The sequence below is a fragment of the Pieris rapae genome, chromosome 7 (genome assembly GCF_905147795.1).
Source record: "Pieris rapae chromosome 7, ilPieRapa1.1, whole genome shotgun sequence".
NCBI lineage: Eukaryota > Metazoa > Arthropoda > Insecta > Lepidoptera > Pieridae > Pieris > Pieris rapae.
Window position 1 is genome coordinate 3,226,297 of NC_059515.1, and position 115,529 is coordinate 3,341,825.

Below are 115,529 nucleotides of genomic sequence, written 5' to 3' on the forward strand. Positions count from 1 at the left end.
AACGCTTGACCTAGTCTGCTAGTCCTATTATGTATTATTATTAGCTATTATCCGAGGTGAAGTATTAGTTAATCTTGTTTAATATAATATATGGCAGATACTGAGTAACCAAATAGTCCATTGAAATGTTACAATTTGACGGCCAAACTGAAAATTGGATAGTGACGCAATTCTATTTATGGAACATGTAGGGGGTTCCATACAAGCTTAACCTCAAGTTTGTGGAGTTGGCGCCTTTGTCCCCCGGCCAAAGGAAAACACGTTTTTGGCTATATCTCCTATACTATCGATCGTACATAAAATTTGTAAAAACTTTAATGATGAATGTTTTTGTGACTTTTTATAATAAATCCAAAATTTAAAAAGTTATTAGTGAAAACCACGAAAAAAATAGGTTCAGTAGTTTTGGCGATTAACTTATACATCTTCTTCAAGTGCCACTCCATTACTGGAGGTTGGCCGTCAGTTCTCTGAACCGCGTCTTGTCCTGCGCCAGATGCAGCAACCCCTCCGCACTCGCAGTACCTGTCCACTCCCTGACGTTGCGAAGCCATGACTTCTTCCTTGGACCAACAAGCCGTTTTCCCTGGAATATTAGTTGAAGGAGGTGGTAGCGGTCATGGCGCAACACGTGGCCCAGGTACGCACTTATACATAGGGACAGACAAATACTATGCACCGAATTTAAATTATTATTTTAAAAAATATGATCTTTTACTAAAAAAACTTTTCTTCTATTGTTACGTAAACGTTTCTTTCTTTGTTAACTTTTCTTATATTGTACTTAAATTGTTTGATCCTTCCTACCTAGAAGCGGATTTACCAGCTGAGAAGGTTGGGGCCTAGGGTGGCATTTGGGAACCGCTTTTTGCTAGTTCATAGAAATAAAAAATATTTCTGCACGATGGTTGTTTGATCTTTGGCTGATAGAACTATACGTACCTAAGTACTGTCTGCATCAAAATTTGCCGGTGACTTTCCCTCTCACTTGTGTCATTGTACATTCGGAGAACGAACGATTCGGAAACCTTTATATTCTAGAGTTAAACAGTTAATTTGCGCACCAGGCTCTAACTACTACTGATTGGAGGCTGCGATTAGATGATTTGTGTAAAATTTTGTGCTCAAAAATCAAATCCAAATTATGTTCTGTGCAATTTGAACGACATTTTTGGATTATACAGGCAAGGGCTAACTTCACAGCCTATACCTTGAAAATTTGTAAATCTGCCACTGTAACTTTCGTTGATAAATGGACTATCTAACACAAATATAAGTTACATTTGTGTTAGATAGTCCATTTCATTCGTATTCTAAATTTCTGCGTTCAACAAATGAAACAAACATAATTAATATTAGTAGATAAAGATTGAATTATGATATGGGTAATAAAAGGCGTATAATATAGAAATATATTTGTACCTACAATTAACAGCAGACATATTGGGAGCAAGCTCGAAAAAAAGAAAATTATAGCTGTGATATCGCTCGATATAGAGGGCGCCTTGGTGCCACTGGTTCGACTGGTGGAAGAGGAACATCCTGCAAAAAAATAAGGATTGTGAATAATTATCTCCAGGACAGGAGCATCATCATAAAACGCGCAGCCCATAAAATCTTAAGAAGAGCAAGCAATGGATGCGTGAAGATGATATAGGCTGAGCAAGTCAAGCACCAAGCGTTTGCAGTTGATGTCCTGCTTATGATAAATGAAGACACGGGAGAGGAGGTAACCGAAATAGGGGAGATTTTGACATTTCACTGCTGCCTCGCTTTTCGGTCACACATCTGTCGAATTGCGTGCCTGATAGGCTATTATGTAGGGGTCCCTTTTTATAAAAGTGATTTAGTAAAATGTTTAGTAGCAAATTATTTTAATTTCATATAGTAAAATAATATAAAAAATACATATTAAGGATTTTTCTAAGATGACTTGCACCTCGCAAAAAAATATTGATCATCATGACTGTGCAGTTTCGTTATAAGATAAGTAAAAATATTATTCTTATAACTCATAAAATTAACTAGATAATAACAATTTTGTTTATATCTAATACCAACACTCTCTTATCAGTATAGAAAATGGTGATCTAATCATGACGATGCGTTTGTGATTATGAATTAGCATATTTTATATTTATATTTTGATGTATTTTGCCTTTGGGCGCATAGGCCGTAGTCACCTCAGGAAAATTATAAATTGAAATTCAAATAATATTCTCATGGAATTTCAGTCCTACCAGAAAAAATGTTCTAGATATAACAAAGATAAATTAAGGACTACTGTAATTGACTTTGATTATATATTCCAACGCTATTATATTATTCTTATGGTTAATAAATAAGTTAAGGCTTATTAACTATTGTTACGAACGTTTTTGCTTCAGTGTGTCGATATTTTTTTAAATATAAATTATTTAAATTTTTGTTTTAGTGAGATGCACCTGTTCCAAAGCGGATAATAAAAATAATTTTATAACAAACTCAAAAATATTAATTTAAAAAATACATTCAGAAACATTAAGTAGATACATAAATATAAAAAACAGAACTTAAGCAGTCAGTGATAGTAAATAGTTAGAAAGTGATTAATTTGCACATTTTAGTAAATGATTATTTGTTTTTTAGATATATTTCTTGTCACTTCTAGGTATCAGTACTCGATACGTTTGTATGTATTATCTTATTATCGATTATAAAATGCGTTAAATAAGATGCGTGTATCGTATTTTCCAATTTTTTTTTCTCATAGGAGTTGTATTAACAAAGACTATGTTTGAGTGTAATAAAACTTACATCAGACCAATTTCGATAATGGCCCATCCGAATGTATTTGTAATTTTTTAAAATTATTTTATTAATTATATTTCAATTTGTCTTAATGAATTATGTTTATGTTTAAAGAACTTATTTCTCATAACAAAAAAAATATTGTATTTACATGAGGAACTTAATATTAATATGTATATATATATATATATATATATATATATATATATATATATACGAGCGAGATACACGTCGCCATTAGTCTTCTGTCTTAGTCAACTGTGTTCACTCTAACATGCATCTTTACTGCCTCTTTGAATTTGTCAAACACACCAATATTGCGAATTTCAGATGGTAATTGATTAAATAATTGCACACCCTTCTTCAAATAATTCTTCAAATAATTTTTACGCGGCTTCGGCAAGATAAGCAAACTTGCTCGACGAGTATTCCGTGTAGTTGTGTATTTGTTTTTTTTAATGATAAGCTACTATGAAGAGAGTTATTTAATTTTTTTAAAATTAAGATACAGGTGCTATAAACATATTATATGTAGTTGTTTTATCGTCATAATTTTGGTTTCTGGGTAGATTTTATTAGTCTGAGTTAAAAAAATATATCTAAATAATGCTTTTATTAATTTATTTTGTAGTGTTTGTAAGTTAGAAATTTTGTTTTTACATGCCGTACCCCATATTTCAATTAGATATATGTAATGTGGCTTGACTAAGCAATTGTTAATTGAATGACGTACGAATTCAGGAAAACGTTTGACCAAAATCTGCCTGTAAGTGATTGTAGTTTGGTAATGATGTGTGATATATGAAATTTCCACTATAAATATGTGTAATAATATCTATTCTAAGACCCAGATATTTTTCCCATTGTTTGTTAGTGATATTAACGTTTTGAACTTTTGACGGTTTAAAGATAGGAATTATTTTATTTTTTGCTCTGAATAAGATGTTTTTGAGAGATTAATCGTTAGCAGATTTTGTTGAAACCAAGCATATAGAGAATTTAGGCCTGACTGAGCTTGAGCAACCATAGTCTGGATATTTATACCGAAGTAAAATAAGCCGGTGTCATCACCGTAGAGAGTGATTTGGCCATGTATACCGAGCTTGTGAATGTTATTAGTGTACCTATATTAAAAATAACAATTGACCTAATATAGACCCTTGTGGGACGCCGCATGCAACTGGTATTTCTGAGCTTTGAGCATTACCTATTTTAACTGTCTGGGTTCTGTTTTATAGATAAGATTTGAAAAATTTTACCGCACAACCTTTTATTCCTATGCGATCAAATTTTTTAAGCAATAGTTTAATTAAGGTCGTATGTCATAGTTTAAATCTGTAAAAATTATACTAAATTATTTGAACGACTTTTCCTTTGGGGTTAGAGGTCAATACTATTTAGATAATGAACTAAACGGCAGACATCCAGGTCTATGCATTATCACAGTAGGTATAAGTAAAAATGTAAAAATAAATCATTTGCTTGTATAGTTAAACTGGGTCTATTAGATTTATTAAAGCCCCCTGAATACAAAAAAAATAGGCAGACATTTTATTTACCTACTAACTTTAACCATACAGTTCGTGAATATGAGGAAAAATATTATGGCACACAGAAAACATGAAAAGTGGTTTGCTTTCGAAATAGCAGAGAACCACATTTAGGATTTAAACAACTAAACAATTTAAACAACAGTCAAAGAGGCTCTTAATAGTAAATGTAGCGCTACGCTGTTCGCGTGGTTTTTAAACAAACACTGTACTCCAGTCATTATATATACATATTTAGAAATGATAATGAACCGAGAAAACCAAATTTTGGATATTACGTTGGAAGAATAATTTTTTGTTGCTATATGCACGATCTACAATTCGTGATATCGATTTAAAAACAAATTTGGGGAGAAAAAATTGTTTTTCGCTATTTCCTTTTTTCTCGTCAAAGATATCGAAATGTGTCCAAAACAAAACTTCTAGAGCGTGTTCTTTTTTTTCTTTTCGAGAAAAATTACGAACTTTATCGGAAAGTCGAAATTCATCAGCACCCTCGTGAATAACCCGAACCAAGTAACCAAGAACCAACCAACTTTTTTCAAGATGGCGGAAATTGCACAAGGTTGTTTTGGTCGACAATTTGACAAACAACTTAAGCTTTTCTAGCCGCCCCCCACGTAATATCCAAAATTTGGCTTTCTCGGTTCATTTTCTTTTCCAAATGTATATAATGACTGGAGTATACAACGAAAGTCATATCACAATACAATCATTGACCGAATTTTTTCTCGTGTAAGGTTAATTTTTAAATTTTCAGAGTCTTAGATTTGCCGCCAATTCACAAAAACAAATGACAAATGAATGCAAAAGGTATACTACATTAGGTTACTAAAGAGTTCTAAAATAGAAATTCAAAAAGTTTTCATTAGCAATATGTCTTACTGGCCCCCGTACAAAAGGCCTTTTTCTTGCTTTAACGATAGCAAATTTTTCCATAATTTTTCCAAATTACATTAGTTTGTAAAAAATCACTTTTTATGTACATTAGCGAGAGCGCTGCAAGTTTTTACTGGCGGAGACTGGGTAGAGCGGAAATAACTTTTTACTCTTTTAACTACTGAAAGAGACCTTTCACCGCTGCCGCACCGAATTTTTTTTGTGACAATGAGTGCTACAGTTAGTAGAAAAAATTAAGTACATATATCTCTATATATATATTTCTTGTGTGCGTGTGTATGTGACTGAACTCCTCCTAAACGACTGGACCGATTTAGACGAAATTTTTTGTGTGTGTTCAAGGGGATCTGGGAATGGTTTAGATTCACAATTTTGTCCGCTGGACAATATTTTTTTAATTAACTTTCAATTTATTAGTTGTTGTTGATTTTGGAATGTTTTACATTGGATCCGACAGACGGCGCTACCATCGCAGTGTCAAATTTTAAATAATATTCGAATTTTAATTTTAGTCTGTCCCGAAATTTAAAAAAAGTTTTGCTTTTGTTATCATTGTGTTATATCGTGTGTGACCATGTGCTGGATCGTTAGATATTGTCATAACATTTGAATAATAATGTTCATCAAAATGGCTTATTAAAAATTGAAATTTTGAAATTAAAGACGTGTAGACAGGACAACGTCTGTCGGATCCGCTAGTATATCTCTATATTCGGGAATATGCATGAAATATAAAAACATTTTTTTAACTGCAACAAACCCTTTGGAGTTCTGGCAGAAATATATTGCTCGGCCTCGATGTCGTTGTGTTTACTGTATTATAAATAATTTCCCGGTTTTGTAAGTGAACTCAATAGCTGTGTAATAATTAACAACGATAAAAGATCGCCTCCCTTCTAACTCAATGTGCCCCGTTTTACCTTCATCAAAATGAAATTTTGGTTTATTCTTCTTCATACATCTTTTTTGTTTTGCATTCACGATTTCAGCGCGCCCGCGCCCCCTAGACCGTCGCGCCCTAGGCTGCAGCTTAATTAGCCTAGGGTTAATCAGGCCCTGCGGGTGTCAATTGACAACGCAGCGCTACCATGGTGGCAGACCTAGTCCTTAATATTTCTAATTATATAATTATCGCTATTTAAAGTCTGCCACATGAGCAAATCATATCCTGGTAGGTATCTAAATGCCATTATAGAATTGCATTTACGGGTTATTGGTAAGAATTACAAAACGTAATAAACATTTTATTTTATCTTTAAACTTCTAACTCATTACGTTTTGCACTTAAGATCGTGATGTTTCATTTAAGAGCTCTTTCTGGTCTATATTAGGCCACTCGGCTGGCTGTCCCTCACCTTGAATATCTGACCCCCATTGCGTCACCTCGTCATATTATGTACATAATAAAGCAGGAGGCGACGTGTTTTTTCCTTTTTGTTGTAGTTGTATAACGATTGTTTTATTATGTGTCGGTATATACCGTTTATATTTTATAGGTATTATACACAATGCGATATATATGTCAGCTATTTTACATAATAATATGGCTGTATTTTTTAAATATTATATTAATATAATAAAATAAATAATTCGATGTTCCTGAGTAAAACCTCGTTTTTATATTGGTTTAGAAACATTTCCACTAATTTCTCTCTTATTTCGACTCTCTGCGACCCCAAATGTGTCTTAGACGGTGAAACCAGAATCTACCACCGATGACCGGAAGTCGTTTAGAAATAATTTCGATGGCATCTTTTTTCAAGACTAAAGCTTATATAAGATTCGTTCAGTTTTGAAATATATTAATTTCTGGTGATCTTTATCTCACTTCATTTACCTGCTGGCTTTATGTCGATAACACAATAGTTGTAAATAAAAATAGCGTAAATGGAATAATCTATTGAATATAAAAAAATTAAGTTCATAAAATGTAGATGAATAATATTAAATAGAATAGGCGTTACTTTAAACATATATATATATATATATATATATATATATATACTAGTGACCCGCCCCAGCTTCGCACGGGTGCAATGCTGATGAAAAGCAGGTTTTTATTATGTATTGTTATTTCCTTCGCTGGAAAGCTCCGATAATATACGCGTTCGATCGCTGCTAAATAAGCTGTAATGGGCTGTACAGATCTATATTAAATGAACAATGTATTCAAGGTATTTAATTGGTTAAGCATTAATGCTGTATTGGTTAAAATCGCTTCAAAAATTAGCCATTATTTGTCGTAAAAAGTAAATGACAGAAAAGGTTATTATGGGTTATCCATAAGAGATAGACATATACCATCATGGACTTTTCTGTAGACCTTTTCAATGTGTACAACACTTAGTACATTATTTTGATAAAACTCGTAGGGTTCAGCCTGCGTTTGCAATGTAAGCGGAAAAAATGTAATCGTTTACGACATTAGAAACCTAAAAAATAACAGTACTTCTCTACTATTTAATGGATGTTATTATACATATAAACCTTCCTCTTGAATCACTCTATCTATTAAAAAAACCGCATCAAAATCCGTTGCGTAGTTTCAAAGATTTAAGCATACAAATAGACATAGGGACAGAGAAAGCGACTTTGTTTTATACTATGTAGTGATTAATTAATAAACTAATAAAACACAATTATTACGCTTTATTTTTACTAGTCATATATTAATAATATATACTAAGTTCTAGTACAAATGACTTTCGTACTGTATTTCATAATTTACACGTAAGATTCGCGTTCGCCGTTATATCCATTCTAGTACTTCTAGATTGAGAAAACTTTATAATTAGAATCACTTTTTATCCTATATTTGTAATTCATAGTATTAGGGAAAAAAATAAAATATACATTGTGTAAAACAGGCAAATGAATTATATAATCAAAAGACAGGCAGCTGCTTCGATTGACAATTAAGTTTTTGTAGAGATTTTTAGCATATTTTCATTCATCGTTCGTCGGTCTTCATTCATATTTAGCCATCCGGCTGTTCGCAGTTCGTATCGTACTTCGTACTTCGCAGTTCGCACTTTGCAGTCTGCAGACCTCAGTTCGCGTTTTACGTTCTGCCGTGTCGCCCGCCAGTCGTGTTGTCGGCTGTACAATCTACACTACGTCACCATCATTAAATGCACTGTGGTTACTGATATCACGAAATACACGACGTCGAACAGTGATCAGTGGTGCAAAGAGGAGTCGGGGACGAAACACGTCACTTTATTCGCCAGTTATTTATAGTTGATGGAACCGAAAAGTCGTGAATATGATGTATAGGACCTACTAGGTACCAACATCGCAGACTTGTTTCGTGTTAACTTAACGTCATCGGGTGACCTTGTGTGCTAACAAGTGAAATTAAATTTATACAAACTCCAAAAAACTTTTTTAAAATGTCGGAGAACACACAGGATATTTTAATAAAAGAAGCCGCGGCCGCCGCTGCAGTGAGTGGATCGCTATTTAGCACATTCGACATAATAATGCTCGTCGTTTTATTTGGGGCGGCACTTTGGTGGCTCTATAGTTCTAGAAAAGACAATAAGAAGGACGACTTGTTACTAAGCAAATATTCAATTCTGTAAGTATCTTCAAAAACATTTATACGCTACATTCTATTACATTACCGATTCAATTTAACTAGTTTTTGAAAACTGAATTTTCTGCACGCTAAATACTTACGTACTAAACGCAAAGTGACTGTTTACTATGTATTAACAATGATACAAAATGTTTTGAGATTACGCAATTGAAGCAAGCTTGCATGCCTGAGAAATCAAGTTACACGTATATTTTTCTCTTCCAATAGAAATAGAGGACGTGTAACGAAGTATCTGTTAAAGGTAACAACTATAAAATAATTACATTAATTCAATGATAACGATGCACTTAAAAAGGACACTTGACTGAGTAATTGCCTTTTACAAGTAAAAGTAGTCACAATTTTATTATATGTACTTAATTTTACAATACAATTTAAAATTTACCACGTGAAAAAACATACCGTAGATAATATGTGTAAATACTATACTAACAAATGATATGAACATTCTACAATCACATTAGACCATTATACCTTAACTTATCATGACTTCCAATAGCTAAATAACTACATTTACTATAAGGAAATTGTTAGGTAATATATCTTATGATATTATATTTTAACATCGACAGTCGCTAAAGCGTTACAAGTTCAAGAAGTCAATGACCTTTATCGTCTTTGAAGGTATGTAGTAGGTATGGGTTTTAACGCGCCATCTATGTAGGTTTTATTCTGATTTTGAGTAATAAAAGCGAAATACCTTATTTCTAAGAAGGTCCAATGGAGTTTTTGTGTTATTATTACTAAGTCACAAATATAATCGTTCTAAAATCTAAATCTTTGTCAGAATTATTTACACTGTTTAACTTGTTGAATTATTAATTAAGCACTGATTTATCTCTTATTACCTTACCGTGTAAGCACAATATAAAGAGAACGTGTTATATAGTCATTCACTTTTAACATCGCCATCCTTAACGGTCAAGATCTTGTATTTTACTAAAAGTTCCTCTTGACTAAAGATTCGCGTTGAAGAAATAAACAAAATTGAAACCCCCACAGATTTTGAAAGACATGTTTTTATTCCAAAATCTAGTATCATTTTTTTTTAATTTCATTTAGCGGCCTTACTGAATGAGCATCGTGTAAAATTATATTTATAAAATATTTGCAATACCGAGACTACACGACTTATGTAGGTATAATTGGATTAGTTTATTAAAAATATGTGTCAGTATAAGTAGCTAAAAAATAAAATTTTGGGTGTCTGAACCAATTCCTCAGAATAAGCGGCTGAAAATCGTCCGGAGGTGAAATCCACGTACTAAGATCCAAAATCAAAACATAATGCACTGAGTTTATTTTTAAATTAGTATAATAAGTCGTAAGAGTAATTAATAAAACCATTTACGTATTTGTCGTAACATTTATTTCCCTATACTGATTACTGTACAGATTGACGAAATTAATACTCTAATACGTCATGTTTAAGGAAAATATAATATTTTGTGGAAAATACGGGACAAAAATTCCACGGGACATATAGTATGTGTATATATGTAATTTAATCTAATAATGCCTTCTTTTACTAGACACAAACAAAAATAAGATATACATTTAGAAAAAAATTAGATACACATTGCCGTCTAAATTCCTGAAATGTTGAGAAACTCTTTTGCAAAAAACAGGCACCTAGGGAAATTTGCATTTTATCATAGGTCGATTTCAGACCAAACAAAACAAACAAGGCAAACTGAATCTGTATAAGATATCACAACTCCATCGACTACTAAATCTGGACACATCGGGCTGACAACTTTTAATAATATCTCCCATTCTATGGATTTTAACATAGTTTGACTATTTGAGATACAAAACTAAAACACATAAAAGTTATGCTACCCGATTTGGATTAAGATTGCTCAGAGGCAATACTACATATTTTGGCATGACCCTGAGGTTTCAAAAATCTGAGGTTAATAAAAAACAAAGACACAACCGCACGCTTATAGTAACACGCCACACTCTCAAATACAGAGTGCATTATCCATAAAAAATCACAAACTCTACATTCACGCATACTTAAGGTCTTACACGATTTTTTTTGTTTTCTTTTAAACATGCACCAACGGAATAATTGTAATCTAGTCACCCACAACACATGGGCTCCCTAGTGTAAGAACTAACGTTGGATCAATTTTGTCACAAGCATATTTCGGTCATAAATGGCTAGAATAGAAATAGAGGCTAGAAATAGTGACGCAGACTGTATTAGTTCGTATAATATATTATAGCCTAGAAAAATAAAATTTCGTTGCATAATTTGTGTAGATTTATAAAGAATGATAAAATAAATCTTATCTAGGTATATGAGCAGCTGGCATTCTAAAGATTAATTATAAAGTTATTAAATTAAAATTCATTTTGTAAGTTTTATTGTATATTTTGTGTCAAAATAATAATTAGCTATTAATTTAATAACATTAGTACACAATAAGATAGTATTCCGTGGTATCGAAATTAATAGGTTACAGATAAAATAGTTGTTTTTGAATTAATATTACATAAGCCCATAAAATGGTGAATTATCCTGTTACAAAGGTTTTTTCACTAGAGCTGATTGCTCTAGTCATACCTAGTGGGAGTGCCATGCTGTTGCTTTCAGGCTTCTTCACTCAAATGACCGGGGCAATACCACTGAATTACGGAAAACCGGCGTCAACTAATTGTTATGTTAAGTAATAGGTTCTTCTTATTCTAATCGCGTTTTCTTTAGTGTGTGGTTACACGCACTCGGAGTTTTCCCGGAGCGGAAATGCCAAAATTTTGCTCATCCAAATGGCTACAGACTCATGTTGATTGGCTCGACTCTGATAACGCCGATTACACGAGTCCTTATATGACTTTGTATTGGCATAAGGCTTGACACAAATGTTCCCTCATCTATGCGAATATCAGATGGTCACAAACCATCTTTGTTGGACCTCCTGCTGATCTCACATCCGGATAACTATAATGTCTCCGTCGGCTATACTTTGGGCTACTACGTTATGCCTACTACGCGCCCTTCCGGCTGGCTGTCTATGTATTTGGCACTATAGGTTGGGCTGTCCCGATGCGGTATTCTTTATATCCTACCTGTGGAAGACTAAATACTTTTCATCGGATGCCGATTGGTGGCATATCAAATCCTTGGTTTAAAAGTTCTTTCCTCGCTTCAAAAGGAAGACTGTTTTAAAGCGTAGGTGGAAGCGACGACATCTCGTGATGCGAATACTGGAGCATGCCAAAGCATATGACTCTGTGAAGTCTGAGAGCATTGCCCGATTTGTCGAGAGATTGGCCCGCCTCATTTCGGGGGTCTTAAGCCAAAGCTATCCAAAGGAATTTCTTACAGCTCTTCTTTCTACCCCTGCAAAGGGAGGACGATTACGGAAATCATCCAATGGGGAGGCTCACGCCCATAGCCCGAGCCTCGATAAAAGCTTCCAGCATATGGACTCTATGAGAACACTGCCACTGGATCTCCAGCTTTCTAACCAAGCATTTTTTAGCACAAAGGGTGATTGTCAATGGCATATTGCAACTTCGCAACGTTCATTGCTATGAGGACAAGGCGGAGCGTGGGAGCTCGTCAGTACCAGTTCCTTCCACCTCGTTCGTATAGTCAAGGACCAGTCACTTGGACACTACTTTTCGGTTACGGAAAGTAAACATAAGGAAATACCTACTTAATACGTCACAAACAGCAGTCAAACGAGGTAGGTGGCCGGTAGTTCACTCGAACAAGGCCACAATCACGTTTGGTTAGTTTCTCAGGCGTTTGTAATGGAATATTTTAAATCCATGCGAGTGATTGAACAAAAATGATAAAAATGTTTTATATAAGTATTTATATAATCAAAGACAATAATTTTTTATTATCATAACGAATATTATATTATATGTAATAATTGAGAGGTGTTACTTCACTCATTATAATTAGAATATACCTATAGCTATTTTTAAAGAATTTTTTTGATTGGCAAGGAATAAATTCCTTATTATCAAAGATATATGATCAAAGAACTTTTGACGTTAACCCTGAAATAAAAAAAACCGGTAGAACAATTATAATATTAAATTTACAAAAAGGTGTATATAGAAAAAGTATATGAAAACAAAACTTTTACATATCATATTAAACTTTTACATGAAAAGATTTGTCTGAAAGCCTTATACGATGGGGTACGAAATTCATATTAGGTAGTTGTTTTCAAAGAACGTGCTATATCTTTACATGCATCAGTAATAACTCTGAACATTATAAATATAATCACATATAAGTACTGGTTGGAGATGATTTAAAAAAAAAAATATTTAAACATGAATCTAACCTATTTCGAAAGTGTTGATATTCTACGCTCACAGTATCGATATATAAATTATTCATCAGTAACAGATAGAGATAATATTTAAAAGTATAAGTAATTCTATTGTTAAAATATCTATGCACGTAACGGTTCCTGTTTTGCGTAGGGCAAATTTGGATCATGGCTACTAATATATTCAAGGTGAATTAATGAAAAGAAATAAGGATGTGTCAATGAAACAAGTGTAGTAAAAATACCTAGAAACAAGTTATATAACAATGTTGCTTAGATTACACGTGTACTTCATAAATTAACAATAACAATTTCGTAAATATTACTATAGATAAAGCATATAAAAGTACGTATTGATAATATAGATTTTTTTCTTTAATTTTTATAGACCTGCAGCAACAATAGAAGTAACAGAAAATTCGTTTATTACCAAGCTTCAGTCCTCTGGGAGAAGTCTAGTTGTATTTTACGGGTCACAGACTGGTACTGGTGAAGAATTTGCGGGTAGACTGGCCAAAGAGGGAATAAGGTACAAACTGAAGGGAATGGTTGCCGATCCAGAAGAATGTGATATGGTTTGTTCTTCTTCATCTATTTTTAGTTACAGAAATAATTATGAATGTAATATACTTATATTTATTGTAATCTCCAGGAAGAACTTGCAAAGCTAAAAGATATAAAAAATTCTTTAGCTGTGTTCTGTATGGCAACTTATGGTGAAGGAGATCCTACAGACAACGCCATGGAGTTTTATGAATGGCTAAAGAATGGAGATCCAGATTTAACTGGAGTAAACTATGCTGTAAGTATTTAGCAATTTTCAAATGTGTCGATCAACAGTTAGTCTTTAGAATTTGAATTTCAGATTTTAATTCTACTGTGTGTTTTATAAGAGCGTCAGTGTTCCGCTTGGATATAAAAAAAAATATACGTACATTGTTATGTTCGCCTTACATGTAAAATAAATATGTTGTGATCACGTACGCCAACCGCGACCCGCCTGATTCCCTGGTACAATTTGCATATTTAAACATATAAGAACGTAAATCATTGCGTAATTTATTTTATATTGACATAAAATAGCCAAGTTGCATAACTGGTTTTCCAACGTAGTTTTCAACGAATATAGATTTCAAGTAGACGTCTATATAATTACTGATAATATTATGTTATCATGCAAGTCTGTTGTTCTAGATAAGATCACTAACATCATTTCTTGTACGTTTAAATTTACTATCAAGCTCAACTACAGTAAACATTAATTTAAATCACTCACACCAGTCCAGCCTATCAGAATCATTATACAGATACCTATATATAGATAGACAAGCCAAGTAAAAGTAACATAAATGTTGGTGATACTTTATGAAATATATGTCGTAATTTTATGTAGGTGAAAAATCGTGGCACCAGATTTTTATGACAATAATAAAAACGTAAATCGAAAAGAAATAACTTGTAAGATATGATTTGACCGTCAAAACTTCACTTTAGTTCATTCGTTCGTTTACGTCCGCCATACATTGTCAGTTGTCATTCTGTTTTCTAAGGTTTATGAGTCAGTGCATGTCAATAGTCAAGTGTCATTCGTTGCTGTATGGATCTTTAAATTCTAATTCTTTACAAAAATAACGAAATAAATATTGTTAATTTGATAAGCCAAATATAAATTAAAAACGTGAAACGTGACTGTTTGTATTTGTATTGTTTTCTCAACAAACTTGACTAAGCAAGGGCTATTGAAACATAACAGGATAAATCTAATTTCCTATTGTGATTTTAAAATGTTAGCCGTATGTGCAAACACTTGCAAACATAATCTAAGAATACCTTGGTACATTTTAAATAAGATACAAGTCAATAGAAAACGTCTAATTCCGAAATTAAAGCACATGGTACGAAGTCCATAATTGGTAATTGATTTAATGTTATCAAATTTTATTTAATATTACTTTAAAGGATGTTGTTTTATAATTTTTATATTTTAGGTGTTTGGCCTTGGAAACAAAACATATGAACACTACAATGCTGTTGCTATATATTTGGACAAGCGCCTTGAAGAACTTGGTGCTACACGAGTATATGAATTGGGAATGGGTGATGATGATGCAAAGTAAGATGATAGTTTTCCTTTTACTTTAAATGTTAATTATTAAATAGCACTGGTATATTGTTATAGATTTTGATTTCTTTTTCTATCTGGTCACATAATTAATGTACAACATTGTAGAATATTATACTAAGTAATTTGAAAAAATTAGATTTTCTATGTTAATGTTGCTTTGTTAGCTTTGGAATCCAGAAATAGTAATGTTGATGTTAAATCCTTTTTAGCATTGAAGATGATTTTATTACATGGAAAGAAAAGTTCTGGCCATCTGTATGTGAGAAGTTTAATATTGAGAGTACCGGGGAAGAAGAGTTAACAAGACAATTTAGTTTGGTCTCTCATTCATCTGGAGATATTTCACCAAATGATGTCTTTAAGGGAGAAATGTCTAGATTGCATTCATTGGACATACAGAGGCCGTAAGTATAATAAGTTTTAAATGTATTTAATTTTCACATAAATTCATTGTGTACAGCTATGAAGATTTACCAAGTGATTGTGTTTTTTTTTTCAACCAAAAAATATTTTTGACATATAATTTTTCAGACCATTTGATGCTAAGAATCCCTTCTTGGCTCAGATCAAAGTTAATAGGGAATTACATAAAGGTGGAGATAGATCATGTCTTCATGTTGAGTTAGATATATCAGATTCAAAGATGAGGTATGAAGCTGGTATGTATATATTTTCTATGTTTTATAACTAGAAATCATATTGTAATAATTATAACCCTACTTAATAAAATAATTCTATTTATCTATCATCCTTAGTTCAATAACTTGAAGTAAATTAAAATGACTTATAGTGTAATACAAAATATTTGCAATTTGTAAATTTATAATTTTTGAAATATTTTTTATAATTAAACTGCATTACTATTAATATATTATTGATATTCCTTAAAAATCAAAATTTACTTGTTTTTTTATACAAATTGAATGTAGAATGGAGGATATTTCTGATTTAATTAATGTCAAAATGTAATTTTTTTATCAGGTGATCATGTGGCAGTGTATCCTACAAATGATATAAACCTAGTCAATAGGCTGGGAGAATTAACTGGTGCCAATTTAGATGATGTGTTTTCCTTGGTCAATACAGATCAAGAGAGTTCTAAAAAACATCCATTCCCTTGTCCTACTTCATACCGTACAGCACTTTCACACTACATAGAGATAACAGCTCTACCTCGAACACACATTCTCAGAGAACTTGTGGAATATTGTACAGATGAAGAGGTAAAACTTCTTAAATATCTAATTTTGATTTTATTACATTTTTAATAACTAATATGGTTAATTTTTTCCTGACTTTATTTACTTAAAGAATAAGCTTAGATCCTGATAAGTTTATTGAAGAATGGTGATTGAAAAATTTTATTTTACTTATGTGAAAATTTGCATATTTTAATACCATTTAAGCAGTTAGCAATCTATAAAATATTAATAGTAGTAATTTCACCTCTTTAGGATAAGAAGAAACTACTCCTTATGGCCACTAACTCTCAAGAGGGTAAAGCATTATACCAGTCATTTGTAGTTGATGCATGCAGACATATTGTGCATATTTTGGAAGATATTAAGTCATGTAGACCATCGCTTGACCACATTTGTGAATTGTTACCTCGACTACAACCAAGATATTACTCTATCTCCTCAAGCCCAAAAGTAAGCATTATTTCATAGTTTTTTAAACTATTTTCTATATATGTATTTAAATAAATGTATGTTGTAATGACTTTCATTTACTTAAATTTTAAGATCCTTGTTTCTTACAGTTTTGTCACAAATTATTCTTAATGAGCATGTACCCTGTACCTACATGTATTAAAAAAGTTTTGTTGTTTACAGCTGCACCCAGAGACTGTGCACATAACAGCTGTAGTTGTCCAATATAAAACGGCAACAGGTCGGGTCAATAAAGGTGTGGCCACCACTTGGCTGGCAGAACACAAGCCCCTGCCTGGAGAACCACTTCCAAGAGTCCCAGTATTCATCAGAAAGTCTCAATTCCGGTAAGTCTTTTTTATTACTGAATTCACTCCTATACAGGGATACTTTAAAGCCTTACTTCATTTATTGTAGTTTTGATTACTTCTCACACATGATAAAAAAATAGATTCTTAATCTGTTACACCTGTATCTACAATTTCATTTCCAGCATTAATGTTATTGAAACAGTTTTTATTAAAAATATCAACTAAAAATTTTAATCTTGATAACTGGTTGAATATTTTACTAGTTAACGATGGTTTTCCCCGAAGATTCAAGGTCGACAATTATATTCTATAAAAAAGATACTAATTATTTTTTATTTCAATTGAGGTTTTCAGGGTCGGTCAAATTATACTTTACAAAATCTCGAAATTACTAATTGCATATTCATTTTAGAATATTTAAAAATCTGTTTCAATATTTTTTCAACGTTTAAAATGAATTTTTCCGCAAGCATTTATATTATTTTATTATTTATACCCGAATATCCGTGAATGCTTCTCGCTTGTTCTTAGTAATAAGTTGAATAACCTTGTCCAATGGTAATTAAGCAGATATAAATTAAGTAGTTAAGATAATACGTGTCATGACAAGATAGCGTCGTTTGCGTTGAAACAAAAACTTAAATTCTTAAAAATATCTTATTCCGTACTATATTGTTATATTTAACAATTATCACTTTCAATTAAGTAAATGTTTACTTAAATTAGGCTAGTAATACAAGTTGTTTTGAAATTAAATCCTATCTTGTGCCTTGTTTTCTGCCTATGTTTATTTTAGTGAGTTCGTAAAGTGTAAAGTACGTCCAAATTTTAACTAAATGTTTCCAATGTATTTGAGATGGGACCGTTTTGACCCACCATTCATATAGGATAGCTTTCCCTCAGACTATTACATCATTAATAAAACGCCAACTTTTCAATACTCTATAGGAGTCCTCTGTACAGTACGCGTATGAGTATTTTTTTAAATGTGTCTGTGAGTAGTCGTCACTTATTTTTCTTTTCTTCATATTGCATGGTAACAAATGACACGAACAATGGACAGTTGACAATCACAAGATACTGATAATTATTTTTGTAAATATGACATTGACGATAAACCGAGCAAAATAATATAACATTATGATTATATAATTATAGTCTTGTGTACACAGTCATGCATAGGCTCTTATTTAGTTGTATTTCTTTATTAGGTTACTGCCCTCATATATATCATGCATAACATGCCCTAATAGGCATAGCTGTAAATTCAAGCCTGTTCTTAAATTTACTACATTAATTATTTCAAAGTTGTAGATAATTTAATATGATACTAAAGTTGCTGTTTACGTGTTCGTGTTGTTTTTAAGTACATATATATGTATTGAAAACAGAAGCCTAGACTTAAATGATCACATCAACAAGACTTTATTTATTACTTCGAATTCTCGTGAATTGAAACAGTGTCTCTATTGCTTTGAACTAAAGTGTATTTTACGATGCACTCCAATTAAAAATGGCAGTCATGTTTTGACGGTCGTTATATCGGATCCATCTTGATTGCAGTGATTATTTGCTTAGGGGCCTCTTTATGGAGTTCGAAGTTACATACAAGCTGGGTTCTACTTAGGTTCATTCAGTTATAACATATTATACAGCTCATGTTTCTTCGATAAAAGCAGCACGTGACACGAAATGAGTTGTTCAATTGAAAGTACCAAACATTAAATATTGTAATGTCCTATATCACCTTGTAGACGACCTTCTAAGCATATAACATCTGCCTTAAATAGAGGTAATTGGCCCACACGCGCCTAACAATAGCAACATTAACAGTTATTTAAACTCATGTCCCGGTATTATGACGCGTTAAAAGTGGTTTTCACGTTTCACAAATAGATTAAAGGTTTGGGTTAAGCCTTTCCTCGACTACAATTTATGTAGCGTTTAATATACGGCCATTGAATATAATTGCTAAATAAATGAGTTGCGGTAAATGACCATCAAAAGGTAAAAAATATTGTGTAAAAATATAATGTAAAATGTAAGGGGATTAAATATATATCTATATAAAAAAACATAAAATCGTTTTCTGTAGAGATTTCAAATCAAAATTCTTTTATTCAATTGAGATGCGTCTTAGGGCATGCTTATGAATGTCAAAAACGATGATAAGGACCACTAACGTTATAAATAAAAATAGACGAATATTTTTATATATATTATGTATAAAGATGAACGTAGTATTATATTAAAAAATGAGATTTCTGTTCATTTTTTAGGATCTTGTATTCACCATAATTCTTACATATTCTGGGTGTTTTATAAATATTTTATTCACAAATACAAGTATTGTGTGTCATAGGTATGTTTGTGTATGGCGTCACTTATTAAATAAATTCATTTGAAGAACTACTATTTCTGGAGCAATTTGAATTAAATGCATGAGCATGGCACATCCCATGCATTTAATTCAAATTGCATCCGTCTTAGATAAATGTATGTGTATGTATGTATGTTATTTCATTTTTTATAGACTACCGCTACAAACACAGACACCAATTTTGATGGTCGGCCCTGGTACTGGTTTAGCCCCATTCCGTGGATTCCTTCAAGAGCGTGCCATCGCCCGTCAAAATGGCAAAGAAGTTGGCAGCACCATACTTTACTTTGGTTGTCGGAATCGTGACCAAGACTACATCTATAGAGAGGTAATAATATCTCATGAGAGAATATATAAATATCTATATTGAATTTTAGTAAAACCATGTGAAAATACGTTAGAAAAGAAGTTAAGAGTAACCCTGAATTCTGGTAATCATACTTGTAGGCATTCGTTAAGCAAACAGGTTTTTTATTAGACTTTGTATTTTATTCACAACTGTTTATCCATATCGATGAATGCATTAAAGGGAAAAATTGGAACATCATGTTTTAATTTACGTAACGGATTAATTGTATTGAAATGCATTTGAAATTAATAATTAATTACAGGAATTGGAAGAGTATGAGAAAAATGGTGACGTAACCCTGCACGTAGCATTCTCTCGGGATCAAGAGAAAAAGGTTTACGTAACACATTTGTTGGAGAAAAACTTAGATCAAATTTGGGACGTCATCGGGAAACGAAACGGACACTTCTATATTTGTGGGTAAGTCTAATAATAGTGTTGTGAAGATATATATTTCAACCTATTTTTTGTGTTCACGCCACGTCCAAACTTAGTTTATTCTACAGCTGACTTTTTCCTTAGAAATATCGCAACCATAATGTTTAATAATGTAGCTACTACATCAAGATTTTAATTAACAATTTAATTTCCCCGTTCTAAAATATTTAAAAATTCTAAATATAATTTAGAATTTTTTACATCTAGATCGCGTCTCTGAATCTTTCCCAAAGATTATATAAACCATAAACAGAGGCAAAAGTTAGTAAATTAGCCCAATAAAGTTTAGGTTTTTTTTCTTTATATTAATAACTCGAACGCAAGCTGATTGGGCGTACAAAACATTTCTTTGTAGTTAAAAATTTATTATTTAAATTTTACGTAATAATTTATTCCTAATCGCTAAATAGGTACATTTAAATAAGTAACTTGAATTTGCCAAATCATGTTGATTATTATGGATTACGAGCATATGATTATTATTATTAATTGACACGTAGATTCACCACTTCTGCATCAAACCTAATATTGTGTCAGTGCAAGATGTATAGAAGTTCATCGAATAATATTATGTATTAAAGTGCAATTAAGAACACTCTTAATATGATTAAAATGAGTTTAATCACATTTTTATTTATATGAACTCTGACACAGCTGTTACGCAAAATTTTGTTACTGTTTAATGATTTTATAGCCACAATATACATTTGTGTTAATTAACGCATTAATATAATCATTGTTTCATTTTTAATAATAGCAACAAACTTATTCTTTTACATATACAAAAGTTTCAATAATTCTTGAAGAACATAGCTAGTAGCCACGTCAGTATTATTCACGTAATGTTCTACGGTAACAATTCGAATTCTCTTAGGTTTTTAAATAATTTAAACATGAATTTGAATATGCATAAATTTTTATTAAATAATTTTCAGTGACGCAAAGAACATGGCAGTGGACGTGCGCAATATCGTGACGAAGGCCATCGTCGAAAAGGGAGGCCGCTCGGAAAGTGAGGCCACGCAGTTCCTCAAGAAACTCGAGTCCATGAAGAAATATTCCGCCGACGTGTGGAGTTAAGGAAAAAGAATTTAGCTCAATTAACCTGAATCAAATGTGAATAAATAACTGTCGTTAGTGAGATACTAATGCGGTGGGGTTATCGTGATTTTTTTATTTATGATTAGACTTATATTCGTATAATGAGGGTATTTTGACTAAGTTATTCATATAACTTTGTAAAAATAAACTTTGAAATCGACATTTACAATTGCCATCTTTATGCGATTATTTAAATTTTTTTTTCGTTTTTAGTGATTCCTATTTGAAAAATATTAATATCTAATCTAGTTTAGGAAACAGATGTCAGATTGTTATTTTAATGATTAAATATTACAAAGCTTGAAAATTATCTTCAATTAATTACATTCATTTGACGATTAAAATGTTGACCTTGATTAAATATACATAATTTCTCATACATACATTTTCGTTGTGCGATTAATAATATGAAGCATCTTATACAATAGATGACCTTTCGATTTAAAATTCGCTTCCTATTTAAAAAGTAAATTACGTATTTTTATAATAAACATGTGCTTACCATATTTTTGGACAAAGTAACTTTTAGTAGGAAATAATCGTTCAAAGAACTAAATACAATAAACTAAAGTCAAGTAGTGTTTTAATTTATAAATACATTTTTATATTAAAATATAAAGTAATGGACTTATTTAAAATTGTCGTCCGAACGAAGTGTTGAAATTGTATTGTTTGTTAAAGTTGTGTGTTGAATAATTGATATTTAGATAAGTGGACTGGGAAATAGTAGTATATAAGAAAGGTTCTAATATTGACTTTTATATATATAATAAACACCAATTCATTTATAGCTTGTTAATTTATTTACATCCCTTATGAGTACAAAGTATATTGTATTGATAATATTAGGCTTACAAATGCGTAAAAAATGTTGGCGCAGGACACAAAGGTTACCATACAAATAAGTGTTTGTGACCTGCTGGAATTCGAAAACCCATACAAAAAGCTGCTATTGAAGCAGTACATATTGATAGACTAATTGTAACTTAGTAAACTATCAATTTACTATTTTTTTAGCAATACAAGTATTCGAATACTACTACTGACTAGTAGTAAAGACTTATTTATATATAATTTAATATAAATATGATAAGATTTCACAGATGAAAAAAGATTTACTCCCTCACTTATCTGAAAACAATTAAGAGCATAATCCCTGGGCATGGCATAGACTGTGTATCTTTTGCTATTTTGTAACTCATGAACTCTGAGTGATAACAAAGACTTTCATATGAGTCTCGACTCTGAATCCGCTACGAGACTAGTACTAGGTGCATTTAGAAGTTGGATTGATATAGTCCACCTTCTTCTAAGAATAAATCATCTTTGTACTATTCAAGAATTTGATACAGTACTTGAATTAAGTAAATGTTGTGTTTTTGTTAGGGTTATCGGAAAGTAAAACAACAGTATAATTTTTAAAACGATAATTTATTGATTTAACCTCAAATATATTAGTTTATATACAAAAAAGGACTTCAACAAAATGCAAACTGATAGCCTGCTATGTAACATCAACCGATTCACTCCAACGTCTTTATATACGTCACATTGTAGAAGTGAATGAGGTCAATTTATTTAGTTGCATTATACCAAGTCACTACATTAAGTTTTAAGAATTAGCCGATGCACTGCGGCGATGTTAACGAGTAACGACGCAATCGCAGTTTCAAAAATAAATCACTAAACACCTATATCCAAACACATCAAATACTGAAATATAGAGAACACAAATTTCAAACTTTCGTAAACAGTAACTACTTAAATTTTCTAGTATGTACACTTTTACTCTAAGTCAGGACATCAACATGCTCATTATAAATTAAATAATTACTATCGAATCCTTGACTATCGCAGTTTTAAGATAGTATTATGAAACCAAAAAGAAAAGTCAGCAAGGACAGGTATTTGAGTGCTTGAAATGCAAGTTTTAAACTGCTGAGAATCAAGTTTGACAAATCAACGAAGCGATACTGCCGACGTACAAGAATTCATCAACACACGAAGCAACCACACAACGTTATATTGTACTCTTATTTTTAATCAACTTTGTATTCTACAATTTACACAATTTACAAAAAGCATACAAGTGTAAAAATATATCTATCTCACATCCAATTTAACACACACAGCGATAAAGTATAACCGCGATCATGAACTAAATATAACTTGCATGGTTAACTTGTAATGGGTTAGAACACCAAAGTTAGCTCTAGACATTACCGGAAACTAATTAACGCTGAAAGGCACGATTCAAGGCAATGATCGCCAATGTCATATACTGTGACGCAATATCGGTAATACGGCACTCGCTTAGTCAAATGCAGAAGGCAGTGCTACCACATATTATAATGAGCATCCTGACCAACTAATTTATACGCCGCTAAACACGTTAAATACGATCCGTTATATTTTAATGAATCTAAACAATCGCCGAAAAACTTCTTAACACTAGGAGACAATTTGTCATCATTTAAAATTAAAGTTCATCCGTAAGATATTGAATAACATACTTAGTTGTAAGTAAAATAGTTGGGATAACGTTATCCTGGGGTATTTATTACAGTTTAATGTAACAAAACAAGTCAAACAAACTAACATACGGTATCTCAGTTCGAGCAGTGTGACGTCACTGAGCATTACGTTAATTTTAAATCTACCGGCGCAATATTGAAACATTAACTAAAATTAGGAACTCAAAATATTAAATGCGGATGTTTCATAAGGGTATGGCAATATTTGAGTGAACTAATTTTGATTAATGTTTGAAGACGGCGCCATACTTACCGACGGAGGAACTCAGGGCGACGGGTGCGCCGGAAGCGAACTAGACTCCACGAGAGGAGCATAGTATGGTAAGAGAAGTAGTTACAAAACGGTCGAGCGCTCATCTAGTAGAACTACTTGTCTTATGATACTACGGCGAGAGATGCGAAGAGAGCTCACGATTCGGCCGGCGCTTCCCACTCTGCCAGCCCGCGCTCCACCAACTCACGGTTCAGGTATATCACTTGCTGAAATGTTCACAATGAGGTTTTTAGTTTATGACTGACAATGTTTATAACGATAATAAATTTGTTACTTACTACTAAACTTATAAGAAAGAAAGAAATAACTTTATTAGACACAAAATACATTAATGTTTCTATAAAGTAGAGTGCACTGGCCCCCACACTAGGATTCCCTGTGTTGTGGGCAGCCAGTCTCTTCCTTTTCACATCTAAACGTTACGTTATAAGTCACCAAATCTAATAAAATTAAGGTCGAAAGACATCGAACATTTATTCCTATAGAACTGGCACAATTTCAATTCGTTATATCATAATATGACATAAACTTAATGGTGTTAATGATGAAAAAATAATACATAACTTTGGACTTTGTATTTGTTTATAATGCGTCACCAACATTTATTCGGTACGTGAACGAATCAAATTCTTCCGCGTTCTATTTATTTCATATCTCTAACTACAAATACAAAAAGATACATAAATGGGATTTTTGGTAGTTAAATTGTAATTACATATTATATTTATAAGGCTACATACACCTATAATGTACATGTGGAACTATTGATATATGTACAGTCAAAACCGTTAACGACGACATCAAGCATGAGATTTAATATGGTTGCGATAAATTCAAGAGGTTTTTATGATTTCATTTGTTTTTATTTTCTTGCTTTCAATGTAACTAATACACGACTATCATATGATGCACAATGCACATATCATTATTCTTTGTGTTTATTGAATTTTGTAAAATTGAAAAATAAAAAAAGGAGTGGCGCTTCAACATACGCATATAAGAATAAAAATGGGGTCCCATGATCTTTGTTGTCTAGGTTTCTGTATATTTTTCTTAATATAATTTATGCATTATGACAATAGCCTAAAATATTTTAGGTCTAAGACATCCCCCGATTTCCTCACAATGTTTTCCCTCACCATACTAATACGAGTATGCGCATGTATATAGATAAATACATAGCTACAGCTGTGATTCCAATGCACCAAACCAAGTCTCTTCCATAATTCAGAAGTTGCCAAAAATAATTTGAATAATTGATTGGCTTTATATATATATTATTGGATATATATATATACATATATCAGCTAATGTATATTCTTTAAGTATGAAATTTGCAATGTTTTCACTCTATAAATTTGTTGTGTACACAGACTAAAAGTATGAATAGATTCTATTTTAGACTAATTAAGAAGCGTTTATAAGTAAGGGATAAGTTTACCTGTGGGTTAAGGGTAAGGTAAAGATGTACTAAGGGCAGTCCAGTCTCATCGTAACCAGCGACTTGCGCGTGTAACATTTGTCCCGCCGTCAGACCCGCCATTATGCGAAGTGCCTCGCTACTCCAATCTGGCTCTAAAAAAAATAACAAAAAATTAACTTTTATTTAGTCACTGTACATGTCTGTTTAGATTTGTATTCCATTTTTGGCTTATAAGTATTTATTATTCTTGTGTAGTTGTGTTTATTGAATTATACATAGAAGTCCCAATGATGAGCTATATAAATAACAAAAGAATTGCAAACTAAAATTATCAAAGGAAAAATAAAATTCCGAGTACCACCATAATTTAAGCTCCAATCAATCAAGTTTTATATATACATACCACTATATTTCGTTGCACTAAATAAAGTTCAAAGATAACATGTTATCTTTGAACTGTCAACATAACGCAGCTTACCATTGTTCGCGGGTTTGACGAACGCAAGGAGAGCCTCGGTGGCCTGGAAAGGCACCGTCATGAAGTCTGAGCGGATCTGTTTAAGCTGGTCATTATCGACGGTAAGGTAACCGCCATAATCGACTAACTTCACTACAGATGTCTCGGTTTCTTCTGACGTCGACAAGACTTGGGCGCGATACCAGTTGTTTTCAGTCGGCGCCGCACAAATTGAACCCTCTGGATAAAATTTCATAATTAGAACTAGAATTTCATAAAATTGTAAAGAAAGGCTATAACATACTTCTCTATACCCTAAGTTTAATATAATATATATTATCTCTTGGGAAGATTCGAGACTTATTGATGCAGATTAAACGAACTATACGTAAAATTGAATAGGTGTCAAAATAATATTATTTGCCTTAAGCAATCGCAATGAATGCACCATTTGTTGTTCGAAAGTAAAGACGATTCAGAAACGCATCGAACGTTCAAAGTGTCAAATACTGTGGTGATAAACAAAGAAACATTTATTTTTCTTTAACAAATTGGAAGGTTCCATTATATTAACATTAAATACTCATTAAATGACAAATGAAATCAATATGTTGGTCTAGGTCTTAAACTAGTGATTAACATTACATGAGATATGTGAAAGTAGTTTTCAATCAACTTGCATTTCACAACTTCTCGTACAAACTAGTAAAAGTAAATTGTTTGTAAATACTGCACATATATCATATCAACTATCAATACATGGAAGATATTTAGCAAGACTAATTTTCTTAGTGTGAATAACTAAATATGAGTGTTCATTTTATTTTAGGTAAAAGAAGACCGGCTATTTTTTAGCTTAGTACAAGTTTCGTCAGTTATTTCACAATTTCCGGCAAATAAAATTGGCAAGCAAGTACATTTCTTCCACTACGCAAAATCTTGCCAAGTTTGGGGCCGATACTTATACAAATATAACATATGAAAAAAAACAATATCAAAAAGCGTGTTATTTATAATATTTAATAAAGTTTATTTACAATTCACGTATCCACCATATAATTGGTTTTATTGCACTTTTTAAATTATTTTTTAATGCTTTTAGTCATGCATTAAATTAAATTATTAGAAATTATATTATGTTGATATAATTTTTATAAGCAGTTGAAAAATATATACATTCTATTCTATCGTCAATATTTAGCTTAGCTTCAAAGCTATTTTAGAACTTTTGGTGTCAAAGTATGTTTTCTAATTCAAATAACCTTGACCTCAATCTCATTAAAGTATATACCAAACAACAGAACACAGATAACATTTTATAGGTCAAACACATATTAGAGATCCAATTTGTGTATCTTTAGTCTACAGGAAGATAGAAATATTTAAATTGCATCAAAATGTTAAACAATCTAGTTAATTACTAATATTCTCGCCTTTAAATATTTATTCACAACCGTTTAATTTTCTTATATAGGTGAAGGATTTAATTTAATAAAATACTTTTGATAAAATTCAATGCAGGTATATTGGCAGGTTGCATTATATGGTGGTAAGTAGTGTATTTAAAATGAAAAACTAGTTAATTAAATTGACAAATATAATAAAAATGTTGCTAAAAGTGAGTGATATCGAGAATGAAATGTTAAAACGAGGTTGAGTTGCGAGAGTAAAGCGAGTTATTTGGATATGTAAGGTCAGTACCTTTCACCGGGCGCGGCAACGTCGGTACGTCCGGGTTCTGGTAGGTGTCGACCATGAGGCGATGCAGCACGTGCAGCGAGGGGAAAGTGGGGTGGAGCGGCTGCTGCAGGAAGAAGTGCCCCGCGCTCACGAGACACGTCAGGATAGTGTCGTTGTTCACGGACTCCACTAGCTGCAACTGCAGTTGAGGAGTTCATTTAATATTAAAATTCATTTTTAGATGCTTTGAGCTTACTTATATGATTATATACACATAAATTAAGAAATTACCAAACACAACCTAGACAACAAATTGTAAGGCACAATGTGTTATGACATGTCAAAGCCACTTACTTGAAGGTATTCTGGTACTAAAGGTGCCAATCGTTGATATAATTCCGCACTGATCTCCTGTGTGGTAAAGTTTGGGAATCTTTTTTCAGGGAATTTATCTTTAATCATTTCTAATGCTGCTTCAATTTCACTTTGAGTCCCTAAAATTTAATAAGCAATTATAGTAAATGAGTTTATATCTGATAATTAATGTTAACATAACATATTCTTGTAAAGTTATTGCTAGTAATTAGTGAAAAGTATTATTTATAAAGTTATATTTATTATATTTACCCTCAATTGCACAAATTTTCTGTTTAGATAGTTCTGGATGTCTCCTTACATATACTGTTGCACCAGTTTTTGCTTTGATGCATGTCACAAATGAACCACATTTTCCTATTAAAAGACCCACTAATGATGTAGGTATTAAGAACTGGTGTATTCTTAAACCAGCCTCGGAAGGTATAATATTCATATTAGTTGGAGGAGGGCTAGCGGCTTCTGAACATCCTTTACCACTGTCACTAGAACCCTAGAAATGTTAAAAAACAGTTTAAAAATTTTTAATACAAGAAATATAGACAAACATACATTTTTAACTAAGACAAACCATAACTGGATTGGCTTACCTCACTATGATCATCTGAAAAGTGACACATGGATGGACTTGCTAGCATAGGGTCTACCGGACTGTGATTGGCTGAATCTCTTTCAGAAATTCTTCTTGGCTGTGAGTCTGAATATGTATCTTGTCCATCCATTTGTTCCTCTCTACTTCTAGATTCTTCAGTTTCATTGTTGGTTGCAGTTAATTCTTCAGATTTATTATCTGTTATATTTTCAGATAGATTGCTTTGAGATGGGAAGATTTCAAGCTTAGAGGTATTATTCACCTGAGAATTGATGACAGATACTTCATCACAATCATTTACCATTGCAATTGAGGTTCCACAATCTTCATTCATTTCGGTAGAACACATATTTTCTCTGCTTTCACAAGTCATATCAGTTCTGAAAGATGAGTATATATCACACTGTACTTCCTTTTTGACACAAGGATCCTCCTTCACCTTTACACTTTCCATTAAGTTATCTCTAACTACAGACATTTTCTTTTCTTTGTCAAGTGACTTTTTTCTTATAATCTTTTCAATCTCCAAATCAACTTCTTCATCTGTTAATTCAAGAGAAGATCGTTGAGAGCCAGTACCATTAGGAATAATATCAATAGGAGCTGATTTAATGAGGGAACGGTCAGCCTTTCCCAGGGGAGATAATCTTCTAATTTCAGCTTCAGCACTCAATGCCTCTGCTAGTTCTTGTTGAAGACTTTTTATTCTTTCTCTTCCACCTGGGTCAGATTTTGCATACTCTCTCTTTTTCTTGAACCAAAAGATTCCTAACAAGACAGCTATTGATGGCACTGACCACATAAGCAATTGACGACAAGGTGCCATTGTAAAGAGCCACTTTTACGAAACAACTATAACAAAAAAACTCTAATTGAAGATATAAAATAATACTATGATTGTATGATTTATCATCTGAGTTAATAAAGAAATATATAAATGAATATATTATTACTGTATAATTCTTAGCTTCCACACAATTAATAACTGAACCAAAATTATAAAATTTGATAAGACAATAAATAGAAACGAAATGCTTCTATAAGATTAATATTTATCATTCAGAGTTTTTGGCGAATGTAGGCCAGATTAAATTGATAACAAAAAAAACTTATAAGAGAATAATATTCATTTTAAGTAAAATTCAGGTTGCCTTTAACTATCTGTACGGATTAAAGTAGTTAAACAAAACCCATATACATATAGCAAAACATATTTTGTAAAATTAGTATTTAAAAAAAATTACGTACCGCAGCCATACTGTAGACTTAGTAGCAATATATATAATTTATTATACCAAAGTTTAATAACGCGTGTAGATAATAACCACAATAAATACTAAGTATACCGGTTAGAACATACGGTGCTATTTACATGGATCGTTTATTAATTTGAATGCACTTTTTCATTCAAATTCAATTAAAAACAGAAAATAGCTGGTCTAATTAGGAATTTTAGTTGACCATGTGCTTGTGTTATTACCTACGTTGGATATGTAAACGTTGTCCGGTTTGGGTCACGAGCAATGTGGTCTGAGAAACCTTCACGAACAACACGTAAGCATTTTGTACGAACTTAAAAAACGAAAGGTTACGCAATTAACGAAATGTCAATATAGAACATTCAACGTGCCATCTATTCGTCAGACTTAAAGTATGGATGTGATGTGCACTTACTAAAACTAAATAAATTTCAAGTAAATCTTTTATGAAGTCTCGTCATCGCGACCTACTATTAGAATGAACCGTGGTCCAAATGTGAAATGATGCCGGTAAATAAAATACGGTACTTACTTTGATATGAGTGATGATGTTAAAATATTTAGTATAAAATAAATAAGTGTACTTCTAAAATAAGCGAATATATAAATGTACTTAAAATTTTTGCCGAATAATTTAATTCCAACAATCCACGTGCTCACAATGTTTTCTACCGATGCACAACAAAATCCAATATGGCGATTACATTTACAATTTACATTTTCCAATGCAAACAAAAGTTCAGGATGGCAACATTTTATAGAGTATATTTTTTAATAGATAATACAAAGAGAACTTAAAATTTGAGAAATAGATTATAATAGACAGTTTTTACTACAGACTAATTTCTACGTGAAAATGTGTATAATGTATACACATATTAAATAACGTGTTGGATCCTTTATCCTTGTGGTATGATATATTTATTGCACAGTATATAGTACCGACACCGACAGTCTGCGCTTACTTCACTGCAACATACAGTATTCTTCTTTAACAAGTATATGTAGAAATATAATAATGGAAGTAAATGAAGCTAATAAAATTGTATTCATTACTCTTAATACTTGAATTATTCAAAAGCTGTGTTTTTCTCTTTTAACTTGCCGAAAAATATTTATATTTAGGTCTGATTTTATGTTAGCTTGTGCTCTTAATTTACTTAATTGAAGATGGCAAGACCAACATTTTTTTAACCCTATATGTTTTTAGATTTTATCTTGCTTTAGAAACTTGCCTGTAGCATACAATTATATATCAACGCAATGAATAAGTTGCTTGGTCTAAAAACATTCTTGATCAATGAGAAAAGTTTTAAAAGAAAGGGGTAATGTTAACCAGTGAAGTAAGGGATGTCGAATGTCTACCATATATGCTATAATATATGGATACTGATTGTTTTTTTTACAAAAACAAATTAAAAAGTCTTAGATATGTTAAATTATTTAAAAAACTTAGAGTCTAAGTACATTAAAAGGGCTACATAGTTTATGACAAAACAAAATTTTGTTGTAATGCATGTCAATAAAATGTATCATTACAACAGAAAAGCTTCTTGTAAGAGGTTTATTTATTTTGCTGTCTGACGAAAAATATAGAAATAATTTAATAATACAGAGTAATTCATAAAAAAAACATGCTGGCTTCAAATAGCAGATAAACACTTAAGAAATCTTATATTCATATGCCCAACAGAATATGTATTAATCTGTTGGGCATGTTTAGGTATAGCCATATATATAATAACACTATTATTTATATTCTTTTTGGACTCATAATTGGTCCAATGTGTGTTAAGTCCTGTCTAATTAAGCCAGCCATGCTTCAATACACAAAAACTTTTGACGTGACAACGTCTTATAAATTGGTTTGCCGGGTGACACTTCAAGAAACTGCGTTACGCTCCGCTCACGTTATGCGCTCACAATGAGAGCGAGTGAGAGGCACGCGTCCCTTCCACTCGGGCATGGTTAGCCCGCCTAAGAGCGAGAGAGACAGACATATGAAATTCAGTGCGAGATTCTTTGTATAAATAAATGTTTTAAATTGTTACTATTATTTCATCCTTCTTCCTACTATACTAATGAATATTCACATTAAAATTATTTTACCACTCAAAGTCGTTGTCACGTAAAACTTTCGCCCGTATACCGACTTTACCAATTTTTTATCAATCTATTTGTAATAAAGTCCAATTGCTAAGGTATAATGCATAAGAGAATCACCAAAGTTTAGCAATCAAGACAAGTTGTGAAAATTATTGGAAAGTGTAAGAAAATACAAAAAATTTAAGATTGACCAAGTATAGGAAATACGCTATGCTTGGCCTTAAAATCTAATCAGCTAATAATGTATGAAGTGTTAAAACATTGGAACATTTTGCACAAATACACTTCTCATCCTTAGCCACTGGGCTTCAAGGCCAGCTTGTTGGTGTTAAGACTACCTGAGGATCCTCCCTATAATTTTTGTAAGTTTTCTTTATTTATGTGTCAGGAAGACCTAGTTCTTTCTATACTTATTAATTGCAATTCATATATTTATAATGTTACCAAAATAGGTACAAATAGGTCTCAATAGCAATTCTTATTTTTCTATAAATTAATCAGTTTGAAGATTGTATGTCTTTCTATACACAATAAGTAAATTTAAATACACACAATCGTCATCAAAAATTGATCCCCATTAAATGTTCTAAGTAACTATAGAGTATAGTTATTTCCAAAGCTTAGCTTATTTAAACCAATTCTACTTCAATATATAGTAAAATGTAATATAGAATAGTTTAATTCTATGCTAATGCAATAGGTAACTTTAATGAATTGTAATCAAGACTTTTTTTATTGTTCAACTTGGTTTAACAGTGTAGTTAACTATCAAAAATGTAGTTATTCAAATGTATAAGGGCCAAACATTACAAAAACCTTAATACTAAAGTACACTATGGTAGAAGTTAAAGTAAACACAAGAATGTTTTTAAAAGTATTTAATTATGTACATTCCTTAGATTTTAAGCAATTTTAAACTTTTACATATTTTCCAGGAATGTTGTGCAATATGTCCTAGCGGATGACAAGTAATTTTTGACTTGTAAATTAACTATTTCAATAAATAATACTAACAATAGACACTTTGTTAGGGACATAGAAATATTAGAATTTTGTAGTATTGTTTGCAGATGCCTAAATATATAGACAGATCCATGAAATTTTATTTATTGGAGTAAATCATTCTATGTAACAAAAATAATTTACAAAAACTTACATAGTTACTAAAGGATTTAGGATCAACAGGGGTTAGACTGCATCAACAGGATCAGCTTCATCATCTGAGCTAACTTCATCTCCAAACTCTATGTCTTCATCCAAACCATCCACGGAATAAACAACCGTTTCATTAATACGTACAGTCTCTGGGAATTCACCGTAAGTTTTAAGGTTCCTTGCTTCATCAGGTGTATATTTTAAAATGACGTCAGCCTTGGCGTCTTGATAATCTCGTAAACCAATTAATATAATATCTCCTTGGTTTATCCAAACCTTTTTCCTAAGTTTCCCTCTGATGTGGCAGAGACGTTTAATGCCATCAAAGCACATGGCCTCCAAGCGGCCATTACCGAGCATCTTTGTGACTTGGGCGTACTCCTGACCGTCTTCTTTGAAAACTAACTCACGCTTTTCGGTTTCATTCTCGTTCTTTCCTCTCCTCCTGTTTTTACCTCCTTTTCCTTTGTTTTTCGGCATTATTTATATGATCTTGAGTACAAACATAGACAAATTAGAACTACGAATTAAACATAAAATTCGCCAGAATGTTGACGATCGAGGGTGATCTCGATTATGTCTATGAAATTTTTTGACAATGACAGTAAACACAAACGGTGATCGTGACATTTACACCACAGATTCAAAAATTATGTTTTTATTATATTAATTTATTACATGGGTACATACTACATACCGACGACAGGTATTAGACCTAGACCTAGTTGTCGGAAGAGCTTAGTTCATATTTTTTAACTTTTGAAAGAAGACCAATTGCTTATAAAATTTGATCGTGTTATTAGTGAAATTTATGAAATATTAAGCGGTGTTATTCAAGATATTATTTGAATATCGTAACATATTATGTTTTGTCATTATCGCTCTCGTGTGATTGTAAATAAATAAACATGACAAAACATTTTTAAATAAATTAATATTAGAATTTTGGATTTAGGTAAAATAAATAATTTCAGGTTTATTTTGTCTTGTTATAAATATAAACCACAAACTAGTAAGTTAAATGTTAATTATTATTTTAAGTCACAAAAAACAAATAAAAAATTAATACAGAATAGTCATTCTATCTGTATTATTACAGATTATTAATTATTATTATTATTAATTTAAAACATATCTATTTATGAACATAATAAAAAATTGTTTGGTTAAAATATGGGTCAAAAAAAATTTACTCATTTTGATTATGAATTCGGTGGTAAAGTTAGATTTATTTTGTTCCGCTTGCAAAAATAACTAGCATAAATCTCACCTCGGAGCTGTCCCTATTTTTTATAGGAACTCGTTCCATCCACATCCAGTAGCACTGTCGATTTTTAAACGTTTACAGAAAATATTTTTTGCGATATAATATTTTGTTAGAGCGGCACTGACCATGCACATGCAGTACACGTACCTACGTGTACCAGATTTACTATAGGAGCTAATATATTTCATAAAGTAACTTCAAATGTCTGTTAATGTCAATTTCAAAATAGTTTAATTTATGTTGCGGACCTTATTCCCATGCTGTAGAATTATTTATTTAATATATTTTAATAAAATAAGACCATTGATATACTATCCAGATAATCTAATCAAATCCATTATTGATCATGGTATCACTTAAATAATAGTGGTCATAGGTGGGTACAGGTAAAGAACTATACTTTTTTAAGCAAGATATCTTAAAGCATCACTTGGTAATATTGTGGTAACCCATTAACTTATTAATAATTAAGTAGTTTAAAGTTTATAATTAATTTATTCGTAACCGTTAAGGATAAGCAAAAATAAATAATAATGTCTATTTAGCAATATTCTTTAATTATATAATATAAATGGGTGCCCCAAGTATGTAATGTTGATAAAGTATAAAATAAGTCATTTAGAATTAAAACAATATAGCGTAAGTTTAACAGGTAGATGTGTAATTTGGCTTCAGTGTGGTAAATGTGCAGTTGGGTCGCTTCAAGGGGCGAGTGGGTGGTTGCAGGGGTGAGGCCAGACGGCGAATGAACTGCAGAAAGGGTTAATGCTCGCTTCCCCTGCAACGCGGTCGCGGCCTGCGCTCGCCCACCTAACTTCTATACACTTAAATATGTACTTTACCTTTTTTCATACCCTCAGATCTTAAAGGTCATTTAAGATGCAGAGAGGGCTGAAATGTTTAAAGCTCAGGAAAACTAAATTAGGGAAAAAAATAGTAATTCATTTAATATGTATGTCTTGGACAGACAATTGCATATTGTGATATATGTAATTATTATTTTATATATTATTAATTAAAAATAATATCTAAAAAATTGGCTAAGGTGCCAATTTTTTAGTTATTATTATTAATGCTTGACTTTAAATTAAAGCTGGTATTCAAAAATATTACCTTGACAGACAGAACGCGAAATAGACAGACGACAATTAGGTGTCGCTACTTTCAACTTGCAAGTAACGTCTCCTAGATGGCGGCAGAGGTATATAAAGTTTATATATTCCGATTTGACAAAACTATACATATACCATATTTGGTAGAAAATATATATTCTACATACAAATATGTTATAATTTATATTTATGAAAATACCTAAAACTTTATTTATATCTGAATTTATGCGTTAACTTTTTAAGATAAATTAAATGTATAATAGTTGTCTAATTAATAAATTAAAATTACGCATAGTGGTTTTTATTTGTATGATTGAAATATTGCGATCAATACTATAATTTTAACATAAGGAAAATTACAATTCTTTAGATTTATCTGATAAAGGAGCCGGGTCATAATAAGTAAGAAGGCGCCTGCGCGGGTAAAGGTCAAGGGCGAAGAAGGCTCTGAAAGATTTTCTAGGAGATCAACGGCCCAGGCCCGTATTTGTGAGGAGTATATGGACAATTTGGGACGCGTGACCTTCTGCGTGTTGATTGAACAGACACGTGTACGTAGGCGGTTGCGTTATTCAGCTACTTAATCCGAAAACAGAAGCTAACTTTTTCTTAGCCTTACTTCCTTTAGTTTTTTTGAGGTATTTTTTTCGTTCTATTGTATAGTGTGGATCCTACTCACTATTTAATTTATTAGTGAATAAAGTAACATCACACAATAGCACTCAATATTGGATTTTGTGCTCTAAAATTTGATTCCTAGGGAAAAAAGAAATTAATTGGACCGCTGATTTTATATTTGTAAAAAATTAAAAACAATAAGTGCCTGATAAAAACACGATGCGAACGAACCTTATGGATCAGCGCATTTGGAAGATTTCACTATTTTCTGACGATTATTATTTTGAACTGATTTATATATACTATTTTATATTATACTGATTTGAACATTGAACTTAGACAGAAATGTAAGGTTTTTGATATATAAAAAAACCTTTACCTAGGTAATTTAAAAGATAATGAGTCTAATTCTGGTGTTTTTGAAACTGGCGGACAATATGATTTAGAGTGATATGTTTATTTATTAACTTATGCATTACACACATTATTCTGAATGACAAAGTGTCGTTTTTCTCTAGACATGAACAACAGTCAAATGATTGGGACAAAATGGACAATTTTTTATATAAATAACAGTCAATTAACAGGGTTTTAGGTATTCAGGTAATTTACATTTTGATTTGAATGTCAACATCAATGGCTTGTCTTATTGTCAATCTCCAATGTATATAGTTATACATATTAAGAAAGACAGAATGTTTCATTCTTCTATTTATTTACAGACATGCACGCAGAGTCATTGTGTATCTATGCGTTTTCCATAAAGTATACTATGATGAGTGTTTTAAAGAGTTGTTTATCATGTTGATCACTTCTGCCTCATGTCTGCCTTTATCACCCTACTAGTCATCTGAAGATTTTATCTGCATCACCTTGATGGCTTAAGTCTTCCACGTTCCGCTTCACTCGGCATTTTCCTTTGCTGTTAGTCCTGCTCCCATATAGACCGGCATCGCACCCAATAACCACAAATTGGTGTCCATGGGCAGCAATGTCTGCCATTTATGCCCCTCGTTTATACCCTTATCCTAAATAAAATTGGACAAAAGATAATTGTTTCTAACGTTTTCAGGAACTAAACACACTGCACTATATGACTTATCATATATCACATGTACTATTGTACATCTACTATGTACTACTACGTATACTTGTGTATCTCCTATTATACTAACGTATTGTGAGCCAGAGCCTATGTGTATTAAGAATGTCGATATTATTCGGAGAGCGCGGGGCATCACGGTCACGGCCGAGGACGCGGCCTTGACACAGCTCGGCTCAGCTCATGAGTTGAGCTGGTCCCGGGCCTCGGGTACTTATGAGATCTTCAACCTTCGAAATTTTTGTACAGGAAACATTATATAAACGCTATATGACGTACCCAATCTTTCAAATACAATTGATGAAGTATAAATCTATTGATCTTAATCACGGCATAGCATGTCAGCAATCACAGCAAATAGTGTACTTACTCTTTGAATAGTAAATGTTCTTCCGTAGTAAGTGTTCTTCTCGTAATTTCGTACTCGTAAGTAGTAAAATCAATGGATTGCCGAGGAACTGTTATGAGTATCATAACTTATAGTCCTTTTGCCCCAATCCCAACTTTAACCTATTAATATAATATAGGTGAATGTTTCGACGTTTGCTAATCAATACGACCTGAATAGATGATTGAATGTACAACAGGTATATTGAAAGCTAGATAACATACCAAGTATTACTTTGTCTATAACTGTCTCATTAAATAACGTAATTTAATTAGTATTTTTATCTCCTCTATTGATATTGAAAGTGTCGTTAGAGTGATAAGGACAAAACAAACTAAATTACCTTTTTTAAATAAAATTCGCTTCACTGAAATCATTTTGTTGCGAGTTGGTATAATGTTGGTTGCTCAGATAGAGAAATCTAGATACTATATATTTTGATAATTTAGGGATAATACTTAAATATTGCTTAGTGTAGAAAATTAGTTTTGAATATTTTTATTTGTAATATTTTTGATATATCAATAAACAAGTGTTTTATAAGTTTTGGATATAACAGCCGTATTTAATATTTACGATGAGCAAAGGAAAAATATTTGCAAAACCAAGCACCGGGGTAAAACATTCAACGCTTTACTTCAGATTAATTTGGCAGAACCGTTGCTATTTCAGGTCAATCGCAGTTTCTGGAACGTTTGGGGGTTGCAGTAGTCTGGTACCCCTGCCAGGGGGTGGACGTACGGTGCATCGAAAGGGCAACTGCAGATAACGCAAGCAGGAGCCAGACAGTCAACGTCCCGATGCACTCGCCCGCCCCTCGCCCGTCAGGTCCTTCGGGAACCCGTATCCGACTGTCGCGGACTTTTTACATTCACAATCTTGATCCATGATGACTCGTTCGGCTAATGAAATCAATTACGCAGTATGCACTCCATACAATAAGCCAGTTAACAAATCTGATTCATTTGCATCGAAGTTTTGTTTCTTCTGTTAATGTTGTTTAAATGTTAAAATATTTAATAACACTTTTCTAATCTATTTTATTTTAATTTGGAATTTCTAGTTGTAGAGGGTTTATTGTCGTTTTGATCTAATTTTGATCAGTAACGTGTTACTACTTACTTATCATAATACTTACTATTAGATAAATATGTATCAGATTTTATATGACTCAATGGAGATCATTTCTATAATCATATTTTCATTGCTATTCAATTTATTAAAGACTCTGTTTGACATTAAAAACCTTATTTTAAAATCACGGAACGAAAAAATAGCAAGTAACTACTAAACGAATGTACCTAGTTTCTTCATTGTATTTTTCGTTTACAATGATTTAATAACAGTGTCCAAACATATAAATCGAATTTATTTTTATTCTGAATTAGATACTGTAGAAAGGGTGTAGGTTACAGGAAGGCGATGTCGATTACGATAAAAGTAAAGGGACATATAAATACTTATAAGAATTACGTAGAATAAACTCAACGATTATCTATATGACAGTTCGACTAGTTCATTAATGAAATGATTTATTTCATTGCTAACAGATAGCATTGTTTTCTTAGCGAAAGTTGATAGCAATTAATATATTGTATTATAAACCTTGAACTCCTTCGAACGCAGTATAAGGACCCTCGCAATGTCAGTCTTTGTTTTACTGAAGTTTTATCAATAACCAAATCTACATTTCTTTAGAGGTTAATACTTTAATAGTTTTCTGTGACTAGAACACATTAACGTTATTTCGCTGGCAATCGAATCGTTTTTTAAACAATGAATAAACAAAACGCTTTATTACTCTAGAGTTAAACTGTATGTGTGCGTAAGCAAAGATGAGACATTTTTTAAGGGTAGCCAAAAAGTTGTTTCATGACCAGTTAATAAAATGAAATAATAGAGCGTTTTGGGCAAATCGACCTTGGGAACGTGTCCTCGAGCGGTGTCAACGGCAGTCAACCTCGGCTCGTGCGGAATACCACGCCCCTCTCCCCTACCTGCGCCTCAAAGCCCACCAAAGTTTTGTAAAAAATTAGCTTACTGACAGTACCACTTATGTATAAAACTGGTTCCCTTTAATTGCATTTCTTCTTATATAAAAAACAGATATTTAAGCTTAAGCTTTTTTTCAGTCTTTATGACACATGTATTGCACTTGTCGCATAATACTGAGATAAAGTAGTTTGTTCGTACAATTCTACTAATACTAATATTAATAAAACGGAAAATAAACACAAAAAAGTATTCACAAGTTATCAAGTGTGCCTAAAATTGGGTGATATTTAAAATGATAAATCACCTACCGTATTTGGTGTTTTATTCTAATATCTAGAATAATTTGTCTTTAAATTTACATTCAGTATATTTATCCGAATTTTAGCTAACTTGGGATTTTTTCATAATATGTATTACAATTCATTTGATACGAGAGGGACCTCATACAAACGCTGATTATTCTTAAAAATTTTGATTTAAATTTATCCTTCGCCAGTAATCGTGTTCCTTATAATTACTATGTTACATTGGTCACTAAGTCAAACACTTCGTGCAGCATGCATTAAAGGTCAAACTCAATTGTTTATTTACTCAGATGCATCCAGTTAAAAGAGTTAAGTTATGGGGAGAGGGGCGGGGTCGCGGAGGGGGCATGAGGGCGACGACTGGCACCTAAAGTCCGACATTGAGATACCCTTGCAAGGGCATTCCACTGCTGCAGTCTTCAAGGCTTGAAGCGTCGAAACACTCGCGATCTATATTCTGAGTTCAACTGAATTCAAACAATGAACTAGGTTTATTGATATTGGATATAGGAATGTAATCGTGTTTTTTAAATACATATACTAAATGTACAAGTATAGGGTAGCCAAGTGCTACATTTAATTTTTAATATGGAATCATTTGTAATTCTAGCACCATTATCTTTATAGTAATTGTCGTAAAATATTTTGTAAATTTTGATACAAGTACATATCTTGTTAAAAGTTCAATGTTATAATATAAATCTATAGATTTTATGAAATAGAAAACAAGATACTGCAATGACAATGTATTTTTATACTTAAACAACTTTTAACAATTAATATATTCAATCACACCCTAGTACTGTTCGATATTCTAGTATCTACACATTGCGTGTCTATGGGTTGTTTTTATCTGTCCGGATTTCGGGAGTGAAAGTCGGTTGGGAAGGGCACGAGGACACACGAGCTGCAGACGGCGAGGGTGTCTACGGGCCGCATGCGCAACAGATACAATCTTATGCATCACGCTTTGATTGCACTTACACCGATGTTCCACAATAGTTGAAAATATTTTCTTCAGTATTTATTTTGTGTTTTTGTGTGATACTTTTTTTCACAATATATTTTTTATTCAGCAATATATTAAACATCCCAATATATTCGACGGGCAGGGCACACAGCAAGAACAAGTGACAACAGATGGAGCGAGAGAGTGCTGCACTGGTACCCGCGCGGCACGAGCCGGCCGCAGGGGCGCCTGGGGGTTACCTGGCCGCGCCTGGCCCGCGACAGACGCGAGTGGAACCGGAAGGAGGAGGCCTATGTCCAACGGTGGACAAACCAAAACTTAAGTGAATGACGTTTTATTGTCCCCTAATTTTAAAGTTTTTTGGAAATAAAGGCTATTATTATTATTATTAATATATTCGACTTGATTTATTTTTTTAATATCACCTGCTACGTACATCTGTAAAGGATAAGGCATGAAAATGTCTACAACTAAATCCCCTTACAAAGACATAAGATTGTCATCAAAAACATTTGCTTTTCTTTTTTAAATACTAAAACTCCTTTACACGCAAAGCATTTAATCTTGATTGCTAGTTTGACCCACATAATATATACCTTAGCCATGAACTTTATACTTATTTCATGCTAACAATTGCGTGTGAACTTGAACTTGGTACTTCTAATTATTCATGAGTTTAACTAAATAAAATCTGTACATTTTATCGATAATGACCACAGTTTTATCAATATAGTCACGCAGAATGTGAAACAATTTTATAGAAAGTTTTATTAGCCAAACACATAAGAACCATTTTAATTAATTTACACGTAGAATAAAGGTTTTAGGTAATGTACTTTTGAAATGGAATTCACCTTTTTCGCATGAAACTTATGTTAATAATAATTACATTTGTTCTTGTTGCTCACATACACGACGTGGCAAACATCAGATAGAATTCCAATGTAAATTAAATTAAACTGATTGTTTTTGTGTAATGGTTAGAGAGAATATTCTAGAAATTATTATTGAGAATATTAAATAGATATCGGTGTAAGTGCGTCCTGATTCAGCAGTCGCCGTCGCGACCTCCGTCGATCGATATGCACTGGCTAGACATGCATTTCTTCCCTTGGATATTATATTAATGTTTATAAGAGTATTCATTTCAGAACTGAAAAATAAAATGTATCTTAATATTTTATAAAACTTAATATTAAAACAGATTTTATATCGTCTTTAATCATTTTTATATACGAATATTAGAGCAACGATTTGTGTTTTTGTATGTTTCAAAGAAAAAAGTCGAAAGTACTGGACCTGATTTAATTTTTTTATACAATGCTATATCTTCTCAGAGCGACATAAGCTATATATTCCATAATAAAATATATTAAAAATTAATGCCAGCCGTGCGAAAACAGGACACGTCGCTCGTAAATAATAAAATAACTACATATCTAAATAAACTATTTTTTAAAATTTAATTATATTTATGAAAGATCGATATCTCATTGACAAATTTATGAAAAAAGTTTACAAAGTCTAAAAATCTTTGATTATATAGGTGTCTAGCTAGACATATATTTAAAAATATTCATACAGTAACTTATATCTAATAATATATAACTTATATCTAAAAATACAAGTGAGATACTTTTACAGTTGCTACAACTTCCTTTGACTTTCTACCATGAAATAATACATATATTTTTTTTTTTTATAGAACAGGGGGCAAACGGGCAGGAGGCTCACCTGATGTTAAGTGATACCGCCGCCCATGGACACCCACAATGCCAGAGGGCTCGCGAGTGCGTTGCCGGCCTTTTAAGAATAGGTACGCTCTTTTCTTGAAGGACCCTAAGTCGAATTGGTTCGGAAATACTTCAGTTGGCAGCTGGTTCCACAGAGTTGTGGTGCGCGGCAAAAACTGCCTATTTATTATATTTTACACTTTTCCCTCATCAACTAAGTTTTAATGTTTATCAGATATATATCTGTCAGTAATAAACTCATGTATATCGCGTTGAATTTTTAATTGTAATACATAGATAAGTTTCAGTGAGACTCGTCGCCAAAATAGATGTGAACATTGGTCTCGACCGTGAGCCGCCGGTGGCAGTGACCTGATCAACACGCCTTGCGAAGTGCACGTGCCTCCACACCCATCCTACCCGACCACCTCCATGTAGAGGAATTGGCAACAGAGCCCGCCTGATGTTTTCCCGACTTTAAGCTACTTTCCTAATTTGAGCTGTGAGACTATAAAACATTTATTTAAAATACCTATTTTCCACCAGTCAGTTTTTTCATAGTTTTACAATAGGAGTTCCGAGTAAATAGAGTTGGCTGAAAGAAATCGTGTATTATCGAAAGGGCCGCTATGAATCACGGAATTTTTTGTGTTCTGTATTTTATTACATTAATACAAACACATGCGATACAATTACCTAAAAAGAGTATTTTATAGAATAAATAACTGGTTTATAATTGTCACATAAACGTGTTAATTAACTTACATTGAAATTAATTCTAGGAATCGAAGAATATCTGATGAAAAGATTATACAATATTCCGTGTACTATCTTCTTTTGGCTGTTTTATATTTAAAACCCATAATTTTTCGTCACGTCCCCGTCTGAGCTATCTTCGAAACCTTATCGGTGACTATCACTTATCAGTATGCGTGCCTCAGTCATCTTGGGATTCGATATGGTAGTTACATTTAATTCATATTTATATTATATGTACAACTAGCGTTTTTTTCTTCAAAAATCTTTAAGTTAAACATCATTTCTTAATGCTATTTAAAATGTAATGTGGGAACAGCTTCACTTAAGTATAATACGAAACTTATAAATCACAATTAATGAATATAAAATAAAGTCCACCTGAAAATTAGAAAAAAATGAGTAGAGCTAATTTTATTTAAGACTTAAATTGTCCTTATAAAAATGGTTACCAAAAATTTAGACAGAATTGATATTTTGTATTTATTATTTGTTCTATGATGTCAGAATATATAACATCTAAGATTAACTTTTTAGTGTGTCATTGAATTACGGAAGTAGCAAAATATATGTGAAGGTTTGTTATTAATATATTATACATAAAACATTGTAGGAAATATGTTACGCTGACTATGTTGTACATGATTTCAATTATATTTTTACAGGGCCATACAAATCAATCTTTGCCTGCTTGCACTTTTACGAGTTTTATTATAAATAAAATATCTTAAATCAGGTATTTCTTATAGATTCACATTTAATTTTATGAGCGACTTAAGCTTTTTTCTTCAGCGCAGAATTTTTTAATAAGTACAGATGAAAATTAATAAGGTACCTACCTGGAGCGTTGCACTCAAGAGGTGAGAGTAAGGTTAAAGTTAAGGTGGAGCAGTGGTCGTGTCGGAGGGCGCTGGGCGGGCGATGCAACGCGACTCGAGGGCTGCGAGGGTGCGGGGGCGCCCTGCAGATTCACTTTCGTCCAGCCGCGGGCTCTGCTACGCCAGTGAGAGAAAGTTGGTCGCGGCGAGCGAACGAGTCTCGCGAGTGGAGCGGCGCTAAGCCGCAACGACTCGCTACACGCGCCTATTGCGATCTAATAAATAATTGTTTTAAATATATAAGAACTCTTTCGATGTCTTTTTTGTGTCTACAATATTTATTTGGAATTTCTGAAAACTTTTATGAACATTGAACTTTTGTGACAAGTTTATAAACAATGCAGTGCTATCAAAAGTTGTCGCCGAAGCGCGAGCCGATGGATCCTTATGAGATGGAGATGATGGGTGGTGGGAGACGGTTGGAACTACCGGCACCACCTGGAAAGGAATTCCGCGCGCCGTGTCTGATGCCGCCAGCGCCACCGCCGCCTGTTCAGTCGGTCATCCAGTGCATGCGACCTCCTCCGCCACCGCCGCCACAACCGCGTATCCACAAGCCTTCGATGTTCGAAGAGCCATCCAGCTCCATTCCTGATTTAGGTAAGCTACTTCCTCTAAATGTAAGATTATTTTATATGCTGAATTCGATTATTATATCCATTAAATATAATATTAATATTTACGTTGAGCTAAATTAACTAATTCATATGAAATGTTTACTTAAGGTGACTTTAGAAATATCATTTAAAAAAGTAGACCAAAAGTTGTTTATTTTTTCTGCTATTAAACCCTTTAACTAAATAACCAAACCTCAAACAGTAATGAGTCTATTTATTGCATATTTGATGCATTTATGTACTTCCTGCTTGTGAAAACTATACAGAGCAGATAGTTTACCTGTAAGTGATTTCCGGGTGATGACGATAACTGATGAAGGTCGCTTTTATAACATGCATAATACTTTATTGATCGATATTATGTTATAAAACCGTATACAAATCAGAATAATGGTCAAGAAGATAAGATATGATTTTCAAGTATTTGTTATATTGAAATATGCATAAAAATTAATAATTAGTTCTCGTTCTCTATCTTGTAAATGTGTGAAATGCATATAGTTAAATACCACTAATGCCCACCAAAAATATTTTGAATGGCATTAGGGTAAAGAAAAACACCGAACTAGCGGTCTTGTTGTGGCCAAGTTTGTAAATGTGTAAAAACTAATGACCAAAACCAAAAAGTAACATTTTAGTATTTTACAGGTTAAATACAAATTAACCGAATATATAGATTAATGTTATTAGTAGATACACATTGGTAACAATTTCGTGAATGTTTTCCTTATTAATTGCTGTAAATAATAAAAATAAAATTAGCCCTTGTGGATTGTGCCTCTTTGTCAATGAAACAAGTATAATAAACAGTAGGACAATATATATGAAAATGCAAAAACAATAATTTATTTCAAAATGTTAATGTATTATTTTAACAATCAAATAAGAAAATCCCGTCGCCTAGTCTTATTTGTTTTGATAATAATTTAATAGATCAGAAACGGGCATATTGAACCAACTATCAAAGCATCAACTTAAAAAATATACAGAATATATTATTGTTTTGATGTAAATTCAGGTTTTATGTGAAGACACATTGTTAAAGGACTATACTGATATTTTCAAATGACCACAATGTACATACATTAACATACATAATAACGCTAACAACATTTTCGCGAACGGAAGATTAGATAAATATTGCAAGGTCAGAGCGAGCGACGATCGCTGTGACGCGTCGTCATTCGTGTCATTAAGGTCACTGTGACATTGGGCCGATAGTGGTGACAAAATAATATACGTATCTTATCTCGCAATGTCAGTGGCGCGGGCGCAGGTGAGCTCGACCCCTACCTGTTGTTTACAAACCCTTTGCGGTTAATCACTGTCTTGAACTACCTACTCATCTTATGACTCCATTTGTACATTTTCGACTTTGAAATACTCAGTTTTTGTTAGAAATAATAGATTATGAACTAACCATTAAATTCAATTTAAATTAGTTAAGTTAATAATATTTCCCAGCTAATAATAAAAGCTCTTTCATTACCCTTTAAAAAAATGTCTGAATCTTTTAAAATATTCATAATTGTTATGATCTTTATTATTAATTCGAATTTAAATCTAATGTCAAACGTTTGATAGAGCTAATAGTTAATGTTAGCTTCCCAGTTGTTATCTACGCAACCTTCTGAGAGACCGAATCACTTCCTGCTGATACACATAACAATATAATCTTTTTCTTGATACAATGAGACCTTTCGCCAATTCTGACTTTTCCGTGTTTACCTGTGCAAGGGCATTTCAGTACACCTTAAATGTCCTAGAGATGTCTTTATGTTAATATTATAAGATAAGACAGCAAAGTAATTAAATAAGAAGGCGATAAGAATATGTTTGAGTATATAAAAGCAATAATTATACATATATGACAAATAAAATACATGGAGTATTGCACAATATGTATGTTTTATGTACGAATAACGTTATTTACGATTTGTGCAAAAATATAAAAAATGTAATACATTTTTATAAATAATTTGATGCAAGGGACACTTGAGTATTGCATATTTCGTTTTTTTACTTGTTTTTCTGGTCTTAATACAAAGTTGTGTTGTGGACTTATCACTAATACACACGCACAATGTATTATCACACCCTATGTATATTTATGATCTACACAATCATATAATACATGGCAGTAAACGATTGAGTACACAGGGAAGTGTCGGCGCAACCTTGCAGGAGGTCATCTAGCGTCATTCGCAACACTAACAATACATAAATTGTTTCATAACATAAACACTTCGACGGTAATAAGCCCCCAATGTCAAAAGTTTCCTAAATATATTTAACTAGAACTCATTGCTTATTGATTAGCGCGAGAAACAAAACATCTGCAATTATCACACTAAGATTATACACATTTTTATCTTTAGCTTAAGATTGTCTCTTCAATAGCTATGGATCCTTACGGAATTTGTTTCGTATACTTTCTACAAATAGTAATAATTTATTTTTTCTTAAATAAGTAAAATTTATGAAACAAATCTAAAATTATTACTCATCAAGGTTTTAGCGTCACTAGGTTCGAATTAATTGTTTGTGAGTCTCTTTTTAAAAGAGGAGAAGTTTGAGATAGTTACAAAGCCCACCCTGACATGTATTCCTTTTTAAGTCAGGTTTTCACTGATGACAGCTTTCTGAATTAAGCTTGTTCTTTACTTAGTTAATGAAGCCATTTTTTTTAAAATCATGTAGGGAGAAAATTTTACTTTTAGTAAAGTCCTGTAAAGCCCTTAGTATAAATTATGAGTCTTGATCATTTTTATGAGACAACATATAGAAGACGATAAACGTGTAATGTACCGATAACAATTCTATTCCTAAATTAAGTACATCTACCCTACGGTATACTCAAAAGCAATTTCACCGACGATATTCACCCTCACCTTACGATAGGCCGCCCTGGGGTCATGGTCGTACTTATTTCACTTTCTTATAATTTCATATACCATTATCCTGACTTCATACATCCAAGGCTTTTTTTCCTTTTACTTCCTTACATTGCAAATAAGCCAACATTTTTGTGGGTAGACAGTATTGAAATGTTGTGTAGCCTTTATTCTTGTATAGTATTTTAGCGTTTGTTTTAAATTTAGTCTTCATAAAGTAGCGGAAAATAAATGTATGAAAATAAATATTTATGTAGCCCCCAAGCTAACTTCCATATCCACAGACAGCTTAAACATTAAGTAAGAACTCGAGAAATTTCCTATTTCATGTATAATAAAGTTCGGATTGACCTATATTATTTTAATGTCAATTCCGTACTTAGACGTAATCAGAGTCATGTAACTATAATATGAAGCAACCTTAATGATTCAAAACAAGGAAATATCTTCTATTAAGTAAATATTGGAACGCATTATTTGTATTACATAGTATTGCAATATTTATTTTACGTCTACTTGTATTGTGGCATACTCGTATTTCTCTAACATACTGACACATAACTAACTAACTTGCGTGGTGCAAACAGCGCCGGTACAGGAAATAGTTTAGATACAGTCAATTTTATTTATAATTGTGATTAATTTGTGTACTAGATAATAAGACTAGCTGAAATATAGAAGACATTAATGACTTCGTTTACTTGCGAAGTAATACAAATCTTTGATAAGCCTAATACCTATTTAACCGGCGCTAAAGTAGTAATGCTGCAGTTAATTTCAAAGACTTTTAAAATGACTAAGTAATGAGTGTATAATCTTCTTATATAACACAAGACTTCCACAATAACCACACAACTACGTGAACCAACGGAGCCAAGGTTGAGGCTAAATGATCAGTTATATCAATTATTATTGTCATCTGTGAGTGGTAGCTATTATTCTACCATACATAGATGGTTTTATTGTGTATTCAAAGTGTTTTAAAGTATCTCTTATACATGCAACCGTGATTTATTTTCATATAATAATAAAATTTCTGTATTAAAACTATGTTTAAAGAAACAACTTAAACATATTGTATACACAAGACCGTTTATTTTTAATGTAATATACATTCATTAGTTTAAGTAAAGTTAAATCAGTTGTACATAAATAGGTACTTCTTTAGTCAATGTAAAACAAAATAAAATAAAACATATGCAACATTCATTTCTGTATTACAAGCGGTGTTAAGCTGAAGGTCGCTGATAAGAAATCCGTTCTATTAAAAATCTGCACGTCATAATAAAAGTACGTGCTCATATACTCGTGTACAGTTCGCAATTGCCAAAAACATGATGATTTTTGCATCTTTAAATGCATTAAAAAAATCAATTAAAAACATTAAATCATACGTAATATTTGAATTAACCCAATTTCTACTAATTACCTAGAATATTAAAGCACCAATACCATTACTTAATATTTCCTCTTATTAAAAGATTTAATAAAATATGTATGCAAATATTATTTTTACTAATCGATACCCTTTGAAAGACGAGAAGGTCAATATGAATGTCACAATAACCCGTTATCCTACTACAAAAAAATGTGCATCGTGTATTGTTTTATTTGTACAGTAGATTGTAGAAACCCTGACCCACGCACTGTGCGCGCGTTGCTATGGTCACGGTCGAATGTCGATCGATCCAGAGGGAATGCATTCAAAATAAGATGTTCTATTCCTATCTCTATTGTCTATTAAAGCAACAAGGGTAAATAGGTGTCATTTTAAATAAAAAATAAATAAATAAATAAAACATTTTAATCATAGGTTATGTATGTATTTTTTAATACATTAAAATAGTATGCAATTTATGTATCAAAAGGATGCTTTTGATAAATTTTAATGTACATGTGATACAATAATTGTTTATTCAAAATATTAATTAAAAATAATTAATACTGAATTAAAGGTTGAATATCAGGAATATATACCTATAGCTAATTTAGTTCCTAATTGTATTGGTTTTAACTTGCCACCACCACCATGCAAGCAAGGGGCTGTATACCGGCGTTTCATCATTGCCTTTTAGTGATGATGAAGCAATAGCTGAGGGCATCTGCCTCTCTAGAGATAGCTATACTTTAACATTTTACGGTAAATGTTTTATCGTATGTTTATATACTACACAGGTAAATTAAAGCTCTCAATAGAATATTCAAAAAACGATTTCATGCCATTGTTTAAGAAATATATTATTAAATCACTGACTCTTTCTTGCATTGTTATTAGCGAAATATTAAAATATCATAACAAGAATATTTGTTTAATTTTCGTATAATCAATACAATTAAGACTATAATCAATTTGTGAACCGTGAGAACGTAAATTAAAAATCGAAGACTTTGACAGTAAGTACTAAGAAGGTTTTATTAAATATTTGCGATGTAATTATATGTCTGTTTTAATAAGGTTAAACCCGAGTTGCACCTTTTAGCTCTGGGTCTCAGATTTTCTGTTTCGTGATTATTTGTTTATTATAATATAATTATTCTTAGTATGTGATCAGCATTCTGTGCCTATCGACGTTTTGGGTTAAGGTTTCCTCGCGATGTTTTCCTTCATCGTACGAGTACCAAATGTACACTCACATCGAAAACAAGCAAATTGGTGCACAGTTGGGGTTCGAACCTATGACCTCAGACGCATAAGAGCCGCTCGCTAAAGCCAACACTGCTCTGAACGATCACTAGACTGGAATAAGTCTCTAAGATAAAAACATCTTCTTTGAATCCATTTTGTGTAATCGGTATAGTAAAAATACAAATAAAATTCACTTTATTATTACATACATTGGATGTGTTATAGGCTTTACAGGTGTCTATGTGCTATAATGTTCATTTAAGTCAAGTCAGTAGCTAATAGGAAATTTTCTGCACCAACTGCTCTCACTTTTACTTGAGTTGGTAATGTGTTATGCAGCGGTTACCAAGTATGCGTTTATTATAGGTGAGTTACTCGTAGATGCAATAGATGTTGCTTTCTAAGCAGTGAAGGTGACTGAGACTTGCAGTTCGAGTTTCGAGTCATTATAGGGTTAGTTGACTTTTACGTCTCTTCAACGAGTGTAATGAACCCGAATTAATATCTGTAAAAAGTCTTTAATAATCCTCTTTTAGAATAAAAACTTTTACGTCTAAGGAAATTTTAAGAAAGATCTTATTTAAGCTTTAGTTATGACCTCTGATTTCTGTATCTGCTCCTGTGAGCGATAAATGTTAATTAAAATATCAAAATTGATATTCTAATAATCACAGATAACATAACCAATTGTTAATCCTAGCTAAATATGTGGGTATAGGAACATAAATATATATAATTATTTGCACAAGCAGAAAATTGTGGGAATATTTTTTATCAGGCAGCCCTAGTCTTTGCGTTAATTGCAGAGATCGTTGTACATCTATTACTCTGCCACGCTCTACGAAGGGCAACGAACGCGGGCAGCTGCTCAGCGAAAAGATCCCGTCTTGACTATTTCAGAACACGGCTTAGATAGCTAGCTGTAACAAGAGTAAAATATGTTAGAGATAACACTAACGAGCTTTATTTACTACATTGTTATCAACTAATGAAGAACTTGGAGTTCTTTTTAAATACATTTTGTCATATTTGTGTCCTATTGATTATTTATACAAATATTTTCTTCAATGCACTAATACTAGATAAAGGCATAACATGCATACTGCATAGTTCATTTAGTAGCGCGAAGTTCATCGGGGCGTTGCACTTTAGATGAGAATCAACCGCGCGCGCGCACGCTGCGAAAGTGATTCACATTACCACTCTCTCCCCACAACGGGATCAGATTTTGAATTGATTTGATTCTATAATCCCGAATAAATACGCAAATGCTGTAAAAATCCTACATCAATATGCTGAACTTGTTTGTCGGTTGTTAAAAGAGACCAGACAGGACCGAAGTTCCGGAGGTCAGACGGAATCGTAATGTACCTATATAACCGACTAACTTATTTTGTGGTTGTGAGTAAAGATTTTAAACATAAATGTCTAAAAAAATTCATACTACTTCAATTATTAGTTAGTAGTTAGTTAGACTAAACGTTACGATCCTAAGAGCTTTCTTATATTACCACCAAATTATTAAATGTATATGTTTAGAATTTTCTGATTGCCATTGACCATTATAAATTTTCCAATGCAGCTTTCTATAAACTGCGTTCTATTTCAACACACACTAACAAGTGCGACTAGTTAGCAACTTGCTTTGAACCCAGTTGACTGGGCTGGGAATGTTGGCAATAGAAAAAAAACTGCAGTATTAGAAGTATCTAAGCTGGGTGCAGTGGCCGCGTAGTGCCAGTGACCCCTGTTGCGTTCGCGCATCTAGTATTCGTAGCGCCCCTACGACATCGCTACGACACGACCCTGTGATAACTTTATAAATGACGCAAAAATATTAAAGTATAACGCATTATTATGTAGGTCATCTATGAAGCGTATCTACCAAATATTATAGTGCGTACCATTGGGAGTCTCTAAAAACGATTCCTGGCCAAGAATTTTTTCGGGTTGGCAAATAGAATACTTGTTTTAAAAATTTGAATTAAGGGTTTAACAGAGTTAAACAGGGTTGGGGCATTAAAGATTTTGTGATGTAGGTTTTATTAGATCCTAAATAAGGATTACTTTTGAATCAAACGTTCTGATTAAATTTATTTTCATAAAAATTTTAGTTTTATAGTTTTGATATTTAGACTTCGCTATAAATATTATATTTAGTTTAAAGTTTTGCATAATTAATTTTCGTTTTTTTAGAATGAAAATGGCTTTGTATTAAATTGTAGTAAAATAATCGGTATTTTTAAACAGTTATAACTTTTTCGTCGTCATAACTTTGAATGAAATCAATACCTTATTCATTATATTCGGAATGGTGTATAATTGCTTATGAAATGGTTTCTTTTTTATAATCCATATTGAAAAATACTCAAAGTTAAAATAGGAAACCATACCTATATTAGTCATCAGACGTTTATGATACAATTTGGGTAAAGCATGACGTGTAGAAATCGATACAAGTGGAAATCCCTCCGGAATCCCGACATTGTGATTCTTCCGAAGATCTGCTGAGTCATTGAATATGCTATAAATTCTACACACAAATAAGATCGAAAATATTAGCAAAAAAGGTTTTATTTACATAAAATAACCTTTATACGATAAAATATTCTGAATTTCAATATTTTATAAAGCACGTCAACTAACTTAATTTAAATTATTTTAATTTGTAATGCAGTGACCCGAGAATGGTTGACGTCATTATAACTTGAAGACAAATGTTTAATTTACAATATAATATTTAAAACGTAATCTCGTGGTAATTTTTATTTTATATATTTACATAAAAGTGGAATAAATTTAATGCGGGAAAATTTTTAAAATTTTCCACTGAATGACACATGAAAAATCTAGTTTTTAACCAAATGGTATATAAAATTAATTAATAAAACAGATAAAAATAGAACTATACGCTACATCTTACTTGCACAAATATTCGTTTTATGATACTAAAAGTATTGGAAAATATTTTTTATATCATTCAGTATTTTAAGTATACGTATTCATAATGCCTTTTCACTGTCATCTCCCATATCAGGTTTTTATCTCTTCAATTTGTAAAGAAACAGGATCATGAATAAAACAGAGGTGATTATTAAATCGGATCCCATGACGAGGTGGTGGCTGGGTTTTTGCGATCCCAAGTTCAGAATTACTGATGAGGCGCGGGCGACCGGCCAACGAACTACACTCGACGTGCGCACTCGGCGTTTGACCTCACTTCTACTTGAATACCTCTTCTTGCACTGCAGATTTTGTCTTCACAGGGTTCCAGGAATATCTATAAATTAATCGCCATCGCCAGTGACCTAAGAATTACAAAAAAGTATAAAAGTCTAAAAACTGTTTAAAATATGAGTTAAGATGCTTTTATTAAAGCATTTCAACTCATATTGTGCGATTTATATCAAAAATATTGTAAGCATAATTTATTCTTTTAAAAGTCTATATTAACGAAAAAATAGTAATTAGATAAAATAAGTCGAGCTGTTCTATGTAATTTTCCATGAGTATAAAGATGTTCTTTGTTTGTAACTTTATTTCTATTAACAATGTTGTCTTGTACACATCGTCAGTAAGTATTTTATATCATATAAATCATATATTATGTTTATGTTAAGTTAGCAAAGTATCTCAACAGAGCGCAAAACAAGCATGAAGTCGTCGGCCGCGGCCAAGGCCCACACGGTCAGGGACGCGCTATCTAACCGGCGACCGTATACACGATACTCTATAGTCTATGTAGTAGCCTGATATTGTTAGGGGTTTATTGGTATTACCAATGAACCCTCTAAATACTTTATTATAATACATATGAACTCATTCGGTGTACGGATATTAGCTAAACATCTTAGTTTTGAAACTGTATTTTAAAATCTCACGTGAATTTTTTTGTAAGTTATTTTAAATAATAATAAATTAATAATTGATTTTCTTTTTCTGTTGCTTGTTTGAGTGAGACTGATGCCTGCTCAAGACACAGGTCATCAGGCCTCCACCACTTCGGATCGACAAAAGGTCTTAAAAAGTAGAGAAAAATCGTGAGAGAATAATCAATTATAATTACTATAAAAATCTAATAATGTATACTGGATATGTACCATATGTAATACTGTTATTGTATGTAATTGATTTATATTTCAGTAGAGCATATAAACTGACGCGTTTGTATTCCAAAGATACGAAAACAGTAATGGAGCTAAATGAACACAACTGTAGACGACAACTAATCAAGATGGACTTGTTCAATGTATCGTGTGTGCGACTAGTTTAACTGGATTACAATTACAATGCGCCTTAGAAACTTATACTTTATAATGTATACCTTCTTCGGTGCTAAGGCACAACAGGAACTTTGTGGTTTTCATTATAACTTTACGTCAAAGATAATGATTACTTGACTTCTCAGTTATATTCCTGGTCTAATTAGACTTAATGGAACGAATGGAAAAAATGTAGTAACGAATAAATAAGTTAAATTAAGTTTTCTATTTTATTTATACATTTATTAGCCTTTATTGCTGTCACCCAGTATAATACAGTAACACTTACTTAAGTTACATAAAAACTTAATTTCTAATACATAAATAAAACTTAATCTAGTACTGCACTAGACCCGTTTTGGATAATCAGCGTGTCCTGTGACCTCTTCCAGGTGCTTCCATTCTTTTCTAATTAGATCTTCTTGTCCAAGTTGTGCCTCCTATTCTCTTTATATCGTCTGGCCATCTTTTGCTTTGTCTTCCTCTTTTCCTTTTTCCATCGCGTAGTTGCCATTCTGTAATTATTTTTGTCCCCGGTCCAGCGCCATTTCAATTGCCTTATTTTCTTTATAATGTCCTCTAGTTCTCAGTGTCACGCCCACCATGCTTCTTTCCATTCCTATTTGGCATGTTCAACTTTAGAAGATGTTTTGGAGATAATGCCCAAGTTTGGCAGCCATATGTGACACATGGTAGGATACATAGATTGAACACCTTTTTCTTAGCTACCATTGAGAAGTCTTTACTTTTAAGTACTTCCTTCAGGGACCAAAATCTCTTCCAGGCGCAAGACACTCTTATTTCTATCTCAAGATCTGTTTGGTCATTAAATGATATGAGTTGCCCTAAATATACGTAGTGATCTACATATTCGATAGCATCTCGGCATTTGTATGGTAATAGTTTCTCTATTCGTCATTATTTTCGTTTTAGATTCATTCATAGAAAGCCCAACTACCTTGCTTGCTTCTGTCAGCTGTTTTCTATTTAACTATATGTTCTTTATCATGCATTAATGTTTCCAAATCTTTTCATAAATTATTAGATCTATAGCGATTATTTTCTAAAATGGTTTAAGAGGAACTCTCTGTTCCTAGCTATGGGACATGAAATCTATAAATAAAATAAATTATAGAAAATTTTAAAATTCTATAAAATATACTTTGCTGAAAAATATTTGTATAACCCTAGAATATACCATATTGCGCTGAATTATATTGTAAGGTATTGTATTTGTATTGTCACTGTGTTTTTCCACAAATACATCTATCACATTCGAATTCAAATTCAAAATCATTTATTCACATAGGTAACACAATGTACACTTATGAACGACAAAAACAGACATGTATATGAAATGCTTCTAATTTTACATTTACAACTTTAATATAGTTTCACAATAACCGACGAAACAGATTAAGACCAAATAATTGTAAATGCTTGTATCTTTATATAGCTGAAAAATAACTCGTGTAATTAGAAGCTAAGAAGCCTCATCGCGCTTACAAGACCGCCTTGTCGCTGCAGACTTGGCCATTGTAGACTGTTATTACGTCGCATGAGTAAATGCATATTGTCTGTATGTATGTCGGGTTACGGAAACGAGGTGCGGCGGCTTCTCCCGTCTGGCCCCACACCACCCTGTCTGCATTCACCTACACCACCCCCGTAATTCACTCTCACTAACCCACTGCAGCACAGTCAATCATGCATATCACGTCTAATTCAAGGCAAGGCTTATTACGACTCGGCTATGGTAATCTAGTCAAGATTATGATGACTTTATTCTTTGTATCTTAAATGTGGATGAATAATTAGGCGCTTAATTCTTGAACGATTTTTTATAGTAATTGTTGTTCATACACTATATTTTTATCCGACATCGAAGATGGTGTTAATTCAACGTTTATGTTTTTGGCACCAGCATCCAATAAGACACAACAGTTCCAACAACATTCAGATCTTAATGCTCTTGTATATAAATAAATAAACTATTACATACTATATTTAAATTGTATGATTAGTAAGACCTTATCAACAAGGAAATGTTATTATTTTATATGTTATATTTATATTTTTAGTGCATTTGAAGTCAGATATTATTTAATTCAAATTATTAAAAAAAACAAAATGCTATATGACAATTATATTATTTAGGTAGCTAAATATTCTATTAAAGTGAATATAGAGTTAAATAAAACGGTACATTTGTTTGTTTTAAAAGAGACTGAAGCTTGCAATTATCCCTACACCGCTCCATTTCTTAAAGCTTTTTGTAATACGTATACGACATCGGCCAAAAGCGTAGATGCATTCGGTTTTTATAATGTCTGCAAGTCTTTGGTGAAAGCGGCTGGGTGGTAAGGGTAGCGGGGTGCGGGGTCCAGAGCGGGGAAGTGCCCCCACGTCTAGACTGGGTCGGTAGTTTTCCGGGATTCAGCCGGCTTTGACTGCAGTCTGCTCACCCACTCACTGCACAGACATACTTATAGATACACACTGTATACCACTGTCTGAGGACCCTCGTCGCATCAGACGCAGTTTTTGTATTACTTTTTCTTTATGTAGACGGATAGAACATTCAGGGCGAAATGAATGCTCTTGTCTGGAGCGGATCCTTAGAGTGACGAACAAAAAGGATGCTTCTGAGAGATATTTGCTTACTCTTAACTGTAGCTACGTATACTTCCGTTTGACAGTGACACTTAATTCAGGGTTACATTCAAAGTCAATAGTACAGTTACATAACATATTTGCATCCTTGTTTAACATATGTATCTGGGAACTAATCTTTTCTCTTTGATTAATATTAAGAAGATTTATAAGGAAAATAAGGTAAAAATTGGCTTTCAAGCGACGGATGTCGTGGAATCGGTGTTTGTTATCAAGCAAACAATATGTTGAAAGTTCATTAAATAGACAAGTCCGTGAACTTGTAACAATAGGCCGTTTCCCTCTATAAGCCTTTGTGCATGATACCTGCATCTATTAATTTGAAACTGAGAACTATACAGTTAACAGTAACAATACATTGGCGTTAATTACGACACCAAAAAACGACCTTTTACCCCTTATTACCGCATGGTGTTTTTATCAAATTGTTTAGCTCAAATGTCGGAAATTACATGGTTTAATCTTATGCTAATTAAAAGGCCTTCGTAATTATTGAATTGCTTTATAATTTACGGAACCTGCAGTACACTAGCTATTGCGAAAATGTTTTATTTTGAATTATCTTTTATACGCAGCATGGCTCAACCTCACACAATTATTCTGAAAATTTGTTCTGCAGTGCGGTTTCCTATTTTGTCTAAAAATATTAACAAATAAAGTAAGCAGATTAATATCTCCTTTATTATTAATAAATATAAAAATCATAAAATAAAATAGTCAACGAATAATCGTTCTAGAGAAATAAAGAAATATTTGATTAATGAAAATAGCATGGCGTCGGTCGTTTTACGTCGTCAGAGAGCAGACGAATTACGTTCTCGAAATAGTTTGAAGCTAATTGTATTTCACAACAGTTTGAAGGGTCTTGTCGGTATATTTAGCGTGGCACAGCGGGACGGGGCTGACACGGAAGCGTAGGGCGGGCGGAGGGCGTTGACCGTGAACGTGGGGCGGCATCGATCCACACCTATACCATACCCTCGCGCAACGCGCCTTCTATAACCACGCGTCTTAATACGTGTTAGGATAAAACGATTACGGAATAATTGCGTACTTGTATGTAATGTAATGCAACTTGGCGATGACAAACTAAAAACTTGGCTTGATAAATCAGTAAATCTGACCCAGATATAGGTCTGACTAATAATTTGATTTATTTAACAAAATACAGAATTAGTAGTACTTCTTCTTTCTTTATTAAGTCTACAACATCATACATATTACGAAATCTACTGATAATTTTATAAAATCTTCTATTCTTGTTATGTACGACAATATACGTAAACATAAGTTTTGCTAAAAATAGGAATTTAAAAAAATACAATTAAAAACATAAACAAGATAAGACAAATAAGACAATAAAATAAAATTACCAAGAATGTTGGTACTTAAAGTAGAGAAAAAAAAATTATCAGAAAAACAGCGAATAACGTTTGAGAAAGCTTTTTTTTTTTCACCCAACAATGCTTTTTCTAAATTATTATTATTATTACGCAAAAACTAAGAACTTAAAACGATTATATAATATATTGCATTTTTTGTTGTCTTTCGCAGTATAGGAAGATGAAAAAGTTTCTCTAGCCAATATTTGTGTATCTTTGAATTGGCGTCTCCTTTAACCCTCTTCGTTTCTCCCTTAATCCTCGCGATACGTTTCCGAAATTAAAGTAACTGGGGTTCCTTGGTCATGAGGGTAGTACGGTGGTCCCCTAAATCTTTCCCTAAGAAAAGTTCCAGTCATAGGTAATAATTGTGTCAGGATATTTTTTCATACATCAGTTCTCTGAAACTATTATGCAATCGTTGGTACTAGTATTAAATGCTCAATTACAACGGGGTGATACTTCTCGACCTCGTCACGCTGCAGTAATTTTTCCGCGTGTTTTGCTATTTATAATCGTGAGATTTAATATACGTACTATAGATAATCAAGACTTAAATGTATGACTAACTGAAAACAATTTTATATTAAGGGCCTGTTTCACAATGTATGGGTAAAGTACCAACACATAAATTATTCGAAAGATAAAAGTTCCAAATAAGATACTTCGCGTTTCATGACGAATAGCGCTATCTGACAGTCGGGAAACGCAAAAATACTGTTTAACCTACCTATAAGTAATAAATAGCTTACATATTTGGAACTTATCCGGACATTGTGAAACAGGCCCTTAGCATGGTAAAATGAAAATATTTATATGTTCTATTTAAGTCCATGTTTTGTTTAGCATTAAAATATTATTTTTAAGCTATCTTAATAATTGAAATAAAGACCTAGTTATTTGCATTTCAGTCTATTATTATCGTTCAATGTTTCTTACAACCTTGCTTGCGTAACACGGAAACAAATTTAAAATCCAATGTCGAACGTATCTCATTCAATGTGCCAGTTGCTTTGAGATTTTTACTTAATAAATCATTAAACAGAATTTCCAACACAATAGGATACTCAAGGAAATTCTTCAATTCAAGGAATATCTTACTAATCATATAGTCGATATTTGGAATCTTGCACATATCGGTAATTATCAGATGTCCATTTGGTCATGGGGAGAGAAGAGACAAGTTAATAGAAAATCGACATAAATCTCAAACCTAAGTATGTGAATAGGTAATTGTAGGTCCAATTATAATAGTTACACTGGTAATCGAATCTAGAGCCATGCACCATATGCGTTACCAATTAAATAGCGGAGCTGTATTTTTCATTACACCGCTACAAACACAAATTTCTTGTAAATATAAATGACATAAAAATAGAAGTGGCAACAGATTGGTTAATCCCACGAGCTATGTTTTATAAAGAACTTATTGTCAATCGACATAAAACACTAACACAAACTAGATAAGAAACCGATTAGAATCCTTCATTTATCGACGATATAAAACTTCGTCCCAAAATCAATATTATATTGTGCACCAATACCCGGCTTTCCCAATGCGCTGTATTTACAGGCACAACAGATTCCTTATAGACAGAATGGGTGGTAAGGTGCAGCAGGCCGTAGGGTGGTGAGGCAGGGGGCCATGAATGTCGGGCAAGGGCGGCGTGAGTCACGGCCGCGATCAATATTGCACTACGCGGAAATGCGTGGCCGCGCCCGCCAGTAGGCATTCCATTGCAATTCGAATAGCACCAAATTTTAAACGCAATCACCGTTTTACAACAATACTGAAATTGTATAATTGAATTGAAGTTGTATTTAGCATTTATTTTATTGAATATGTAATATATCATGTAATTAAACGAAATTAGAAGATTTAGTACAATATTAAAGTTTTATAGAAAATTTATTTTCAAAAAGCATGTCTTATTGATATATCAGTCTCTGGGTTATGTTCAATTTAACATGTAGTTTAGCGAGTAATCTTGCATTAGTATAGATATACGTTAAATGGAAGAACAGTTTTAACAATGCTCCAAAAAAAAATTTTTGAAAGAATAACAAGTTATTAAATAATTTAAAACAATAATTCAAATATGTATTAAATTCTATATTTTATTTGTTGATATCCTTAGATATGCTAACTGAAAGAGTCCGTTTTAGCATAATTTAACATTAAATACTTTTTTAATATAGATAATGTGTTCATAGCTCTTGTGACCTTTAAAAGCAAACCATAATTTAAATTTAGTGCACCAAAATACACCATATGCAAAATAATATTAATGAGTATACAATTTACAAGAATTCAATACTTTTATACTGGAACAAACAATCTTCAGACCATAACAATCTTCAGGCTAGAAAAACTTTTATTTCTTTACAGATATCCTGTACTTAATCTTACATCCATTTTCACATAAAACGTAGGATATAGGAAAGTTACTGCATGAGAATTGGATTTCGAAATAATTTATATGATACTTCTTATAAACATATTATATTAAAGTTCTGAACCGATATCCGTATTGAAGGTCGCGAATTAGAATAATCTGGATTGATTTTTTTTGTAGAACAGGGGGCAAACGGGCAGGACGCTTACTGATGTATTATATATTGATTACCATATGTATTCCTACAGTGTGTAGTGTAAAAAATTGTTTTCTCCTCAATTATCTCTAATCTCCTATTACGCCTAAAACTAGTCAAATCACTAGGTATTAAACATTTACGAAATAACAAGCCGGTCACATAAATAAAACATAATAAATACAATTTTCACAAGCAATTTGCATTGGTAAAATAGCAATCGGATCATGATAACTAAACGCTATAAGTGGGATTATAAATAAATATGTTTTGTAACCTCCAGTCGACTTTCCGACTATCGTCCGGAACATATACACGACTGACCTACAAATGGCCGTATATAAAGATTCCTGTTCCGTCTTTTTCCTACATTAATGTAATAGCCATGTGCGATTGAGATAGCATCACTTGTTACGATGACGAGCCTCTGTTCTCAATGTCAAGTTCACCTATTATTATTAGTTCTCAATGCCACAAAACATACGTAACTCTCTGGATATATTTACCGATTACTTATGTATTTTTTCTGATACACTGGATCATATGCAACCATGATATATTAAGGTTACTTACACCAGGCAGTATCATCATCATGCACAGAAACCAAGATTCACTGACCAAGGTGTCATAATGATAAATTTATATTTACAAAACAGATTAATTGTTTTCAAAAGGTTATATTATATTCAAAGTTGAGTTATTTAAGCTAAGTTATTTCAGAAGAAACGGACACATACAAATTCACTCAAATTTCGCGTGCAAATGTTAAATAATACGAGTTTTTAAACGTTTATTTGATCCAGTTTTATGAAACAATTCCTATAAATTACATAAATAAATACACCGTAAATTAATGGCTTAAAGCGTTCTCTCTTGGAATTAAAGTGAATGTCTACAACACAAGCAAAAAGGAGCCTTTCTAGTTCTGGAAAATTCGGTAAGATGGCGCTCGTAACATTCAATTTCACCTACACGGCATTTGGCTTTTATTGACTAGATGGAGCTACTCGTACATTTAGCTTGAGACAAACCAAAAATAAAATAGTAAATATGTACAGTTTCATTTATTTTATATTATTAATAGTATAACTTTGATTGTGGAATGGATTCACGCTACTTTAACGAATACTTTTTCTAAAATAACTTTCTGCTGTATAAAAGCATAAGTCTTTTAAATATTCCATATATCTCTATTATGTCTTCTTATTAATTTTCAATGAATAATTATGTTTATGAGGTTATTTCACTAGCCCTGATATAATGAGTGAGCCGTTGGCGACCTGTGACGCACGCACGCGCGGTCGTCGGCCCCTTTCAGAAAAAATTACGTTCTTGACTCAGTTTGTTTATTGCATGCTTACTCGCTTTTACGTCAGTTGTTATTTACATTTATGATGCTTTTAGTACCAGTTCGCGGATCGAAAATTGTTAGTAGTAATGAATGGACATTCTATAGGAGTTGGAATTGGTTCGATGCTATATAATATAGATACAATAAAGAACATCCCCAATTTTTATCGGTCTTTAAAAATCAAGCACGGCTTTAATTAAAATTAAAATAATGCTTAAAACTAAACTATTCTTTTCAGATTAAACAGATTTTTTAACTAAAATTATGTTTAGTTCAGCTACTTGACAAGAGATGGCGCTTTCGTACCTATACAAGTACGCACTGTTAAGTTTATTGTAGAGTTAAATTTATTCATTTAATTATTAAAGTACATACGGTAATGTCGATTATTGTATAGGGAAAAATAATAAAAGTAATATGCTTAATAATTTTAAAAGTAGTGGATATTATCTTCTACATTGTCTATGACTATCTAAAAAAATCTTAAGATTTTTATATATTTTTTAAAATATAAATATAGTGCATAATTCTAATTACCAAAAGAACCAAGAATAAGAAAGAACTCAACAGTCTCACCGCTTGTGTTCGGTATTTTATTGTCTAAAGGTTATTTTATCAAAGACCTTCGCGTTATATCGATAGAGCTGTGTAATAAAATAAAGCAGTTCGTCGGAGAAGGGCGATATCGTAACTATAAACTATAGTTAGCGATAGCCGAGTCACGGTGCAGCCTTGCAGAGTTTATTGCTCCGACGCGGCGCGGTGAGGGGAAACCTTCAGAAAGGACCTGCATCGCTTGCATGCCAACATCTATTAGCAAATAGTAGGCATGTACAGCGGGCTAGAAAATAGATATTCGGATTATTCCAGAACTTACATTTGTCAATTTTTAACTACTTAAATAACTGTTATGTCCATTAAATCTAATGTATAAATCTGAAAATTAAACTAGAAAAAGTTTTTATTGTAACTAATTGGCGCCAATTCGTGTTTCAAAATTCAGTTTCCTTTTTGCAATAACTAAAGAAGATAATTTTGTAATACTTAAAATTAAGGATAATAACTGAGATATCAATGATAATATTTTTTTAAATATCGTTAATAGTTTTAATCAGTATACACAGAGATACGTCTCTGTGCCGTGTTAAGATAAGCGCTGCATTCAATAGTAAGATAATTATTAACAATCGAACATCGCTCGTTCTTGATGAAGTTTATTGTTCTGATTATAGGTTGTTTACTTTTGCAACTCGTATGTATTTGAGTATCACTAACCGACTGATACATAATATTTCGCTTTGGAAATCATTACCTAAGCACTATGTAAATAAACAGACATTTTGTCGTGATTTACAAAACATTTGTTTAAATAGTTTGATCGCTTTTTATAAAACAATATTAATTGTGTGTTGTAGTGAATTTTATCTTTTCGATACATATTTTAATCTTGTGTATAAAATACACCCATAGCTTACATCTAGATCGACCAAGGCAGCGCCAAGGCAATACTTCATGTTACCTACAAATATTACCTTTCTAATTGAAATACTTCGTTTGTTTCCTAAGCATTGGCTTTATATAGTCAAGTATAATATTACTGCAAATTTCAAAGAAATCATTGTGCATAATATAAAGAAGCTCACACGAGGACATCTCCACACACCTTATTATGCAGTGACCTATTTAACACACAATGAACTCTTCATTTATTCTATAATCCTTTTATATGACTAATATAAGGTTCAAACTATATTTTCCTGTCATGTTTATATTTATTCAAACCATTAATTGGTGATTTTTGATTAGGCGCGCTCATAAACAAAATGTAACCTTCTCGTTCTATGTTGATATTTCAGCGAGAACAGATCACTTATAAATGGTGTAAGTTTATGAGTGAAAACCGTAATGTATGTTACATAATATACAATCGAAAAATATGTGATGTATGTCAAAGCGGTTCGGCTCTCACGGGGGCGATAATTGCGAAGGTCGTGTCGCAGCTGGAACTATCGTCACATAGCCAGCTCCTTGGTATCAATGCTTAGTTGGTTAATATCGATATAGTCTGTTTATACAATATAGTGGCGTAATTTGTGTGTGATAGAGTGCAATTTAGCGTAGCAGCCGTACGCGGTCGGTGGCCTTACCTCGTTAGAGTTCATGCACCCGCGCGAAACTAGGGCACGTACCTCGTGCTCCCGGCTCCCCCCAACCCTGCCCGCTGCCCCTTTGTCCTGTTACCTACCACCAGAATTTATTTAACTATGATGGTCTTTCTTCCAAAAATTAAAAACCTACTACTACTAAGCCACACCTGTTTACATACGGTATTTTTGTAAATATTTGAATAAACTTATCTTAATCAATCTTTGTAATATTCCAAGGTAAGTATGTATATGTATGTCTACTTTTACAGATATATCTAATATGTAATAACAGTACATCGTTTAAAGTATGTACAACTAGAAGTTTATTTAAATGATTCGAAGGGAAATGCAATGCGCGCCACGAGTCCACCGAACCAGTATTGCGCTAGGTGGTTGCGCAAGATCAGCGAGAAAGTGCGAGTAAAAGTTGACGCAACCAACAACCCGCGTCACACGCTCCAAACCACGTCACACTCACACATGCAAAGAATGAAATGTACAATAACATTATTAAAGTGTTAGTTTGTATTTTGTGTAGATGACACTCGATTACAATCAAGTTACAAAGGAGTTATACAATACCGGTACACAAATGGTTACTATTAGTATGTAATAAAACCAACATATTGATCCTAACCCAAGAAATCTCGACTAAGATAAAGGTAATCTTAACAATTTTTACTATAGTAATTAAGCAATTAAATCCCAAGCCCTTACAATCGTAATCTAGATAATCACTATGCGCGAAATCAAATGAAGCAATTAACTTATTAAATTGCAACAAAGAGCACTATTGAGTTATTCAATATATCAAAACAAAAGCAGCTTTCAGGTTAAATTTGGAACATGGCAACATTATTTTGAAGGGACAGTTTAAACTTAGAATGGAACTTGAAGGCTATGGCCCTTTACTCAGCCTTAAACAAATGTTATTGAATTGCGGATACAAATAAAACAAAATATTGAAATCGATCAGATTATAATCATGGTCGGTTATACTAACGTTTACGTTAACGCCTTGAAACTGTTGACTCGATGTTGTTTGTTGACCTTCGTCAGCTCAACATACAGCAGATAGTGTCCATTCTATGCTTTATGACCTCATCTTTACTTTACACAATATCATACATTAAAATATTGAAACTAGAAATACAGATGTTATTAATTCAGAGGTTTATACATCTAAATGTGATTAATCAGCTAGTACTTTTCCATAACCTTTTCTTAAGGCATCATTATGTTGAATTTGATATTAAAACATCAAAAATATTTTGTATGATAATTTAGGTTTAATTTCGTAGTTGTATTTTAGTGAGCCCGGAGCGAGTTGAGGTGGGGGAGGGAAAGCGCTGTAGCGACAGAAATAGGGCGCGGAGGACAGAGCAAGGCTGCCCCGGTTGCCGTTCGTCGACCTATGCCTACGCTACGTACCTATACTACGCGTGTGTGCGTACGATACTATGATTCGCGCCATAATATTTTTTGCCACAATAATGCATTTATTGTAATTTGTCGCGTCACATGTACCAAAAAGCAATCCACCAACAGACAAAAACGGAATTTTTTTGTGAATAAATAAAATTAAAAATTTAAATAATTTTAGACACTTGAAAAAATAAAAATATTTAGCCTCAGATGTCACATATTTTTGAATTTTACTCAAGAATTTCAGAATAGTAAAAAAACCCCTACTATTTTATGTTTTTCCTGTTAACGATAAGACAGTTTATAAAGGCACTGGTTTAGTAATTAAGTAAATGCCAATTTCCACGCCATCTGTTGTAGAATAGGTGAACAAAGGCAAAACGTTGAACGAGCCGTCCTCTCGTTTCTACCCGCGATAAGGGCATGAGTTCGTTGCCCCGATAGAGACTGACCTCAAAAACGAGGACACTGCAAAATTAGGACGATGACAACATAATGACTTGAGCGCCAATTCGCTTCAAACAAGTTTCAACTTTGATTTAGTAATATTACGAGTGGTTTTGATGCAAATACGAGCATTGAACTAAATATATTTGATCAATTAGGCAAATACGCTGACTACGACAGCGCGTTATGTCGAAGTGTTTTCTATCTAGGATAATAATGACTTAGAATTTGTTTCATAACATCAATTATATTAACACTCTGTATACTTACAGTTCTTTGCATTATTTCAGGTAAGCCTCATTTTAATGCTACAACAGACAAGTATATGACTGGTAAGAAATCTTTATTGTTTAGATTACAATTATTTAATATACATACATTTTAATAAGTACTTGAAGCGTACATCTCAGGAGTAGTAGTAAAGTAGTAACGATTTAAAAAGAAGAAAAGAAGAACTAAGATTACAAAATTCCTTTATAAATTTATAGACAAACATTAATTAATAAGTAAAATAGTATTAATACATCATTATTAATTATACTTATACGTTAAAAGTAATGAATGTTATTTGAGACAAAGTGTTCAGTTTGATCAAATATACTGTAAACACAAATTTTAGTTATTAATATTAATTATAGTTTACCAAAATCCTCAGTGCGCGAGTTTAGGCAATATATACTATAAAAGACTATCTTACTTATATATATGGCAATATATACTCGTAAAAGTAATTCATTAATTTTAAAACTAACAATTTAATGATTTATCTACACTTCGATTTTACTATCATTTAACCTTCAAATCCATGTTTTTTGTAATTAGCAGGCATTACTATTTGAGTTGGGTTTTACTTGTCGACAATTGCTGACTTGCTTCCATCTTAGCATAAAGCAAGACAGACTTATGACTCTGTCGTCGAATTTAAAATTATGACAATAGTTGTATTTGTTTGAATAATTTCTCATTTCTATTAACAAATACATAGCTAGAGGTTACAGTTAGCAGTGAGCAGTAGCACTTTGAGAAGCTAAATATAATACGGTCGGCGAACTGTAATTAGGTCACCCCGCTAGGTACTCCACCGTGCCACCCCATCAACTCACCCCAGCTCTATACATTTTATTACATCTTAAAATTATTTGAAATTGAATAATCAATGATAATATAAAATTATAATATGGCTTGTGATTTTAAAATATGTAATCCAAAAAAGTAGATATCCTTTGAATTCACTAGATATAGTTGGAATTTAATTTGTTGTATTAACAATGGATATTGAGATTATAAAATTACTTGAAAAGATTTATAAATCTTTGCTATTTGACATAAGTAACAAATTAGACAAGTAATATTAAATATATTGAATTTGTTTTCCTTAACATCGCCTTAACATAGCATTTCCTTAACAGACAAGTACAAATGCCCTATTATAAATTAAACTAATAAAACATATACAGCCCTCATATTCAAAGTGTGTTTAATGTGGAAATAAGTCGGTTCCAGAAATAATATTTTGTTGGAAATGTACCCAGAATGTATGAAGAATTGTATTGTGCGTAACATATAGTGCACGGAGGCGGTAAAGACTACTATGTTATTCAGTAACAGTATCATACACACAATAAGCGTATGTAACTGGGTATCCCAGTAAAAGTGCATCTGGGTATTTTCCTATACTTCGAAATCAATTCTGTTTTTGCTATCATTTGATGATTAACTGATATATCTGTGTTATTTTGCGTGTCTCAAATTTCGTTTCGTTTCGTAAACGCAATAGATTACTTACGATGTATTGCTTAGGTTTTTCATTTTCATTATTTATTTTATAATCTGAACAAGTTTGGTATTATTAACATTCAAGTTAATTACGTATTTATATTAACTGTGTCGTTTATTTTTCCACTTTTTTTTATTTATACCACTTCAATTGCAAAAGTAAAATTGCAACTTATAACCATTGAATCTAAATGCGTTGTTATAAGTATTATTTTACCGTGTCAGTGATTAAGGTTGGCTGTACATGTTGGTAGCGGGCGAGGGGTGCGCGGGGAGCGGGTGTCGCAAGGCGCGGGTGCATGGCCGTTCGACGGCACCGCGTCGACCCTGACTGACTTATCTTGCAAACGTGAGCCGAGCGCAAATTCGCATTCTAATGCTGGCGAATTTAACTACAGGTTGTTCAGCCATTTTTATGTACCTCAACATGGTATATTATCTATTATATCTGTCACATGATGTCTATGCTTGGCTTCAAAACAAACTTATCTGTTCTGGCTATAGCTCTTTTTTCTGTAGAGCAATATATTCACCAGGACACCTGGAATAGTGTTATTTATATCAGAGCTTTTGTACTAGGCTAGCGATGGTATGGCAAGTTTATTTTCGTTATGATATGACTTTAAATCGATATAATATATATTTTGATTAATAGGTAAAAAAATTCATTTTACATTGTTCATCACAAGAAATTGTAATAATAAATAGAAATTGGTTGATTATTTTAATTCATATTTATATTTTATTATATGAAAGAAACAACCTGTAAACAGTACATAGCTGTTTATTTCAAACCTATTTAATACATTTTACATACAGAATATAAAGAACGCCTGAAGAAGCTGCGTTTTGTATCTTTGTGTCTGTGTCATGCACAACAATATCTGTGACTTACAATAATGTGATTTTTCAATTTTTACGGCAAAAGGCAAATCGTGAATCATGTATCCTGGCAAGACTGTTGTTTTACCTTGAAATAGGCAGCCTTTAGCTATCAGTGACAGTAAAAGGCGGGCCTAGGATCTCAAAAGCAGAGTGGCAGGGAGCGGCTGCTGTCGACTCGGACTTTGTAATTCATTCGGCCTAGTCAGCGTTCGTTGCCCTGCGATCTCGAGGCCGCCCGCCGCAGCTCAAGCGAATGCTGAGCGTCGAATGCGATTGCGCCTGAATGCCATTGGAAATCAAAATTAAAGTTTTTATCATTATATTTCAACGAGTTTGAAAATGAGAGAAAATTGAACACCGATTTCCTATAGTATTGATAATGGAAATGATAACGACTTCTGTAAATTCGGATAATATTTATCGTTTAACTTAATAATATCTTAATTTTTTCGAAGTTTTAAATTCAGGTTCTACTTTTATGCGGTGTTAATCGTTATTTACGTCTAACGATACCACATAATAACCACAATACAGTAATTGGATTTGTTACTCGAAAATAAATGTATGACGCATTTCGGCACCTCTGTTATTTTGAAAAGCTTTGAGAGCTGCGTGAATCATAGTTCCAAAAATCGATTATATAAGTAAAAAAGTAGTCTGGTGACACTTTAACCTAGTGTTGTGGATTCCGGCTCGTTTTGCGCTCATTAGTATGGAGACAGCAACACAACTTTCACTCTCGACATGTCTTACGCAAGCCTTGCTCAACAACTCTCTACTGGATCCAACCAATTGCGTAGACATAGAAGAGATTTAATTTTATTATACACATATTTTATTTAATTAAAACCTCTCTTATAAACCTCTCTTAAAAAACTCTTGTATTAAAACAAAATATAGATACAAAAATCTCTATTATACAATCTGGAATTCATAATATATTAATTTGAACGCTTTTTTTAACATATGTTATAAGTATTAAATTGGTGAGGGGTCGACCTCTACCCACTACCCAAATGGGTCCATACTGAAGAAAACAAAGTAAACTCAAACTAATGTAGACTAAGAGAATAATAACGTAACTAACTTATTTGATATGCAAATTTTTACAGTATGGAATTAACGTGGCTTTATTATTATTATTAAATTCGCAAACGGCCTTAAATTTTGTAATTTAGAATTGGGACAGTGAGAAATCCACGTTCCTAATGATGAGCTCGACAGAAACGAAAGTGTAGTGTTTCGGTTCGTTTGTAGTAGGTCAGCGGAGTAGGCCAGCGAGGGCGACGCCCGCGCAGCCTCGTCAGGTGAAAGTGCTCCTCCCCCCCACTGGTAGAGCCAGGCAAGTTAACGCACGCGTCTGCTTTTTGCAACTTGGCCATGGAGCTTATTACGATACTGCTAGCAGAATTCGCAAGCGTCTGGCCTTTGTTATTAATGTCACATTGTGCGAGTGTGTAGAGTGTCCCTTTTTCACTTCCTAATTATTATACTTAGGTATTTTAAACTTGGTTTTGTTTTCAATACAAAAAGCTTATTGCAAATAAAAACAATTTCTTATTTTAACTTGTACCTTTCAACCTTTTTTGGAGGCAAATTTAGTATAAAATCCAGTTTGCGTTTGATCTAAAAAATAACATGAACAAGAAATATATTCCCTACTAGGGTACTTTGTACCTTAGCCTTAATCGCCCTACTCTTGTTGTTAAACTTTCGTTCCATCGCTTGATCTAAAAACAGTGACATATTGTCGAACAAAAATAATTGTTATACGCAAGGCGTCTTACGTAACAAGCAGACGCTAGAACTAGCGATTGAATAGACGCATCTTACGTAAACGTATTAAACGTAATAACGATTTACGTAAAGCAAACTTGTTTCAAGTTTTCCTCCTTTTTGTAAGCACTGTTAATGATTTATGTTATTGAGAAAACAGTTATGAAATTTTTGATAATGGGTGATTTACAATGTTCATTGATTTGTTACTGTTATTGTCAAATGAAGGCTTGAGAATTACATACTATATTTCATTTTTATATAATATTGTATTATTGTGCCTGACACACGCCGTCGAGTTTTTGGGTCTAAGGCAAGCCGGTTTCCATACGATGTTTTCCTTCACCAGTCGAGAGATTGTTAAATGCGCACATAAAAAGAAAGTCTATTAGTGGATCGCCGGGGATCGAACCTACGACCTCAAGGATGAGCGTCTCACGCTGAAGGCACTAAACCAACACTATAGACAACGTATGTTGATAAATAATTATGGAAATTAGTAAATTTACATAATTATAAACATATTATGTAAATTTTTAATTATATATTATTCATAAATTATTATTATTTATTTCTTAGTAATTCAAAATCATATTATGAACCAACTGTGAAATTATTAACAACAATGAAATTTTAATGCACCTATCAATTTGTTTTTATTTTTTATTTAGAAAACAAAAAATATTGTCGTTATTTTCGTATTTTTTTGTTAAAATCGACATAATTTATAATTAAAATGAATTCATTGCAAAAATTAGTGGAACATACACGTTCAAAGCACGTGCTGTTTCGGTAACTTCACACCCGTCACGTTTAGTGAAATCGTTATAATTTAAAAAATCTACTTAAAAGTAACATATTTTATATCAGTTACCTGCAACATACATAGAAAATTCGGGACACATCCGCGCATTTTTTTATTATGGGGAGTGTTTCTATGTGTGTCACATTAATAAAAACATAATTCATTATCCAGTGGCGATACTACCCCACATACGTATTGACCTCAAATTCCTACTGTTATTCTAAAGACATGTAGACTTACTTTTGTGTCTGTCATCAAATTAAACTAATTATGACTAAAAATCGTCAAACAGTGAAAGTGAATTGACCTTAGAAATTTCTCTAATATACTGTGATAAAAAATTACCAGTCGATTTGTGGACAAGTTCTAAATGAAAGATATCTCGTTCAGATCTGTAATATAAGAGTTATTCAAACATTAATAAACTTAATTGATATTGCAAGCTATTATGGGGTAAAAATCTAAGAACGTTTGCAAGTGTTTGCTTTTTCGTAATATAAATTATTGGCTTATTGATTAAAACCCAGTAGTCCAATGGGACTTATGGCATGGGGAAGACATATTTTTGCTGTTGGTTGATTCTTTTAGTCTATTAAGATGATGCAATTATTTTTGAATCTTCACATAATATACGCCTACGGACTTCAAATATACGCCATATGCTAACTGTCATGTCTGTTAAACCTGAATTTTAAAGTTAAAGCTTATATACATATAAACAAAATCATAATTATAATGAGCGCGACAATAATTGATTTCAGTGCCAGTTATCCAAACTGTGTTTCTCTGGCGTTATATAAAAACACACTTTCCATCTCCTATGAAAGCTTTTATACACGATATAAAACCGTAAGCATACTTTGGCCTTCAATATAGTAGGTAATTAAAAACTCGGTCGATAAGCTGCAAGATTATAATATTTACCAGTGGTCGTGTTGATAGGTGAACGCTTGATAAAACGAGCCGAGGTTGAATTGTGAGCCCGAACATTGGTTGCGACAGCTTGAACAAAGAAAGCGAGGTCCGGCCTTGGAGAGTTCGTCGACCGACTTTTGCACGTCACAAGGTTTCACCAATCGAGCTTCTGGCTCTCCAGGATATTGCCAATTTTATTCAACGCACTCAAGGCTGCGCGCTCCGGGGCAAACCTCTTACTTTTCGCATAGATTTAAACATGTGACATTCTTTACTTATTACAACAGATAAGTTGTAAAACAATTGTTAAAAGTCGCCTTCAAGCTGATTTTAAGTATTTAAGAAAATAGTGCTTTGAAGCAAAAAAGTTGAGTATATAGTTTTAATTTACAAATAGAAAATACAAAGTAAATAAATCATTTGTGATCCTATAAACTTTAGATTAAAATAAGTAAATAATAGATATATATATACGTTACTCAACTATTACATTATTAAATCGAAACTATCCAAAAGATCCGGGATGTTTATGATTCAGTGTCTGTACTTTTTAGGTCAATAAACCTTGACCTAAAATCTAAAAATTCAGAAGTATCCATCCAAAATCCAGTATCTTGTTTTATAATTACGTTATATATATCACGAATATTAAATTCAAAAAGTCAACTCTGACTTTATACCATTTAAAATAAATTTAAATGATGTCTGGTGGGATGGCTTTTTATATTGTACATAGTGTATACCATGAACGGTCTCGATTTATTTCGACACAAATTTATGCATATCTACAAAATTTTGTACTAAAAACCTAGATCTGAACTAGCAACACGGTTAGTTTTATCCGACATAATCAAATTCGTGGTAGACGGTTGGTTCATCTGAAACGGTTTTCGGGAAAATAAGAAAGTTGATTTAAATACGCCTTTGTTCTCATCTTGTTTATTAATTCAGTTGTTTTTTTTTTATAGAACAAGGGTTAGTTTCACTTAGGATTTGGATTTACCTATAGTGTTTTGATTATTCCTCTTTAGCATTGTATGTTAAAGGTTATCGCCGTTTAAAATGTAAACGGGGTAAAAATACATCATAGTGTTATTTATTTATATTTCTTAGAATGTATTTCGAAATCGTATTATAAACCAACTGAATACTTGTTTCACAGTATATTGATTTAAAATTATTTAAAAAGGGTACCAGTTTTTAAAAGGCTGGCAACGCACTCTCGAGCCCTCTGGCATAAAGAGTGTCCATGGGCGGCGGTATTTAACATCAGGTGAGCCTCCTGCCCGTTTGCCCTTTTATTCTATAAAAATAAAATAAATAATTGTTATTAGGATTCAATATAAATCTGGTCAATGTAAAAAAATTGTATGTGCAACATTTTAGAAAAATGAATTTGTTTATTCAGTTTGATTCATAATGGAATATAAGTGTTATGTTTATCAATCAGCCTTGTGATCCAATTTTGTGCCAGAAACCCGGTTAGCACTTTCCGTCTGACACTGAAAATGTTTCTATTATGTTGTGTATTACATTTAATCTGACATCGTTTTAGTAGGGAATTGGGTGGGTAGCCTTTAAACTGAAACATTTTAGAAATCATTTTCATTCGGAGTTGAACAAAATATAAAAAAACCTATATATAACTACATTTTATTTTTACATATGAAATATCATAGATAATTATGATATTTCATATGCAAAAATAAAATATGCTTATATCCGTATATTTGTTAAGAAAGGATGCTTAGTACTTTTACAAAGAACGAAAATTAAAAACAATAAGTCGATAAGATCTTAGTTTTTATAATAAAGAGCTATATTATAAAACTCGTGTGATTTTGTAATTAATTAAATAACAGAATACTAATAACGTAATGACACTGTCACGCTGCGATTACAATGCAATTAGAAAGCGAATTGCATAAGTCCCACTCCAAGCCATCAGAAGAAAGCGTACATTGACATAGGAAAGTTGGATCGAGGGGCGGTATGGTGGGGCTGCGCGCACGCACCATCCAAAGTAGTACACTTTCGGTTTCGGCTCGCGGTGAGAGTTACGCGAAAATGAAAGTGGTATGCCATTATAGTCCACTTTCCTCGCTGGGGTCAAACTCCTTACGCTGACTAGTATACTATAAGCCACGGCAATTTAATTGACACTCGAGCGCTGCAATCACACTTTAGTTGTAATCATGTTCTCCGAATAAAAGAAAATAGCAAACTTTTTCGGTAGGAAGCAGTTTATGGATCAAAAAAGACTGAGTAAATTGTCGTAGTGGTAGCCCAGGCTGCTTTTAGGAAATCGATATTGATTGATAACGGAATAGGTGATGTGCGGCGACAAGTATATTACCAAACCACTACCATGATAGCCAACTCTATTACTTTTATTAACATTAAATCCAGCGTTTGAAGACTGGCAAGAAAGATTTTTATAAATACTTGATATATATATTGACTATTACGGATATATAGTAATAACTTTTTATTAAATTTGAATTTAAATATCAACACCTAGTTTATTTCGTCTAGTTAACAACAAAACTTATATTATGTTGTGCTAAAATTGAACAACATAATATAAAACATATTAATGATCCAATCACATTATATTATGTGGTTCAGATCAGAAACCAGCACAAATTATTATAATATATATACGCTTCTTAAAAACAAATTTTCTTCAGTTTATACTGCAACAATATTATTAAGAAAAATATTTTCTATGACAATATTGCCTTGCCATGGCATTGTTTTAGCTGTCTCAGTCTTAAGCGCCGTTGACCTATTAAACCCGTCCGCTTTTGTTTCAATGATGATTGAAGAAAGAAATAAAAATATTCTCATCTTTAAGAAATGCTATGAGATTCTTGAATAATTTCTAGTATTATTTATTAAGGCGTGGTTTTTCCCTCTACTGGTCGATCGCTGATTTTGTTGTCATTAAATTTAGGTATAGTGAGAGAATCTTCAAATCCTACCCTTACCTAATCTTACTTTGTAAATTAATTATATCAAATAGCTAGCCCACTTTTAATAGTGAGAGAATATTTCATATTGACAGACATAATTAAATTCGAAAATTAAACTTACTTAAAAATGACAAAATACAACTGACATAAAATTATATTTGATGTTCAGCTCTTACATTTCTAAAAGGAACATACATCTATAATAAATAATAACATATTAATATAAAATAATAACTTCTTATAAATACAGATGTAAATCGAAGCATTTGTCTATGAATAATGATTTAATCACTGAGAACTGTTAACTTAATTCCAATACTTTATGTCCCAGCTCGAATATAGGGCAAACAGGGTGGAGGGTAAAAGGTGAGTGACCTCTGATGACGTCAATGCGACCTGATGCTGGCTCTGGCATAACCCGAACTATGACCGGATACTTTGCATCTATTGGTACTTCTCATCGTTCATATACACCGTAAAATATTTTCACAGTTTGTAACTATAGTCCAACTTTATTACTCGAAAAAACAATATATAATATATACATTACTGGTGCTCAAGTATTCCTAAAATTAAAAAATCCAAATCCTAACCGTAACCTAAAATATCTACAGAAAGTAGTTGGTTTTCGTAGAGTTAACAAAAATATTTCTTTGTTCTATCGCGTAATCTAAGAATAAAAAATATATATTAGACCACTTTCATGTAACAAAAGTTTGTTAAATTTTGTATAATATGTAAATACATATAATATATATAATTAATCTGTTACTGGATTGCATAGATCTGGTAAGCGCTGCGTCTTTTTAAATTGTTCAAACGTGTATATCTTTTTTGTAACATATTTTTATATGTAATTGATTGTCCTCATTTTAACATGTGTTATGTTTGAGAATGTTAATATTATAAAATTATGTAGCAACAGGAAAAATAATTGTATACTGTATTTTGTACTTCTGCTACGTTTCTTGCTACGAAAGATTGCTACGCGTTTCGAATGGCTTTAAGCTTGTTATAAGATATACGACAAATAAATCAATATTCAATAATTTACGTACTTTTTGGAAAATATACATAACATAACTATTTATAGTCACATGGGTTTATTAATTTTATCCAATATTATTATTAGTTTATATATTATTGTCATAATATTCATACATAAGCAACTGGCCTATAACCCTGATTGGGAGGTTTTGGTTTCGATTCCTAGCGAAACACTAATTGTTTCAGGTAGGCACAGAAGACTGACCAATAGGCAATTAATCATAAATGATTAATGAAGCAGACGCATAAATGGTTCTGCCTTATGCCCCATTGGGGCGTAACGTGACTTCAAACAAACCTATATAAGACTCGACACTATTCAGGTATTTCTCTGTTCTAGCTCAGATAAACTCGTAATCACCGATCGTTAGACGATTACACAAATTTAATAATAAATCGAAAATTATTTTATGTTTACATATATGTGAATTTTATTTTTAATATGTATAGAGTAGTATTATAAGCTTATAATGATATTTAATGTTTGAAAATTAAACTCTATTAAATCTCATGGGTTAAAATAATTACGATGTTGAGCAAACCATGCGTCATTTGAAAACATACTGTTAGTACATTTCATAGAATTATCGACGATCATAAAAATGTCATATTTACGGCTGAACGCGCTCTTAGCGGTAAATTAGTTGCCTTGGCCTATAAACGCGTCTCCGCTCACCAATTCTAGAATTAGGTTTTCAGTTCAATGGGTTGGTGTGGAAGCTTCCGACTAAACATATTTTTACAGATAAGAGGCTGCTTACTAGCGCCATTGATTTACGGTTAAATTGATCAGATACTGTTCTTGGTTTGATCTTTGGGAAAAAAGACAATTTACCATGTGAACATATTTTTTTAAAGAAATTTTAACTTATTATTTTAGCAGGTTTTATTTTTTAAATAATAAAATTTCAAACGAAGTTATTTTTATAGTAGCCATTTAGATGTTTAATAAAATTTATATTATATTTCACCTTTGTTAAGAAAAAATAATATTCTTCCTAATTTCATTTGAAACGTTTATTTATGAGATATTTTGTTTATTATTTTATACACTTTAAAAATTTGTTTAGATTTTAACATGACAATTTGGGAAATTAAGGACCAAAATTATATCATTTTTTTTAAATATAAAATCTAAAGGACTCAGATACGTGTAAGCTTTGTCTCGTATAATTTTCGAGTAATGATTGAGATATGCTTACAAAAAACAGTATAGTTTACTCTAAACAGTAAAACACGATAACAATGAAGTAAATAAAATACAAACGTAACGCGGCGGGCTTAAAAAATACTAAGGGTAGACGAATGATAGTAAGGGGAGATCGTAGGGGCGGGCGGACTTGTAGACGTGCTACGAACGCCCCTGTATCAAGCCACGGCGTTTGGCGTAGCGAAACTCGCGCCATTCGCGCTGACGCCGCCGCCGGCCACACGCGCCCCTCTTGTACTGGCCCATGCGGCTCCCGGTAGATATGACTGTGACCGAGTGCCGACAGCACCTGGAATCCGCGCCGGCACCCACTGACAATGATGTTTTACTCGGCAGAGTACTAGCAGGTGAGCAATCAGCTGTTCTCTTATCGCCACCATCACAATGATAACGGATACTAAGTTACTACTAACCATACTTGAATGTTATTCAGAGATTGATTAGTAATTAGGGATGTTCTTTTCACTTTCATGTACGACGTAAGGTACTGAGGGGGGGAGGGGGATCGAGGGCTGCGAATCTGGGTCAAGCAGAGTTCGTTGCCCTCGGCCTTCCTCCTGCCTGTCTCTTTATTGGGTTAATTTGACTTAAAATGATATAATAGCATAAATAAAATGATTAATTATAACTACATAACATCTGATAAATACCTCTCGATCCTTAAATGAACTAAAATGAATTCATTAATTGTTTCTAAATTCAACATTTAAAATGAACACAAAATGAAAATATAAACTTATTTCTGATGAGAAACTAATCGTTTTATTCATCCGTTTTTTCCGTTTAGCAATACCTCTCACATTGCATAATTCACTAAGTATCTACTGTCTTTATTAAACCGCCAAGCAACTAGCATTTCGCAAGTGAAGCCCATCGCACTGAATGCCATTTTATTTTGGAGGCCGCGCGCACGCCGAGGGCCCGCGGTCAACGGCCCCGTACGATATCTAGGTCGCCTCAGAATAACCTAGCACCGATACTCTAATAATAATCTCGACAGCGACTTAGGACATATAGTCGTCCCAGTCTTTCGTGCCAAAACCCCATATACAAATAGCAACAACGAATATTTTGCAATCGCTACTCTATATTCTTTACTGGTAGTCGGTTTCACTGTCTCTTTCTCTCGAACGTCACTTAGACTGGATGATGAATACAAATTCTAGACTATTTTTTTGTAAATATTACTTTTAAAATGTTTTAGATTTTTATGTATCTTGTAACGAGTCATTGAAATTAATATACCATACATAATCCTTAATTAATGTAAAATAAATTTATAACATGTAGATTTATTCAATATAAAATAATGTCTATAATTTTGGCCAAAATACTTATTTTAAGAGAAAATAAGTAAAGAAATAGAGATAGAGAGTAGATTTTTAATATTAAAAAAAAAGAATTTCAGTATATTAGACAACTTTTAATCAAACAATGCGTTAAGTATTAAGCACTAAGCTCTGATATCGGTATGACGTAGTCGCGCGCAAAGCTAGGTGAGCACGCGGGATGAGGGGCGCGGGGCACGCTCTCTCGGTATTGCGATCAAGGCCTCGAGTTCGTTCACCCGCAAGCAATTAGGTCACGCTCGCCGCTCTACCCCGCGCTACACAAATAACTGTTTAAAGTCATTCTAAATCCGTCCCTATTTTGTCATAATATTGTCACTTGTCACTTGGATTAGAGTTAACATACTCTGCAAATACAGATAATGTTTGCACGATTAATCCTATCATGATTTTGAGACAAAAGAACGAAGAAATCAAGCAAAGATATAATACTATTTTTACACTTGTATTATTTGTTATATTTAAACAAGTCTTTCATTTTTAGTGTATGCTATTATCAAAACAATTTGAATAATAAATATCCCGCTGTGTGAAACCGGGCGTTGCCGATACTACTAAATAAAAAGAAAAAAAAAACATTAAATGCGCGTTTAAATTACTAAGAAAAACAATTTCGACAAAAAGTTTGTCAGTGAAAGTTTTCTAGGAAGAGTAACCGTGATGTAATTCTCGTAATCCGGGGAGAACCGGGCTAAGAGGGAATTATGTTCAAATAAAAGGGTAGCGGAGTGAGGGGAAACGGGTTGAGCGAGGCTACAGGTCGACGCCCGCGCCGCCCTGACCCCAATTTGATCTGCGTTCGCGTCATACAGCTCGACTGCGGACCTCGTCCAGGCAAAATGAGCGGAAAATACCCAATACATGAATGATACAAGCTAATTCCTAAATTTGAAATTGCGCAAATCATAAATATTAACAATAATTATAAGTAATACACAGATAATAAAAGTAGAAAAAAGCCAATTCCATACCTACCGGTGATGCTGAACTTCTGTAGTTAGCTTTTCGTCCTAAGATTGAATCGTGACTTCAAACAATTATTTTTCAATATTATTAACACAAAAAAATTGATGAAGATTTCATAAATAAGTCATGTAATACATCCTCAAACCGGGATTGTAATTGTATGTCTATATATTTTATGTTCTTTTTTATATGGATTTGGAGTGAGCACATAAAACGTTACTTACTTTCCAAATGTAATAGGCAAAAAATAGAACGAAACATTACGTGAACCGTGTATGACGACGCAATTGTTGTGCTTACGTTATGTAGAAGTTGATGATTAAGTCTTCTTGAGTCAGCGCTGGCCTAGTTGTGGTGTCGTGTTGATTGTAAGTGGGAATCTACGTGTTCTAAATACGGTCAAAGTAGGCAAGGGAGCGGGTCATTAACCTTACACCCTCACTATGCATTTACCGTGCATCGAATCACGAATTTCTACCAATTACATTATTTTATAAATGAAGGTTTTTAATATAGGTATAAATATATTTTTAAACTTTTATATATTTATATAAACAAATATTTTTTTATAAATAAAAAACAATTTCTAAAAAACAAATTCATTAGTGTAATAAGGTTCTACTTGTACGAATAATTATTTTGTACACAGTCAGCTAATGCTTATCCACGCCATCTAGCGTCGAGTAGGATAAAGGGTGATGATATAAGAGATGGCGCCACTTGTCAACCTTTGAATAAAATGGTACAATAAAGTTTGCTAGAAAAGAAAACCATTTTTTAATTCTAAATATGACGAATATAATATGTTATAAATGTTTCAATGACCTTTAATTTTCATTTATAATATGAATTGTTAAAAGATATTTAAAAATGAATTCTTATTTTAATGAGTACTATATATACAGTCAATATAAATAACTTCTATACTATATTGCTCTAAAAAAATGATTTAATCACTTATAAAATTAAGTCAATTCATATCTATGTTTATTGATAAGCTCCTAAATAAATAAATAAACAATTATATATATATCGAAATAGCAGAGCTGAATACTATAAATAGCATGTTGGCTCGTGCAGCTGGGTAGGGGTGGGTGGAGCGGCCGTGAACTGAGCTGACCCCTGCCCCTTACTATACCTGCCCCTTTGCCCCACTCCATCCGCCCGTTTCACCTCGTGAACTTTGATTTTTAGCATTTTATCACTTCATCGTTTAATCGTGCTCTCCTTTGATACATATTTAAAGAGTATCGTATTGGGTTTTTTAAACAGAAATAGCGCACAGTTTTAAGCACTCATTAAGTGTCACGGCCTTTGTTCAAATCGAAGGAGTATTATTTAGTATTTCATATTTATTATTATAAAAAATTTAATAGTTATTAAATTAAACTAAATTCTACTATGTCTAACTAACTTATTTATATAAATAAGAATATAATTAAAGAGTACAAATACACCTCATTTCTCTTACGTTAAAAATATAATATACCGTAAAAAGCGTAAGACGAAGCGGTTTTCTCTAAATCATATAGCCTGCCCCCCCACAAATTAAATAGTAATTATTGACTAAAATCTAAATATAAAACCTGGTAGTGATGGGGTTAGTTTGTCTGGACTCGACAACAGCGCATGCGTCCTAATCGCCCACGCGTTTTACGTTCAGCTTTCGCGCCAAACTGTCCTCAACCGCGCGCTGGTTATAACCTAAACCTGCCAATTCCTCGTTATGGAATCGGAAAACAACTATAATATGCTACCACCTGACAGGATTGCAGGTAAGGTTAATGTTTACTCACGTGTTCGATATGTTCTGGAAAGTTACGGTCGTTGAACTTTGGCCTTCTGACTTAATGTAATACATGATAACGAATGTGTCGTCTGCTTATATCATACTTTATTCATTAGCTCTGTCAGGACATTGGAGTTACTGGTTGCAATAATGTTTAATATAGCCTGCTATGACATTGGTTTTCGTGGTTTATTACTTTTAAAATTGTCTCATTAATGCAGATTAGATAAATAAAACCAACATACATTCATTCGTAACTCAAATAAATAATTATTCATTTATTAATATAATCTTAACCTAAGCTAAACATAATAATAAAATATAAATAAATAAGATACTAAAATAAATTTAAAAAGATGAGGCAGTGATATAAAAATATTTTATAGATTTAATAATTTTCTTTATACATTGCGATACTGATTTGTTGAGCGTCGAAAGCACCGGTACTGTCACTACCAGATCCCAACTTAAATCATTAATTATCAGATAGAGTAGCTTTATGCATATGGGCTCATTAAATTTTAATAATATTATGACTGAGAAGTCACTAGACCGTCTAGAAAATAAATTAACTAGACTAAGAGGTCTAGAGGAGGTTTGATCAGTGTTGGCGTTGTGGCTTTAGCATGCAACTCTCATCCCTGAGGTTGTGTTGTTCGATCCCCGGCTGTGCACCAATGGATCTGTTTCTACGTGTGCATTTAACATTCGCTCGGTGAATGCAAACATCGTAGGGAAACCGGCTTGCCTGAGACCCAAAAAGTCGATGGCGTGCGTCAAGCACAGAAAACAGATACAGAAACATGAAACAGATACAGAAATCTGAGGCTTAAATCTTAAAAGATTGTAGCGCCATTGATTTATTTTTAAGAGGTCTAGTTAATTTATGTGGTGCTCCATATAAATTGGAACTGCAACTTGAAAGAATAATTAATTCCAGTTGGTTGGTTTGATAACTTTATATTGCGTTTAACACCTGCAGTGTATGGATAGAGCTTCCTGTGTCGTGGATATAAAAAAATTGCAAAGCGACTAATATGGCATGAGACCGGAACCTGTTACCTCAGCGGGCTGCGGTGCGGTCAGCGCCTCACTGCACTATGCATTACTGCATAATACCACCGGTCACTGTATCCGTTCCACTTTCGACTACCAAGCTCCATGATATATAGCTCATGAATAATTTCAAACCGACCTATATCATTTCTCTTTTACATTTCTTCGTTCGACTTTCAATAAAAATTACAGTGAAAATGAAATGCTTGACGATAGCAATACGTCGCTGAAATGTGTTCGGTCGTCATAACAGAATTCGTCTGATGTATTGTCTTTCTCATATCAACAACAGGTATACAGAATGCAATCTTTTAAGTGCAATCTTAAATGTAAGGAACACGACGGTTTCAATCTTTCTCAGCTCGAGGGCTCCTTTCAAGAAATTGTAAAGCGAGACTTGTCGTCGCCCTACAACTGCAGTGAAAAAAATAGGTGTGTGACTGAGTGTGCGTCTAGTACGCGACTATGTACTTAGAGTGCATCGCTCCCGGGCGCCGTGTCGTCGCACTGCATATAGGCCAGTGCACGCCAGTACCCGGCCCCTCTTCGCGCCTCACCCCTCACCCCGATGCACCTCGCGATTTTCCATTTCCATCGTCCCCTTGCTAATTTTAGCTGCTTTGACGCGATATGTCGTAACGATGAAATTCCACAACCACCCCCAATGTGTTATGACTATTTGGCAATCATAAATAATTCGGTACTATGTCCATTATTACTGCTATTTTACATGCGGTTTTATTTATAGCTTCGTGAAATAGAAATCTACTTCTATATGAACTGAACCTTAAATATTATAATTAAAATTAAAAGTTAGATAGTCTACATTTATTAAATACATTTATTTTCCTTAACCTAATATTTGAAAAACGATACTTATATTAGTCGTCCAGGGTGTACGGATGTATAATAGTTTCAAGTTCCCGCGGTCGTTGGCCGCAATGCGTGCACGTCTCCCCCATTCCTATGAGCTAGTGTGGTAAGAGATTTCTATGGGTCAAACATGTCTCCGAACTTTGATAGCGTCTTCATATAAGAAGTATGGGCCATTCGGTTTTTGGAATTAGGCTGACTATTAGTAATATTGATACAGTCTTCGAATGCGTGGACGCGGAAATGACTGTTCCGTTATGTAACTGTATAGGTCTAGTCTAGAACGATCCTGTGCGGATTGCCGATAGGATCGGGCAACACGTCCTGAATTGATGAGCATCCTGGCAATATAGCGCTGCAAGTATTCATACGTATGCCGATGAAATAACTTTAATAGAATACAATAAAATTGTGCGTTAAAATTACCTTAGTTTTGGACCTTATAAATTCACTAAGAGGAACATGTCAGTGTGAATGAATGGAAGTTTATATAGCTGTAGGTATATCAATAGTACAACGCACGTAAACAATATGATGCATTGATAATGACGTCTTAAGCTTTGTAGCATATTTTAATACAATACGTTATAGTGCCGTGATTCGTGTGCATCATATTATAATTTATATGCAGTCAGCCTAGAGCCAAAAGGGCAATGCCCTTAGCGATTTCATTAATACATTATTTCCTAATGGCATAATAGAAACAACATAGGTATTGTGTATAAATTTTCGAATTTTAAAATCCCGTACATAAGAAGAGTCTTAGTTCCTTGAAATGACCATAACATGTAAATTTTAATTGGGTATTTACGGATATGGCTGACTCATTGCTGCGATTTCAAACTAAAGTCCACTGACCCCTAGCCATTTATTCGTATTACACATTCTTCGGTTTCTATGCTTAAACACATTATGATAATATACATAATATGTGGTTTATCGTCATCGTTCATAATCGTTTCCCATTAGATCCAATTACCACTCTAGGATTCAGCTAAGATGTCACTCCTTTGTTTAAAGATATGACTATTATCAGTGGCATACATAACACACTAGATAATAAACACGTGATAAGCCGAACAAAACATCGTTTCGGTACATTGACCCAGAATTATATAAAAATGGTTTTAGATTTGATAACGTAGTGACAATGACATTTATTCTCCGTCAGGATATTGCAAGGTTAAATATATTTAAATTATTTTAATTATATGTCTCAATATTTTTTAGAATAAACTAATTTGTGACGAAATTTTCATCCATTTAACTAATTTGGGCGAAAGTATTGAAATGATAGATTTGCACTTATTGCATATTTTATATAATATTTAGTTAATTATAACACAAATTCTCAATTTGCTTAGAGAACAACAGTACGCCAAAAATTTCCGAATTAGGCTACAAGAAATTAATATTTCGGATTATATTTATTTATTTCTATTTTTTCTATGGATTTCTATTTTATGGAACGAAATATAAATACAAAATAAATACGATTTCGGTTTTAATCAGTCTTCCGTTTCAAACATAAAACGTTCCAAACACAAAATTATCCAATTTTATTTGTCGTATGTACCAAAGCAATATTGTTTTCCTTATACGAAAAAGGCACTTAATAGTTCAAGCTCATGGATGACTGAAAACTCGAAACGGTGCAGACGGTGCACTGTGTACACGGCTTTCACGCAGTTACGTAACGTCGCGGAGAGATGTACTAGAATGTTCGAAGTCATCGACCACGGCCGCTTACGAAACTCTTGAATATTTCGAGAACATTGAATTATCTGATAGCATGTGAAAGTAACAAATTGTATGTAAATGAATAAATATTTTTTTAAAAGTAAAGCTTCCTATATAACGACATTGTCAAAGATATGAAAATAAAACACCCATTCATTCTAGGTCAACACACCATTTTGCTATGAAACGTCGTTAAGTCGTCGTCTATAGCTGTGTAAATAGCTTCTATCTAAAATCTGTGGTAAATTTTTACGATAGGCTATATGACTTATTGAATATGTACTCGTAGTCTCATAACCCCTAAATTGGGAATTGGCCCGGGACATTTCTGGCTACACTTTTTTCTTTAGGCAAATAGCTTAACCTTATACACCTCATTCGCACTGGCTGGTTTCCTTATGATTTTCTTAACAATACGAGCAAGTGAAAACATAGCACAGAGCATAATAAACTATGGATTCTGCCAATCTGTTTGAAAATACACTGGAATAAGGACACTTCGCCCTAACAAATCCTATTTGTTGACATGATCGCTCAATTGTTATTTAAAGGATCTGCGTAATATATTCTGTTTACCACTGATGAAACGTGGTAAAGATCGTATCCTTATGAGTGGCATCTGCGAATGGCCTGCTCACTGTTAGGTCGACGTTCGCCGGCTGAGGTCATCGTCGCGGTAAGAGCAAGCGCCAGCCAACAACAGACGATATATATAATTTATTATAAATTCTAAAACATTAATACAATTTTAAAGAAATTGCCGGATAATCTAATACTACACCGTAAGGTTAATAAAAACACAGTATTTTCATATTTTTAACATTGACAAAAGTAAATAAACATTTACTTTGCTTAAACACAATTAAATAAAATGATAAAAATATAATTATAGTTAATTCTAATATACCTAATAACTAAATTTTCTCGATGTTACATTTGATTTCTTAAGATGATGTTACATTCATAGTTCAATTTAAACAACATCAGCAGTTTAATAAAAAATATGGGAATAATTTTAGTAGTTATTCCAGGTTAATAGAAAAAATATTAGTAATATAAACATTATACATGAATAATTTATTGATTTTGTCAGTTTACTTTCTTTGATAACTGATTTAGGTCAGTAGAAGATTAAATATTAGTTTTCGTTGCCCTTACGAACTTATCACTTGTTGTGACAGCAATAGGAGATTGTTAATTATATTTGTTAATAGTAGGTTGTTTCTATGTCTCGAAGACTCAGTTTAAGTATTGATCGATAATTGATTACAGATATACCGACGGAGACATTTTGCCATTTGGACTGTTTTGGTTGACGCAACTAGAACCCCCATAATGTTTTTAGTACCGCGACGTTGTACACATTTTATTAGTTAAGGTCGAGTTTTAGAAATTACCACCAACAACAAAGATTTAGTTAAAAGTGAGGTACATTACAAGAATTATTTATAAGCTTTTACGGCAATCTTATAAAGGTAGGAAAATAAGGAAGGAATCCTTTGACTAGGTATTTTCTAGTGCTTACGCGTACAGAATCGTCTACGTGAGAAGTGAAGGGGCGTAGATACATCAGCGTGACACACAGGCAATAATAATTATAAATACGGAGGCGTCATTGAACTCGTGATATTGCGAAACAACGGAAACCAGTCCAGTCCCCCCTCCTGATTGCCTTCCCCCCCCCCCCCCCCCCCGTTTGCTAAACTGCGTCCCGCGCATTCTATACCTGTTGCGAATATTTAAAATCCTAGATTAAGTTGACATGCGGTCATTTTGAACGTGACCAGAGTTTTAATGGTAAACGCATTACATCACTAGCTATAGTCAGCATAAAACTTTTGATGCAACTAATGTTCATTATATCAACTTCATCCATACTGAAATATAGTGAAATTACAATATGTAAGTCTAAAACTAGAGATTGCGCTTTGGTCACATCCCGTTAGCAACACTGAATTATTATTTAATTGTTGTCAATTAATTGTCTTTAAAGTTGAAGAATGATGATGAATGATGAAATACATTCAAATAACTATACGTATTATAAATAAATATAATTTTAAAAAACCTATGCAACACGTTACAATTAAGGTATTTTAATTTGCATAAATAAACTCTAATAAAAATACCCTATTTAATTCCTACGTTCTCAATACTTAGGTGCATATTTTGTACCGTCCTATGATTCCTTAGATAAGTTCCCGTAATATTACATCGATAATTACTCATATTATGCTATCCTTACAACATAAGTCGACCTAAAAAGTGACGTGGCCGATAGTCAGGGACATCGGCCGAGCCTCATTCGCAGGAATTGCAGGTAGGCTAAGGGGTTAAAGAACTTGAGTGCACTATATCAAATACCATTGAACCCGTCCGTCCCGCGCACTGCACCCCGATGCGTTCTACGTACGCTTCGAATCCTGTGCGATTACGCGTTACGCATGCGTATGTCATTACAATGCGATACATTTGCGACACGTCAAATGTCAAACGAATTTTTTTTTTTTTGGAAACACATTAGTTTTTCGAGTAATGCACTAAAGATGTATAAATTAATGGAAAGCTTAAAAGTAGTGAAGCGAATTTTCTTGTCTTATATTCGGCATTCTATACATTTTGTCATTTAGCTAGATGGGAATATAAAAAGGTTCTTTGACACCTTTAATTAAAACTTTGTGTTTCCAATTTATAAACATTCTAATCGGAGTCATTATTTTAAAAACTGTGAGACTAACGATAATTTAAATTAGAAAACGAGTTTTCTTATGTAATATCGAGAGCTAGGTACCAGCAGCCATGTGTCAATAATCAAGTTTAACTGGTGGAAAGTTCAAAGAGGGCATCGACATCGCGCCTGCTATTGGCGGCGACTCTTTGGCGTTCACTCGCTAGAAAATCGCTAATTCGCATTACACTTGATACTATACTCCCGTGTCACTCCCCTACCAGGAAGACTCCAGTATAAAGTTTCATAGATGCGCCGCGATTATCATATTTCTGCCATACGGAGAGCAGTGAAATTTTTTGCATCGTGAAAGTTATCGCAAATCCGCTTAGAAATTTATTGATCCATACAATGATTTCATATCAATACTTTTACATTGATAAAACCAAGGTAAATTGATAAAATGTTAATGAACCTCTTGATGAAGTTTGGCATCACGTATTACCGTATGCGTGATGTCAAAATTATATTAATCTAATGAATCTTTAACGAAATTAAATTTCTTCCAAAATAATAATAATGTATAAAACTTGTATCACAAAGCACAACAACATTTTCTAAAATAAAAGAGAAGTTTTCATTTAGTACTTCATAAAAATACGCAAAAAAGAAAAGCGCAACTGAAAAATAAATATGCTTTACAACAGTGCAGTTCTGTGTATAAGCAGTGCACAAATATCTAGTCCATCGAGCGGCCTGCTGACCGCTGCTGGAACATTTATCCAAATCGCACGCCCGCGATTCCCACAGACCTCAAACGGCTGTTGAGAAGCTGCTCAAGCAATCGCAACCAGTTTTAACCGGTTATATATTATGAAGCACTCTTTAAAGGGATAAGGCTCTATTATGCCCTGTGTGACTAAAGGATCTGTACATCTATTTTGGGAATAGGTATATTATAATTTGTAAATATGACCTCACACTTATAAGCGGTATTAAACTTAGGTGGTCCCTGTTGTCAATTCAAGGATATGGTTATAAGCCGTATAATATAATTTCAATAGTAAACATACAATGGCCGCGACTTCGCTTGTATTTTTCTCGGTTAATAATCATGTGTGTTTCTAAAATGAGACACTTTTGTCTTTACTAACTTGGTATTGTTTTTATCTATAATGTTAAATATTATTTAACTACAATTATAAAAGTTGTGGTGTCGATAAAAACATTATGGAGGACCTGGATATTATGGAGGAGATAGTCAACGAACTTAAAACTACAAATACAAAACTAGATTCAAGCCACATTATATTAGCACATAGAGCAGCTATCGTCACTTGTTTGTCGAGCTATGTGCAGACCTTGAGATTTGGCTCCGGTCAGTGGCCTGAACGACGCGCACGAATATTATAAAATTATTATGATCGAAACGATAGGTACGTAAGCCTATTGATAAATTGTTTTGAAGAACATCGGTTATTCTATTACAATTAAAGTCAAAGATTTGGAAAAAGATTAACATAATAAAATCCCATTGCCATGTACTCAACACATGCCAAAGTGGCTAAAATATATACGTACGGTCTACATAATATTCAGGTACAAGTTGTATAGTAATATACTCTCAAATTATGAATGATAAAAAAATTATCTTTTAAATAAAAAACAAAGATTTTATTATTACAAAAACATAACTTCTATAAATTAAAAAAAATTGTTTCCTCTCCGAAAACCTATATTAGATGAAGAATATTTCCTCTATATTGTTACGTAAGTTTCGTTACATATTATATATTGTATATGGTTTTTCATTAAATTACTTATGCTGAACTTCCGTTGTTTGGAACTTTCTGAATTCTGCAAGTGTGTGCGTTAGGTACTTAAAAACGTACCAACGAATTTCGCAGATGTGTTGGTGCTGGCGATTGGCAATTTTGGTAGCAATTTCAAGGACAACCGGATCAGTTTCAGTCGACAGTCAGTCACCTTCGGCTGTGAATGACACCATTTCGAGCGTTGACCCTCACCATTTCCTGTGAGGGAAAATAAAACCGTCTTTATTAAAAACACGTACAACATGTTATTTAATAGTACGCTAACATAACATAATAGTTAATGTTAATTACTCTAGTATCGGTGTCAAAAACCGGCTTTTTACTGATATGCCTAAGTTAACAGTGTTATATAATTTTGTTGCTTTATATATAAACAATTTCTTTCCTTTTGTTTCAGGTGAGTGTTTTCGGTGAATGCGATTTTCGGTAAGATTTTAATTCCCGAGCAGAATGCAAAAGTTATGATTGCAGTAATGCGTTCTCGTTAGAGCACAATGCACCAGGCAGCAGTGGTGGAGTCAGTCACCCCGGCCTAACGGGGCTCGCCCTTACTCGCTTGCAACTCGCGAACTGCACTGCCGTCATCGCGTCGCAATTGTCGTGCAATCGCTTACTAATGCTTTTCCAACTGTATTATGAACGCGAACATGGACATAGCAAACCCCTCAGAACCAATCTCAAGAACAAAATAGAAATTGACCCAAAGTTATTTCTACGAAACGCGCACATTACGATAATGAGGTCCGAACACAGGCACCCCGCTGTCGTATAGTAATAGTAACAAATAAATGGACCCGCAAATTGTCACGGCTATTTGACATTGTTCATGTTGTGATTGTTCACCAAAATGTCGTTAAAACTTTGACACATGTAAAATCCTATTAAGTTTCAACGTCTTTTTAAACTTTAGGGAAACAAAAAAATAACTAACGACATTAATAATAAATGTCTGTGCTTAAAGAACGTGATTTAAAAGCGCCAAATGTAATATATTACTATAATAGATTATTTTATTAATTTAACTATATATTTTGTCACATTAATAAAGTAAGAATACGATTTTGTGAAAATATTGCTAGATATCCCGCTGATATTTTTATCATTAAGCTGTCCATATTCAAGATCGTCCCTCGATCGAGATATCGTTTAACTCAAAATACAATACATCATGTATCTGGGAATGTCGGTTACGAATTCGCACGACAAAAGGAAGTTAAAAACGAATCTTTCAAAATTTCATCCCTTTTTTGCTCCAAAAAGATTTCGATTAAACAATAATTTGGTTTTTTACAATTTCTGGAAGAGTTGAAATCGCGAAACTCGCACAAAGATACACATACAAACAAAAAATACTTTACCTGTTCTTGAAATCGGAGATGAATAAAGGGGTACGTCGATTCGCGTTGTGATTTTTTATTGGTGTTACCTGCATTTTTTTGGCAAAAGGTTAAAATAGAAATCCTTAAAAATCGAAACTGAATGGGAGCTCAGCTTAGGGTTAACGCAGTTGATTTCTTTTGCTTTGTTATTTTGGCAGATGGCATCAAATGGGTTCTTGCTCTCTGCTCTCAGGACAATATGTGGGTCACGATTGTGACCAGTGATTTTTTTATTAAATCACGGCTACATGTTATACGTTATTTCTTAGTATTGTAAAACTTTCATAGCCTAGCTATTATTCCACGGTGAGCTGTCTTGGATTGTGTCTAGTTGGCGAAGTTAGGTTTTGCAATGGTACGACCATTGTAGACAACCGTTACACGCACTTGAGTTGACTGCACGCTCTTCGGTCGCCGACACCACACTTATTGTACATGTCTCCAACAACTCATTTCAGTTAATATTTATAACAAATAGTTATAAATATCAAATGAAATGAGTTGAAACTGAAACCTTTTTAACTTATATATATTTATTTATATGGATAACCATGTAATCACGCTTTACGTATAGGCACCGTGAAGATAGATGAAATAAAAATATATTTGAATTTTTATTTTAGTTAGCTTTATTTTATTTTTATTTTTAAATTTAATTGTCGTTTCAATCTATTAAATTTTTATTTCTAAAAAATATTTTTTATAAATTCAATATTGATTTTAATTATCATAATATTAAACAAAATATGATCACAATCTGAATACAACTTTCCAACCCATTTTCATACCCATTTAATAGACACATTGATTTTTTAAATAGGTTACGCCTTTTAAAGGGTTAGAAATGAAATGGCACCTTTTATTCACAGATGCACAAAACATATGTGTTTGGCACACGAAAGGCACGTGAACATTTTCACTATTGCAATTACTAAAAAAATCTACCACAAAAGACTCAAAAATTATAATGACGATACCTTACAACTTTTTACTAATAAGATGGTGCCGTCTGCTAGCGCGTTTCACTTTGGTTTCTCTGTCAGCTGGGCAAGAAGGAAGTGAAAACATTCAAAAGAAACTTTTTATTATTACTATAATTATATGGTTCTTTATTTACCTCGTGCCTAAGTTATGGGATACAAAATCCAATTTTTGGAGGAATGGCATTATTGTTTATTACATATATATATACACAATATCTAAGCTACGCTAATATTATTCAGACACTCAAATACTATATTTTTGTATATTTAGGTAGGTATATTCATAATTCGTATTAAAAACCAAATCTACCTATATGTCTAGTTATGTTCTATGTTTAGGGATTGCATAACATAAAATAGACAAATAAACAAATCGATATATAAACCGGTTATTACATAGGTACTTTTATACTTGTTTAAAGATGAAAGTTATTACTTTCTCCTTTCTCCAGCAGTCGTCTTACAAAGTTTGGTCATATAATTAAAAGGAAAGAAATTTAAATATAGAAAAGTAATAAAATACACCTTTGCCGTCCGCATTTGTTAATTTAAATCATATTTTTCAGTTTTTCTGAATTTAAAATCGGGAAGCGGCTCTTTGTCTATCGAAATATGGAAGGTGGTTACTTAAAAACCGATGATTTAAATAAAGTCAAGGATCATTTGCGTCGCAAACAACCGTGGGGTCAGTAGACTCGAGCGCGCAACCGCCGAAATTATCGCGGCATTACACGCGCCGCGCGGCCAACGAACGCACCAAGGCCATGGTGTACCTAAACCTCCTCCACTCCACTCACCTCCCCCGAAACTCAAATTTAACCTCTAATAACCTTACAGGCTTTATCTCAATGTCATCTTCATGCACGGAAAATTTGTAAACTGTTTTCAAATTTGCACTTAATATTAGCCATTGTTTTGGCATATTGCAATCGGCTATTGAATAAAAAATTGTGTCTTGTTTAATAAATAATTGTTATGTCATGTCCAATAGTTTTACTATCGTAATCTATTTAGTGCAATTAGCAAGAACACAGTAGCCAACTTTCGTTGTTATAGGCTACAGAAAAGGGCGAATGCGTAATTAATGTAGGCCGTAGATCCATAAAGGCAATAGAGGCTGGGTGCAGATGAAGCTTTTCAACGTAGGCGCGAGATGAGAGCGCGAAAGGTGGATGGCGGGTGCGGAAGCGATGGCGGGTACAGAGGGGCATGATGGTGCGGGACGGCAGGTGGTGGCGTCAACGCGCGGCCGTGAACTTTCTTCGGACACGTTTTCAGGAACAATTGCTGCGCAATATCTGTTTCGACCTATCACAGCCCCTTTACCTACCTACCTACTCTTCGAGATTACTTGACAATTATTTAATAACATGGGCGTCAAACTTAATCAAACGTCGGCAAATCGAAATTTGAATGCGTGATTTTATTTTCCGTCAAACGGAGTCATCACACCTTTTGAATTATTAATTATTGTAATTTGCAGACGTAGAATTTGCCAGCAAACTTGAATATTGGGAAAACAGCTTATTTAGAATGTATTTAGTTCGAGTTCAAGTGTATGTATTCGCGAGTAAAATTGACGCAGTATCTGTCAAAAAATCAGGACACGCCTGTATAAATCGCACCAAATTTCAATCTATTACAATGGGCCAAATTTAAAATAGAATGTTTCGAATAAAAATTTGGCGCAGTTCCATATTCGATGATCTTGAAAGTTGTTTTGATCATTACAGTTTCCAAGTATAAGCAATGAGTCCCTTGCTGTCAATAAATAAAAGCGGTACAGAAAAGTTGTTGAACAATCACTTGTTATCTATAGTAATGAGGGCGAGTAAATGTAACAGTAGGAAACAAACACACTTCCTCATTCTTGTCCCTGTTGTGTATTTGTGTGTAATGCAACGTAACGCGCACACAACTCTGGCGCATTATACAACCGAGTGCATCAACTGTGCGCTCGCTGCGCTCTGATTACTCGTAACAACACATAACATTTCTCCTCAGTTGCACCAATTAATCGACGAATTACATATTGAAGTGTTATATTTAAGAACAATTATTTCTATTACTATCCTTTCTAAACAATAATTTACTAGATCATGTTTGGTTAGCTAATAGTAATTGAATAAGAGAAAGCAGGAGCCTTTCTCTTTCTTCTTGACTCTCTTGATCTTGATACATACAATGTCAAGTGTCAGTTTCGTACTTGTTTTGGGGATATGTCAATCTTAAATGAACAAAACTGTTCGTCAGATTTCTAAGTATGTAATGAGTGGCGAATTGTTGTTGTCCTTTGATAGGAGCAGGAAGTTTTATAGAGTAAAATATCAAGGTAAGTTGACGCGTCGATAAAGAGGGAAGACTGTAGTGAAAGGAACTGCACCCCATGATCTTGAAATGTACCTGTTATTGCCATAAATAATGTATACCGGTTATACTTTGGACACTTACCTACTAGTGACATTTCCTGTATACTCATTTGTTGTTGAAAGTAACTTATAATTGGATTTTAATAGTCTAATCAGTACTTATTTTTATTATAAAATAATCATCTTGATTAGAGTAAGGTTATTGTAGTTCATTAGGCACATTTTTGTTATTTTCTTCGAATTTATTAAGTATGGCGTCAACTTGTCAATAGGATTTGTTGTGTTAAAAATTTCCATTAATGTGGTTGTAATGTTATTTGTGACCTTTTATATTATTAAAGCTAACAAAAATAGATCTCGAGTACGGTGCAATCATTATTTCCTCATATCGTTTTACCTTGGAAACTGACGTCTGACATTGTGGTTAAATTAGTATAACTCCCGACATTGATATGCAATATTATTTGGACAAGGAAGTACTAATAATTCTTTGATTGTCTACGTACCTAGTGTGACAATGGCAGACAATTAAACATGACACATCGTTTACATTAAAAAAACGACAGTTTCAGATGCATGTCAATTTCATAATAAAATCATTACCAACAATAAATACAAGATTTTTAATAGCCTTATGACGTCAAATGATTGTTTATGTCCGGTAATTGGCCCAGAGGAAAATTTCGGGGTTATTGAAGTCAATTTACCGAAGAAAACTGAAAACGTTACTCCAAACGTGATTATTTAATCTGGGGCCCCTAGTGTGGTTCGTTTGTTCTATTAAAGCACCCGGCTGGCCTTGGCCTTGGCAGTTGCCGAATCATGCAGAGGTCGCAGCAAATGAGCTCGTCCGGATCTCGCGGCTTGTATGTTGTTTTATTTTAAATGGCTATTGAGAACAAAGTGATAAATAACATGAATCCTATCCCAGTAAGCTGAGAACGAGTCATTTTGTTTACCAAATGTAGTTGAATAAGTAGTATGTGAAGCGAACACAGTCTTTTTCATTATTAAGTTTGATTCGACGTTATCGTCTGGACTTAATTTTGATTTATTTTAACTGTATTATTTGTAATTTTGGAGTTACCTAATTACACATTGTATGGTTAACAATAGTGATTAAACCATTATTTAAGCCATTTTTTAATAATATTTTCAAACAGCGTATTGTTAATTTTTGTTGTTAAACAGACGAAATACTAAAAGAGTAAATTACTACTAAAACCCAAAACAGCCTACCTAGAAAACATAGATAGTAACATAATAACTACTTGATAAGATATGCGATTCGATTGTTGCGGGCTCATCGTCAACGACGTCGTTGTAGGGGTAATTGACTTGCTCTGACCTCGCCTTGCTTCGGAAAAACTCGCACAAGCTCGGCACTCGTCGCCTCCACAACTATAAGCAACCCATTTTTAACTGACTTTAGAAAGGGAGTGATTTTTATTCAATTACGTTAAACGAATACTTGAAGACACACGTGCCTATGATGATTAGATTAGGTTTTCAAACATGAAAGGAACGATTTAAGCGACAACGATATTATAGAGGTTCCAGAAACACAATTCAAATTGACGGAAGATTTCCATAGTTTCATTCTATTGGGTAGGTTAATGTTTTTAAGAAAGTATAAATGATAATTTTTTAATATCAGCTTAAAATGACACCTAATAACGTAAACAATATCGTATTTGCATATAATTTCTTAGTACTTGAGGCTTGTTGGGTATTCAGGTTTCGAGCGCACAAACACCGGTCTCGGAGACCTTGACCCAAGCTTACATCGCAAATGTTTGGCTCCAAACAAAATGCCGACAGAGCTCATCGTGTCTTCTTAGAAGTCGATACAGTTCATATTTTGTCAAAACAACTGATACGTAATAAGATCGAATATGTGTGGTATAAATCCGTAAACTGCTTATACCTATGTATTAATGCATATTAATACTTAGTCTTTATCCTTCGATTATCTTACCTGCTTGAGATTCAGCTCGTCAATAGGTCTGAAGCCGCCAATTTGCGCAGTCTATTATAGGTTTTAAAAAGCTATCTTCATAGCTTCACCCGATTTTACTTGTCCTTGCTTTCCAACAACACTCAATTATTTTTTAATTCTTAGCTTCATACAGTTACCTATATTTATGGGTCGTAAAATGGATGTGCAATAAATTATGCACTAAGACCCGTTTCGCCAGTGGGCTCGGCACGCTTGGCCCATTGTCCCAGTGTCCTTGGTTTGTGTCCGCGAGAAGGCCGTCTGCCCCACAATTGTTACATTTGACTTTACAAAGGGCGACTGCTAACGACCGTTTATTTAAAATAATATCTATAATTAGCATCTAAGCCCTCTAACTAACTCCGAATTTGGACAAAATTTACAGAATAGCTACTTAATGGATAAAAAGTATACTTTCACTTTTATAAATTTTTTGCTCCGGAAGAACATAAGAGCTGCCGACGTTTAAACAATGAAGAAGTCGAATTTTTTTTATCATTTAGTCTGTCTAATCCCTAATATCAAGAACTGGTCACAACTGACGAAGTTAAATACACATGTGGCTTGCGATCAAACCATTTTTTATCCCAACATGCTTCAAATTCTACAAAGAATTAAAAATCTTATTTCGTTGTATTAAAGTTGAATATTATGCACATGAACTACAACTTAAAAACACCATGTAATTTGATGCGTTTGATCCAATAGTATCAAAAAAGTAGGGACAACCGCGACGGAAGGAAGTAGAAAAATTGCTTCACTTGGTTAATGCAATTTTTTTATAGAAATACACATATGGCATGGCACATTGTAAGTTTTCATTAGTAAGCGTTCGCTGCTGGATAGTATTTAGTACAATTCCGTCCTTGTAATTTATACAATATCGACTCCATACTCGAAAATAGTTGATCTAAAAATGTGATCTAGGTAGTTGGCATCGTCGTAAAAGATTTAAAATGAAACAAGCAAGACAATAATATATTTCAGTGTTCAGTCACAAAGCGACTGCGCGAACGGTGGCCTTGACCGGCCTGCGCCAAAAATTACAGTTCATTCACCTCCCCGCCGCCCACCACCGCTCTTCTTTATCTCGCATAAATAACTTTCCTCTTCAATGTGATTCCAACTTTATTTATTCTAATATATGATATAAATTACAGTAGCACGTTACTCTTCAAGACGTTATATAAAATTAAATCATGTAAGCACATATCGGTTAAACTTGTTTATCAATAAGCATATTCGATGTGTTGTCTCGATTATTTTCGTTGCAAACCTTATCGTTAGCAATTTTCTCATTTAAGTGTTTTGGCTTTCTATTTTTTTTCTACTGTGATTTGTCGTTACATTCAAATTTAGAAGATCTATAACTGATGCTAATTGAAATTAACATAGAGGACATCTGAAGTATTACATTATTTTTTTTTCAATTCTAAATAGGATTTGTTTTAAATTTTGAAATTTTACAATTACGTATTATGTAAGTTTAAACAAGGCAGTTGTCCATGACAGGCAACTGTTTGTGTATCTCTAATGTGCTATTTCTGGAGGTCACAATTTTAAAAGGGACATTCAAATTGGGCATCAGGCAAGTAGGTTGAAGTTCCGACGGCAGCGGGTCAGTCCGTCACGCGGCGACCTACACAGCGTTCGCCATCCATTAGCTCGATTTCGTGTTCAAGTTCACTCGCGCTCCATCACCAAAAATATTTTAGTAGTGTGACGCAACTACGGCTGCGTCCCACTCGAACGCTCCGCGGAGTGCTCAGTCCGCACCGCTCTCACGCGACCTTGGCCGCGGTGAGCCCGCAAGGTTCAGGTCTTCGAACTCGCAGCGCGGTGAGGTTCGCGGGAAGGGGACTTCTGATCCTCCAATGGTTCAGCGCGCACGTCCGCGCGAGCTCTCTATTGGTCCGTCCGCGTCGCGGCAATGACCTCGGAGACCAGAGTTTGAAGCGCGCCGAGAGACAGGCTTTACAGTACAATAAAGCCTAAATTCGCTCGGCGGCTCTCCACCCGTCGTCGAACCGATTGTATCGCACAGAGCCGCGATCATTTTGCAGACTTTCACTCTTAAGGGGAGACTCGAATGGCTACGACGAAAAGTACGTACGGCGCGAGCTCAGTTCGTCGATCGAGCTCGAGTGAAACGCACGCGGCGCGTGCAGCGACAGTTTTCTAGGACGAGCGACCTTCATCCTTTGCTACGTGCCGGCCGCGCGCTTTGCCTGTGCACTCCTGTCCTATATCCAGTTGTTCAGTGAACGGGACGTGTCTTAGAGCTGTCGAGCTCCGATGTGGCTTACGTGTTGTGCAGTGTGGAGGAGGACAATTATTATTGTATAGTTAATTAAGGACTCTTAGTGATGTCTCCGGATAGCAGTTACGGGCGTTACGATACGCCGACGCCAGTCGACACAAATATGATGAGTCCGGTGCATAAGGAACGGGAGCCAGAGCTCAATATAGGTATAGAATTATCTTGCTTGATTACATCTACCTTAACTCTTAATTCAAATTAAATTTAGCAAAAATTTGAAAAGTCCTATATATCAATTACTATAAAATTAACAATGAATGAATTAATAAATCGTAACGATATGAAAAAAAAAACTTAAATGTCTACTATTTTCTTTTAAAGCGATTTGATTTTAGAATATAATAACTTCAACGTGCGTGAAAAACCGTCTCTGACAAATTCAGACGGCTGCTTTTTACGAAATAATAATAAAAATGCGACTCTGTACATTGTCAAATAAATCCTTTATTTGTTAATATTGATTAATGATTTCTTTACATTTAAATAATGGGGGTAAAAACTATTATACACATTCGGAACGAATAGTTGATCGATTGAATGTTGATAAAATGAAAAGAAACAGTAAAACAATTAATTTTAACACAGTGCGAAAGTTTTTACAACATAATTTCGACCCCCTTCAAAATCAAAGGGGTTCAATATTGCGTCAGCGGGGATTCAACGTTAATGATCTTGCGATAAAAATCGATTTATCAATTGTAAAATTCATTTATTTTGTTACATAATTGTCATAATACTTAAAAAAGCTGTGGGAATATATTGGCAGGGTTTGTTGACTTACACGTATTTATATAACCGTCTTATGACTAGGTTCAATGTTCTAATGTCAGCTTCCGCCTCGCTGTACCACTTTTACTTTCTACAAGTCTTTCACAAAACCAGTTTTTACGCTTTAACCAGATACATTTCACACATTTCTTTGCTGTATTAAATTGTGACAATAAATTTACTAATATAATTCAAGTTTGATGTGTGGAATACAAGTGTATACATCTCATTCAAACCACAAAACGTAAACATCTTTAACAAGCATCTGTATTTATATATGCATATTTTCCGTGGCATTACCTACTTTTGAATGATAATTATTAGTGCTTGAGCTTATACATATAAAAAAATATTTACTAACAAACAATATTCGGACTAATATCTAGGGCACCATAAGCCAATCAATGTGTTTGTGCGCTTCAATGCCTGTTCGTGTTACGCGGTCGCAAGACTTTCTCGTGCACTTTCCTTGCTCTTTAATAGACGTAACGAGCGACTCTCACACGAGCCAATCAGAAAAACGTTTGCGTTGCATCACACGAGGTGAAGTTGCTGCACGCTACTTCTACAATTATTATGTCTTAGATGCAACCACTTTCGCGGGTCTTTGTAATCCCCACTCATTACTCGAAAGATGACGCCGAATGTAGATTGTAAATACGGGAGCCCGCGAACGCACCTAAAAGAAAGTAACGTCATAGAAAGCGAGCGCTAGGAGCATCGACCCGAGGCGAAGTTGTTCAGAAATAGAAAGTTTCAAAAAGAAGCCTGCTCCCTGAACAAATAAACAAACATGGGCAAGGGAAAAGTGAGAGCGGTCGGGGGAGCCGAACAAACGAACCTGTTTCCTGATCGTAGCCCGACAGCGCGTCCTTAAGATCCTCTAATAACATCTGACGTCACACCTGTTGTGGTCAGTTTTTTATCTATCACTGACCTACTAACCAAATAGCTTTTGTCATTAATTGACACATTAGTCTGTAGTTATTGCGTTTGTTATTATATCAGCTATATTATTCTTATTGCATTAAACTAAACATAAATTATGTAGGGAAACGTAAATATTACACAAAGTGAACATTGAAGGGTCAACGACTTTGCTCAAATGCAGTAAAGACTGCGCTTTCTAAAATAACTATTCAGTGTCACCAACGCATGTGACGAAGTTACGTCACGGCTTACACCAGTTATGGACTCTATATTATAACGTATGTAACACATGTTAATAAAGAGAGATTTTTGATTAATTCAGAATGATGAACACATTGGCAGCTTTCTCTGAACAAGAGATTAGTAACGTCATGTTATAGTAGTAATTATAATTAACTTCTTATTACTTGTCACGCAACACACACCATTTCTCACTTAGATTATCGATTCAATATGACCCATGTGCGAACAATGTATCGTGATAAACAAATATGAAGTTTAAATAAGTAATATAAAAATGACTTTAACAAAGGTGATTCTTAGTTGAACGTTCGGTCGTGCAAGGTTGTTTGAATCATATTCTTGGGCGAATGTCATGAGTTTAGTGCTTTGGTAACGAACAATATTGGCACGTAGGATGTTTAACATACATTTACAGCTCCGTAATCAGCACAAAGTCAACATCACGATGTTTACTAAATGTGTTATGTTTTGTTTCAGAGTTCGATGGTACAACAGTGCTGTGCCGCGTATGCGGTGATAAGGCCAGTGGTTTCCATTACGGCGTGCATTCCTGTGAAGGTTGTAAGGTAAATATCAGCACTGTCAAAATTTTGAATTTAAAAACATTATTAGTAATATTCTTCACATGCTCAATTCCACCGTTGACAAGTCGTTCACACGCCATCACTTACTTGTGTACCTATGATCGAACAGAATGTATGGAAATAACATATGGACCCTTCATAAACGACGTAAATAAAAGGATATATTTTTTTATAATTTACGAAAGGAAGCGGTCTCGATGTTCTAGAATGTAAACAAGGCCGAACACGCGGAAGACAATCACCGTAGTTAGTCAACAAAGCCTGGCCATGGTATTTTTGATGTAAATCTTATTTAAATTCCGTAATTCAACGCATTGATGTCACATTTGACCTTCGTAAAATACTACTTAAATGTATCTAAAAGCTGCAATACACGTATAGGTTGTTTTTTTTTTGATTCGTTGATACCTGTCGGCCCCGACTAGCCGGTTCGTCCTAGGCGCCCCAATTTGTAATTATTTTGTGTGGAATGCCGAAACAATCATGTGGGAACAAAAAATTGTGTCACACATTTTACCGTCGAGGTTAATAGGGGAACCAAATAGATATGTATTTGTAAGGTCTGTGCATCTGTAATTTATGTAGCTTGGATAATTGAAATAACAGTCAAATATTTTTTCTTAGACTGCTATTTGCTACATCATTTTTCTGATTATTTTTAAGGCAAAATTCAGTTATAATAATAAATCTGTGATATGTTTTATCACATCTAAATTATTAACTCACCGCGAGGTGAGTGTGTACACGTGTAGACAACTGTTTCGGTTTAAGATTTGTATACGTACTACAAGCGTTACATGGCATTTCATAACTATTTGAGGTTTTAAAAGATCTGTAAACAAATATGCCTATCTACCTATTCATAGAAATTGCTTTACTTTTTAACTACTTTCAAGTGTTTCTTACCTCGAATTATTTTTATAAAATAGTTTTTAGTTTTTCGGTACGTATCAATTATGTTTAAATAGTCTTCTTATTATGAATAATAACATGCATCGCGACACTGTTAACTAAATATCAGCAACACTAGCGCCAGCTGTACGCATTTTATAGAAACAAAAATCTCACTACTCGATAATAGAGGGCGCTGAAAACCAACGAGTTGCGTTTTGAATGGACGGTTACTGTCACACGTGAGGCTTGTATTCATTCGTACTACTCGTATGTCAACGAACTCGAGTTTATTGACTTACATCATTCAATTACTATTTTTTTAATATTAATTTTGAATTTTCCCTTTAAACGTTAATTACTATATATGTACTTAATTAAACATTACTATTTAGGTTTATTTACAGCTATCGTTAGCAAATATAGACAAATTAAACTTTATTTAAAGTGAAAAACATTAATTACATTAAATATACCTTTCGAAATAATCTATTATTATTATATTATATGATTTGATTCTATATTTAATGACAGAATTCAAACTTGCACTTTTATTTAATATCAAAATCAAATAATATCAAAAAGTATTTACTATTTGTAAGGCTGCGTATTAAATTGCATAAAAATATAAAGATAAAAGTATGAAGCAATTTTTGGTGACCAAAAATTGTATACTTTTGTTTTATTTTATTATTAATTACTTAATTAGGTAAGATAAACGAGTATCACTGGCTTTGGTAAGTAATCTGGCTGAGTCTTTGTTCGCATACTGGCCGACATATTTCAGGCCGTATTGTGGGTCGCTCATTTTTCGGCACCAATTTGTGGCGCGGGTCGTCGACCTTCTCGCTAGCATGGCTCCAGCTACAGCCTCCTTGTAATAACTTTTACGGTCAACGAATGTATGTACGCAACACGATCGTAACCTACATTATTTTTGAACTGTGAGATTTAAAGTTCGTTGATCCCGTGTTTATTTATCGAGAGAAGCTGAAAAGCATTTTATGATTTCCACAATTAAGATGTTAAATTCTTATTACAGAGCATATGATTAACATCAGCAGCATAAATTTCTAGTTCAGTAGGTTCATCTATGTTCAGTAGTCATCTTTGTCTTTAGGTGTACATCAAATAAAAATACACATATATATCCCTTTTTGTAAACTACTTGCTGTATAAAATCGTAACTGATTATACTTCTTTGTAAACATTTTAGATATCAGGATACCTACATAGATATTTTGTTATATGTGAACAGGAAGTGAATCACAATATAGGCGTGAGTCATTCGTCCAAGTAAATGTTATCAAGCAAATATCTGTGCAGCACGTAGTGGACTGTTAGTTGCGAGGTCGGTCGTTGGACGCTTCCACGGAAACACAGATGCGTCAGCATGTTTTTGACTTAGCCGGTGTTAAGTCATTGTCCCCCTGGACCGTTACTCGACGCATAAGTTTTGCGACTTTGTCACATAGCTAATATCTAGAACAGTTAGACTATAGTTTATTGACTATTCATAAAAGTTATCTTTATAAAAAAGCTAAATATTATAAGCATTTAATTAGAATAACATTTAGAAAATTGCTTTAGGTAAATGCAATTTTCTGCATCGTACTTAAAATATTTATTTATTTATTTATTTATAAAAACACTCCGGCCTTAACAGGTGACCCTAAATTGACACGAGTGAACAATAAGTTATATACTTTACAGACGAAACAAACAAATAAAAAATACAAGAAATTCACTAACTACTATAGGCACTAACAAATAATATAACTTTTGCCAGCTCACTCAACGGATAATGAAAAATGTCCGTTAATCTATGTAATTCATTAAGTAAATTAATGCACCAAATAATAATAAAGTAACCATAATCATATTCGTCACAAATATAAGAAAAGAAAACGGAAAATCAATGTTATACTAAACAATAACATAACATTACAATTTGCAAATAAGCATGAACTTAATAATATAAACGTAATAAAAAATTACAAACGCAGCACAGTTAATAACAATAAAGTATTATAAGTATGTCAATGTAACGTTAATGACAAAAAATTGTTGGTCCGCTTAATGCTTACGGCTAAGCAACGGGGTTATGTCGAAAACTCTAGAAGGTGAATTGGTAACCTACTTTGCACTGTCGAAACCCTCAGCCGTGGTTTTATTTGCCTTTCTCGTAAGTTTAATGAATCACTAACATAACTTGGTATTTTTAAATCGTTTTAAAACATATAATCATGTTAGATATTGCTGCTTAATGGACAAATTCTTGTGTAAACACCCTGAGTGTTTTGTTGATATTTTTACACACTTTCGATAATACATAAACCTAAATTATATCACATACATAAACATTGTTTTATAAACTAAATGTTGACTAATTCATTATAGCTTCAAACCAAAATGGTTATGATTCATTGTTTAAAAATAAGCTCTTTTCAAATTTTAATTATTTAATTATTACAAGAGATGATTAATATTATGTCAAAGATTATCTAATAGAATGCGGTGGCGCCATTTTAATCCTTAATGAATTGTTTAAATTTGTTTTATGCTATGTGTATGAAACATATTACAGCTTTTTTTTATTGAAAGTTAGTAGATTTACACCTACTAAACACTACCTTCATGTGGGGCAAGAGGGAATGGTTTTGTTTTCGCAGTAGAGGTTCGTCGACCTCGGTGGGTCGGTCAGTGCCCGCTGCGACCAATTATGGGCCACTCGCACAGCGCACAATGGATCGATGGCTATACGAATTTGGGCCAGACTTTGTCTCCCCGCGACCCCGCATTCGCTTCATGGCTTCATTCGCGCATTTAAGTTTATTTATTATTTTATTATATCTCTAATATAAAACATGTGTCAATGTAATAAATTAAAAAACTTTCATCAAAGATTTAATATAAGTTATAGTAAGTATTATTTTAACATACATATTGTTCTCAAACAAATTAGGATTTAGATTGATATACAAGAACACTTTATACATACGAATATACTGTGTTAGGTAATATTTTCATAATGTAGTTATCACAATGGTTGTCTAAACGAAGTTACAAAATATAATATCAAATTATATTCATCGTGCATCATCAAATAAACAATAGTTCGTAGCTCGGACGCATTGCACTCTCCGGTCTTCAATGAAGATTTAAAATTCAATTAATGCACCCCTAAAGTAGTAGCGCGCGCGCATTGAGGTAGGCCGTGACGCAAAGTTGACGTCACTGGGTTTGAGTCGGTCGTCGCCCTGTACTGTCGTCCGCGCCCTAGCTCCCGGGGCAGGCAGCTCGATAGGCGCGAGGGACGCGGGGAAGGGCCGTTGTGCAATCGCGCGGTCGTCGACCCGGGGTGAACGGCCGTGTGCCTCGACGCCCGCCGGGATGCGCCCGGCCTATATCCGGCACACCGGTGCAGCGGCAGCGGCGCATTCTAGAGCGACGAGGACCGTTAGCAGTGCGGGAGCGGTGAAGTGCGCAGGGGGCGAACACTCTCACTTTCTCGGTTGGGTCGGTGGCCGGCAAGTAGGTCGCGGGTAACTGCGCCGCCCGCCGCAGCGCCCGCACAGTTCGTCGTCGGCCACCATCCGTGTCGGTGCACTATAGTGAGCGCGGATAGTAGTCAGACTGTGGTAGTGGCGAGTGAGTGGTGATTGCGAGTTGTGAATGGTGTCTGGGATGGCGTGTGGCACTGAGTTGCGTGAGCGATACTCGGTGTTAGTGAGCATGTTGGAGGCGCGCCGCGAGTCGACGGACTCCGGTTGCTCCAGTGACGAAAGTTCCGATCCCGAACGTGACTCTAATTGCCGCTGTGATCCACAGGGGTTTTTCCGACGGTCCATACAACAGAAGATCCAATACAGGCCGTGCACCAAAAACCAACAGTGCTCTATCTTAAGGATAAATAGAAATCGGTGTCAATATTGCCGACTGAAAAAATGCATCGCTGTTGGGATGAGCAGAGATGGTAAGTTCAATATTTTTTTTTAATGAAACAAAATGAAAAATTACGTTTTTATGATATATTTATTAAACTTTTGCACCAAAAATCGATATTTACTAAGAAACATACATTCTTCATTTTGTTTAAATATATTTTATAGAATACGTTTTGTGATATAAAACGTGCTGTGATATAATATGTGATATAAAACTTATTTTAGAAGGATTTAGAAGGAATAAGATGAACTCTTATGATAAATAATATTTAAACTGAATGATGACTAGAATATTTTACAAACGTAACGTCTAATCGAATTCAGTACGCAACCAGTATTAGAAGGTCATCGCGCAATCTCGTGCAATAGATATTCTGTCATTCGAGCGCGCCAAGTAGGACACGCAATTTTGCTAGCGCCTAGAAGCGATGTTCGCGCGTTGCTTCACGATCAGATCCTATTTTAAAGTGCGGTCCGGTGCGAGGGGCGGAGGGGACAGGAGGGCCCAGAGGACGCATGCAGTGTGGGAGGTCGGTTATGCAAGCGCGGGTGAGCGCACGCTAAGCGGGTCGACGGCCGTAGTTGCTCAGCACTTTGCTCCGCTCAGCGTGTTGCGACATTCCCTCTGCTCGTACGTCGTCTCCCCTCTATTACTTACGCGCGCAGTGAAAGCAGAGAAAGGTGTTTCGTAAGCGCGAGAGTGAAATTTCTGTTTTCACTTTCGCAGCGGAGTTCATCGCCCTGCTATGTAGATTTTTAACTCTCATGGGCAAAAATGATTAAAATATAAAGTAAAATTATACATAAATTGTTTAAGCGCTATAAAAGCATTTTTATAATTGTCAAAACATTTATACTTTAAAACGTATTTTATACGCAAAAAAGTAGTTTTGCTTTCAATTTAACAAATTCACATTCGATGCACATAGAAAAAATAATGAGATACAGTTTAAAATTTCACGTTACTTATCACACAACCAAGTTAACTTGCTGTAGTTCGGCTACTCGCCCATAGATGGCGCTGTTTGCCAAAATCAGCTACACATTTATCGTAGTCTGATTTGTTCGGTCAGCTACGAAGACTCTACGAACATTAAAGAAAGATCATAATGCTTGCAAATTAATAAAAGCATACCCTTGTTATGTCGTAGGTGTAAAACTATTGGGGAGGATTTATTAATTTTATGGATAACGATCGTTATATTAATAACTCTATATTATAAAATGACAGAGTTTGTCAAAACAAATCATGCCATCTCAAATATTAGGCAATTAAAAACAAAGAAATAAATATTCAAACCATAATCTAATTAAATAATATATCCTTAATCATATTTAAGAACTTAAGCTCATTCCGTATCCTTAAAATAAATATGTAATTTTTTTCGCTATTAATTAAAAATCTACCAATCTGAGGCAATGAATGAAAACTCGTAACGATTATCGCGTATTAAAAATCTATTTTAAATTGAAAAATTTGAGGCCTTAAAATTAAAGGAATAATAATTCGGTTGGTAAATTGCAAGAACTAGAACGGTTCGGGGGGAGAGATGGGAGCAGGGGCCTGCGCGGAGTTTATTGACGGCGCCCCTCCGCCGCTCACACCGTTCGCCCTCCCTCCTCAAGTTCAAGGTTGGCACGGCGCGCGCCGCCGCGCAGTGCGAGGGAGTCCGGCCCGCGCATCGGTCGTCAGCCCTCATTACTATCGCTATGTTAGTACGCCGCTTCGCAGTTGGCCACGAGAGCTCGATGTTCACTCACAGTGCTCGTTCGAACGTCGCAGCTCGCTAACTCTACCGCGTTGTGCGAACATAATATAAACATTGGATTACAATTTAGTGAATTACAAGTATTGATATGTGACACTTATTAATTCGGTTATATTTTAACGTAGTTACCAGATTTAGTTATCAACGCCGATTGGCTGTGATTATTTAGTGTAGTGAAGATTAGTAATGGTATCGGAGATGGGTGAAGATTTACCGATTCTCAAAGGCATCCTGAATGGAGTCGTCAAATATCACAATGCTCGTATGTATTAATTTCATGTAAAAAGTGAATTAGGACTAATTAGAGAATAGTTAGTTATTTATAGAACAATTGAATTTGACTTTATATATTTTATAATATAATATATTTTATAAAACATTATTTATATTTTACTTTTAAAAATATTTGATTATCATTGATGTGGTAATTAATAATGATGAAGTTATTTAACTGCTTTACAGTTTGCTAGTTCTCATTATCAAGAGAAGTAAATAACCATAAAGTTGTAAACAATATAATATGATACGATTTGCGATTTTAGATTTAATTTTTAATCATAAACTTTACTAAAAAAAATAGTTACTTTAATTTTACACTAAACCTGAAATACAACTATTATTAGTCGTTAATAAAAATATTATTATGATTTTTTTTTTCAAGCTCATAACTCTCAATAAATACAACTGAAACTATTTTTAAATAACTCTTCGTTGTTATTGAAACAAAAGTTCGTGGATCGTGGTAGTGGCCTACTTAATGCAGGGAAAGTCGGGAGAAATGGCGAGAGGGCGCACTCCGCTTTCGTTTTCAATCGTGTGCTGAACGCGCAAACACTTTCACCAACGCCAGCGCATGAATGCCATAAGCGGCACGCTCGTCTCAGACGCATACTACCTTTCAATACGCGACACGCCCGCGTCGAGAAAGTTGTAACACTTTTTAACGTGACCTCATGGATCGCGCTTTGTCACTCGCTTTTTAAACTAAATCGTTCAGCTATTATAATCGGGCAGTTTTGCGTTTTTCAAAGCGCTAGACATAAGGGTCGGTAGACCTTTGCGACGGGCGATGAACTCTACCCTCTCGTCAGCTGCGCATACACATGGCTCTCTGTATGCTCGCCTGTGTAGGTACTTGCACGCATTTAGCGACAGCTGCCTGCCGTTCTATGTAAACCGCGACCTTGCACAACATTTTTGTTCTTTTAATGTAATCGATTTATGTTACACTGGTTTAAAGGGTTTGAATATTAAAAGCGGTTTTCTTTTGTTACAGCTGTTCGATTTGGACGTGTTCCGAAACGGGAGAAAGCACGTATATTAGCTGCAATGCAGCAATCCTCATCATCGCGAGCCCAAGAGCAAGCCGCCGCAGCGGAGTTAGATGATGCACCACGGTTACTAGCGCGAGTGGTGCGCGCACATCTCGATACCTGCGAGTTTACGCGTGACCGCGTGGCCGCCATGCGTGCCCGAGCTCGCGACTGTCCCACCTACTCGCAACCCACTTTGGTAAGCATTGTTTTTAATATATCTTCTAAATAAAGTTAGCCCTTCATTTCATAGCTAATATTAAATGATGTTTAGCATTATTAAATTATTGTTTCTTTTGTTACAGGCTTGCCCCCTCAACCCTGCGCCTGAATTACAGTCCGAGAAGGAATTCTCCCAGAGATTCGCGCACGTCATTCGTGGCGTGATTGACTTCGCTGGCCTAATCCCCGGCTTCCAGTTACTCACTCAGGATGACAAGTTTACATTGTTAAAAAGTGGTCTATTTGACGCTCTATTTGTGCGGCTAATTTGTATGTTTGATGCTCCACTCAATAGCATAATCTGCCTCAACGGACAATTAATGAAAAGAGACTCTATTCAGAGCGGTGCTAATGCGCGTTTTCTTGTGGATTCTACATTTAAGTTTGCGGAACGAATGAACTCTATGAACCTGACCGATGCTGAAATCGGTTTATTCTGCGCTATAGTTTTAATCACTCCTGATAGGCCGGGACTACGCAATATTGAATTAGTTGAGCGAATGCACGCAAGACTCAAGGCGTGCCTGCAGACCGTCATCACCCAGAACAGACCTGACAGACCTGGCTTCTTAAGAGAACTCATGGATACACTTCCAGATCTACGCACACTGAGCACACTTCACACTGAGAAGCTTGTCGTGTTTAGAACAGAACACAAAGAATTGTTAAGACAACAAATGTGGGGTGAAGAAGAAGGTTGCTCTTGGGCTGACTCCGTTGCTGATGAATCTGCAAGAAGCCCAATCGGTTCCGTGTCAAGCAGCGAATCAGGTGAAGTTGTAAATGACTGTGGCACGCCATTGCTTGCCGCGACATTAGCGGGACGTAGACGTCTAGACTCCCGCGGCTCAGTTGATGAAGAAGCACTTGGCGTAGCTCATCTGGCACACAACGGATTGACCGTCACACCCGTGCGGCCGCAACCTCGCTACAGAAAGCTAGACTCCCCAACTGATTCCGGTATTGAGTCTGGAAATGAGAAACATGAAAGAATCATTGGACCCGGTTCTGGGTGCTCCAGCCCACGATCTTCTCTAGAGGAGCATCTTGAAGACAGGAGACCTCCTATGCCAAATGACACACGTCTTGATGATATGCCAGTACTCAAGCGTGTTTTGGAGGCTCCTCCACTCTATGATACACCCTCTTTGATGAACGAGGCTTACAAGCCACACAAGAAATTTAGAGCCATGCGGCGCGATACAGGCGAAGCTGAAGCCAGAGCGGTGCCATTAACTCCATCACCCCAACCACCGCACCATCCACACCCGGCGAGCCCGGCACATCCGGCACACTCTCCCAGGCCGGTGCGAGTCTCTCTGTCTTCGACCCACTCCGTGCTAGCGAAGAGCCTCATGGAAGGGCCTCGCATGACTCCTGAGCAGCTAAAACGCACAGACATTATCCAGCAGTATATGCGGCGCGGTGAGGTGGCGAGCGGCAGCACGTCATCTACCGATGGTTGCCCTCTGCGTTCAGGGTTGCTCTCGTGCTACCGTGGCGCTTCTCCCGCGCCCGAACCCGTCTTGGAGCTGCAGGTGGACGTAGCTGATGCTCCGCTCAATCTGTCAAAGAAGTCGCCGTCGCCGCCGCGCCCATACATGCCGCGCATGTTGGAAGCGTGAGGGCGGCCCGCGGAGCCCCAGGTCTCCGCTACCCCACCCCGACCTACTTTGAATTAAACAAACTTTGTAGTTAATGATCGTTCGCAAATCGGTTAATATATTATATGTGATAATTCGTTTAAGGCGCGTGGTTGCGTGGCCGGTGCGGGACGAGGAGAGCGCAATAGACTGAATAATAATTTAAGACTATATAAGTTAATTTATAATGCATTGCAGCGCCGGTCGCAGTGTGTTTGTGAAATGTGTGTAACGTATGTGCGTATGTGAGCGTGCTCAGTCATTTGTTTGTTAATTATAATGACAGGTTGTCGAATTAAAATAAAACAAACTTGTAAAATTTATTTTCTCTTTTATTTCCTCCTCAAATCTCAGAACAAATGTGCTTGAATGTCTCAAGAGAGTTGACAATTACAAATTTTAAATAAAAAGTTAAAGCTTTATGTAAAAGCTGGAGACAGTTATATAATTGTCTAAAAAAGTATTATTCTTAAAATCAAGTACTACATGTACGTGACCGTTCAATATAACGGCTCAAGACTTTACTTAGATCATCGTATAAACGCTATATTAATCTACTTGAAAGTAATTATTATATATTATTATATAAAATACTACTAGTAATTATTATAAAATAATTATATAAATAGGAAAGACAAGAAATTTATTCATTGTAACCAATTTATCGAAATATCACATTTGAAAAGATTAGGCAACCAATAGTCTGGTTTGATCATGTTCGATTTATTTAAGTAAATCTACATATTTAATTCAAATCAGTTCTCCAGTTGAAGGATTAAAAATCTTATCTAAATTATCCTATTTATCCATTAGTCCAAAATAGAAGTAATGAAAAAGAGTTTAGCGTTTATATAGCAAAGCATCTAATGATTTTAGGAATACGATGATAATTTTTAATGTACACAATACCGCGGTCGATGGCCGACCTAGGTGAATACCACTTCCGTCTGTAACAAGTTTGACCTACGCTACCTCCATCCGTCTTCCGCAGAACTCAGGGCTGCAGTGCTTCCTTGTTTCGGCCACTCGAGAGCGTAATACTCTTGGCAAAAAATCTGGTATATTCGCACTTAATAAACGAAAGGTCTGATCCCGGTTTAATTAAATATGGAAAAACATTATGAAGACGTTTTAACTTTATCTCACTACTATTTATTCGGTCAATGAAAATTCAATAACTTGTTAGAGAAGAGAATAGAAAATGCAAGGCATTAATAATCAACTTACTTAATAAGTTTTGTTGAGGAAGGTAGTTTAGTGTTACGAAAGAAAGTAGTATCGGCCATGTCTTAGCGATATCTAAATTTTTTATATGTACCTACTGGTAATAAAGAACCAAACATTACATTATTCTAAATCTTCTATTTACTCTTATTTCCAAATATTCGAGTTCTTACTTCCTAAGTTCAAAAATAAACTAAAATTGTAAAACAATGATTATAAATTTTCTATTATTATATATCATATTAATAATGATCAAAATAAAATGACCTAACCATAGGCCTTTATTCTTCCGAGACGTCTGATTAGAAATTTAAAGAAAATTTTAATAATATCTAATATGCGGCGATGAATAAAGTAGTGTCACAACCTTGCCTTACCACATAAAAACCTTGTAGTTTTATCGAATTTATAATCGGGTTTTCAAAATATTTTTATAATTTTTTGAAATTCAAATTTTTATCAGTCTGAGCTCAAAGGTCAAACTGCAAATACCACCACGTGATAACGTAGCTACGCAGCTTACAGTAGCTTATTGTACAAATTAAGCCATTGTTAAACTGCTGTCCTGTTATTACTGTATCATACTTTCTGAGTAGGTATATCGTGGTACATACAACTCCTTAAGTGTATCAGAAATCATGTCAAATCCAGATCATTTAAATGCGAAGCTATACGTCTGAGAAAGAGATCAATCGTCAACTTGAGTTTGACCTCATCCCAAGGCCTTCGCAGCCATTGTTCTGCTTAACATCTGCCAGTATGTCTGGCCTTCAACTGTTTTAAGGAATATATGGGTATGAATGCAACAAGAAATTGCATTATATTTGTGCTAACCAAAGAACTGGGTATGTCTTGGACGATGACTATAGTCAATATATTCACTGCGATGTGAGATGAGATGTTCTGTTATGTTCTTTATTATTTCTTCAGAAAAGGTTTAAATTATTTAATTTCTCATTTCATATTTAAATTTAGCCATCATGTACCTACATCGTAAGACATTTGAATGAATTTAATATTTAAGTTGATTTTTTAAAATTTAATATTGATTCTGTAAGACAAAGACTTAACTACATAGAACAAAATTCGTGATATTCCATTTTTAGAAACAATACGAAGAAGAGAATCTTTTAATTTTCATATAAAATAATTAATAAGAACATTTCAACGTTACCATATTTCGTATCTTAACTTATTATGTACTAAAGATATATCAAGTTGCAAGGATTGCAATCGGGTATTGACCGGGAGTTGAGCGCATGTCGGCAGGACTGGCGCAGCGGCCATGCACTTGACTCGGCGTAGGTGCATCGCCCGCCCGCAACCCGAGCCTGAATCTCCCTGCCCACCTCTATCCACACCTGCCCAACCCCGGATCTGTATCCTCGCCCACGTAGTAAGCAAAGGTCATCCTTTTAAACTAATATTATATAAGATGCCTAAAATTATATTAAAAGAATAAGTGTATTGAGAAATACTCGACCGATACACAATCTTCTATACATTTTCATTAATTCGAGCTAATTTTAAATTTAATCTGTGATCAATAAAAGAGAAAACTAATTCCAGACTACATTTTCATTACTATTTTGGAATTCTTTCGTCTAGTTTCTAATTTAATATTTACCTGAAAAATTGCTTAATTATGATATGTATCATAATGTATTGCGTTGTAAATTAAATAGATGGCTAACTGACAATTAATATAATAATAATTTTATGTATGAGATATCCTGTTTCTGTAGGAACCATCGACGGGTTCGACCTCGAAGTACAAGGTCGCGACGTAGGCATTTTGAGTGTTCCGTATGTCGCCTGAAGGTCTCAGACTATTTACAGACTACGTCTATTTACCAAGAACTATTTTTCTTTTGATAATTCTAAACTTTTTGCTTTTCCTGTAATTTATTACGTAATTGTAGGAAGTTAAAACAAAAAGAACATAATATGAAATAGGTAGTAAATAAAACATTAGTTTCAGGATTTCTTTTTCTATTAAAAGTTAAAGAATAAAATGAAAAAAAAAGCCAAAAATTATACTAACTTATAAATGTAATGTTAGTAGTGTTGCAATGTCAAAGATTATAGGATAATAATTACATACTTTTTATAACATTTCCATGGCCGATAACAATATTGAACCTTTCGATCTTGTTCTAAGCCAGGATAATATTAAATTTTGCATAAAGAGGTAGGCGGAAAATGAGGCTGTGGGGTTGTACGTGGGCGATCGGGTGAGGGTGGTAGAAGGTGGTTAGGGGTGCGGGGAGTGGGGAGCGCGGTCCGCCTCAAGGTCGCAGAGTCACAGCCGGGCAAGGTCGCTGTGCCCGCGCGTGCCCGCTACCGCCCGCCCGCTCCCCGGACCCCTAACACACCCTAGATTT

At 33.7% G+C, this 115,529-nt stretch overlaps 4 protein-coding genes across 9 annotated transcripts; 2 read left to right on the top strand and 2 right to left on the bottom strand.

The window, feature by feature from the left end:
• Positions 1-8,281: 8,281 nt before the first annotated feature.
• On the top strand, positions 8,282-22,291 carry LOC110992755 (NADPH--cytochrome P450 reductase). 2 transcript variants are annotated; one of them, XM_022258700.2, is made up of 12 exons: positions 8,282-8,820; positions 13,534-13,720; positions 13,798-13,947; positions 15,134-15,258; positions 15,480-15,674; positions 15,802-15,929; positions 16,252-16,493; positions 16,725-16,922; positions 17,106-17,269; positions 19,767-19,941; positions 20,225-20,382; positions 21,336-22,291. In XM_022258700.2, exons 1-12 carry the CDS (start codon positions 8,633-8,635, stop codon positions 21,478-21,480), a joined length of 2,055 nt encoding a protein of 684 aa, XP_022114392.2. In that variant the 5' UTR covers positions 8,282-8,632; the 3' UTR covers positions 21,481-22,291. The 2 variants fall into 2 exon arrangements, with proteins under 2 accessions (XP_022114392.2, XP_022114393.1); XM_022258701.2 differs by lacking the exons at positions 8,282-8,820; positions 13,534-13,720; positions 13,798-13,947 and adding an exon at positions 14,843-15,040.
• A 622-nt stretch (positions 22,292-22,913) lies between these two features.
• On the bottom strand, positions 22,914-30,800 carry LOC110992773 (A-kinase anchor protein 1, mitochondrial). 2 transcript variants are annotated; one of them, XM_022258730.2, is made up of 8 exons: positions 30,628-30,800; positions 28,835-29,688; positions 28,497-28,737; positions 28,224-28,363; positions 27,891-28,068; positions 26,211-26,429; positions 25,751-25,884; positions 22,914-24,515 (listed from the first exon to the last, which is right to left on the bottom strand). In XM_022258730.2, the coding sequence occupies exons 2-8, from the start codon at positions 29,660-29,662 to the stop codon at positions 24,444-24,446; spliced, it is 1,812 nt and encodes a 603-aa protein (XP_022114422.2). In that variant the 5' UTR covers positions 29,663-29,688; positions 30,628-30,800; the 3' UTR covers positions 22,914-24,443. The 2 variants fall into 2 exon arrangements, with proteins under 2 accessions (XP_022114422.2, XP_022114423.2); XM_022258731.2 differs by lacking the exon at positions 30,628-30,800 and adding an exon at positions 30,085-30,561.
• Positions 30,801-33,064: 2,264 nt separating this feature from the next.
• Positions 33,065-33,953, bottom strand: LOC110992745 (eukaryotic translation initiation factor 1A, X-chromosomal). The gene has a single exon (XM_022258682.2). It carries the CDS (start codon positions 33,834-33,836, stop codon positions 33,390-33,392), a length of 447 nt encoding a protein of 148 aa, XP_022114374.1. The 5' UTR covers positions 33,837-33,953; the 3' UTR covers positions 33,065-33,389.
• Positions 33,954-44,600: 10,647 nt separating this feature from the next.
• Positions 44,601-112,244, top strand: LOC110992761 (ecdysone-inducible protein E75). 4 transcript variants are annotated; one of them, XM_022258710.2, is made up of 5 exons: positions 44,601-45,080; positions 102,030-102,118; positions 106,859-107,003; positions 110,020-110,255; positions 110,362-112,244. In XM_022258710.2, exons 1-5 carry the CDS (start codon positions 44,819-44,821, stop codon positions 111,901-111,903), a joined length of 2,274 nt encoding a protein of 757 aa, XP_022114402.1. In that variant the 5' UTR covers positions 44,601-44,818; the 3' UTR covers positions 111,904-112,244. The 4 variants fall into 4 exon arrangements, with proteins under 4 accessions (XP_022114402.1, XP_022114405.1, XP_022114404.1 ...); XM_022258713.2 differs by lacking the exon at positions 44,601-45,080 and adding an exon at positions 78,497-78,632; XM_022258712.2 differs by lacking the exon at positions 44,601-45,080 and adding an exon at positions 99,400-99,760.
• The last annotated feature ends 3,285 nt before the right edge of the window (positions 112,245-115,529 follow it).

Coding starts and splice junctions, on each gene's coding strand:
- LOC110992755 (XM_022258700.2), top strand. CDS start 8,633: ATGTCGGAGAACACACAGGATATTTTAATAAAAGAAGCCGCGGCCGCC. Junction 8,821..13,533: donor CTAAGCAAATATTCAATTCT/GTAAGTATCTTC, acceptor TAATTTTTATAG/ACCTGCAGCAACAATAGAAG. Junction 15,259..15,479: donor ATGGGTGATGATGATGCAAA/GTAAGATGATAG, acceptor AATCCTTTTTAG/CATTGAAGATGATTTTATTA.
- LOC110992773 (XM_022258730.2), bottom strand. CDS start 29,662: ATGGCACCTTGTCGTCAATTGCTTATGTGGTCAGTGCCATCAATAGCT. Junction 25,885..26,210: donor CGTCAAACCCGCGAACAATG/GTAAGCTGCGTT, acceptor TATTTTTTTTAG/AGCCAGATTGGAGTAGCGAG. Junction 24,516..25,750: donor ACCTTACCCTTAACCCACAG/GTAAACTTATCC, acceptor TGAACATTTCAG/CAAGTGATATACCTGAACCG.
- LOC110992745 (XM_022258682.2), bottom strand. CDS start 33,836: ATGCCGAAAAACAAAGGAAAAGGAGGTAAAAACAGGAGGAGAGGAAAG.
- LOC110992761 (XM_022258710.2), top strand. CDS start 44,819: ATGCAGTGCTATCAAAAGTTGTCGCCGAAGCGCGAGCCGATGGATCCT. Junction 107,004..110,019: donor TGTTGGGATGAGCAGAGATG/GTAAGTTCAATA, acceptor CTTTTGTTACAG/CTGTTCGATTTGGACGTGTT. Junction 110,256..110,361: donor CCTACTCGCAACCCACTTTG/GTAAGCATTGTT, acceptor CTTTTGTTACAG/GCTTGCCCCCTCAACCCTGC.